Below are 144,179 nucleotides of genomic sequence, written 5' to 3'. Positions count from 1 at the left end.
CAAGCGCCGTGCTCTACCAGCTGAGCTACAGAGGACCATGATTGCCAACGACTAGTCTCGGAAATCCCAGACCTATGCTGGAACATTGTTTACACAGCGCGAGGCAACCTATTTGCCAAGGGAGATTAACCAACGACAGGTCGATTCACTGCACTGTTGAGGGCAGTTTGAAAATGCATGGTGCTTGTAATGCCAGGGTAGTGGGTTCGATTCCCAGGACCATCAATACATTAAAAGAAATGTATGCTCTCATGACTGTAAGTTGCTTTGGATAGAAGTGTCTGCTAAATGACATATATTATATTACGATCTTAGGGGACGACAGTGACAGAAAGGAAGCAAATGCTGTCTGTGGAACACATTTTTTATTTTTACTAACTAGGCTCTCCTTTACAGTAAAACGACAGACGGCTGGCTCGCCCAAGCTGCGCTAGACACAATACAGAAGAGGAATAGCCAGCTCTGCTCACATCTGTTTGATATTCTTCATGCTTTTTGTCACTCACTCCATTGTCCAGCCCTCTGAAGTGTCATATTCTACACTGTAGAATAGTTACCTGTAAGTTAATGAAAAAAAACATGATAAAAATACAGTATGTCACGGTAAATTCCATACAGGGTTGATTTTTTTTACAGTCTATGTGACAATGATTGGGAATTCCAATTTTGTCTTTGTACATTAAATCTACTTTTTGGATTACTTTCAGCCAAACTGCTCAGACAACATTTTCAGAATTACTTTTCAGAATGTCACAGTGCCTACCTATAATAAGCTCTATCAACTGTAAGTATTTCCCAGCTGGCTTGACTTACCCCTGCATCAATAAAGACTTGGAAGAATGCCAGAAAAATATAATATTAATTACACATTGGTTAGCAGAAAAGCATAGGAGGCTCATAAACTAAAAGGAGCTATATGGGAGGCAGTGCAGTAGACACAACACAACCTCCAACAGATAATAACAGGGAAGATACAGTATAAGATGGACAAAGCTGCTGAATGTTAATGTATTCTGGACAGATGCTGGGTGGGAGCTTTGACTCTGCAGTACCCGGTGGGTCTGATAGCTGCTTTACCAACTACCAATAGACTCCACATATCAGCATCTACCAGTGAATGGATATCTGACAGAAGATACTACTACCTGAGTAGAATGGTAAATTCTCTATTGCCCAGTGTACACTTAAATGCCTATACTTCATGCCGGAGAGTCACTAACTTAATCTTTGAGGAAAGCGTCTGTATATAAGTGCAAAACCCTTCATACCTTTTATGGTTTGTTTGTTTGTTTTTTTGAGATCAATAGCATTGCCGATAGAACTCTACTGAATCACTTCCCTTCCTCATTTTGGAACTAGTTGGGTTTCAATACCAGGGTACCCACTGAGTAGAAACAGAAGCATGGCCCTGCCCATTGAGTAGAAACTGTCACGACTTTCGCCGAGGCTGCCTCCCCTCCTTATTCGGGCAGGCTTCGGCGTTCGTCGTCACCAGCTTACTAACCACTGCCGCCCCAATTATTATCATCACATTTGTCTTGTCTTGTCAATCACACACACCTGGTTCTAATCCCCTCATTAGTCCGTGTATAAGTGTTCCCTCTGCCCCCTGGTCCTTGTGGGTAATTGTTTGAATGTGAGAGTAGTGTAGCTCGGTGGAGCTACTCGTACCATTTTGTTGCTAGGGTAGATATTTCCCCTGTGCCTATGTATTGTATGGAGATACCGTTACAGTGTATTGCCAGGGTAGATAGTTTACCCTGTGCCTGTTTCGTTTGTCGCTATTCCAGCGTATTTTGTGTAACGAAGGAATAAACTCTGTATTCGGTGATTACCCTCCGGCGCCTGACTCCTTCCATCACATTCATCACAGAAACAGAGATAGTCTAGAGAAGCATGGCCCTTCCCATTGAGTAGACACAGAGATAGTCTGGAGAAGCATGGCCCTGCCCATTGAGTAGAAACAGAGATAGTCTAGAGAAGCATGGCCCTGCCCACTGAGTAGAAACAGAGATAGTCTAGAGAAGCATGGCCCTGCCCACTGAGTAGAAACAGAGATAGTCTAGAGAAGCATGGCCCTGCCCATTGAGTAGAAACAGAGATAGTCTAGAGAAGCATGGCCCTGCCCACTGAGTAGAAACAGAGATAGTCTAGAGAAGCATGGCCCTGCCCACTGAGTAGAAACAGAGATAGTCTAGAGAAGCATGGCCCTGCCCACTGAGTAGAAACAGAGATAGTCTAGAGAAGCATGGCCCTGCCCATTGAGTAGAAACAGAGATAGTCTAGAGAAGCATGGCCCTGCCCATTGAGTAGAAACAGAGATAGTCTAGAGAATCATGGCCCTGCCCATTGAGTAGAAACAGAGATAGTCTGGAGAAGCATGGCCCTCCTGTCCCCGCTCTGATTGTCAACTCACTTCAGCTCTAAAATTGCAAATGGAAAATTACCCGTTGTGTCTGCAAATACTATAGCATCAGCAAATAGCCAGCCTGGAAACAAGAGAGAGTTGGGAACACCAGTAACCCATCACATCTGGCATGTACGATTATTGTAGATTATGTAATTAACAAACTGTTGGTTGTCCCTCGTTATGTCATTCAGACGGTGCGACAGGCAGCTTTTTGGCAAAGTACTACTCCGGGACATTTGAGTGATTCTTGTTAATCATGCTTTTTCAATCTGCCTAATGTAACTTTAATGTCTGTGCAATTACAGATCTGCTATCTTAATTAGATCACTCTGTTGTCACATATAATTTTCCTGCACTGCAGGTAGTGTTTAAAAAGGCTTCTAAGGTTTGTAATTTCCACTTTAAAATGTCAGACTTGATTTGCCCTGACGAAAAATGTATCAAAAATGTCCATGAATTGTATTGCACAGAATAACTCACATTTCCTGTTGCTGCAGGATTATTTTCATGCTGTGAGAAACAGGTCAAATTAAGACAGCAGACCTGTAAATGGGTGGGTGTATAACACGAACATCTAACAACCCAAAGGTTTTGAGTTTGAATCTCATCATGGACAACTTCAACATTTTAGCTAATTAGCAACTTTTCAACTACTAACTACTTTTTTGCTACTTTGCAACTACTTAGCATGTTAGCTAACCCTTCCCCTAACCCTAACCTTAACCCTTTTAGCTAACCCTAACCCTAACCTTAACCCTTTAACCTAACTCCTGATTTTAACTCTAACCTTAACCCTAACCCCTAACCCTAACCCCTAGCCTAGCTAACGTTAGCCAGCTACCTAGAATTCGTATCATATCATACGTTTTGCAAATTCGTAACATATAGTACATTTTGCGAATTCCTTACATATTGTACATTTTAAAATTCGTAACATACAGTGCATTCGGAAAGTATTCAGACCCCTTCCCCTTTTCCACATTTTGTTACGTTACAGCCTTATTTTTAAAAAAAAAGAATTTTTTTCCCCCTCATCAGTCTATACACAATACCCCATAATGACAAAGAAAAAACAGGGTTTTTACTTATTTACATAAGTATTCAGACCCTTTGCTATGAGAGTCGAAATTGAGCTCAGGTGCATCCTGTTTCCATTGATCATCCTTGAGATGTTTTTTTTATTTTTATTTTTTGGGGGGGGGGGGCTTAATATTGCAGATAGATTGTAACTTCCATCAATGTAATTGTCTGCATCACTTCCTATCCCCCATGTTTTTTATATATATATACTCCCCTTTATTACTTTTCAACCCCGCCATCCTTTCCCTACTTGGGGTAAATTAGTGAACAACAATGCCCAGGCCTCTACTTCCAGCCTATACTTACTATCTACACCTTATGGACACAGTCAATTTTACAATAATTATATTTTATTTGTTTTTGCTCCTGAACCTCTTCTACTCTCAACCTCTCCGATCATTTTCATGATGTCCATCCGGTTTGCTTCTATATGCCATATCTTTCTAACTGTGCTCTATCCCAAAAGCTCCCAACATACAACCTATATACTTATTATGGACACAGTATGCTTACATTATTAGTTATCTTGTTATTATTTGTTGTTATTTGTTATTAGTCCCATCCTTCAACTCCATTCAATACCTCCCATCTATCTCTTAACACCATCCATATAGGATTTCTATTTGCCATATATATTTCAACCGTACTGTGATGTTTTACAAAAGTTCTGAACCTTTCTATTCTCATTGCTTCTACAGATTGTGAATTAAAAATAAACATTTTTGCTAAAAGTATTATTATATTATTGATCGATTGACTATGACTTTTCAGATCACCCAGTAATGTTATCTGCAAGGTTAGCTCCAGGTAAATATTGCAATCCTTTAGCCATTCCTGGACCTGTGTCCAAAAACAAGCTACAAATGGACAGAACCAAAACAAATGATCTAATGATTCTGTCTCTTCACAGCAAAATCTTCAGAGCTGGGAAGATTGTATCCCCCATATAAATAACATTCTATTGGTAGCAAGAATTTTATATAATAATTTAAATTGAAAGATTCTAATTTTTGAATCCGGTGTCGTTTTGCGTGTCAGTTCATAAACACTATGCCATGGGATCGGTACGTCAAAAATCTCTTCCCAACTATTTTGCAATCTATATGGGACGGCTTTCAATCCGTTGGTCCTTAAGTGAAACTGATATACTTTTTTATTTATCACAGTTTTCCTTAACCAATTATGTTCTTTAATGCAAGGCCGACAGACAAGTTCCTTACTTTCTCCCTCTTCCACTTTCCTCTTCCACTTTTGCGGTAAGGCTGCAATTATTTGGTTGTAATTTTGGGTAGAGCAGACATTTCCATATGTTTTTGTTAGCTGCATGTGCGACATAACTCCACCAGTCCTACCGATGATATCATTTACGAAGATTATACCTTTTTTAAACATTCTGTCAAAAAATAAAGGTTTTTTGTCAATTAGTATATTTGAATTTAACCACAATATTTGTTGCATTATTTGTTCTGTCGTTTCTGGAGGATTAAATTGAAATTGCAACCAACTTTCTATGGCTTGTTTTAGAAATAGTGATATTTGGGAGATTATTTCCTTTTCAAATAACTGAAAATGAGTGGATGTAATCTGAATAAAGGGAAAAAGGCCATTCTTGAACATTGGGTGAGACAATCTTACTAATTTGCTTGAGAACCAGTTCGGATTTAAGTATAACTTTTTTATGACTGAAGCTTTTAGTGATAGGTCTAATGCTTTAATATTTAATAATTTCTGTCCTCCGAATTCATATTCATTATATAAATAGCCCCTTTTAATTTTGTCTGGCTTGCCGTTCCAAATAAAATGGAATATTTTTTTCTCATATAATTTAAAAAACTGTTCGCTAGGCGTAGGCAAGACCATAAGCAAATAGGTAAACTGTGATAATACTAAAGAGTTAATCAGGGTGATTTTTCCACAAATTGACAGGTATTTACCTTTCCATGGTAGCAAGATCTTTGAGATGTTTCTACAACTTGATTGGAGTCCACCTGTGGTAAATTCAATTGATTTGACATGATTTGGAAAGGCACACCTGTCTATATAAGGGCCCACAGTTGACAGTGCTTGTCAGAGCAAAAACCAAGCCATGAGGTCGAAGGAATTGTCCGTAGAGCTCCGAAAGTCCCCAAGAACACAGTGGCCTCCATCATTCTTAAATGGAAGAAGTTTGGAACCACCAAGACTCTTCCTAGAGCTGGCCACTCGGCCAAACTAAGCAATCGGGGGAGAAGGGCCTTGGTCAGGGAGGTGACCAAAAACCCGATGGTCACTCTGACAGAGCTCCAGAGTTCCTCTGTGGAGATGGGAGAACCTTCACAAAGGACAACGATCTCAGCAGCACTCCACCAATCAGGCCTTTATGGTAGAGTGGCCAGATGGAAGCCACTCCGCAGTAAAAGGCACATGACAGCCCGCTTGTTGTTTGCCAAAAGGGACCTAAAGGACTCTCAGACCATGAGAAACAAGATTCTCTGGTCTGATGAAACCAATAATGAACTATTTGGCCTGAATGCCAAGCGTCACGTCTGGAGGAAACCTGGCACAATCCCTAGAGTGTGTAATGTGATATTTCTAAAAACCTGTTTTCTTTTGGCATTATGGGGTATTGTGTGTAGATTGATGAGGAATTTTTAAAAGAAATCAATTTTAGAATAAGGCTGTAATGTAACAAAATGAGTAAAAAGTCAAAGGGTCTGAATACTTTCCGAATGCACTGTATAATACGAATTGTAATTCGTAACATTAAATGGGTGATGGACATCTACAAACTAATACAGACTATACGAAACAGAACATATCATACTGAATGGAGTGTTGCATTTTTCTGTACAGAATCACACGAAATGCTCTGACACCAGGTTGGTATAATATATAATGTATAAGACATGCATGATTAATGTATGACATGAATAAGACCAACATGCAAGGAATAAAATTATTATTATTATTATATTAACTCTACTGCTGCATGCATTAAATCAAATACAAGTTTATTGGTAGCTTACACAGTTTATCAGATGTTATAGCAGGTGCAGCCACATGCTTTTGCTACTAGCTCCTAACAATGCAGTAAAATGTCAAACAAGTTCACAAATATATACAGTACGAGACAAAAGTTTGGACACACCTACTCATTCAAGGGTTTTTCTTTATTTTGACTATTTTCTACATTGTAGAATAATATTGAAGCCATCAAAACTATGAAATAACACTTATGGAATCATGTAGTATCCCAAACCAGATTGGATGGCGTATCGCTGTAGAATGATGTGGTAGCCATGCTGTTTAAGTGTGCCTTGAATTCTAAATAAATCACAGACATTGTCGCCAGCAAAGCACCCCCACACCATAACACCTCCTCCTCCATGCTTTACGGTGGGAAATAAACATGCGGAGATCATCCGTTCACCCACACCGCGTCTCACAAAGACACGGCGGTTGGAACCAAAAATCTCCAATTTGGACTCCAGACCAAAGGACAGATTTCCACCGGTCTAATGTCCATTGCTCGTGTTTCTTGGCCCAAGCAAGTCTCTTCTTCTTATTGGTGTCCTTTAGTAGTGGTTTCTTTGCAGCAATTTGACCATGAAGGCCTGATTCACACAGTCCCCTCTGAACAGTTGATGTTGAGATGTGTCTGTTGAACTCTGTGAAGCATTTATTTGGGCTGCAATTTCTGAGGCTGGTAACTCTAATGAACGTACCCTCTGCAGCAGAGGTAACTCTGGGTCTTCCATTCCTGTGGTGGTCCTCATGAGAGCCAGTTTCATCACAGTGCTTGATGGTTTTTGCGACTGCTCTTGAAGAAACTTTCAAAGTTCTTGACATTTTCCGTATTGACTGACCTTCATGTCTTAAAGTAATGATGGACTGTAATTATGTAATGATGGACTGCTTATTTGAGCTGTCCTTGCCATAATATGTACCTGGTCTTTCTTCTGTATACCACCCCTACCTTGTCACAGCACAACTGATTGGCAAAAACGCATTAAGAAGGAAAGAAATTCCACAAATGAACTTTTAACAAGGCACACCTGTTAATTGAAATGCATTCCAGGTGACTACCTCATGAAGCTGGTTGAGAGTATGCCAAGAGTGTGAAAAGCTGTCATCAAGGCAAAGGGTGGCTATTTGAAGAATCTCAAATATAAAATATATTTTGATTTGTAAAAAAAATAATGGGTTACTACATGATTCCATATGTCTTATTTCATAGTTTTGATGTCTTCACTATTATTCTTCAATGTAGAAAATAGTCAAAATAAAGAAAAACCCAGGAACTGTATATATATATTTTTTTTCTTTAACATCAAATCTAGAAATGTCAGAACAAATCCAATTAACAGCCCAAATTGCACTGTAACAGTAATGCAAATGCAATCTACAGGCACGTACGTACTGTATATACACCGCATATAGCTTAGCATAGAAAGGCATCACAAGAGATTGCATCAGCAACGTAGGTCAATAAAACTGTAGTGGATTGGATGCCATTGTTAATACCAGAGCTATAGTGTATATTTCTGAGGGAATTAAATATCTCAAACTGCTAAGGATGAATCAAGATGTATAATCTGTAAAGCAGAACAAAATTACCTCATTTTTCATCTCCATAAACGTCTCCTCGTTTCAGCGCAGCAAATCAGTAAATCGCCATATGATCTGCCTGGGGGAAGTTTATCCCTTTTTAATGATTGCCCTTGGACAACTTGAGTAATTTAAATGGGTTTCATCAACAGCAGCATTAGAGAGAGAAATCACTTTTGGGTGTAAATGCTTTGGTAATCAAGCCACATAATCTGGGACGGTGTTCAGGTGGTTTGTTAAGCCACTTGGAGTTGATTAGTCTAGTATCAAATAACAATTGTACTTTAATCATCATAGTGGAATTAAAACAGATACCTTCTTATTTGATGATGGGTCATAGGTTGTAAAATAATGATAAAGTAGTGGGCTCCCGAGTGGCGCAGCGGTCTAAGGCACAGCATCTCAGTGCTGGAGGCGTCACTACAGTCTCTGGTTCGATTCCAGGCTGTATCACAATCCGGCTGTGATTGGGAGTCCCATAGGGCGGCGCACATCTGGCCCTGTGTTGTCTGGGTTTGGCCGTCATTGTAAGTAAGGATTTGTACTTAGATAAAGGTCTAAGAAAGTTGTATTTCATGTTATAGTACTTCAAGCATAACTGATAGGCAGGCATGCACACTACATCCTGCCAGGATCAATCATGCAGTGTTTATGGTTATTTCTACCTTTTGCTGCCATGCCCATCTAATGTAGCCTGTGGGTGTGTCTGTGTGTGTGCGCGCATGTGTGTGTGTTTGAAGATGGCATGTCTTTGAATTCAATGCATCTTCAATTATACATTTAAAATGTGTGATTTTTATGTGTGTTAATTGGACCCAACATGGTGTTTTATTATTCAAACCATTTCATATGTGTATACATTTACCATCAACTTTAATCCTCAACAGTCAGTAGAGTTTCTTGTCAATTTGAGTGTGTTCAGGTGTGTTGGCCACACCTAGTAATTGGCCACACCTGAGGGGTATCCTACGAAGCAGGTTTGAGGAGTTAGCGAGGTAACTTTGGTCAACTCGAGTTCAAGTTTCAAATCAAGTTTCAAGTTTTTAATGTCACATGCACAAGTACAGTGAAATGCCTTTCTTGCTATGCTCTAACCCCAACAATGCAGTAATCAATAACAATGTAATACTAAAAATAACAAGGTAGAACAAAAACACACGAGATATAAAGATAAGAAATAAGAAGAAAACTATAAAGTAAGTAAGCATATTTACAATGTGTAGGGCCCTGTGAGTGTGCATAGAGACAGTGCAAAAATAAGAATAAAATACAAGGGTCAACTCAGTCCGTGTAGCCATTTTGTTAGCTATTTAGCAGTCTTATGGCATGGGGATACAGTGGGGAAAAAAAGTATTTAGTCAGCCACCAATTGTGCAAGTTCTCCCACTTAAAAATATGAGAGAGGCCTGTAATTTTCATCATAGGTACACGTCAACTATGACAGACAAAATGAGAAAAAAAATCCAGAAAATCACATTGTAGGATTTTTAATGAATTTATTTGCAAATTATGGTGGAAAATAAGTATTTGGTCAATAACAAAAGTTTCTCAATACTTTGATATATACCCTTTGTTGGCAATGACACAGGTCAAACGTTTTCTGTAAGTCTTCACAAGGTTTTCACACACTGTTGCTGGTATTTTGGCCCATTCCTCCATGCAGATCTCCTCTAGAGCAGTGATGTTTTGGGGCTTTCAACTCCCTCCAAATATTTTCTATGGGGTTGAGATCTGGAGACTGGCTAGGCCACTCAAGGACCTTGAAATGCTTCTTATGAAGCCACTCCTTCGTTGCCCGGGCGGTGTGTTTGGGAGGTTTTCACTCAAAATCTCACGATACATGGCCCCATTCATTCTTTCCTTTACACGGATCAGTCGTCCTGGTCCCTTTGCAGAAAAACAGCCCCAAAGCATGATGTTTCCACCCCCATGCTTCACAGTAGGTATGGTGTTCTTTGGATGCAACTCAGCATTCTTTGTCCTCCAAACACGACGAGTTGAGTTTTTACCAAAAAGTTCTATTTTGGTTTTATCTGACCATATGACATTCTCCCAATCCTCTTCTGGATCATCCAAATGCACTCTAGCAAACTTCAGACGGGCCTGGACATGTACTGGCTTAAGCAGGGGGACACGTCTGGCACTGCAGGATTTGAGTCCCTGGCGGCGTAGTGTGTTACTGATGGTAGGCTTTGTTACTTTGGTCCCAGCTCTCTGCAGGTCATTCACTAGGTCCGCCCGTGTGGTTCTGGGATCTTGTGATCATTTTGACCCCACGGGGTGAGATCTTGCGTGGAGTCCCAGATCGAGGGAGATTATCAGTGGTCTTGTATGTCTTCCATTTCCTAATAATTGCTCCCACAGTTGATTTCTTCAAACCAAGCTGCTTACCTATTGCAGATTCAGTCTTCCCAGCCTGGTGCAGGTCTACAATTTTGTTTCTGGTGTCATTTGACAGCTCTTTGGTCTTGGCCATAGTGGAGTTTGGAGTGTGACTGTTTGAGGTTGTGGACAGGTGTCTTTTATACTGATAACAAGTTCAAACAGGTGCCATTAATACAGGTAACGAGTGGAGGAGCCTCTTAAAGAAGAAGTTACAGGTCTGTGAGAGCCAGAAATCTTGCTTGTTTGTAGGTGACCAAATACTTATTTTCCACCATAATTTGCAAATAAATTCATTAAAAATCCTACAATGTGATTTTCTGGATTTTTTTCTCTCAATTTGTATGTCATAGTTGACGTGTACATATGATGAAAATTACAGGCCTCTCTCATCTTTTTAAGTGGGAGAACTTGCACAATTGGTGGCTGACTAAATACTTTTTTCCCCACTGTAGAAGCTGTTCAGGAGCCTGTTGGTGTCAGACTTGATGGACCGGTACCGCTTGCCATGCTGTGCTATTGCCATACCAAGCAGTGACACAGCCAATCAAGATGGTCTCAATGGTACAGCTGTATAACTTTTTGAGGATTTTAAGTCCCATGCCAAACCTTTTCAACCTCCTGAGGGACCATTTTAAGTTCTTAGTGATTTGAACACTGAGGAACTTGAAGCGCAAGATTGGAGGGGACAATGGTGTTGAACACTGAGCTGTTGTCAACTAACAGCATTCTCACATAGGTATTCCTCTTATCTAGGTGGGTGAGGGCAGTGTGGAGTGCAATTGTGATTGCGTCGTCTATGGATCTGTTGGGGCGGTGTATGCAAATTGGAGTGGGTCTAGGGTGTCTGGGATGATGGAGTTGATGTGTGCCATAACCAGCCTCTCAAAGCACCATGATTACAGAAGTGAGTGCTACAGAGCGGTAGTCATTGTGACATGAAGCCTTAGAGTTCTTGGGAACAGGAATAATGATGGTCATCTTAAAACATGTGAGGATTGCAGACTGGGACAAGGAGAGGTTGAACATTATCGTGAATATGCCTGCCAGCACCCTGGAATACCATCGGCCTTGCAGGTGTTGACCTGATTAAAGACTTTACTCAGAGAGCGAGATCACACAATCTTCTGAGTCGGTGGCGGCCCTCACACCCGGCACGATGATGGCAGAAAATGCATTGAGTTAATCTGGTAGAGAGGCATCGTTAGGCATATCACGGCTGGGTCTTCCTTTGTAATCCGTATCAACTCGGGATAACCGGTCATACGATAGTGGCTCACCTTTTAGCTAGGTACGTTTCTATGGGAATGAATCCTTCAGAACTAACCTGCTCCGGGGCAGGCTAACTCACAGCTAATTTACCCTGAATGAAATGACTGAGCCACGAGTTGAGGACCAATGAAAACGTATTCCCTCCCTCTTGCAAAGATTGCAAATCATCCCCTTCATTTGAGGAAGACAACTGACTAAATATTTTATTAGTGAAATGTTTTTTTTCTGTGTCAAAACATTGTAATGTTAAAACATATCACATTAAACATTTAGTAATGACAGAATGCATTTCAAACTTCATGCACACTAACACTTTTGTATGACTCATAATGAAATTATTTTATAGATAGCTGCTTGTAGTTGTGCATTGAAAAGCACACAAAGGCACACCAAAATCGGCACTATGGTTAAGCCTGAGCTGGAATGTAAAGTTAACTGAAGCTGGTTAAATTGTAAACTTCATCTACAGTTGAAGTCGGAAGTTTACATACACCTTAGCCAAATACATTTAAACTCAGTTTTTCACAATTCCTGACATTTAATCCTAGTAAAGATTCCCTGTTTTAGGTCGGTTAGGATCACCACTTTATTTTAGGAATGTGAAATGTCAGAATAATAGTAGAGAGAATGATTTATTTCTGCTTTTATTTCTTTCATCACATTCCCAGTGGGTCAGAAGTTTACATACACTCAATTAGTATTTGGTAGCATTGCCTTTAAATTGTTTAACTTGGGTCAAACGTTTCGGATAGCCTTCCACAAGCTTCCCACAATAAGTTGGGTGAATTTTGGCCCATTCCTCCTGACAGGGCTGGTGTAACGGAGTCAGGTTTGTAGGCCTCCTTGCTCGCACACGCTTTTTCAGTTCTGCCCACACATTTTCTATACGGTTGAGGTCAGGGCTTTGTGATGGCCAATCCAATACCTTGACTTTGCTGTCCTTGAGCCATTTTGCCACAACTTTGGAAGTATGCTTGGGGTCATTGTCCATTTGGAAGACCCATTTGCAACCAAGCTTTAACTTCCTGACTGATGTCTTGAGATGTTGCTTCAATATATCCACATCATTTTCCTTCCTCATGATGCCATCTATTTTGTGAAGTGCACCAGTCCCTCCTGCAGCAAAGCACCCCCACAGCATGATGCTGCCACCCCCGTGCTTCACAGTTGGGATGGTGTTCTTCGGCTTATAAGCACCACCTTGGTCATTATGGCCAAACAGTTCTATTTTTTTTTTATCAGACCAGAGGACATTTCTCCAAAAAGTATGATCTTTGTCCCCATGTGCAGTTGCAAACCGTGGTCTGGCTTTTTTATGGCGGTTTTGGAGCAGTGGCTTCTTCCTTGCTGAGCGGCCTTTCAGGTTATGTCGATATAGGACTTGTTTTACTGTGGATATAGATACTTTTGTACCGGTTTCCTCCAGCATCTTCACAAGGTCTTTTGCTGTTGTTCTGGGATTGATTTGCACTTTTCGCACCAATGTACGTTCACCTCTAGGAGACAGAACGCGTCTCCTTCCTGAGTGGTATGACGGCTGCGCACTCCCATGGTGTTTATACTTGCGTACTATTGTTTGTACAGACGAATGTGGTACATTCAGGCATTTGGAAATTGCTCCCAAGGTTGAACCAGACTTGTGGAGGTCTACAACTTTTATTCTGAGGTTTGGCTGATTTCTTTTGATTTTCCCATGAGGTCAAGCAAAGAGGCACTGAGTTTGAAGGTAGGCCTTGAAATACATCTACAGGTACACCTCCAATTGACTCAAATGATGTCAATTAGCCTATCAGAAGCTTCTAAAGCCATGACATCATTTTCTGGAATTTTCCAAGCTGTTTAAAGGCACAGTCAACTTAGTGTATGTAAACTTCTGACCAACTAGAATTGTGATACAGTGAATTATAAGTGAAATAATCTGTCTGTAAACAATTGTTGGAAAAATTACTTGTGTCATGCACAAAGTAGATGTCCTAACTGACTTGCCAAAACTATAGTGTAGTGTATGAAGAATTATGACTTTGCTAATGTTTTCAAGTGGAACCTGAGAGGATGTTTATTCAGTTTTAGAGGGATCCGTTTTAGAGTGACACCCCATAGAACAGAGGAAGTCTGTTGGGTGGAGACAGGTGATTGGTCAGTATGGGAAACCACCCATATCCTGGTAAAGATTATATAAGTACTGGGTAGAGACAAAGAAGATCAGAACAGACATATTATTTTGGGACACTGTTCTCCAGATGCTGCAGACGTCTGTAAACTTATACATTTACATTTTAGTCATTTAGCAGACGCTCTTATCCAGAGCGACTTACAGGAGCAATTAGGGTTAAGTGCCTTGCTCAAGGGCACATTTACGTCATTTAGCAGACGCTCTTATCCAGAGCGACTCACAAATTGGTGCATTCACCCTATAGCCAGTGGGATAACCACTTTACAAACTTATGCTGAAATCTTGTGATATAAATAAAACTTATAATCAAAGTACAGTATAAGCGGACTCCTTGGTTTCACAGCATAATTAGCAACGTTAACTCGACACTACAAAATGGCGGCGAGGAACGTTTGGGACGTGTTGCGTCTCTCCAGTGTTTCATTCATGAGCAGCGAAGTGACTCCCGCTCAAGACGCCGGCTCATAAGGTGAGATTTCTCACGGTCTTGTGTGCGGTTTGGTTCGTTTGGTTATGGGTGTGTGCGCTGGGGGGATGTACCGTATAAAGGACTTGTGTGTGCTGGTGTTGCTGTTATTGCTGTGGAATAGGGGTCTGTTCTAACAATTCTAAATTTGTTTGTGCTGGTAAACAGCGCAAAAAGGGGGGAGTGTCTATAGGGATATTTTGCTTGAATAACATTTCAAGAAGAATAGATTGAGAGGAATAAGGCCTAGGAATATGTGTGTAACTTAGAACCGCTGCGAATCAACGGTAGCCCTCTTGATGAGGCGATCTCTAGGATGGGCCAAAAATCCTTATAACACGTTAGGTGAAGTAGGTAAGTCCAGGGGACTTGAGGCTGTGGTATATATTTGATTGTATGTTACCTCTCAGCATGTGGTTGACGAATCATTTGTTTGATGTAACCGCTCATTGGATTTCCTGCGGACCTCGTGGTAGCAAAAATTTAGAAACAAAGGAATTTTACGACGCGGCGGAGGTTAAAATGCTAAATGCTAGATGCTAAATGCTTCATGCTACATGCTAACTTATACGTGCTACATGCTAAATTGATGCGGGCTGTGTGCTGTATTTTTACCTTGGAGGTCCATTGGAATGGGTCGAGCCTCCAGAACTGTGTTTAGGATAGTGTGGGTTTTGTGCCCTATGGTTTGTGAGCTCTGTTAAGTGTTATTGTTTGTCTATGAGGGGTAAAAGAGTGGAGGTATAGCGGGACTATTAACTTTCTGTTGTCTGGCGTGGAGAGAGCTGGGAGAGAGCTCCTTCCACTGTGAAATCGTAGTGATGAATGTACTGCGCATGCGCGTGATTTTATGTCTCTAGAGTGACGTAGGGGTAAATATGCCACTCCTCTGCCTACACTCCTCTGCGGGGAGATACAGACAACGAAGAAATAGAGATTTAGAGGCTAATGGTGTATTCTGGTTGTTACATCGGCTGTTGTTTGAAGATGAAACTGTTTTCTTGAGACCTATTGAATTGATAAATGAGAGAGAGATGTTGACGGATTAAAAATAAAAATAATAAAATAAATAAATAAAATAAAAATTTTATTGAGCTATTTATATGATTCCTGAGTTAATTCTTAGCGCGAATGTGACTAGAGGAATATTGAATGGTTGAAATAACTCAGTGACTGCATAAACTGCTAAATTCTTGTCTGTTTCTTTGTTCTTTTGTGATATGAGAGACGATATGGAGTGGAAGAGGGTTATGAGTGATTGCTCACTTATCAGGGAGAATATATGTGTACTTATTTAGTGCAAGCATTAAAGTTTGTTCTGGCTAAGAATTATTGGTTAAAAGGCTATGTAACTCGTAAGGTGACGCTTATGATGGAAGATTTGAAGTCTGTTGAAGCTTCCACAGTCACCAATGGAGTTCAGGAGAAGTATATTACAGTAGCCACTCCAACAGTAAATACTACACAGAGGATATCAGTAAATTTCCCACTGGAAATAGTTAAGAGTGTTAATACATCAACTAAAGCAACTATTTTAATAGCAACTTTGAAAGAGATTAATGGTACGACGGCAATAACAAATGTAGGAAGTATGACACAGACACCAACAACAACTTTTCTGAAACTAAAGGATGTAGCAAGAGTGACTCAGGAGTTTATGATACGGATGGAGAGTGCTGTCAATGGTAGTAAGGATAGTGTTGAGATAGGAGCGCAGATGGTAGTAGAGAATGATGCAGATTCATCTGAAATAGTGTAGGATATTATCATGGAGGTACAGGATGAGTTCTTTGATTTTAATGACAGACAAGAAGATATATTTGATCAGTACCGCTCGTTAGGGGAAGAGAGAAACTAAATGGAAGGCATATGGATTTGATTCTTCTGTTTTGAAAATTAAAGATGGATGGGCAGGTAGGAATCTTTGGTTCCAGCAGTTAACTCATTCTGTAAGATCAGTGAGGAATCTTGAGGGTCCATGTCTGTTGAGAATTCCAGCACCAGGCACATGGGGTTCTATTTTAGAGACGGTCGCTAAACCTTTATCAAGTACGTGTCAATCTTATGCTTTATCATGGCTGTTGTATCAGCAACAATCATTAACGGATACAATAATGTCGTTGTCGAAACATTTGTTTGGGCCTAGGTTTAAGTGTTCTTGGTTAAATGAAATACCCTATGTGAATTTGTTAGATGGGAAGGAAAATCAGTTAACAGCGACTCCTGAAGCATTGGAGGTGAAACCAGTGAGGGCTAAAAGCTGTTTTTGTTCTAATAAAACATATGATGGAAAGGGTATGTTTATGTGAATATCAGATTGTGATAATTATATGACGACTTTGGGTAAGCATGACCTTAAGGTTAGTCATGAGAAATAGTTAAGAGTGTTAATACATCAACTAAAGCAACTATTTTAATAGCAACTTTGAAAGAGATTAATGGTACGACGGCAATAACAAATGTAGGAAGTATGACACAGACACCAACAACAACTTTTCTGAAACTAAAGGATGTAGCAAGAGTGACTCAGGAGTTTATGATACGGATGGAGAGTGCTGTCAATGGTAGTAAGGATAGTGTTGAGATAGGAGCGCAGATGGTAGTAGAGAATGATGCAGATTCATCTGAAATAGTGTAGGATATTATCATGGAGGTACAGGATGAGTTCTTTGATTTTAATGACAGACAAGAAGATATATTTGATCAGTACCGCTCGTTAGGGAAGAGAGAAACTAAATGGAAGGCATATGGATTTGATTCTTCTGTTTTGAAAATTAAAGATGGATGGGCAGGTAGGAATCTTTGGTTCCAGCAGTTAACTCATTCTGTAAGATCAGTGAGGAATCTTGAGGGTCCATGTCTGTTGAGAATTCCAGCACCAGGCACATGGGGTTCTATTTTAGAGACGGTCGCTAAACCTTTATCAAGTACGTGTCAATCTTATGCTTTATCATGGCTGTTGTATCAGCAACAATCATTAACGGATACAATAATGTCGTTGTCGAAACATTTGTTTAGGCCTAGGTTTAAGTGTTCTTGGTTAAATGAAATACCCTATGTGAATTTGTTAGATGGGAAGGAAAATCAGTTAACAGCGACTCCTGAAGCATTGGAGGTGAAACCAGTGAGGGCTAAAAGCTGTTTTTGTTCTAATAAAACATATGATGGAAAGGGTATGTTTATGTGAATATCAGATTGTGATAATTATATGACGACTTTGGGTAAGCATGACCTTAAGGTTAGTAATGAGAAATATAATGTAACTTTTTATGTTCCAGTTAGTAAGAAGAGCAGGACTTTGATGGTGAAAGATCAGCTTTTGCCTGGCAATGTGACTATTGGGAATTTTAGAGATATTTGGTGGGTTTGTGGTGATAAAGCGTATATGTTCTTACCCTATGGATGGATAGGATGTTGTTACATGTCGACGTTGAAGCTTCCATATGAGGTTTTTACCATTGAAAGAGGGGAAGCACCGGACACAGATAAATCTGAGTCTAGGTTTGGAAATAGAGTGAAAAGGGACATGGCGGAATTTCATAGTCTGGAAGCCTACCATTGGAGGATAAGTCTAGGAGAGAAGTGGGGACTGGGACTTTTTCCATGGTATGGTGTAACATTTTTGGCAGATCATATTGATAATATTACCTATACTTTGCAGGGTTTTGCAAATGAAACGATAAGAGGGTTTAACCTTCTGTCGAATACTCAAAGAAGTCACAGACTGACGCTGTTGAAACATGACATGGCTCTTGACTATATTCTAGCAAAACAGGGTGGCTTATGTTTGGCTATGAATTTGACTGGGGATGATTGTTATACTCTGATCCCAGATAGTTCCGATAATATCACTAGTGTTATAGATGCATTGAAGAATATAAGGGATGCATTTGGTAGATCTGAAGGAGCTGGATGGTCAGCGAAGACTTGGTTGCAAGATCAGTTAGGCCCAGTGGGAGCAGTGATGGTTCAGATTTTAGTAGCAGCTCTGATAGCACTGTGTGTGATGTTTTGCTTTTGTACTTTGTTACTGACCTTTGCGAAGGCTATGATATTGAGATGGGTTGGAGTTGTGATGCCTGGAGACAACACTCAGATGCCGTTGTTGACTGTTCCTGATCTGGATGAAGATGGACAAGTGGGACTGGATGGAGTATTGATGGATAAATATCCATTTTGATTATCTCATCATTTTTCAAATGTTTTTCAATATTAGTGTGATTTTAGTGTTTTGTTATGAATCAAAGGGGGGAAATAGAATGTGATTCATTTATATATCATTTTATATATCATTTTTTATATTCTTAGTTGATATTGATGTTTTAATTTGAATGTGTTGTTTTGCAAAAGATACTGTTTGGTATTTTATTTTCTTCCAGAAGCATTTGGGGGAATATGTAGAGATTCAAATGCTCAAACAAGGACAATATGAAAGGACAATATGAAGGGACTGGAGGAGATGGAACAAGGAAGGTGTGGAAATGTTCCGATCCATCATCAACGATGCATTGGAAGTCGACACTGCTGAAGAGATGAAGTGTAGTGGACTACATTCCAGTGTCTGCAATGAAATATAGACATATTTGCATGTGTAATACATAATTTGTGTCATATTCTTTCTGTATAAATTTTTGTAGAATGATATTTGCTGTTATTGGATACATGTGGGGATCTCAGATGTTTTTGTTTATCTCGTGAATGCTTAGGGACATGGGGTCTAGGCAGGTATAGAGAGAATCCACAGTAGGGTCCGATGGGTCGACCAGCCTGAGTGTGGACATTTTGGATAGTATTTTGTTTGCTGGGGCTTTCATGTGTATTTAATTGCATCATAGTTTCAAATGCATTGATAAAGATTTATGAATTGATCTGGAGTACTTAGGTGGTTGCCTGGGGCAGAGGGGCCGTGAGAGAATTTTACTGTCTTGATTGATGGATGGATATTTGGAAAGAAGGCTGCCAGACAGGTTTTTCGCTCTCACACTCCATAAAGATTTGTTCATATTTCATAGAAATGTATTCACACTCCAAAGAGATTTGTTCATATTTCATAGAAATATATTTACACTCAATAGAAAAATGTGTTTTTGGTTTATTGTTAAAGATACTTAATAAGATAAATTGTTACTTGTCATAATCCTATTATTTTTGTTTTCGAGACTTAATTTGTCTCGAAGGGGGCAATATGTAGTGTATGAAGAATTATGACTTTGCTAATGTTTTCAAGTGGAACCTGAGAGGATGTTTATTCAGTTTTAGAGGGATCCGTTTTAGAGTGACACCCCATAGAACAGAGGAAGTCTGTTGGGTGGAGACAGGTGATTGGTCAGTATGGGAAACCACCCATATCCTGGTAAAGATTATATAAGTACTGGGTAGAGACAAAGAAGATCAGAACAGACATATTCTTTTGGGACACTGTTCTCCAGAGGCTGCAGACGTCTGTAAACTTATGCTGAAAACTTGTGATATAAATAAAACGTATAATCAAAGTACAGTATAAGCGGACTCCTTGGTTTCACAGCATAATTAGCAACGTTAACTCGACACTACAATAGTTTGTTAACAATTTTGTGGAGTGGTTGAAAAACGAGTTTTAATGACTCCAACCTTAGTGTATATAAACTGTATATGCGGATGATACTATTATGTATGCTATTGCCCCGACTGTTTATCTGGCTGTGTCAAAACTACAGTCAGATTTTATAATCATGCAGGAATCCCTTGCTGATTTAAAACTTGTTCTAAATACATGTTGTTTTTAAACTCTCTAAATAATGTTTCAGATGAACTACATGTTCACTCTTTAGATGGTTCTCCAATTGAAAGTGTTCTCGTATATAAAGACTTAGGCATTTGGATTTATATAGATTCAACATTTTTTAAACAAATTATGCAACAGTAAAAGTCACAACTTGTTAATTAACTTGTGATAATGTGATTGGGATTCATTAATATCAGTATTTTAGCTCAACACCACTCTTCTCCACTAGATGTCACATGCTGATAGAAGCTTCTGTACTGTAATCTGTACTGGCTAGGGGTACAGAGTTAGTGTTATTCATGACAAGTAATGTTATTGAATACTTTCCCTTTTTCTTTGCCTTGACCCTAACATGAAATATCCCCCAAATCCAGGCATGCTGAGATACAGTGCCTTCAGAAAGTCTTCATACCTCTTGACTTATTTCCATTTGTGTTGTGTTACATCCTGATTTCAAAATGTATTAAATAGATTTTTGTCTCTCACCCATTTACACACAATACCCAATAATGAGAAAGTGAAAATGTGTTTTTAGATTTTTTTCCAGATTTATTGAATATGAAATACAGAAATAGCTCATTTACATATGTATTCACACCCCTTTGCTATGACACTCCAAACGGACCTCAGGTGCATCCAATTTCCTTTGATCATCCTTGAGGTGTCACTACAACTTGATTGGAGTCTACCTGTGGCAAATTCAGTGGTTTGGACATGATTTAGAAAGATACACATCTGTCTATATAAGGTCCCACAGTTGACAGTGCATGTCAGAGCAGAAACTATACCATGAAGTCCAAGGAGCTATCCATAGACCTCAGAGATAGAATTGTCATGAGGTATATATCTGGGAAAGGGTATAAAACAATTTCTAGTCTTAAACATTTACAAGAGCACAGTGGTCTCCATCATTAGGAAATTGAAAGAATATGGAACTACCCAGACTCTGCCTAGAGCTGGCCGTCCGACCAAACTGAGCAACCGGGTAAGAATTACCTTGGTCAGGGAGGTGGCCAAGAACCCAATGACCACTCTGACAGAACTACATAGTTCCTTGGCTGAGATGGGAAAACCTGCCAGAAGGACAACAGTCTCTACAGCACTTCAACAATCTGGGTTTTATGGGAGAGTGGCCAGACGGAAGCAACTCCTGAGAAAAAGGCACATGACAGCACAGTTGGAGTTTGCAGAAAGAAAGGCATCTCTGAGATCCTAATGCAAAAGATCCTGAGACAAAAAATGTGTATTCTTTAGCCTGAATGCAAAGCACTATATCTGGAGAAAACCAGGCACAGCTCATCACCCGTCTAACATCATCCCTACCGTGAAGCATGGTGGTGGCAGCATCATGCTATGGGGATGCTTTTCAGTGGCAGGGACTGGGAGACTGGTAAGGATAGAGGGAACATGAATGGAGCCAAATACAGGTAAATCCTTGATGAGAACCTGCTTCAGAATGCAAATGACCTTAGACTGGGGAAGAGATTTACAACAGGACAAGGATCCGAAGCATACAGCCAAAACAATGCTGGAATGGCTTCAGAACAAGAATGTGAAAGTTCTTGAGTGGCCCAGTCAAATCGCAGACTTGAATCCCATTGAAAATCTGTGGAAAGACTTGAAGATTGCTGTTCACCGCTGCTCCCCATCTAATTTAACAGAGTTAGAGAAAATCTGCAAGGAATAATGGGAGAAAATCCCCAAATCCAGATGTGCAAAGCTGATACAGACATACCCAAGATGACTCAAAGCTGTGATCGCCGCCAAAGGTGCTTCTACAAAGTATTGACTCGGTGTGAATACTTAAGTAAATTCTGTATTTTATTTTCAATAAATTAGCAACAATTTCTAAAAACATGTTTTCACTTTGTCATTATGGGGTATTCTGTGTAGATGGGTGTGAACAAAAATCAATTTAATCAATTTTGAATTCAGGCTATAACACAACACAATGTGGAATAAGTCAAGAGGTATGAATACTTTCTGAAGGGACTGTAGCTGTAAAATATAGATAGGATCTGTGCTGTCACAAGAAGTCCTGCAGAGGACAGTGTTTCTCCACAAAGGGTCCATGTGAAACACAAGGGATTCTACACAGTGAAATAGTGAAAGCTGTTTGAGAGAAAGCTGTGGGCCAGTGTTTCCAAACTCCAGTCCCCCAGTCAATCATCAAACCTTAAATTAGTTTAATCAGGTGAGTTTGTCTGGGGTTACAACAACAATGTGTGCTGTTGGTGGTACTCGAGGACTGGAGAGATGAAACACTGCATAGGCAATCAAACCATTCCTAATGTCACATATACAGTATCATAAAGAGGGATATATATTAACACTTTAAAAATTATCCTTCCTTCAATGGAGTCTATAGCAGGCTGACTGCAGTGGAGGCTGCTGAGGGGAGGACGGCTCATAATAATGGCTGCAACGGCGCAAATGGAATGGCATCAAACACATGATTCACTGATTCCGCTCCAGCCATTACCATCAGCCTGTCCTCCCCAATTACGGTGCCACCAACCTCCTGTGGCTGACTGATTTAGGAGAGAGGAAACACTGGATAGGCTATTAAACCATTCATTGTAACTTCTGGTGGATATTAGCAATAGAACCGACTGGATATAGACCTCCTAAATCAGTCAGCCACAGGAGGCTGGTGGCACCTTAATTGGGGAGGACTGGCTCTTGGTAATGGCTGGAGCAGAATCGGTGGAATGGTATCAAATACATCAAACACGTGGTTTCCATGTGTTTGATGCCATTCCATTTGCTCCGTTCCAGACATTATTATGAGCCGTCCCCCTCAGCAGCCTCCACTGCTGAGTCAGCCTGCTATAGATTCCATTGAAGGAAGGATACTTTTTTAAGTGTTAATATATACCTCTTATGATAGTGCAATGTGACATTTAAAAAAATGGGTAGCACTTTATTTGGATATTGCATCTGTAGACACTCTACAGACTATCAGTAACATTTCAACTATCTACTAATCCTAACCCTTATTCTGATCCTAACCTTAGCATGTTTGTTGATAGTATGACTATCTGTAGAGCATCTACATTTACGTCATTTAGCAGACTGTAAAGAGCGACTTACAGTTAGTTAATTTTTCATACTGGCTCCCCTTGGGAATCGAACCCACAACCCTGGCGTTGCAAACGCCATGCTCTACCCTGGACGACAATTGTGCGCCGCCCCATGGGTCTCCCGGTCGCGGCCGGCTACGACAGAGCCTGGATTCGAACCAGGATCTCTAGTGGCACAGCTAGCACTGCGATGCAGTGCCTTAGAGACTTAGACTACAGATGTACTATCCAGACTATCCAAATAAAGTGTGACAACTATGGTGTGACCGTATTGCTTTCCAATTTTACTAATACATTCACAATATAGATGATTGTCACTCTGTGTCAAGTGTGAATCAGGTCTACATCGAGATTCATGTAAAACATTTTTATTGCCATCAGCCCTGGTGTCTGTGTGCGTCTCCTTTAAGTGTTTTAATCACACAGTTGATGACGCTTTCTCGTGCTGTAAACACCGCTGACGGTCAGCTGCGTGGCGGAGACAGCACAAACCAAGGGCTCGATGTATTGTATTTACGTAGACTGAGCCATTAAAACGCTGTATTCACATCTCAAGCCTCATATGCCATCTCAAAAACAAAGACGGTGCAGAATCTCCTGTCTGAGGTGCAATGGCTAGAAAGACAGACATTCCTCCTTCATACTATGGTGAGTCGCCACATTCGTCTTTGTTTAACGTCGGTAACCTCAAGTTCTTTCTTCAAGACAACAAAGGGTAGCCTACAACGATTTGCTTCAAACGCTATTCTGACTTTCGTTATTGGGGGGTTCTCGCGCTAGCGCTGATGTACAAAATGTAACATTGAAGCAAGATACAATGTAACAATGTTTTGTCAATGTACCGTTCATAGAAAGCGCTACTTTGTTGCAAAACTGGATGCCGATAATTAATCATGAATGGAGCCTACCAAAATAGATATTGCTTAGCGACAATATTTTTATTTGAAAGTAGGCTACTGGATATAATAATGGCAAGCTATTGTTTCACTCACTCGAATAATGAAATGTAACACAACACAAGTGAAACCCTTCAATTATAGTTTGCTATGGAACTCCGCAGTTTTTTTTTTTATAGTGTACATAGCTAACCGTATTGGTACAAAATGATAATGTTACAATATTAACACATATTATAGCCTAATGCAAATGATGAAGACTGTTTCCATTTCCCCAACCCTTGACAACATATGCCAGACTTAAAGGTATTCTTTTGGTGAAGAAAAACATAGTGAATTGCATCTGAAAGACGAACAACAATACTCATAAACAATGTCCATTGTTATTTGGCAAATACAAGGCAAACAATGTAAAAGACAATAGATTTTTCCCTTTGTCCCAAAGTGAGAGTTTTCCCGAATAATAGGCATATAGATATTCAATCTCTGGGAAGATTAGCTGGTCCTCTTTGTTAGGTTGTCTATGAAAATCCGGGACTCGTGCCAGATGCCATAGAAACCACATTACTATAGTGTTTCAAGTGTGAAACTACAGCTTTCATAAGCAGTAACACCGTAATAACACAGTTTACCACAGATTGTCAGACAAAGGAGCACTGATACATAGCTATTGCTTATGTAATTACAGTATAATAGTCAATACACCAAGGGCTTTTTGACTCTTGTCTGTTGTTATTATAGACAGTACATGTCATGGCATCTTGTAAGTAATGGTTTTACATTCATGATCATAGGAGGACGACCCTCATTATAATCAATCATTTCTGTACATGATCAATCATTATAATTAGGGTCAAGCCATCCATATTATTTGTGAATTAGTCACAATACCAGTAATTCAGCCAGCCCAGTCCATGGGTGTCTTTATGTATTTTTAAAATTCTGTCTGTGACAACTGGCAGAGGTATATAGAATTGTCATTGTCAGTGAGTGACATAGTCAGTCTACTCAGTATGACTTCATGGGAAAGCTGCAGTGTCTCTCATCTCTCCCTACACACTGACCCTGTGTTTCACTCAGTTCCCATGACTCCAGGCCCCTGCCAATCATGTTTGTAGCCTGTCAGCTGGAGGTGAGGATTGGCTGCAGCGAAATAGACTCTCGCTGCCATCTCTTGAGACCTCCAACTGCCCACTCAGGATTCAGCCCACACTTTAACATTGTGGTGAAGCAGAGAAAGCTGTACAGTACAACATTATGTTCTGAACTTCATTACGTTTCAGCATGTATAACGAATAGTGCATGCTTATGGTACACGTGAGCTGATCATGCTGGTGCCAATGCAACATTTTGGTGTTATTGTCAAAAGATTTGGGATAATCTTACGCTCCTCCATCTGAAAATGAAACAAGGCCTTGCCTCTTTAAATGCAGCCTGGGCAGTTGGAGACTTAGCCAGTGAAGCATGGGATGGAGTTGTGCTGACTCCCCATGTTCAGGTCAGCTGCTCTGTCCATGTGGCCTCTCTGGTGCTGTTGCTCAGTCAGCCAGCCTGTCCAAATGGCCTTTCACGGGCAGCTCAGGGCAGGGCTGTCAGGCAGAGAGGGATGCTAGGGGCAAAAACTCCATCGTCCTCGCCAACCTGCCTCTCTAGCAAATGGATATGCGTGACAATGGTAACACACACACACACATGCACACTAGTCAATCAAGCACCAATACACATTGATTCAATACACACTTGCAGACATGCTCAATTTGTGCACGTTCCATCACACACCAACATTCACACTTCTAGTGCATTTTCACAGACAAATCAAAATGTTAAATCATACATTTGCACAGTCATAGACCATCCCTTTATTCATCCTCAACCTATTATAATGGGTCCACAGCCAATACTTTACTCACTAATGCATCTTGAATTTACCTTTTATGATGTTCAGTCATTCATAAAGGTAGAAAATACTTCATAATCACTCTCTAACAAGTTCGTAAGTGACTGTTTAGATCGAGTCGCGTTCAGCAACAAAAGTGTTGAGCTGGTCACCTTGGTAATTAACACATTTCTCACATTGTCAGATTGCCTGAGCGTGGCATTATCACACCCAGGCAATGCAGACTTTTCGCAGAGGCTGACAAAGAGCTAAGATAACTTTTTTTCAAAGACTCTCCTCTCCTCACATCTCCTTATAAACTACTGCTGTCGTAGTTCCGATGCCTCATCCCTTCACACAGGAATAGGTGCCATGAATGGCTTTTAGGTGCCTCTGCTACCACACGTAACATGAAGACTGATGATCACTGTGTGGTACTCCTACACACTTTCATTTACTTTTTATGATGCTCCTACTCATTCTTTTGAATGAGGTTATGTTCTTCCCCTGTGAAATGCTGCAGTGCTTTTCTCTGGCTACTACAGTAGGATATCACGGTTCTCTGATGTTTTTAGAGACTACAGAAAGGTATTCACAGTAATGGCAGGCTTGAGTCAGTAAATACTTCCACAAACTCGCTTTGTATCGCGACAGGCAAACATGCACTGCCATTTGTAGACCCTGTGCAAATTGAGCAGAGTTGGCTCTAAATGTCCAGCTATGTCTCCTTGTTACAGGTGACGCTATGCACAGAGGCCTTGGATATCCAATTTGCAGCATGAATACAGTCCCTTTCTGTGTTGGGCTGGTGGGCTAACTGACATTATACAACAAGTGTGTCTAATCTAATCCTGGATGCTGATTGGTTAAAACGGACAATGATTTATTAAACACAACCCAAAGACAAACTGTGTATAGTGAGTGAGACAGCTGCAGTTACAGCACACATAGAAAACAGCTTCAGGTCTTTGTCTTTCGCTGAGTCTCTGCTACTGTGAGGTTGGTGATGAGGACTTTCATTGAGAGTAACACACTGTATTGAATGATTCATGTCTATCAACAGATTCCACACAGATGGATCATTATCCTGAGATGAAAGTCAACTATTGCTGCTCCCTGTGTTATTTATTCTGTATGTGGGGATGTAGAGGTGAGGGCCTTGCATAACACCTCAGGGATGTGCTGCGTTGCACCGGTTTCTCAGCCAACTCCATGCTGATCTGAATTACAAAATGACTGAGATGAGAAAGAGAGAGTGGTAGAGGCATAAGCTTATGAGAATCCTTTCTCCTGAGGATAAGCACCCCAGTGTTCTTATTGACATTGACCACATTAAGAGGCTGATCCTCCCTCAAGGCCCCAAAACCAATTCTTACTGTCACTTAATCAGTGAAGTCAAGTAAGTCTGATTGCTTTGGGTCCTGTAACACCCCATGCAACCTCAGACAAATTGGCAACGGAGTCGCATTAGAGAATTGTCGTGCTCGACATTGAAGCGCCACTGTATTAGGGAGAGGGTGCAGTCTGAAATGCAATATTTAGTGTGTGAATGACAATAAATAAACATTGTGTGTGTGTGTGTAGCTAAGCATTTAAGCTGTGGTGCCTCTCCCCGAACCTACACATTACACAAGACGGAGATTAATAAACAGGCGTCATTCCCGCGACTCAACCTTCAAATCCATATAAACCCAAACCAAAGCCTGTTGAGCCTGTCACTGATCCAGCATGAGAGACTAATTTCACAGGAACACAGGGCTGCTACTGACATGCCTGGGGGCCTAGCTGCATTTCCCTCCCATCACACCCTGCTTCATCACACAAGTAGCCAAGGTCACAATCCCCCAAACACTGCCTCTCTCTCTCTCTCTCTCTCTCTCTCTCTCTCTCTCTCTCTCTCTCTCTCTCTCTCTCTCTCTCTCTCTCTCTCTCTCTCTCTCTCTCTCTCTCTCTCTCTCTCTCTCTCTCTCTCTCTCTCTCTCTCTCTCTCTCTCTCTCTCTACCTCTCTCTATTCTGCATCTCTCTATTCTGCCTCTCACTCTCTCTCTCTACACTCTGTCCCTCTCTCTACTCTGTCCCTCTCTCTCTCTCAATTCAATTTGCTTTATTGGCATGGGAAACATATGTTAACATTGCCAAAGCAAGTGAAGTAGATAGTAAACAAAAATGAAATTAACAATAAATATTAACAGTAAACATTACACTCAGAAGTTCCAAAAGAATAAAGACATTTCAAATGTCATATTATGTGTATATATACAGTGTTGTAACAATGTGCAAATAGTTAAAGTACAAATGGGAAAATAAATCAACATAAATATGGATTGTATTTACAATGGTGTTTGTTCTTCACTGGTTGCCCTTTTCTTGTGGCAACAGGTCACAAATCTTGCTGCTGTGATGGCACACTGTGGTATTTCACACAGTAGATACGGGAGTTTATCAAAATTTGGTTTGTTTTCAAATTCTTTGTGGATCTGTGTAATCTGAAGGAAATATGTGTCTCTAATATGGTCATACATTTGGCAGGAGGTTAGGAAGTGCAGCTCAGTTTCCACCTCATTTTGTGGGCAGTGTGCACATAGCCTGTCTTCTCTTGAGAGCCAGGTCTGCTTACAGCGGCCTTTCTCAATAGCAAGGCTATGCTCACTGAGTCTGTACATAGTCAAAGCTTTCCTTAAGTTTGGGTCAGTCACAGTGGTCAGGTGTTCTGCCACTGTGTACTCTCTGTTTAGGGCCAAATAGCATTCTAGTTTGCTCAGTTTTTTTGTTAATTCTTTCCAATGTGTCAAGTAATTCTCTTTTTGTTTTCTCATGATTTGGTTGGGTCTAATTGTGTTGTTGTCCTGGGGCTCTGTGGGGTCTGTTTGTGAACAGAGCCCCAGGACCAGCTTGCTTAGGGGACTCTTCTCCAAGTTCATCTCTCTGTAGGTGATGGCTTTGGAATCACTTCCTTTTAAGTGGTTATAGAATTTAACAGCTCTTTTCTGGATTTTGATAATTAGCGGGTATCGGCCTAATTCTGCTCTGCATGCATTATTTGGTGTTTTTCGTTGTACACTGAGGATATTTTTGCAGAATTCTGCATGCGGAGTCTCAATTTGGTGTTTGTCCCATTTTGTGAATTATTGGTTGGTGATCGGACCCCAGACCTCACAACCATAAAGGGCAATGGGTTCTATAACTGATTCAAGTATTTTTAGCCAGATCCTAATTGGTATGTCGAATTATATGTTCCTTTTGATGGCATAGAAGGCCCTTCTTGCCTTGTCTCTCAGATCGTTCACAGCTTTGTGGAAGTTACCTGTGGGGCTGATGTTTAGGCCGAGGTATGTATCGTTTTTTGTGTGCTCTAGACATTTTTACATTTACATTTTAGTCATTTAGCAGACGCTCTTATCCAGAGCGACTTACAGCTAGTGAATACATTTTTTTTTTTATACTAGCCCCCCGTGGGAAATGAACCCACAACCCTGGCGTTGCAAACGCCATGCTCTATCAACTGAGCTACATCCCTGCCGGCCATTCCCTCCCCTACCCTGGACGACGCTGGGCCAATTGTGCGCCGCCCATGAGTCTCCTGGTCGCGGCCGGCTGCGACAGAGCCTGGATTCGAACCAGGATCTCTAGTGGCACAGTTAGCACTGCGATGCAGTGCCTTAGACCACTACGCCACTCAGGAGATAGGGCAACAGTGTCTAGATGGAATTTGTGTTTGTGGTCCTGGCAACTGGACCTTTTTTGGAACACCATTATTTTTGTCTTACTGAGATTTACTGTCAGGGCCCTGGTCTGACAGAATCTGTGCAGAAGATCTAGGTGCTGCTGTAGGCCCTCCTTGGTTGGTGACAGAAGCACCAGATCATCAGCAAACATTAGACATTTGACTTCAGATTCTAGTAGGGTGAGGCCGGGTGCTGCAGACTGTTCTAGTGCCCTCGCCAATTCGTTGATATATATGTTGAAGAGGGTGGGGCTTAAACTGCATCCCTGTCTCACCCCACGGCCCTGTGGAAAGAAATGTGTGTGTTTTTTGCCAATTTTAACCGCACACTTGTTGTTTGTGTATATGGATTTATAATGTCGTATGTTTTTCCCCCAACCCCACTTTCCATCAATTTGTATGGCAGACCTTTATGCCAAATTGAGTCAAAAGCTTTTTTTGAAATCAACTAAGCATGAGAAGACTTTGCCTTTGTTTTGTTTGTTTGTCAATTAGGGTGTGCAGGGTGAATACGTGGTCTGTCGTACAGTAATTTGGCAAAAATACAATTTGACATTTGCTCAGTACATTGTTTTCACTGAGGAAATGAACTAGTCTGCTGTTAATGATAATGCAGAGGATTTTCCCAAGGTTGCTGTTGACGCATATCCCACGGTAGTTATTGGGGTCAAATCTGTCTCCACTTTTGTGGATTGGGGTGATCAGTCCTTGGTTCCAAATATTGGGGAAGATGCCAGAGCTGAGAGATGATGTTAAAGAGTTTAAGTATAGCCAATTGGAATTTGTGGTCTGTATATTTTATCATTTCATTGAGGATACCATCAACACCACAGGCCTTTTTGGGTTGGAGGGTTTGTATTTTGTCCTGTAGTTCATTCAATATAATTGGAGAATCCAGTGGGTTCTGGTAGTCTTTAATCGTTGATTCTAAGATTTGCATTTGATCATGTATATTTTTTTGCTGTTTGTTGTTTGTTATAGGGCCAAAAAGATTGGTGAAGTGGTTTACCCATACATCTCAATTTTGGATAGATAGCTCTTCGTGTTGTTGTTTGTTTAGTGTTTTCCAATTTTCCCATAAGTGGTTAGAGTATATGGATTCTTAAATTACATTGAGCTGATTTCTGACATGCTGTTCCTTCTTTTTCTGTAGTGTATTTCTGTATTGTTTTAGTGATTCACCGTAGTTAAGGCGTAGGCTCAGGTTTTCTGGGTCTCTATGTTTTTGGTTGGATAGGTTTCTCAATTTCTTTCTTAGGTTTTTGCATTCTTCATCAAACCATTTGTCAATGTTGTTACTTTTCTTCGGTTTTCTTTTAGCGATTTTTAGATTTGATCTGGAAGCTGAGAGGTCAAATATACTGTTTAGGTTTTCTACTGCCAAGTTTACACCTTCACTATTGCAGGGGAACGTTTTGTCCAGGAAGTTGTCTAAAAGGGATTGAATTTGTTGTTGCCTAATTTTTTTTTGGTAGATTTCGACACTACTTTCCTTCCATCTATAGCATTTCTTAATATTATTCAGTTCCTTTGGCTTTGATGCCTCATGATTGAGTATTGCTCTGTTTAAGTAGACTGTGATTTTGCTGTGGTCTGACAGTGGTGTCAGTGGGCTGACTGTGAACGCTCTGAGAGACTCTGGGTTGAGGTCAGTGATAAAGTAGTCTACAGTACTACTGCCAAGAGATGAGCTATAGGTGTACCTACCATGGGAGTCCCCTCGAAGCCTACCATTGACTGTGTACATACCCAGCATGCGACAGAGCTGCAGGAGTTGTGACCCGTTTTTGTTGGTTATGTTGTGGTAGTTGTGCCTAGGGGGGCATATGGGGGAGGGAATGCTGTCACCTCCAGGTAGGTGTTTGTCCCCCTGTGTGCTGAGGGTGTCAGGTTCTTGTCCAGTTCTGGCATTTAGTTTGCCACAGACTAGTACATGTCCCTGGGTCTGGAAATGATTAATTTCCCCCTCCAGGATGGAGAAGCTGTCATCGTTAAAGTATGGGGATTCTAGTGGGGGGATAGGTAGCACACAGGAGGACATTTTTCTCTGTTGAGTTCATTTCCTTTTGAATTTCTAGCCAAATGTAAAATGTTCCAGTTTTGATTAATTTAATTGAGTGAGTTAGGTCTGCTCTATAACAAATTAGCATACCCACTGAGTCCCTTCGCTGTTTCACACCTGGTTGTTTGGTGGATGGGACTACCAGCTCTCTGTAACCTAGAGGGCAACCAGTGGGTCCGTCTCCTCTATACCATGTTTCTTGTACATTTACATTACATTTTCGTCATTTAGCAGACGCTCTTATCCAGAGCGACTTACAATGTCTGTATTTCCGATTTCTTTGGTGAAGTCCAGGTTCCTGCTCTTTAGGCCAAAGGCAGATGACACCTCTTTCTCTCGCTCTCTCAATTCAATTCAATTTGCTTTATTGGCATGACGTAACAATGTACATATTGCCAAAGCTTACTTTGGATATTTACACTATTAACATAATTAAAATAATAATAATCAATATTGTCAATGGGACAACAGTAACAACAATAACCAAGTGTCAAAATAACCATTGAACAATAACAATATAGAGGACATGTGCAGGTTGGTTGGTCTGTCAGACACTGTCCCTCATCTTATGGCAGGCTGCAATGTAGTGCGCTGCCAACCCACAGCTCTCTGCGTCCTCCCCCAACAGGACTAACAGCCTATTCTCATCAGAGATGTCCTTCAAATTTGGGGAAATTACACACTAATTGTTTTATATTTTTGACATTTTGTCAGGAAATGCAGCTCTGTCTCAGGTTCTGCTGTGGTACAGTGGTTGCACAGCCTTTCCTCTACAGGGAGCCAGGTTTTCCTGTGTCTACCCTTCTCAATGGTAAGGCTGTGCTCACTGAGCCTGTATTTTGTCAAGGTTTTTCTAAGGTTTTGATCAGTAACCATGGTCAAATAGTTAGCCACTGTGTACTGTCGATTTAGGGCCAGATAGCACTGCATTCAATTCAATTTAAGGGTTTTCTTCTCTCTCTCTCTCTCCCTCTCTCTACTCTGCCCCCATCTCTCTACTCTGCCTCTCTCTCTACTCTGCCTCTCTCTCTACTCTGCCTCTCTCTCTACTCTGCCTCTCTACTCTGCCTCTGCCTCTCTCTCTCTACTCTGCCTCTCTCTCTACTCTGCCCCTCTCTCTCTACTCTGCCCCTCTCTCTCTACTCTGCCCCTCTCTCTCTACTCTGCCCCTCTCTCTACTCTGCCCCTCTCTCTACTCTGCCCCTCTCTCTACTCTGCCCCTCTCTCTCTACTCTGCCCCTCTCTCTACTCTGCCCCTCTCTCTACTCTGCCCCTCTCTCTACTCTGCCTCTCTCTACTCTGCCCCTCTCTCTCTACTCTGCCCCTCTCTCTACTCTGCCCCTCTCTCTCTACTCTGCCCCTCTCTCTACTCTGCCCCTCTCTCTACTCTGCCCCTCTCTCTCTACTCTGCCCCTCTCTCTCTACTCTGCCCCTCTCTCTACTCTGCCCCTCTCTCTCTACTCTGCCCCTCTCTCTACTCTGCCCCTCTCTCTCTACTCTGCCTCGCTCTCTACTCTGCCTCGCTCTCTACTCTGCCTCTCTGTTTGCTGTAGGCTAGCTGTCAGAGGCTGACACTGAAATGCTAACCCAAACCCCCTAGGGGAGCCCACCCTGTACCCTGCTGCCTCTTTCCCCTATGGAGTGGATGTCAGTGTGGTGTGTTTACAAGGCTGGTAACAGGGGGCTTTTAAATACTACTCATGTCTTAATGTACTAACTCAGTGAGAGTCTACTCCAGATATTCCAGCCAAGTGTTGTTCCGGGGGCTCAGTTGGTTGGAGCATGCTGGTTGTAACATAAAAGTTGTGGGTTTGATACCTGCACGGGCAGAGGATTTATTGGGGAACCTAGTTAAGCTCAGGGAGGACTCAGGAGTTTGTGATATAAGTCCAGACATTTGGAGTTCTTGTCTCTCAAAGGAGAAAAAGCCTAGACAAGGGTTCCTCAACTGGCGGCCCGCGGGTGATTTTTATGTTTTCTGAGCAAATGATAATAAAACATTTTGATATATATATATATATATATATATATATATATATACAGACACACACACACACACACACACAGTGCTGTGAAAAAGTATTTGCCCCCTTTCTAATTTTCTCTACCTTTGCATATATATACTGTATATAGACTGATCAACAACTACAGGAAGCATTGGGTTGCAGTCATTGCACAAGTTGCAGTCAAAATTTGTAAACTCCGGTTCCCTTTATCTAATATTAGGTTTTGGTTGAAGATCTGATAACATTCCGTATGAAAAGTATGCAAAAATAGAGAAAATCTGAAAGGGGGAAAATACTTTTTCACGGATATACACTACCAGTCAAAGGTTTGGACACGCCTACTCATTCAAGGGTTTTTCTTTATTTTTACTATTTTTTACATTGTAGAATAATAGTGAAGACATCAAAACTATGAAATAACACATATTGAATCATGTAGTAACCAAAAAAGTGTTATACAAATCAAAATATATTTTATATTTAAGATTCTTCAAATAGCCCCCCTTTGCCTTGATGACATCTTTGCACACTCTTGGCATTCTCTCAACCAGCTTCATGAGGTAGTCACATGGAATGCCTTTCAATTAACAGGTGTGCCTTCTTAAAAGTTAATTTGTGAAATGTCTTTCCTTCTTAATGCATTTGAGCCAATCAGTTGTGTTGTGACAAGGTAGGGGGGTTATACAGAAGATAGCCCTATTTGGTAAAAGACCAAGTCCATATTATGGCAAGAACAGCTCAAATAAGCAAAGAGAAACGACAGTTCATCATTACTTTAAGACATGAAGGTCAGTCAATACTGAACATTTCAAGAACATTGAAAGTTTCTTCAAGTGCATTCACAAAAACCATCAAGCGCTATAATGAAACTGGCTCTCATGAGGACCGCACAAGGAACGGAAGACCCAGAGTTACCTCTGCTGCAGAGGATAAGTTCATTAGATTTACCAGCCTCAGAAATTGCAGACCAAATAAATGCTTCACAGAGTTCAAGTCACAGACACATCTCAACATCAACTGCTCAGAGGGGACTGTGTGAATCAGGCCTTCATGGTCGATTTGCTGCAAAGAAACCACTACTAAAGGACACCAATAAGAAGAAGAGACTTGCTTGGGCCAAGAAACACGAGCAATGGACATTAGACCAGTGGAAATTTGTCCTTTGGTGTCTGGAGTCCAAATTGGAGATTTTTGGTTCCAACCGCCGTGTCTTTGTGAGATACGGTGTGGGTGAACGGATGATCTCTGCATGTGTGGTTCCCACCGTAAAGCATGGAGGAGGAGGTGTTATGGTGTGGGGGTGACACTGTCTGTGATTTATTTAGAATTCAAGGCACACTTAACCAGCATTGCTACCACAGCATTCTGCAGCGATACGCCATCGCATCTGGTTTGGGCTTAGTGGGACTATCATTTGTTTTTCAACAGGACAATGACCCAACACACCTCCAGGCTGTGTAAGGGCTATTTTACCAAGAAGGAGAGTGATGGAGTGTTGCATCAGATGACCTGGCCTCAACAATCCCCTGACCTCAACCAAATTGAGATGGTTTGGGACGAGTCGGACCGCAGAATGAAGGAAAAGCAGCCAACAAGTGCTCAGCATATGTGGGAACTCCTTCACGACTGTTGGAAAAGCATTCCAGGTGAAGCTGGTTGAGAGAATGCCAATGCCAGTTTTGATGTCTACACTATTATTCTACAATGTAGAAAATAGTAGAAATAAAGAAAAACCCTTGAATGAGTAGGTGTTCTACAACCTTTGACCGGTTGTGTGTGTGTACAGTGAGGGAAAAAAGTATTTGATCCCCTGCTGATTTTGTACGTTTGCCCACTGACAAAGAAATTATTAGTCTATAATTTTAATGGTAGGTTTATTTGAACAGTGAGAGACAGAATAACAACAAAAAAATCCAGAAAAACGCATGTCAAAAATGTTATAAATTGATTTGCATTTTAACGAGGGAAATAAGTATTTGACCCCTCTGCAAAACATGACTTAGTACTTGGTGGAAAAACCCTTGTTGGTAATTTTTACATTTACATTTTAGTAATTTAGCAGACGCTCTTATCCAGAGCGACTTACAGGAGCAATTAGGGTTAAGTGCCTTGCTCAAGGGCACATCGACAGTTTTCACCTAGTCGTCTCGGGGATTAGAACCAGCGACCTTTCGGTTACTGGCACAACGCTCTTAACCACTAAGCTACCTGCCGGTAATCACACAGGTCAGACGTTTCTTGTAGTTGGCCACCAGGTTTGCACACATCTCATGAGGGATTTTGTCCCACTCCTCTTTCCAGATCTTCTCCAAGTCATTAAGGTTTCGAGGCTGACGTTTGGCAACTCGAACCTTCAGCTCCCTCCACAGATTTTCTTTGGGATTAAGGTCTGGAGACTGGCTAGGCCACTCCAGGACCTTAATGTGCTTCTTCTTGAGCCACTCCTTTGTTGCCTTGGCCGTGTGTTTTGGGTCATTGTCATGCTGGAATACCCATCCACGACCCATTTTCAATGCCCTGGCTGAGGGAAGGAGGTTCTCACCCAAGATTTGATGGTACATTGCCCCGTCCATCGTCCCTTTGATGCGGTGAAGTTGTCCTGTCCCCTTAGCAAAAAAACACCCCAAAGCATAATGTTTCCACCTCCATGTTTGACGGTGGGGATGGTGTTCTTGTGGTCATAGGCAGCATTCCTCCTCCTCCAAACACGGCGAGTTGAGTTGATGCCAAAGAGCTCGATTTTGGTCTCATCTGACCACAACACTTTCACCCAGTTCTCCTCTGAATCATTCAGATGTTCATTGGCAAACTTAAGACGGCCCTGTATATGTGCTTTCTTAAGCAGGGGGACCTTGCGGGCGCTGCAGGATTTCAGTCCTTCACGGTGTAGTGTGTTACCAATTGTTTTCTTGGTGACTATGGTCCCAGCTGCCTTGAGATCATTGACAAGATCCTCCCGTGTAGTTCTGGGCTGATTCCTCACCATTCTCATGATCATTGCAACTCCACGAGGTGAGATCTTGCATGGAGCCCCAGGCTGAGGGAGATTGACAGTTATTTTGTGTTTCTTCTATTTGCGAATAATCGCACCAACTGCTGTCACCTTCTCACCAAGCTGCTTGGCGATGGTCTTGTAGCCCATTCCAGCCTTGTGTAGGTCTACAATCTTGTCCTTGACATCCTTGGAGAGCTCTTTGGTCTTGGCCATGGTGGAGAGTTTGGAATCTGATTGATTGATTGCTTCTGTGGACAGGTGTCTTTTATACAGGTAACAAGCTGAGATTAGGAGCACTCCCTTTAAGAGTGTGCTCCTAATCTCAGCTCGTTACCTGTATAAAAGACACCTGGGAGCCAGACATTTTTCTGATTGAGAGGGGGTCAAATATGTATTTCCCTCATTAAAATGCAAATCAATTCATAACATTTTTGACATGTGTTTTTCTGGATTTTTTTTGTTGTTATTCTGTCTCTCACTGTTCAAATAAACCTACCATTAAAATTATAGACTGATCATTTCTTTGTCAGTGGGCAAACGTACAAAATCAGCAGGGGATCAAATACTTTTTTCCCTCACTGTATATGTGTGTGTGTATGTGTGTGTTACGCACTCCTCTCGGAAGAGGGAACGCAACACCCTGCTACAACTCAACTCTCCGTGCTGTGAAAGAGGTATGGGACTGTAGGTGTGAGTAAGGATGACAAAAGGCAGAGAATACCGTTAACAGGGAATTGATTCCTTCGCACGGTAAGTTTGGGGAAAAGGGGCTGGATGGAACCAAAGCAAAGAAAGTAAATATCAAAGCCCCCTCTCCTACCTTACCTGCCTAACCACTACTTACTTAACTAGCACCACCTGGTGCACTAACCAAAATACAAGGGATGGTCCGCCCAGGTCTTTCCTAGTGTGCATAGACAGTTAACTTCTACGGGTAATGTATGCCCACGGGCCTCTTGCCTAAGCACTTTCTAGGTGCCTTCCCCTTCCCCCCTTGGGAACAAATGAAACAAAATAACACAAACTGGTTCACAACAAAACCTGAGAAAAAAAAACTAACTCAGGACATTAAGGAAACTCTCTGAACAACAAACTAACACAAAACATTACAATCAGCTCTCACAGCAACAACTACACAGTACATACCAAATGTCTTAGCAACAACCAACATGCTATAACTCTCAGCCATTCTGGTTCCCCCCCTTCTGAGCAACAGAACTGGGGCTTATATAGCTTCAGAAGGAGTTGGTAATTGGAGACAGCTGCGTCCTGACGAGGGCGCGGGGTCTGCTCTCCAATCATCAATGTTCATTGACCAATCAGCTGCTTGTTGGGGAATTTCAGGAACCCATTTCCTGAAATACTTACATGACGTAACATTGTGTGTTTGTGTGTGTATATACAGTGGGGGAAAAAAGTATTTAGTCAGCCACCAATTGTGCAAGTTCTCCCACTTAAAAAGATGAGAGAGGCCTGTAATTTTCATCATAGGTACACGTCAACTATGACAGAGAAATTGAGAAAAAAATTTTTTTTATGAATTTATTTGCTAATTATGGTGGAAAATAAGTATTTGGTCACCTACAAACAAGCAAGATTTCTGGCTCTCACAGACCTGTAACTTATTCTTTAAGAGGCTCCTCTGTCCTCCACTCGTTACCTGTATTAATGGCACCTGTTTGAACTTGTTATCAGTATAAAAGACACCTGTCCACAACCTCAAACAGTCACACTCCAAACTCCACTATGGCCAAGACCAAAGAGCTGTCAAAGGACACCAGAAACAAAACTGTAGACCTGCACCAGGCTGGGAAGACTGAATCTGCAATAGGTAAGCAGCTTGGTTTGAAGAAATCAACTGTGGGAGCAATTATTAGGAAATGGAAGACATACAAGACCACTGATAATCTCCCTCGATCTGGGGCTCCACGCATGATCTCACCCCGTGGGGTCAAAATGATCACAAGAACGGTGAGCAAAAATCCCTGAACCACACGGGGCGACCTAGTGAATGACCTGCAGAGAGCAGGGACCAAAGTAACAAAGCCTACCATCAGTAACACACTACGCCGCCAGGGACTCAAATCCTGCAGTGCCAGACGTGTCCCCCTGCTTAAGCCAGTACATGTCCAGGCCCGTCTGAAGTTTGCTAGAGTGCATTTGGATGATCCAGAAGAGGATTGGGAGAATGTCATATGGTCAGATGAAACCAAAATAGAACTTTTTGGTAAAAACTCAACTCGTCTTGTTTGGAGGACAAAGAATGCTGAGTTGCATCCAAAGAGCACCATACCTACTGTGAAGCATGGGGGTGGAAACATCATGCTTTGGGGCTGTTTTTCTGCAAAGGGACCAGGACGACTGATCCGTGTAAAGGAAAGAATGAATGGGGCCATGTATCGTGAGATTTTGAGTGAAAACCTCCTTCCATCAGCAAGGGCATTGAAGATGAAACGTGGCTGGGTCTTTCAGCATGACAATGATCCCAAACACACCGCCCGGGCAACGAAGGAGTGGCTTCGTAAGAAGCATTTCAAGGTCCTGGAGAAGCATTTCAAGGTCTCCAGATCTCAAGCCCATAGAAAATCTTTGGAGGGAGTTGAAAGTCTGTGTTGCCCAGCGACAGCCCCAAAACATCACTGCTCTAGAGGAGATCTGCATGGAGGAATGGGCCAAAATACCAGCAACAGTGTTTGAAAACCTTGTGAAGACTTACAGAAAACGTTTGACCTGTGTCATTGCCAACAAAGGGTATATAACAAAGTATTGAGAAACTTTTGTTATTGAAACGGGGAGAAAGAGAAAGCGCAGGGAGAAACTGTGATACTGTGCTTATGTTGTATATTAGGACAATAACATACAAAATCCCAATAGGCCTATATCTCAATAAAGAGGTATTTAATAAAGCAATATACTGCTGTTTTTGTGACCCTAAAAATGTTTTATAACAGACACAAATACATTCAGTCTGGCATCCCTTTGTAGCCTTTTATCAAGCCCTCTCATAGCCCTCTGCCAAGGACATCCAGTTCTACCAATGATAATGACAGAATTCAGTTCAGTACAATGTCACATTTGCAGTGCCCTGAAAGGATCCCTGCATAGAGATCGTCTAGTTGAAGCTGTCTTTATATCTTCAAGTACATCTATTGATTAATCACAGAATTATTGGAATTGGAATGTGGTTGGAGTAAACTATCAATCTGTTCTGGACAGTATGTCACAGTCAATGCTGTCAGGTCAGTTCTGTGGTGTACATTGACCCATAACGCTGTTGCTATGGCAGACTGAGGATGCAAATGGGATTGGAGTATGAGGATTAGTGACAAAGCCTCTGTCTGAACCTGATGTGTAATGCCATACCCAGTCCGCCCTCAACGCCCCAGAGAGTACATATAATCAACATAATTAATTTGCTGGGCTGAAGTAATCCTATTGTTTATCTCCTACAGAAATGGAAAACATTAAGACATGAGAGATTTGCTGAGCCTGGCCAAACCATGACCATGTTAACCCCTCACTAGCCACGATATCTAGACTACAGCATCTGGCCCCTTTCTACAACACACATGTGTACATGTAGCAAGTGGGGATGTCTGAAACGTACTCCTCAGCCTGAAGTGTCCCCCCGCTAGCTTTTCGTGTGGCGCCGACTGGTAAGATGCTTGAGGAGGGCGGTCACGTGAGCTAGCAAGGCAGATGTCCTTGGTTCGAGCCTCGGTGTGAGCCGAATCAGGAGGAAGCGGTACTCGCTTAGCAAGCAGCGTGACTACAAATGGAGACCCAGCCGCGAGCTGCCCACTGACACGAGCCTACCAGATGAGCTAAATGACTTCTATGCGCGCTTCGAGGCAAGCAACACTGAAGCATGCATGAAAGCCCAGCTGTTCTGGATGACTGTGTGATCACGCTCTCCATAGCCGATGTGAGTAAGACCTTTAGACAGGTCAACAGATTACCAGGATGTGTTCTCCGAGCATGCGCTGACCAACTGTCAAGTGTCTTCACTGACATTTTCAACCTGTCCCTGACCGAGTCTGTAATACCTATATGTTTCAAGCAGACCACCATAGTCCCTGTGCCCAAGGACACTAAGGTAATCTGCCTAAATGACTACCAACCCGTAGCACTCACGTCTGTAGCCATGAAGTGCTTTGAAAGGCTGGTCATGGCTCACATCAACACCATCGTCCCAGAAACCCTAGACCCACTCCAATTTGCATACCGCCCCAACAGATCCACAGATTATGCAATCTCTATTGCACTCCACACTGTCCTTTCCCACCTGGACAAAGGGAACACCTACGTGAGAATGCTGTTCATTGACTACAGCTCAGCATTCAACACCATAGTGCCTTCAAAGCTCATCACTAAGCTAAGGACCCTGGGACTAAACACCTCCCTCTGCAACTGGATCCTGGACTTCCTGACAGGCCAACCCCAGGTGGTAAGGGTAGGCAACAACACATCTGCCACACTGATCCTCAACACGGGGGACCCTCAGGGGTGCGTGCTTAGTCCCCTCCTGTACTCCCTGTTCACCCATGACTGCGTGGCCAAGCACAACTCCAACACCATCATTAAGTTTGCCGACGACACAACGGTGGTAGGCCTGATAACCGACAACGATGAGAGCCTATAAGGAGGAGGGCAGAGACTTGGCAGTGTGGTGCCAGGCCAACAAGCTCTCCCTCAATGTGATCAAGACAAAGGAGATGATCGTGGACTACAGGAAAAGGAGGGCCGAGCACACCCCCATTCTCACCCCCATTCTCAAGTTCCTTGGTGTGCACATCTCCAACAAAATGTCATGGTCCAAACACACCAAGACAGTCGTGAAGAGGGCATGACAACACCTATTCCCCCTCAGGAGACTGAAAAGATTTGGCATGGGTCCTCAGATCCTCAAAAAGTTATAAAGCTGCACCATCAAGAGCATCCTGATGGGTTGCATCAACTCCTGGTATGGCAACTGCTCGGCCTCCGACCGCAAGGTGCTACAGAGGGTAGTGCGTACAGCCCAGTACTTCACTGGGGCCAAGCTTCCTGCCATCCAGGACCTCCATACCAGGCGGTGTCAGAGGAAGGCCCTAAAAATTGCCCAAGACTCCAGCCAACCTAGTCATAGACTTTTCTCTCTGCTACCGCACGGCAAGCGGTACCGGTGCGCCAAGTCTAGGTCCAAAAGGCTTCTTAACAGCTTCTACCCCCAAGCAATAATACTGCTGAACAGCTAATCAAATGTCTACCCGGACATTTGCACTGAACCCCCCCCCCCCTTTTTATGCTGCTGCTACTCACTGTTTCTTATCTATTCATAGTCACTTTACCTCTACCTACATGTACAAATTACCTCCAATTATCTCGACTAACCTGTACCCCCGCACATTGACTCGGTACCGGTACACCCTGTATATAGCCTCGCTATTTTATTGTTGCTCTTTTTATTTTTTTATTTCAGTTTATTTAGTAAATATTTTCTTAACCAACAATGCAGTTTTAAGAAAAATAAGAGTTAAGGGCTTGTAAGTAAGCATTTCACGGTAAGGTCTACACCTGTTGTATTCGGCGCATATGACAAATAACATTTGATTTGATTTCATCCTTTGCATATACACACTGCTAACATCCTCATTCCTAAACTCTGTTTGTGGATACATATTACAGACATCAACATATTTGTATGTGCTCTATGTACACAACCTGCATCATCATCCAATTTCTTATGTAACAACGCCTCAACATGAGATGAGCTAACACACAGTAGAGTGCTAGGCACCAGGCAACAGAGCCAACTCACTGACGTTAGCTAACTGCCACAGTATGCCTCGGAGGTATTTTCCAAATGTTGTTGACTACAGCCCTTCACACATCCACTACTCTCACTACACTGGTTAAGTCTAAGAACAGCACAGTCATCAACCAGGGCCGAGTCTACTGGTGGTCCAGTGTTACTGATGAATTTCAGGCCCCCCGGTACTGTATAATGGGACTGAAATCAGTTTTGTGAATCAGAGGAAAGCTGAGGCCTTCTGGGAGGAGGAAAAGGGCAGGCTTCTGTGGTGAGCCAAGCAGTCAGGTATTAAAGCCATGCAGTCAGGTAATAAAGCCAAGCAGTCAGGTAATAAAGCCAAGCAGTCAGGTAATAAAGCCAAGCAGTCAGGTAATAAAGCCAAGCAGTCAGGTAATAAAGCCAAGCAGTCAGGTAATAAAACCAAGCAGTCAGGTAATAAAGCCAAGCAGTCAGGTAATAAAGCCAAGCAGTCAGGTAATAAAGCCAAGCAGTCAGGTAATAAAGCCAAGCAGTCAGGTAATACAGCCAAGCAGTCAGGTCTCACAGGTTGTGCCCAATAAGCAAATCCTGGTTTTGCGTGTTTGTATTGATGAGAATCTAGTGCATTTCAGCCACTCATGTTGTTGATTAATGTTCTTAGGTGTTCACTGAGTCCCCTGACAACTTGTGTTTTATGTCCAAGAGAGTATTCAGACAATAGTATGATGAGCCACTCGCTGCTCAGTGCATTAAACGCCATGCTGGTGTCCGCTCTTTACACCCTAACAGTTGGCTGAGGCCCACGGCCCCACATTGGTTCCCCTGTTGGACACAATGTGGTGTTTATCACTGACATGGAGAGTGATATTGCAGGCACTCCTGAAACAATATTCTCCTGCCCCTCGCTGTTGCGCAATCTGTCCTCTCAACATTGGCTTCCCTTCATCTCTGTATGAATTAGCTTCCGCAATCCTCCCCCCCATACAGACCAGTCTGTTTTCACCACGATGGATGACAAAGACCAGGGATCACTCAGTCACTTGAAATGTTCACACCGAGATCAATGAAAATGATTATTTTTCTATTTATATTCTACCTGGCTGCTTGAATCCCGGTCCAACAGATAGTCAGCTCACAACCTCCGGCAGCTTGGACCTCTAATAAGTTCTGATATTAATTAATGTAATGCAACCTGCTGGCCGCTGGTTTGTAGGAACATCCACCGGGATATAAAAACAACAACATGCGCCATGCAGACGTGCTGACACAGATCCAACCAATCTCTTAATGCACAGGACCTGTTTTTTTTATATCTACTCTGAATCCATATATTGTAGGAATTGTCAATGGTGAATTTGTTTGGCCATTTGTCATTGGCAGTTAATTGAACTGGCTTTGAAAGTTCTGTTGAAACCATCTATAGGACCATGCTGGTGCAGGTGTCCTGGGGTCCATCCCGACATGTTGCACTCATGTAAGGGAAATGGTAAACATCTGTGTCCGGGTCACACAGATCCTAAGGTGGTTAGATGGTAGTTAAGGACAATGCTGTTGTTTTGCTGCTTTTGCCTGAGGAAATAGATGGTGTTGCTGTCATGACCTTCATATCTTGGAACATGGCAGGCTAAATCACACAGCCATCATAGTACAGTAATTGGTATGTCACTGCATCACTGATGTCTCATATCTTTATAGCACAGATGTGCATTCCGTGTGTCAAACATATCGATGTGGTTTGCCTATTAAAATAACTATGTGCTGTATAAGGAAATAGCTAACACACTAGCCTGGTCCCAGATCTGTTTGTGATGTCTTGCCCTGTGGTCATTGTCATGCAAAACGTGACCAGGCTGTTAACACACCTCTACATCTACGCTCTCCCTTTATCTGAGTTCCAAGGTTGCTGTAGTTTCCTGCTGACTGCACCTGGTCCTGTGACTCTTTGTCCTTGGCTGAGAGATGCAGATTAATCCTAGAAAATCTCCAAGGTCCTGGCCGTCTTTATTTAGAACCAAAACACAACGTCATTGCAGTAGAGAACAATAGACTGGATACTCAGGGGCTTGGAGGAGCACAGTGTCTCTGGCACAGGGGGATATGGGTTCAAGTCCCTTGAATCTGGTACTTTACATTTTGCTTTGGATAAAAGCATCTGCTAAATAATTAATGACCTCCTCCGAATGTGATGCCTGAATATCGGGACAGTGCTGATGGAGACGATGTCTTAAACCGGAAATGATGAACACCACAGCCACGTGATTAATCGTCAACATGAGAGCGATGCCATGTCTCTGTCTCACTCTCCCTCAGCCAATGACATGAGTGCTCGGTGAGGAGGCCTAGTGCGTAGTACAGTGTCCCCAGTACTGGGTTCTGCCAAGTGGGCTGGATCTCTAAGAGCAGAAGGAGGCCTTCAGAGACAGATGGGAGATAGGCCCACTCATGTTTCTCTGAGAAATTACACTCTCTGTGTGATGATGAATGTGCTCACAGGAACAGTTCATACTGCAACTCCACGGGGGCACCGGCAAGCAGCACACATACAGTACATATACACGTTGGGATTTACAGGTGGACACACTCTCACTCACACACTCAAGCAAGCACGAACACATACACATACATGAGGACTATGCACACACGCGCACACACGCGCGCGCGCACACACACACACACACACACACAGTAGCTTGGCATCATGTTAGCATCTCAGTACTGCTACACAGGATGCGTCTCAAATGGCCCACCTAATCCCTACATAGTCCACTACTTTTTACTGGTAAAAAGTTGTGCACTATTACAGGAATAGGGTGCCATTTGGAATGAAGACACAGGGAGGAGCTTTGAACTGACCTAGTTGGTGCCCGCCCCCCATCCCAGGCAGTTGGATGTTATGTTTACTGCAGGACCAGACACAATGTGATGTCTACTGGTAGATTTGTTGTTTGTTCTCTCATTGATCACCATTCCCGTCAGTAAGGTCATGTGCAGTTACTGTATGCTGCTCGAGGACAATTTTCAACCCTTTATTTCTGCTCTATAGTCTACATACAATAACTTCTCTTTTGATCTCATGCAGTGCTGTGAAAAAGTATTTGCCCCCTTTCTAATTTTCTCTACTTTTGCATATTTTTGATATTGAATGTTATCAGATCTTCAACCAAAACCTAATATTAGATAAATGGAACCTGAGTGAACAAATACCTACTTATTTCATTTCATAAACAAAGTTATGCAACACCCAATGCCCCTGTGTGAAAAAGTAATTGCCCCTTACACTAATAACTGCTTGTGCCATCTTTAGCTGCAATGACTCCAACCAAACGCTTCCTGTAGTTGTTGATCAGTCTCTCACGTCTCTGTGGTGGAATTTTGTCTCACTCTTCCATGCAGAACTGCTTTAACTCTGCGACATTTGTGGGTTTTCAAGCATGAACTGCTCGTTTCAAGTTCTGCCACATCATCTCAATTGGGATTAGGTCTGGACTTTGACTTGGCCATTCCAAAACTTCAAATGTGTTGCTTTTTAGCCATTTCCATGTAGACTTGATTGTGTGTTTTGGATCATTGTCTTGCTGCATGACCCAGCTGCGCTTCAGCTTCAGCTCACAGACGGATGGCTTGACATTTACCTGTAGAATTCTCTGATACAGAGAAGAATTCATGGTTCCTTCTATTAAGGCAAGTCATCCAGGTCCTGAGGCAGCAAAGCATCCCCAAACCATCACACCACTACGACCATGCTTGACCTTTGGTATAAGGGTCTTACTATGGAATGTAGAGTTTGGTTTTTGCCAGGCATAATGGGACCCATGTTGTCCAAAAAGTTAAATTGACTCATCTGTGCATAGAACATTCTTCCAAGAGTCTTGATGATCATCCAGGTGCTTTTTGGCAAACTTGAGTCAACGTTTTGGACGAGATGGGTCCCATTTATGTCTGGCGAAAACCAAACACTGCATTCCACAGTAAGATGTGAGAGACTGATCAGCAACTACAGGAAGCATTTGGCTGCAGTCATTTCAGCTAAAGGTGGCATAACCAGTTATTGAGTGTAAGGGGGCAATAACTTTTTCACACAAGGGAATTGGGTGTTGCATAATTTTGTTTACAAAAACACTTGTTTATTTAATTATTTGTAAACTCAGGTTCCCTTTATCAATGTTAGGTTTTGGTTGAAGATCTGATAACATTCAGTATCAAAAATATGCAAAATAGAGAAAATCAGAAAGGGGGCAAATACTTTTTCACTTTCTTATCAATATTATGGGTGCATTCTGGTTATTGGGAATTAATTAAATATTTCCTGTTTCTAAGCTGAGTAGTTCACCAAGGCACAGTTGTGTTGCATGTTGGTTTATGAATTGTATGATCTGCTTCCCTTACAGGTGAGCCACGCAAGTTTGACCCAAGCTTCAGAGGACCTATCCATAACAGGTACTGTACCCACTGGTCAACCCCCACTTCCCTTGCTTGTTAATTTTGACTGTTTCAGCTGAAGAAGCTATAGAGACATTACATTTACATTTTAGTAATTTAGCAGATGCTCTTATCCAGAGCGACTTACACTAGTGAGTGCATACATTTTCATTCGCACTGGTCCCCCGTGAGATTCGAACCCACAACCCTGGTATTGCAAGTGCCATGCTCTACCAACTGAGCCACACGGAACCAGACAGTAATATGCTGCATGATGTACGTTCAACAGCCTTGATAGTAAGGCCTAGATTCTTCTTTACAAAAGTGTTGTTTTTCTTCCCCTTTTTTCTTTGGCCCAAAGATATGCCTATAGTCATCTTCTCAAACTGACCTAGAATGGAATTGTGCATGCCCCCCTTGAAAATACCTCACTGTTTCATAAGCTTCTTTGCGTGTCACACATTGATCGTTTGTCAGGCAGTGTTAATTGAGAGAGGGGCTGAGGGCTGGAAGCTCTCTTCGCTACATCACACAGATCAATGGCTATTAGTCACATGGTGGGGTGGAGTTAGCCCAATTACACACTCACTTATCACAGGGAGTTTAGTCTGTAAACTGCAATATAAGTTCCTCTTTTGACCCATTTTCATTTAACCTCTGACTGCTTCCTTGTTGAATGTTTGACCTTATCTGGTCCATTGACCAATGTCATGTTGCTATGTCTTGTTTGCATTTGTTTGAATTTCATTGGCTCTCACTTGAGTATGTCATCTCACAAGGCAACATAGTAAACAAGATTGGTAACTTAGTATGCAGCTGCGTATGTCTTATAACCTTTCAATGTTGTGCTTATTCTCTTTAGACCACTGAAGCGTATCTTTACTTCATACTGTAGAATAGATATATTCAAGACCAGTTTCACTGGTGGGAAAGCATGTTCAGGTCCTCCCGAGCGCCTCCATCCCACCCTCTCCATCTCCTCTCCATTCCACCTTCTCCATCTTCTCTCCATCTCCTTTCCATCTCCTCTCCCACCCTATCCAGCTCGTATCACTCCTACAAGTCACTTTCATGTTTCTCTTGCTTATAGGCGTTTTTAATGACAACTGGGAGAGAACTGACTCCCTCCGGTCATCGCTTTTTTCTTCTCAGAAGCTCACTGCCTAAATGAAGTCCATATCTGTGGTTAACAGTTCTCCAAAGATTAGAGAAAATGGGCACATATTCTAGCTTTCTGACTAATTCCGCCTACCATTATGATGCTGTACGAGTGCCATATCAATCTGTAAAGTATGTCTGAATAATGTATGAATTGAATAATGTCATTGACAGTGAACAGTGGACTGCACATCTTTTTAGTCAAGGCAGGAAAGTAAAAAACAAAAAAACATTCAAAACCCTCCTGCCTTCCATTGCTATCCCTGTTGGCTCTCCAGACCGTGAGAAACTTCCCTGTGTGTTCCAGCATGTGGGAATCCACTATTTCTCCCCCTTTCTCCCAAACTCTCTCCCTGTTAATTCTCATTATGTGCTGGAGACAGGCGGCCGGTGGTGACACACCAGAATGGCACCCATGCTATTCTGTAGCAGTCATCACCACCACAGCCATGGCAGCCATGTGGAGTCAGCTTTACGAATAATACACTCTGTCACACAGCTTCACATGGCACTGCAAGTATACCAGCCAGTATTCACTGCCTCACAGCATGTAGACTAGCAGCACACACACACACACACACACACACCAACCCAGCAGGGGGAAATAACTTGTTCTAGCTGATTGGTTTTTGGTTCCGATATGGAGGAAGATCTAAGACTCTGGAGGCAGGCCAGGTTTGGAAATCAGAATGAGTTTAGACTAGGACAGGAATTTGGCATTGGACCACGTTTGCATTCAGGCTGTGTTTGCTTCTTGGAGATAACAGAAAGAGACGTTGTTGTTTTTTCTCTCCTTTGGCATCTTCCTTTCAGTGTTCACCTTTGAATGACTCAAACGTGGTTATTTGTATTAGCTGTGTAGTGCTAGCTTTGACTTTGCCTTAATTAGGTAGTTTCTAGGCCCAGGGGGGTTGGGAAGAAGACTGTGAAGACTGACCTCACAGTAAGGCAGTGAAGAGGTGTCAGAAGGTCTGCTTCGGAGGCCCCCCCCCTGGATCTCATCGACTAATCACCCATGATTCCTAGCTGACCGCTTGTCCACTGCAGTACCTGACTCGACTCCTAACGAATGCCGAGAAATTCAGTCCACACCATGGCAGCCTCGACAGCTCTTGTTCCTTGCCTTTTGAATTAAATGAAAAAGTAATCCTTCATCTCTTTAATACCGTGTTTTAATATAAGAATGGGCAGTGCCTGAGGCGGCGTAGCTCCACTTCACACTGTATCACATTAGCCATCTCTACAGGAAGCGTCTCTACAGGAAGCGTCTCTACAGGAAGCGTCTCTACAGGAACGTAGTCAGTGTGAAGATGGAGTTCTGTCTCAACTCCCTTTGTCTGGGTTTGTTTTCTAAATGTGGCATAGCCTTTGAAGTCTCAATTCCATAACCATCACGCTATTTGAGTCTCTGCCATCAAATAAATATATTTATTTATTTAACCTTTATTTAACCAGGTAAGTCAATTAAGAACAAATTCTTATTTACAACAGCACAAATACAACAGCAAACAGTTTGTGTGCGTACGTGTAGTAAAACAACATGCTACCTTACAGAAGGCAACGCAAACTAGTGACATCGGATAACAACTAGAAACAAATACATTGTCTCAACAACCTGTTCATCTATTTGTCCTTTGAACCCCTCCAGGGACTCCACGTCCTGGAGTTAGGTTGGCTTGGAGGGGCTGAGTAATGAAAGGACCCTTTTCCATGCTCGGGACTGTTAGCGTAAAACAAGATTGAAATCTGAGGTTGTATGTGTTTTCATTTTGAGCTAGATGAAATGCAGTTTTCCTAAAATGGCCTTCTAAATAACAATGTTTCAGTGTTTGAGCCTGCGTGTTGCTAGTGATGCACGGCAGCACTGTAGAGATCACAACACCATAGTGCCCACAAAGCTCATCACTAAGCTAAGGACCCTGGGACTAAACACCTCCCTCTGCAACTAGATCCTGGACTTCCTGACGGGCCGCCCCCAGGTGGTAAGGGTAGGCAACAACACATCTGCCACACTGATCCTCAACATCGGGGCCCCTCAGGGGTGCGTGCTTAGTCCACTCCTGTTCACCCAAGACTGCGTGGCCAAGCACGACTCCAACACCATCATTAAGTTTGCTGATGACACAACAGTGGTAGGCCTGATCACCGACAATGATGAGACAGCCTATAGGGAGGGCAGAGACCTGGCAGTGTGGTGCCAGGACAACAACCTCTCCCTCAATGTGAGCAAGACAAAGGAGATGATCGTGGACTACAGGAAATGGAGGGCCGAGCATGCCCCATTAACATCGACAGGGCTGTAGTGGAGCGGGTTGAGAGTTTCATGTTCCTTGGTGTCCACATCACCAACAAACTGTCATGATCCGAACACACCAAGACAATCGTGAAGAGGGCACGACAACACCTTTTCCCCCTCAGGAGACTGAAAATATTTGACATGGGTCCCCAGATCTTCAAAAAGTTCTACAGCTGCACCATCGAGAGCATCCTGACGGGTTGCATCACCGCCTGGTATGGCAACTGCTCGGCATCCGACCGTAAGACGCTACAGAGGGTAGTGCGTACGGCCCAGTACATCACTGGGGCCAAGCTTCCTGCCATCCAGGACCTATATACTAGGTGGTGTCAGAGGAAGGCCCAAAAAACTGTCAAAGGTTAGAGTAAAGCTGTAAAAATTAAAGGGGTCTGAATACTTTCCGAAGGCACTGTATTTACATTGTTTTTACACTGCTGCTACTCACTTTATTATCTATGCATAATCACTTTACCCCTACCTACATGTACAAATTGCCTCGACTAACCTATACCCCCACACATTGACTCGGTACCGGTACCCCCTGTATATAGTCTCGTTATTGTTATCTAATCTTATTGTGTTACTTTTTATTAATTTTTTTACTTTAGTTTATTTAGCAAATATTTTCTTAACTCTATTTCTTGAACTGCATTGTTGGTTAAGGGCTTGTAAGTAAGCATTTCACGGTAAGGTCTACACCTGTTGTATTCGGCGCATGTGACAAATACAATTTGATTTGATACGCAGCTTGAGTTTCCTGACAAGGTTCTCTACATGGGTGGTGAAGCTCAACTTCTCATCCACCCAAACTCCCAGATATTTGTACGTTTTGACTTGCTCTATAGCATGTTCTTCCAAGGTAAAAATTACATGGTTTACAGAGTGTTTAGTATTGGAAAATACCATGCATTTTTGATTTAGTGGAATTCAGAACAAGCTTACAATCATACAGATTCTGTTAAATTATGTTAAAAGCGGTTTGAGCTTTTTCAAAAGCCAAAGTCAAACTGCTGCCACTTGAATAGAGAACAGTGTCATCCACACAATATGTCTCCCAATGTCATTGATATAGATAGTAAACCACAGGGGACCTAAAATTGATCCTTGAGGCACCTGAGCACAACTCTACGGTGTCCGACTTACAACTCTTGCCTTAGCACACTGGGTTTGAATTGACAGGTAGTTCACAAATCACTCCAGAGCATGACCAGTAATCCCAATACATTTCAGTCTCTGCACCAAGACAGTATGGTCCACAGTGTCAAACGCCTTTTGACAAGTCTATGAATACAGATATACAATGCAGCTTCTTATCCAGGGCACAGTGAATATCATTCAAAACCTTCAAAGTTGCTGTGACAGTGCTGTGGCTAGACCTGAAACCTGATTGCATACCACTCAAAATATTGTTTTCCTGGAGGTAGGCCTTAAGCTGCTTAATGATTAGGGTCCCCTGTAGCTCAGTTGGTAGAGCATGGCGCTTCCAACGCCAGGGTTGTGGGTTCGTTTCCCACGGGGGGCCAGTATGAAAATGTATGCACTCACTAACTGTAAGTCGCTCTGGATAAGAGCGTCTGCTAAATGACTAAAATGTAAATGTAAAAATTAGGGACTCCAATACCTTTGCCAGAAGAGACAATTTAAGTATGATTTACGGTCAGGGGTGTTTGTGGGTAATGGTGTCTTTGACAAGAAGATGCTGATCTGAACAGATGGTCTATGGGTCAGCCATTAGCTGGAGGGGATTTATGGGCAATGTAATTTGAGATGTTCACAATTAATGATGATGTCTCTACTTAATGTAATTCAGATGAGAGTGGTGATAGACTCATTTAATTCAGCAGTGAGAAAGATGTGTATTATAGGTACTGTACTTTTGGATCTCAACCATTTACAGTGCTTTCCGAAAGTATTCACACCCCTTGACTTTTTACGCATTTTGTTATGTTATAGCCTAAATTTACAATGGATTATTATTATTATTTTTTTTTTACTGGCCTACACACAATACCCCATAATGTCAAAGTGGAAATATGTTTTTTTACATTTTTACTAAATAATAAAAAATGAAAAGCTGAAATGTCTTGAATCAATAAGTATCCAACCCCTTTGTTATGGCAAGCCTATATTAGTTCAGGAGTTAAAATGTGTTTAACAAGTCACATGATAAGTTGCATGGACTCACTCCGTGTGCAATAATAGTGTTTAACTTGATTTTTGAATGACTACCTATAATAATAATAATAATAAGCCATTTAGCAGACGCTTTTATCCAAAGCGACTTACAGTCATGCGTACATACATTTTTGTGTATGGGTGGTCCCGGGGATCGAACCCACTACCTTGGCGTTACAAGCGCCGTGCTCTACCAGCTGAGCTACAGAGGACCACGACATACCTCATCTCTGTACCCCACACATACAATTATCGGTAAGGTCCCTCAGTCGATCAGTACATTTCAAACACAGATTCAGCCACAAAGACCAGGGAGGTTTTCCAATGCCTCGCAAAGAAGGGCACCTATTGGTAGATGGATAAAAATAAAAAAGCAGACATTGAATATCCCTTTGAGCATGGTGAAGTTATTAATTACACTTTGGATGGGTTATCAATACACCCCGTCACTACAAAGATACAGGCATCCTTCCTAACTCAGTTGCCAGAGAGGAAGGAAACCGCTCAGGGATTTCGCCATGAGGCCAATTGTGACTTTAAAACAGTTACAGAGTTTAATGGCTGTGATAGGAGAAAACTGAAGATGGATCAACAACATTGTAGTTACTTCAGAATACTAACCTTATTGACAGAGTGAAAAGAAGGAAGCCTGTACAGAATACAAATATTCCAAAACATGCATCCTGTTTGCAACAAGGCACTAAAGTAAAACTGCAAACAATGTGGCAAAGAAATGAACTTTATGCCCTGAATACAAAGCGTTATGTTTGGGGAAAATCCAACAAAACACATCACTGAGTACCACTCTTCATATTTTCAAGCATGGTGGTGGCTGCATCATGTAATGGGTATGCTTGTCATGGGCAAGGACTAGGGACCTTTTTATGATAAAAATAAACCGTTTAGAGCTAAGCACAGGCAGAATCCTGAAGGAAAACCTGGTTCAGTCTGCTTTCCAACAGACACTGGTGGACAAATTCACCTTTCAGCAGGACAATAACCTAAAACACAAGGCCAAATATACACTGTAGTTGCTTACCAAGACGCCATTGAATGTTCCTGAGTGGCCTAGTTACAGTTTTGAGTTAAATTGGCTTGAAAACAGAGTATTTTGTGTAGATCGCTGACAAAAAAATGACAAATCCATTTTAATCCTACTTTGTAACACAACAAAATGTAGAAAAAGTCAAGGGTTGTGAATACTTTCTGAAGGCAAGTTAATTGGGAAGGAATCTCAATCGTCTTTAATGTTGAACTCAACAAGCGCCACTTTCACATAACAACTCATTAGCATGGAGTGCTAATGCAGTGGCAATTACCTACAGTATTTATGTAGGACCATAAACATTCTGCTTAATTGCAACAGCACTTTGCAAAACATTCCAGGATAATTTGTGATGCAAAGCTTAAACTGTGCAACGGCATCTAAATCAGTTTAAGAGCCACATTTAGTTTCCTAAATGTTTTTGCATTTCTAGCACGCAATGACTACATCAAGCTTGTGACTACAATCTAGTTGGATGCATTTGCGGTTTGTTTTGTTTTTGTTTTGGATAGGGATGTCAAATGATTAAATATTTGAAAGTAAATCGCAGGATTTGCTGTGATTAATCGGAAATTCCGAATTTCAAGATTTTTATACGAAAAGCATTACAAAATATTGACTTCTTGATTTTGTCCGAAGTAACGGTAAGCAAAATCAGGTAAATTGATAAAGCACACTTTCTCAATGTCAACTTGTTTTGACATTGTATTGTTGTTTTTAGCTGTATAGGTTATGTATTTTGGATGTTTTCAGTGTATTTTGAATGATTTACGACAATGCGATTAATCACGATTAAAAAACAATTAGTGCAATGAAATTACTAAAAGTTAACCAGAGTTAACTGATTAACTCTGACAGCCCTAGTATGGATTACGTTTTGCCCAATAGGAACGGTGAATAATGCTTGTGTACTTCTTTGGAGTAAGAAGTAAGAATAGATGTTTCAGAACACTTCTACATTCATGTGGATGATAACATGATTATGGATAATCTTGAATGAGTCATGAATAATGAGCGAGAAGGTTACAGAGGCACAAAGATCATCCCCCCCCCCCCAAAATGCGAACCTTAATGGTGAGAGGTTAGCATGTTTTGTTGTAGCCTCTGAACGACATCTCACTCATCATTATTCATTCGTGATTTTTCTTGATCATCGCATTATTAGGATTCATTTAGAAGTGTTCAAAAACATCTTATCTAGGATCCCCATTAGCAGCTACTCTTCCTGGGTTCCACATGAAACATGACATAATACATAGTACAGAGCATTATTAGTCAAGGACTGAAATACATACATTTAAAACGTCACACATAGCCTACATATCAGTACATACACACAGTATCTAGGTCTAATACATAGTACAGTGCAAATTACAATACAAGATATATCAAATGGCTGTGTCTCTTCACAGTCCCCTTTTGTGCAGTAAGGTGTTATTTTATCTGGGTTATTTATCTGGTTTTATTGCTAGCTTGAGTTAACTGGGGTGGCAGAGTTCCATGTAGTTATGGCTCTATTTAATACTGTGCATTTCCCAGCCTCTGTTCTGGACCTGGGGACTGTGAAGAGACCTCTGGTTGCATGTCTTGTGTTGTGCCAATGAGTGTCCGAACTGTGTGCCACGTACATCTAAATGCGATACATGCTGCTTTGTTCTGGACCAACTACAATTTACCTATGTCCCTCTTTGCCTCTGATTTTTTTCCCAAATTTTGTTACGTTACAGCCTTATTCTAAAGGATTAAATACTTTTTTCCCTCAGCAATCTACAGACAATACCCCATAATGACAAAGTGAAAACAGGTTTTTAGATGTTTTTTGCAAATTGATTAAAAATAAAAACACAGAAATACCGTATTTACATAAGTATTCAGACCCTTTTCTATGAGACTTGAAATTGAGCTCAGGTGCATCCTGTTTCCATTGATCATCCTTGATGATTCTACAACTTGATTGGAGTCCACCTGTGGTAAATTCAATTGATGATTAGGAAAGGCACACACTTGTCTATATACAGTAAGGTCCCACAGTTGACAGTGCATGTCAGAGCAAAAACCAAGCCATGAGGTCGAAGGAATTGTCTGTAGAGCTCCGAGTCAAGATTGTGTCGAGGCACAGATCTGGGGAAGAGTACCAAAACATTTCTGCAGCATTGAAGGTTCCCAAGAACATAGTGGCCTCCATCATTCTTAAATGGAAGAAGTTTGAAACCACGAAGACTCTTCCTAGAGCTGGCAGCCTGGCCAAACTGAGAAATCGGGAGAGAAGGACCAAGAACCCGATTGTCACTCTGACAAAGCTCTAGAGTTCCTCTGTGGAGGAAGGATAACCATCTCTGCAGCATTCCACCAATCAGGCCTTTATGGTAGTGGCCAGACGGAAGCCACTCCTCAGTAAAAGGCACATGACAGCCCGCTTGGAATTTGCCAAAAGGCTAAAGACTCTCAGACCATGAGAAACAAGATTCTCTGGTCTGATGAAACCAAGATTAAACTCTTTGGCCTGAATGCCAAGTGTCACGTCTGGAGGAAACCTGGCACCATCCCTACGGTGAAGTATGGTGGTGGCAGCATCATGCTGTGGCAGTGTTTTTCAGCAGCAGGGACTGGGAGACTTGTCAGGATCGAGGCAAAGATGAACAGAGCAAAGTACAGAGAGATCCTTGATGAAAACCTGCTCCAGAGTGCTCAGGACCTCAGACTGGGGCGAATGTTCACCTTCCTACAGGACAACGACCCTAAGCACACAGCCAAGACAACGCAGGAGTGGCTTAGGGACCAGTCTCTGAATGTCATTGAGTGGCCCAGCCAGAGCCTGGACTTGAACCCGATCTAACATCTCTGGAGAGACCTGAATATTACTGTGCAGCAACTCTCCCCATCCAACCTGACAGAACTTGAGAGGATCTGCAGAGAGGAATGGGAGAAACTCCCCAAATACAGGTGTGCCAAGCTTGTAGCGTCATACCCAAGAAGACTCAAGGCTGTAATCGCTGCCAAAGGTGCATCAACAAAGTACTGAGTAAAGGGTCTGAATACTTATGTAAATGTGATATTTCTGTTTATTATATTTGCAAACATTTCTAAAAACCTGCTTTTGCTTTGTCATTATGTGGTATTGTGTGTAGATTGATTAGGGAAAAAAACAATTTAATCAATTTTAGAATAAGACTGTAATGTAATTTCCTTTTGAAAAAGTCAAGGGGTCTGAATTCTTTCCGAATGCACTGTACCCTCAAATAAAAGGTGACATTCTGTACTGTCACCTCATATGAAATATTTGACCTCAAATCCGCAATCTTTAAACGTGTGTATAGCAACGACCAGCAGTGTGTGTATAGCGCTGTCCGTGTTGCTGAAGCTGCAAAGTACAGTGGGGAAAAAAAGTATTTAGTCAGCCACCAATTGTGCAAGTTCTCCCACTTAAAAAGATGAGAGAGGCCTGTAATTTTCATCATAGGTACACGTCAACTATGACAGACAAAATGAGAGAAAAAAAATTCAGAAAATCACATTGTAGGATTTTTAATGAATTTATTTGCAAATTATGGTGGAAAATAAGTATTTGGTCAATAACAAAAGTTTCTCAATACTTTGTTATATACCCTTTGTTGGCAATGACACAGGTCAAACGTTTTCTGTAAGTCTTCACAAGGTTTTCACACACTGTTGCTGGTATTTTGGCCCATTCCTCCATGCAGATCTCCTCTAGAGCAGTGATGTTTTGGGGCTGTCGCTGGGCAACACAGACTTTCAACTCCCTCCAAAGATTTTCTATGTGCTTGAGATCTGGAGACTGGCTAGGCCACTCCAGGACCTTGAAATGCTTCCTACGAAGCCACTCCTTCGTTGCCCGGGCGGTGTGTTTGGGATCATTGTCATGCTGAAAGACCCAGCCACGTTTCATCTTCAATGCCCTTGCTGATGGAAGGAGGTTTTCACTCAAAATCTCACGATACATGGCCCCATTCATTCTTTCCTTTACACGGATCAGACGTCCTGGTCCCTTTGCAGAAAAACAGCCCCAAAACATGATGTTTCCACCCCCATGCTTCACAGTAGGTATGGTGTTCTTTGGATGCAACTCAGCATTCTTTGTCCTCCAAACACGACGAGTTGAGTTTTTACCAAAAAGTTATATTTTGGTTTCATCTGACCATATGACATTCTCCCAATCCTCTTCTGGATCATCCAAATGCACTCTAGCAAACTTCAGATGGGCCTGGACATGTACTGGCTTAAGCAGGGGGACACGTCTGACACTGCAGGATTTGAGTCCCTGGCGGCGTAGTGTGTTACTGATGGTAGGCTTTGTTACTTTGGTCCCAGCTCTCTGCAGGTCATTCACTAGGTCCCCCCGTGTGGTTCTGGCATTTTTGCTCACCGTTCTTGTGATCATTTTGACCCCACGGGGTGAGATCTTGCGTGGAGCCCCAGATCGAGGGGAGATTATCAGTGGTCTTGTATGTCTTCCATTTCCTAATAATTGCTCCCACAGTTGATTTCTTCAAACCAAGCTGCTTACCTATTGCAGATTCAGTCTTCCCAGCCTGGTGCAGGTCTACAATTTTGTTTCTGGTGTCCTTTGACAGCTCTTTGGTCTTGGCCATAGTGGAGTTTGGAGTGTGACTGTTTGAGGTTGTGGACAGGTGTCTTTTATACTGATAACAAGTTCAAACAGGTGCCATTAATACAGGTAACGAGTGGAGGACAGAGGAGCCTCTTAAAGAAGAAGTTACAGGTCTGTGAGAGCCAGAAATCTTGCTTGTTTGTAGGTGACCAAATACTTATTTTCCACCATAATTTGCAAATATATTCATTAAAAATCCTACAATGTGATTTTCTGGAATTTTTTTCCTAAATTTGTCTGTCATTGTTGACGTGTACCTATGATGAAAATTACAGGCCTCTCTCATCTTTTTAAGTGGGAGAACTTGCACAATTGGTGGCTGACTAAATACTTTTTTTCCCCACTGTAATTACAGCCATTTCTGACTGAAAAGTTCTGTTACCGAAATCCCTAATTTGTTTAGGAAAAACATTCCCTATTCCCTCAAACTTTGCTCTCTTTACGTGACACATGTATGCATTGCATGCACATGACCAATAGGGTCTGACCTATAGCATATCATAATCACATCAATAAATTGGTTTTAACAAACTCTGAACACCGTAACACATGTGACAGCAAAATGGATGCAGAGGACCTGACAAATAAACGTGTAACTGGGGAATGTTTACTGGTTGTGCAGGAGGTAAAGGGGAAGTCAGATGTGTGGAATAAATTTGACTAGTTGTGGAAAATATTGGATATCAAGAAAAATGCGTGCATATTATGCGTATGTGTGCCAAACAGGTGCTGTTAGATCACAGTGTAATTTTTCTGACCGTTTGGAACAATGTAAACAACACAAATAAATTATAAGCGTACCAGAGTCTGTTGTAAAGTTTTTTTGTAAAGCCTTTATTACAGCAAAGACTGAAATCAGTTGCGTTCATTCGTGAATGCAATTTCTGAAATGGAAGGGTTTAGGCCTATTTATTGTTTATGCTAATTATTCAATGGTCACTTTATTTTATTTTAAAACTAAAATGCTTGATTGCATTTCACATCATGAATTACTCGTATGCTGTTTGATGACATTAACAAATAAATTATTGATTGATACAGTAGCCTATATAAGTATTGAAATATAGGTAAGTAAGTTACAGTATTAAGACTAAACAGGATGTGCTCTTAGGCCTACAGCTCGATGGTGGTTCTACAAGGCTGCTATACTAAGCCTACTAATGATAAACATTTACATTTTACATTTTAGTCATTTAGCAGACGCTCTTATCCAGAGCGACGTACAGTTAGTGAATACATATTTTTTTATACCAGGGTTGTGGGAATCGAACCCACAACCCTGGCGTTGCAAACGCCATGCTCTATCAACTGAGCTACATCCCGGCCGGCCATTCCCTCCCCTACCCTGGACGACGCTGGGCCAATTGTGCGCCGCCCATGAGTCTCCCGGTCGCGGCCGGCTGCGACAGAGCCTGGATTCGAACCAGGATCTCTAGTGACACAGTTAGCACTGCGATGCAGTGCCTTAGACCACTGCGCCACTCAGACAGATAAAGACATCTCTTTGTCACTGATTCAGCCGAGGCTGCTCCTCCTCCTTGCTCGGGCAGGCTTCGGCGTTCGTTGTCCCCGGAGTACTAGCTGCTGCCGATCTATGTTTCGGTGTTTGTCTTGTTTGGTCTTTATTGTTTACACCTGTTTCCCATTATGTTGTATTGTGTTCCCTTTATCACCCGCTGTTTCTCATTGTGTATTGTGCGTAATTGTTTTTAGTCTTTTCGGCAGTTGCCCATGTGTGCGGGTTGTATTGTTCCTCTCTGTATGAGGTTGCCTTTTGTACTTTGGATTTGCACTGTATCCAGTAAAGTATCTGCCAGTAGCTCGGTGTCCTGCCCTTGACTTCGCCTACCGCATACACGTCACATTGACACTCTTATTATTATAATGATGATCATAATAGTAATAATAACAATAAGAAGGAACTCAAGTAAAAGGAGGGTTATTATTATTATTATATATATAATTATTCTGACAATTTGGAACAATGTAAACAACCCTAAATTAATTATAAATAATACCAGAGAGGCTGGTCTTACGAAAAAAAAAGTATAAAGCCTTTATTACAGTATAGCAAAGATTAAAAACAGCAGAATTTTTGAAATTGCTGCGTGAGACTTGATGCTCACGGAATAAGTAGGCTATTAAACAAACACTCAAACAGGAAACAGAAGCAGGATCTGTCTTATTTCTGTAAATAAATATGGATGAGTTGTAAAGCCAGGCACATTTAACAGTTAGGCTATTGATTATACACTATATATACACATTTATTTATTTCACCTTTATTTAACCAGGTAAGCCAGTTGAGAACAAGTTCTCATTTACAACTGCGACCTGGCCAAGATAAAGCAAAGCAGTGCGATAAAAACAACAACAACACAGAGTTACATTTGGGGTCAAAAAAAAAAGTCCAAAAAAAATACTACAGAAAATATATATACAGTGTGTGCAAATGTAGCAAGTTATGGAGGTAAGGCAATAAATGTATGTGGACACCCCTTCAAATTAGTGGATTCGGCTATTCCAGCCACACCCGTTGCTGACAGGTGTGTAAAATCAAGCACACAGCCATGCAATCTCCCATAGACAAACATTGGCAGTAGAATGGCGTTATTGAAGAGCTCAGTGACTTTACTGTTATTGTGAAGTGGAAAGGTTTAGGAGCAACAATGGCTCAGCTGCAAAGGGGTAGGCCACACAAGCTCACAGAACGGGACCGCTGAGTGCTGAAGTGCGTAGCGTGTAAAAATTGTCTGTCCTCGGTTGCAACACTCACTACCGAGTTCCAAACTGCCTCTGGAATCAACGTCAGCACAATAACTGTTCGTTGGGAGCTTCATGAAGTGGGTTTCCATGGATCACCATGGGCAATGCCAAGCGTTAGTTGGAGTGGTGTAAAAAATCTGGGTTTGGCGGATGCCAGGAGAACGCTGCCTGCCCCAATGCATAGTGCCAACTCTAAAGTTTGGTGGAGGAGGAATAATGGTGTGGGGCTGTTTTTCATGGTTCGGCTAGGCCCCTTAGTTCCAGTGAAGGGAAATCGTAACGCTACAGCATACAATTATATTCTATTCGATTCTGTGCTTCCAGCTTTGTGGCAACAGTTTGGGGAAGGCCCTTTCTGGTTTCAGCATGACAATGCCCCTGTGCACAAAAATGGTTTGTCCAGATCAGTGTGGAAGAACTTGACTAGCCTGCACATAGCCCTGACCTCAACCCCATCGAACACCTTTGGGATGAATTAGAACGCCGACTGCGAGCCAGGCCTAATCGCCCAACATCAGTGCCCGACCTCACTAATGCTCTTGTGGCTGAATGGAAGCAAGTCCCTGCAGCAATGTTCCAACATCTAGTGGAAAGCCTTCCCAGAAGAGTAGAGGCTGTATATGGGAGCAAAGTGTGGGACCAAATCCATATTAATGCCCATGATTTTGGAATAAGATGTTCGACAAGCAGGTGTCCAGATAATTTTGGTCATATAGTGTAGACCAATTAAGTTGGGGTTTCCTCTCCTCACTTTTCTTAGACAATTAAGGCAAGGGCTGTTTTCTCGTCTACTAACTCTGCTGCTGCCTCCGTCGCATTGTTCCCAACACCAATATGCTGGTTAACTTTGCTATTATGCACATAGCAACATGGTCTAGGAAAAGGCGCCAATTTAACAGCGTACTGATGTGTTTCAGAACCGCGGACAGCGACCACTATCCAACACGGGAGAAAGCGCATTTGTTATCAAATAATAATATTTTTATTAGTGTTGCACCATTGTTCTTACATAATATAACCATATACAATTTCAGTAGCACATTTCTTAGACTGATGGACTGTGCCATCCCCACGGCCTCAACAATGGATCAGTCCACTGAGACAGGTGAGAATCAGACAGGTGTCTTGTACACCATGATATTGCTCCTGCTCGACTAAAGAAATCGCAGTAGACCAACAGCCTATCATTTTACGTTTACATTTGACATTTTAGTCATTTCGCAGATGCTCTCATCCAGAGTGACTTACAGTAGTGAGTGCATACATTTTCATACTTTTGTCATACTGGTCCCCCGTGGGTTAGGCGCCATGCTCTACCAACTGAGCTACACGGGACTATCGACCAAACAATCGACGACTCAACTAAATTGGGTCAGCCCTAAGGCACCCGCATGCTTCCCAGCCGAAACGGTTCGGAAGAGTTTGTGCATATATTATGACGACATTTTGTGACGTTTTTGTTGGTGTTGGACTTCGGTAAGGTTTTTTTTTGGTTGTTCAGGCACACACAAAAATTTCTTGAGGCAACCTGAAGTCGGTAGCCGAAGTCTACGCCCCTTCGTCAGTGATTGGTCAACAGTAAGGATTCTTCAATAAAGTATTTGTTGTCATTCAAATCAAATAAAATTTTATTGGTCACATACACGTGTTTAACAGATGTTATTGCTAGTGTAGCGAAATTCTTGTGTTTCTAGCTCCGTCAGTGCAGTAATATCTAACAAGTAATATCTAATAATTTCACAACATATACCCAATACACACAAATCTAAGCAATGGAATTAAGAATATATAAATATATGGATGAACAATGTCAGAGCGGCATAGACTACAGTACAATAGTATAGAATGCAGTATATACAGTGGCTTCCGACAGTTTTCACCCCCCCCTTGGCATTTTTCCTATTTTGTTGCCTTACAACCTGGAATTAAAATTGATTTTTGGGGGGTTTGTATCATTTGATTTATACAACATGCCTACCACTTTGAAGATGCAAAATATGTTTTATATTTACCCCCCCCCCCCCAAGTCAATACTTTGTAGAGCCACCTTTTGCAGCAATTACAGCTGCAAGTCTCTTGGGTGTGTCTCTATAAGCTTGGCACATCTAGCCACTGGGATTTTTGCCCATTCTTCAAGGCAAAACTGCTCCAGCTCCTTCAAGTTGGATGGGTTCCGCTGGTGTACAGCAATTGGATTGAAGTCTGGGTTTTGACTAGGCCATTCCAAGACATTTAAATGTTTCCCCTTAAACCACTCAAGTGTTGCTTTAGCAGTATGCTTAGGGTCATTGTCCTGCTGGAAGGTGAACCTCCGTCCCAGTCTCAAATCTCTGGAAGACTGAAACAGGTTTCCCCTCAAGAATTTTCTGGTATTTAGCACCATCCATCATTCCTTCAATTCTGACCAGTTTCCCAGTCCCTGCCGATGAAAAACATTGGATGGTGTTCTCGGGGTGATGAGAGTTGTTGGGTTTGCGCCAGACATTTTCCTTGATGGCCAAAAAGCTCAATTTTAGTCTCATGTGTTTGGGGAGTCTCCCACATGCCTTTTGGCGAACACCAAACGTGTTTGCTTATTTTTTTCTTTAAACAATGGCTTTTTTCTGGCCACTCTTCCGTAAAGCCCAGCTCTGTGGAGTGTATGGCTTAAAGTGGTCTTATGGACAGATACTCCAATCTCCGCTGTGGAGCTTTGCAGCTCCTTCAGGGTTATCTTTGGTCTCTTTGTTGCCTCTTTGATTAATGCCCTCCTTGCCTGGTCCGTGAGTTTTGGTGGGCGGCCCTCTTTTGGCAGGTTTGTTGTGGTGCCATATTCTTTCAATTTTTTTATAATGGATTTAATGGTGCTCCGTGGGATGTTCGAAGTTTCAGATATTTTTTTATAACCCAACCCTGATCTGTACTTCTCCACAACTTTGTCCCTGACCTGTTTGGAGAGCTCCTTGGTCTTCATGGTGCCGCTTGCTTGGTGGTGCCCCTTGCTTAGTGGTGTTGCAGACTCTGGGGCCTTTCAGAACAGGTGTATATATACTGAGATCATGTGACAGATCATGTGACACTTAGATTGCACACATGTGGACTTTATTTAACTAATTATGTGACTTCTGAAGGTAATTGGTTGCACCAGATCTAATTTAGGGGCTTCATAGCAAAGGGGGTGAATACATATGCACGCACCACTTTTCCGTTATTATTTTTTAGAATTTTTTGAAACAAGTAATTTTTTTCATTTCACTTCACCAATTTGGACTATTTTAAGTATATCCATTACATGAAATCCAAATAAAAATCAATTTAAATTACAGGTTGTAATGCAACAAAATAGGAAAAACGCCAAGGGGGATGAATACTTTTGCAAGGCACATATGAGATGAGTAATGCAAGATATGTAAACATTATTAAAGTGACTAGTGTTCCATTTATTAAAGTGGCCAGTGATTTCTAATCTATTTATATAGGTAGCAGCCTCTAATATGCTATGGAAGGCTATTTAACAGTGTGATGGCATTGAGATAGAAGCTGTTTTTCAGTCTCTCGGTCCCAGCTTTGATGCACCTGTACTGACCTCGCCTTCTGGATGATAGCGGGGTGAACAGGCAGTGGCTCGGGTGGTTGTTGTCCTTGATTATCTTTTTGGCCTTCCTGTGACATCGGGTGCTGTAGGTGACCTGGAGGGCTGGTAGTTTGACCACACCACCCTCTGGAAAGCCCTGCGGTGGCGGGTGGTGCAGGTGCCGTACCAGGTGGTGATACAGCCCGACAGGATGCTCTCAATTTTGCATCTGTAAGGTTTTAGGGTTTTAGGTGCCAAGCCAAATTTCTTCAGTCTCCTGAGGTTGAAGAGGCGCTGTTGCACCTTCTTCACCACACTCTCTGTGTGGGTGGACCATTTCAGTTCGTCAGTGATGTGCTTTCCACCTTCTCCACTGCGGTCCCGTCTAAGTAGATGGAGGGGTGCTCCCTCTGCTGTTTCCTGAAGTCCACAAACATCTCCTTTGTTTTGTTGATGTTGAGTGAGAGGTTATTTTCCTGGCACCATACTCCCAGAGCCCTCACCTCCTGCCTGTAGGCTGTCTCTTCATTGTTGGTAATCAAGCCTACTACTGTTGCGTCGTCTGCTAACTTGATGATTGAGTTGAAGCGTGCTTGGCCACACAGTTATGGGTGAACAGGGAGTACAGGAGGAGGCTGAGCACACACCCTTGTGGGGCCCCAGTGTTGAGGATCAGCGAAGTGGAGGTGTTTTTTCCTACCTTCATCACCTGGGGCGGCCCGTCGGGAAGTCCAGGACCCAGTTGCACAGGGCGGGGTTCAGACCCAGGACCTCGAGCTTAGTGATGAGCTTGGAGGGTACTATGGTGTTGAATGCTGAGCTATAGTCAATGAACAGCATTCTTACATAGGTATTCCTCTTGTCCAGATGGGATAGGGCAGTGTGCAGTGTAATGGTGATTGCATCATCTGTGGATCTATTGGGGCGGTAAGCAAATTGAAGTGGGTCTAGGGTGGCAGGTAAGGTAGAGGTGAGATATGATCCTTGACTAGTCTCTCAAAGCACTTCATGATGACAGAAGTGAGAGCTACGGGGCGATAGTCATTTAGTTCAGTTACCTTTGCTTCCTTGGGTACAGGGACAATGGTGGCCATCTTGAAGCATGTGGGGACAGCAGACTGGGATAGGGAGAGATTGAATATGTCCGTAAACACACCAGCTAGCTGGTCTGCGCATGCTCTGAGGACATGGCTAGGGATGCCATCTGGGCCGGCAGCCTTGCGAGGGTTAACACGCTTAAATGTGTTACTCACGTCAGCCACGGAGAAGGAGAGCCCATAGTCCTTGGTAGCGGGCCGCGTCGGTGGCACTGTATTATCCTCAAAGCGGGTGAAGAAAGTGTTTAGCTTGTTCGGAAGCAAGACGTTGGTGTCCGTGACGTGGCTGGTTTTCCTTTTGAAGTCTGTGATTGTCTTTAGACCCTGCCACATACGTCTCGTGTCTGAGCCGTTGAACTGCGACTCCACTTTGCCCCTATACTGACGTTTTGCCGGTTTGATTGCCTTGCGGATGGAATAACTACACTGTTTGTATTCTGCCATATTCCCAGTCACCTTGCCATGATTAAATGCGGTGGTTGGCGCTTTCAGTTTTGCGCTAATGCTGCCATCTATCCACAGTTTCTGGTTAAGGTAGGTTTTAATAGTCACAGTGGGTACAACATCTCCTATACTTCCTGATAAACTCAGTCACTGTATCAGTATATGCGTCAATATTATTCTCTGAAGCTACCCGGAACATATCCCAGTCCGCGTGATCAAAGCAATCTTGAAGCGTGGATTCCGATTGGTCAGACCAGCGTTGGATAGTCCTTAGCACGGGTACTTCCTGTTTGAGTTTCTTCCTATAGGAATGGAGAAGCAAAATGGAGTCGTGGTCAGATTTGCCGAACGGAGGGTGGGGGGAGGGCCTTGTAGGCATCCCGGAAGTTGGAGTAGTGGTGGTCGAGTGTTTTAGCAGCGCGAGTACTACAGTCGATGTGTTGATAGAACTTCGGCAGCCTTTTCATCAAATTTGCTTTGTTACAATCCCCAGCTACAGTAAATGCAGCCTCAGGATATGTGGTTTCCAGTTTGCATAAAGTCAAGTGAAGTTCTTTGAGGGCCGTCGTGGTATCGGCTTGAGGGGGGATATACATGGCCGTGACTATAACCAAAGAAAATGATCTTGGGCGATAATATGGTCTGCATTTGATTGTGAGGTATTCTAGGTCGGGTGAACAAAAGGTCTTGAGCTCCTGTATGTTATCACAATTACACCGTGAGTCGTTAATCATAAAACATACACCTCCGGCTTTCTGCTTCCCAGAGAGATATTTATTCCTGTCTGTGCGATGAACTGAGAACCCAACTGGTTGGACGGACTCGGACAGGATATCCAGAGAGAGCCATGTTTCCGTGAAACAGAGTATGTTACAATCCCTGATGTGTCTCTGGAAAGAAACCCTCGCCCTGAGCTCGTCAACTTTATTATCCAGAGACTGAACATTAGCGAGTAATATACTCGGAAGCGGTGGGTGTTGTGCACGCCCCCTAAGTCGGACTAGAAGACCTCTACGAGTACCTCTCCTCCAAGTCAACAAGAGACAACTCGTTTTCATGCACATTTTTTCAATGAGAAATACTGCACCAAACATCTTAGTTAGATGTAAAATTGCGCGACTAAGATCTCCTCTACAAAAAAGTCAAAATTAATGACAGATTTCTTGAGTTATATTAGATTAATTCTGACTATTTTGAGAAAGTATACTGGCTAAAAATGGACAAACAGTTCTATTGCATATTTTTTTTGGTAAAAGGTCTTTTAAGGGAGTATGCGAGCATGCTCGGTTCGCTTAGCCGACTTCGGCTAGGTGCCAGCCGAACTGATGCATGTTGATGCCTTAAGGGGACACCATAAGGTTGAAGTTGTGGAGGGTTTTTGAAGACGGGCCATGGAGGGGCTCTGTGGAGAGCGTAAACTCTGTCGGAGGGGTCTCTGTGGAGATTGTAAAACCTCTGTCAGAGAGGTCTCTGTGGAAAGGGTAAACTCTGTCGGAGGCATCTCTGTGGAGAGGGTAAACCCTGTCGGAGGGGTCTCTGTGGAGATTGTATGACCTCTGGGGCTTTGTCTCATTAGAAATTCAGTGTAGCTCGGAATGTTTTTCTCTGAGCTCACGGTCTTAACATGCCACCTGGTCTGGTCTGCTGGCAAATGCTACTCCCAGCTTAGGAGCTCAAGTAAAAGCCTACTGTCAGGGAGGTATGCCATGGCAAGGGCAGAGCCCTGGGTACTGGTCTCATCTAATCAACTCTCTCTCTCTTTCTCTCTTTCTCTCTCTCTGATCTCTCGCTCTCTCTTTCTCTCTCTGATCTCTCCTCTCTCTTTCTCTCTATTTCTTTCTCTCGCTCTCGCTCTCTCTCTGATCTCTCCTCTCTCTTTCTCTCTTTCTTTCTGTCTCTTTCTCTCTCTCTCTCGCTCTCTGTCTCTCCTCTCTCTTCTCTCACTTTCTCTCTCTTTCTCTCTTTCTCTCTATCTATCTATCTATCTATCTATCTATCAATCTATCTATCTATCTATCTCTCTCTTTTTCTCTTTCTGTCTCTCGTTCTGTCTCTCACTGTCCCTCTCGCTGTCTCTCTCTCTCTCTCTATCTCTTCTCCCCAGGGGCTGCACGGATGTGTTGTGCTGTGTTATCTTCGTCATCGTCATCCTCGGCTACATCGCTCTGGGCACCGTGGGTGAGTTGTCATGTTGCTGCCTATTTCATCAGACAGGTTTCATAACAACACAGCCCGACCTATGGTGATGCTCCAGGTATGTGTGAGTCCCAGTGTCCCACACACATCCCCTTCCCTCTGTTCTACCTAAAATAAGGATGTGGTCTAAGACAGTGTTTCCCAACCCTGGTCCTCCAGTACCCCCAACAGTACACTATTTCATTGTAGCCCTGGACAAGCACACCTGATTCAACTTGTCAACTAATCATCAATCCCTCAATGAGTTGAATGAGGTGTGTTTGTCAAGGGCTACAATGAAAATGTGTACTGTTGGGGGTACTCGTGTACCAGGGTTGGCAAACACTGATCTAAGCAGATGGAGTGAGGAAAGTTGGTGTGTGTGAGTTCATCTGTGCTCATGTTAGTTAGTTAGTGAGTTTCTGCGTGCCTAGCTCTCATCTAGACAAAGTCTTTGTGTTCCATATATTCCATTGACTGTGTTGCCGTATCGATGCTAGTGTTGTATTTGATCCCATTTTGCATTGAACAACAGAGCCTCTGATTGTGTAGTGTGTGGGAGGTAGAAATATGAGCGCCTGCATTTCCCCAGAGACAGACCCATTCCTTAATGAGTGGGAGTTGGTAACATCAGAGTCTGTTTGGACGTGAGGCTCTTTCTGTTTTCTGAGGTTACTCTATGGCATCTCCCTAATCTGTGCTTCTAATCTCCTGATTGGAGGTTCGTGCATGTTCTCTAGAGATATGGGTGACGTCCTCTGGCCTCCATGCCTTTTTAAGGCATTTAGTTAGAGCAAGTAAACACAGAGTGTGTTCCTCTCAGTAGATTGGAATCAATCATGCGAATCTCCTCACACACACACCTCAGTCTGTACATACACACACACACACACACCTCTACACACACACACACACCTCTACACACACACACACACACACACACACCCTGAGTGAGTCAAATGAAATCAACGGTGATGTCTTCTCTCAAAGTGGAGTCCCTCTCAGACTCCCATTGGCAGTGGAGTCACGTCCGAGTCTGGGCAGAGGAAGGACTCTGTCTGTTGCCCAATTACTTTAAGAGGGCCAGAGCCATGAAAATGGAGGTGACTTCAAATAGACACTGGCATGTCAGCAATTATGTGAATAGCTTTTCATTCTTTCTCCTCCCCTGTGCTCTTCCTCATACATAACTTCTGTTTCTCATCATCCCGGCTGTGTAAGGCAGGCTAGAAAATAATGTTATTGTCCTCCAAGTTAATTATTTGCTGTTTATGTTTTGAACAGGTTAGAAAAACCTAATGAACACAGAGGATTGCATCGTGAATTGTGGCCTCAAAAGATGCAGACTGGTGGAGAAAGAGTGTTGGAATGATTGGATTACCTTGGCCTTGGTTTTGTTAGTGCTTTTCACTCGTATTATCTCTCTGTATTCTCTAAGCATCTCACACAGACTTTTTCGGTTGTCCTGTAATGGCTGAACAGCCAGCTCTCAGCTTGACACACTAATCTGTTCATATCTGGCTTCTCTGATTGTGATTCATAACAGCAGTCTACATTGGATCCCATTTGACCTGCTTCTATACTGATGTAGCTGTGGGCTGAAATTATTATGGTAGTGAATCAAAACAATCCCATAAAGCCCTTTTTACATCAGCAGTTGTCACAAAGTGCTTATACAGAAACCTAAAACCCCAAAGAGCAAGCAATGCAGATGTAGAAGCACGGTGGCTAGGAAAAACTCCCATGAAAGGCAGAAACCTAGAGAGGAACCAGGCTCTGAGGGATGGCCAGTCCTCTTCTGGCTGTGCCGGGTGGAGATTGTAAGAGTACATGGCCATTAAGGCCAGATCGTTCTTCAAGATGTTCAAAAGTTTATAGATGACCAGTAGGGTGAAATAATAATCACAGTGGTTATAGAGGGTGCAAAAGGTCAGCACCTCAGGAGTAAATGTCAGTTGGCCTTTCATAGCCGAGCATTCAGAGGTCGAGACAGCATGTGCGTGTACATTACAGACCGTCAGAATATTTCAATATATACACAGTCAGGCAGATCCTATCACTCATTCATGTCCAGAGTGATTGACATATGACAGGGCTGTGAATGAGGCTAATGATGTGGCCGTCTGTCTGGTTGCAGCTTGGATCCATGGCGACCCCAGGAAGGTGGTCTACCCCACCGACAGCCACGGACAGTTCTGTGGACAGCAGGGGACCCCCAACACGTAAGTAGAAAGAAAGACCACTATCTGTGTTTGGAGAAAAATGTATTGTATCTACTATGGATAGGTATAGTACTATATGGCTAGCATTCGCATTGCACTTTGGACAGGTGTGGCTTCACATTAATATCATCAAAAAATGTCTGCACTTGGAAGAGATTGTATGCAGCCTGGGAGGTGTGTCAGTTTAAACACTTTGGACACCTCCAATACAGCAGGAACAACGTGCAAAAAATCATACTGCTGAGAAACTGCTTTTCTCTACGATTAATATCCGGCTTCAGTATATGTCAGTTGTATTAGTCTGTAATATTTTTAAAATAGTTTATTTTAAGCTACCCTTCTAGGTACAGCAGGGCTCTCCAACCCTGTTCCTGGAGAGCTACCGTCCTGTAGGTTTTCACTCCAACCCTAATCTAGCACACATGATTCTAATAATTATCAGGTTGAGAAGGTGAATCAGGTTAGTTACAACTGGGGTTGGAGGGAAAACCTGCGGGAGGGTAGCTCTCCAGGAACAGGGTTGGAGAGCCCTGGTGTAAACCTACAGGAAGGTAGCTCTCCAGGAACAGGGTTGGAGCGAAAACCTGCAAGAGGGTGTGGCTCCCGTGTGGCTCAGTTGGTAGAGCATGGCGCTTGCAACACCAGGGTTGTGGGTTCGATTCCCATGGGGGACCAGTACGAAAAATAAGTACAAAAATGTATTCACTCACGGCTGTAAATCGCTCTGGATAAGAGTGTCTGCTAAATGACTAAAATGTGAAAAATGTAAAGGAGGGTAGCTCTCCAGGAACAGGGTTGGAGCAAAAACCTGTAGGAGGGTAGCTCTCTAGGAACAGGGTTGGAGAGCTCTGCTTTACAGTAATCCCCCTTTTGTTTATATAGGGCTTTGCTCGGCATGTATGAAAAGTGCTTTATAAAGTAGCATTAACCACCACCACAAGGCTTCCCTGTACCCTGTGTGTTTACACTGTGGGATAATAGCCTCTGTTTGACAGGCAGCTCAATCTGCCATTAGTTTCAAGACAACATTTGTTCTCAGCGTTTTCTAATAAAACTGTTATTGTCTATGTGTTGGGAAAACTAATGACTATTCTCTCCATGTCGCTGTGGTTACAGCAACAAAGCCATATTATTATACTTCAACATATTGCAATGTGCCAATCCTGCCGTTCTTATTAACCTCCAGTGCCCTACAACCCAGGTAAGAGCTGCCTCTTTACGCGTCACACATTATGCTCTTATGTCCCCGCTCATTTTGTCTCGCTTGATTATACAAGGTCAGTGTTTTCTGTTGTTAAGCGTTGATGAATGTTTGGCTCTACCTCTGTTTTCCCAGCTCTGTGTCTCCAAGTGCCCAGACAGATTCGCCACATACCTAGACATGCAGTACAACTACAGGTACAACAACAGCTACTGGGAGTATTACAGGCAGTTCTGCAAGCCGGGCTTCGACAATCCTAGAAAGGTACCGAGACCTGATGCCTCCAGTCCCTTATGGCTTCACTTATCAAGTCCTTGAGTGTTCTGAACTGATGTAATCTGTAGTGGTTATCCATCTATAAGTCAGTAGCGACCAAGACTCTTCCTCTTCCGGAATGGCAATGTTATTGGAATCAGTTAGTCATTTAGTTGCTGCAATTAGAATATATCTTGTTGTACAGTAATGATATGGAAAAACACATGCCATGATATTGCTTTATAAGTACTAGGCCGAGGGAGGGAGGGAGGGAGGGAGAGAGGGAGAGAGGGAGAGAGAGAGAGAGAGAGAGAGAGAGAGAGAGAGAGAGAGAGAGAGAGAACTAAAACGACAAATGACTCAGGAAGGGTTCCCTACCAGTCTGTAATGTATGACAGTCTTCTGTTATGTACCTATTCAACTCAGCCAAACGCCCACTCTCCTCATGGTCCTTTTGGATAATGGCAAACTCATAGGATGTCTTACCAGTCATCCTAACCTATGAGTTGGTATAAAAACTAAACTCTGAGGATTTGACGTCACTGAATGTACATTGTTTGACGTCTTCTTCCTCTCTTGTCTCCCTTTAGTCAGTTGCACACGTGTTGAGAGATGAAGACTGCCCATCTATGATAGTGCCAAGCAGACCTTGTAAGATAATCCAGGTTCTACACATAGCTCCTTCACTATGGTTATGATGACCTAAGATTCAGACTGTCTATTCTAAGACTTCTAAGACAAGATTCTGTGGGAGGGGAGCGTTATGTGTCAGGGGTTGGGAAAGGGAAAGCGATACATATCAACAGTGTATGACATTTAAACATTATTCTTAGCCATTAAATATTTATTTGTGTGTTTCAGTCCTTCAGAGGTGCTTCCCTGACTTCATCACCAGGAACGGGACGCTAACTGTCGCCAACAAGACGGACTTCAAAGACGGGTTAGGTAAAACGAGGAGCGTGATCGATCTCAGGGACGCTGCCAAGTAAGTCCTGCTCTGCTCAACGTCCCTTTGTTGTAGTCGAAATGTTGTCGAGGCTGTTTGGTGGAAAAACACACCACTGGATTATGTGGATTTTAGAATATTCACATGAACATCTGTCGCCAATTGGATGGAAACCTAGCTATTGCCATCTATTTATTGTGTCTATTTATGGACTGGTAGGCTACCATACAAATTAAATCAGGCTTACTGCCAATGTAATTCATAGCCAATTGAATTCAAGTAAACCAAGACTGCAACAAAATTAACATATTTAGCTACTTTCTGTTTATTAATTATATATCCAGTGCATTCGGAAAGTATTCAGACCCCTTGACTTTTTCCACATTTTGTTACGTTACAGCCTTATTCGAAAATGGATTAAACTGTTTTTTGTCCCTCATCAATCTACACACAATACCCCATAATGACAAAGCAAAAACAGGTTTTTAGAATTTTTTGCAAATGTCAAAAAATAAAATAAATGATATCACATTTACATAAATATTCAGACCCTTTACTCAGTACTTTGTTGAAGCACCTTTGGCAGCGATTACAGCCTTGAGTCTTCTTGGGTATGACACTACAAACTTGGCACACCTGTATTTAGGGAGTTTCTCCCATTCTTCTTTGTCCAATCAATTGAATTTACTACAGGTGGACTACAATCAAGTTGTAGAAACATCTCAAAGATGATCAATGGGAACAGGATGCACCTGAGCTCAATTTCGAGTCTCATAGCAAAGTGTCTGAATACTTATGTAAATAAGGTATTTCTGTTTTTTATTTTTAATACATTTGCTAAAATTTCTAAAAACCTGTTTTCACTTTGTCATTATGGGTTATTGTGTGTAGATTGATGAGGAAAATAAATAATTTAATCTGTTTTAGAATAAGGATGTAACGTAACAAAATGTGGAAATAGTCAAGGGGTCTGAATACTTTCCGAAGGCATATATAACAGGACAATTAGAAATGCCAGATGGGCTCATTTATTTTACTTGATCACTATTAAATCAGAATAATTAGAGACTGCTCTTCTCGACCATTGATGGCCTGTTAATCCTACCCCCGCAAAACTACAGTATGTGAACTTTCCTCCACATCTAAATGTGATGAGTTTGCGGAATATTTCAGAACATTAGGCTGGGTATCAGTCAAGCAAGACCTGATGAGAAGTTTGATATGTGCCTTAGCCTACTACGCAAAGGCACTATGGATTTATTTTCCCTGGTTGACACAGACATGCTCAGGAAAGTGATATCACAATTTAAGCCCTCTTGATCCTATCCCCACCACCTTCTACAAAACAGTTTTTAATTGCATATCTGAAGAAGTGCAGGCTATTGTTAATCACTCCCTGTTTACATGCACTTTCCCCACTGCACTAAAAACTGCTATTGTGAAACCCCTTCTGAAGAAAGGTAATCTAGATTCTTCAGCTTTTAGCAATTTTCGGCCAATCTCCAACATTCCTTTATTAAGCAAAATTCTGGAGAAATTGGTGTTCAAACAGCTAAAATATTTTTTTAGTGCCAACTGTATATTAGAAAAATTCCAATCTGGTTTTCGTGCCCACCACAGGACAGAGACAGCCTTAGTTAAAGTGGTAAATGATCTTAGAGCCAACACAGATGCCAAGCAGCTCTCTGTCCTTGTACTCTTAGATTTAACATTTACATTACATTACATTTACGTCATTTAGCAGACGCTCTTATCCAGAGCAACTTACAAATTGGTGCATTAACCTTATGATAGCCAGTGGGACAACCATTTTACAATTTTTTTAAATATATTTTTATACTTTTTTAAATTTTTACAGTATATTTTTTATTTTCATTTGTTTTATATATATATATATATATTTTTTTTTATTTAAGTTCTGCATTCAACACTGTTGACCATGATGTCCTTCTGGACAGACTGGAGAGGTGGGTTGGCCTCTCCGGTCCAGTTCTAAATTGGTTTAGGATCTATTTAACCGGTCAAGAGTTTTTTGTCATCATTGGTGAACATAACTCAGAGAAAATACAGTGAGGGGAAAAAAGTATTTGATCCCCTGCTGATTTTGTACGTTTGCCCACTGACAAAGAAATGATCAGTCTATCATTTTAATTGTAGGTTTATTTGAACAGTGAGAGACAGAATAACAACAAAAAAATTCAGAAAAACACATGTCAAAAATGTTATAAATTGATTTGCATATTAATGAGGGAAATAAGTATTGCACTGGCTGCCTGTGAGTTTAATAATTACTTTTAAGATTCTTATATTGGTTTTTAAATCAATCCACAATTGTGCACCCCAATACATGTCAGACATGCTTTTAAGTTATGTACCCAGTAGGTCCCTCAGGTCCTCTGGTACTGACCTTTTAACTATCCCAAAGCCTAGAACCAAGAGGCATGGAGAGGCAGCCTTTAGTTACTATGCCCCCAGCCTGTGGAATAGCCTGCCAGAGAACCTGAGGGGGGCCGAAACTGTGGATATATTTAAAATAGATCTTAAAACACCTAAAACAATATTTTTAGCTTTGCATTTCCTCAGGGTACTTTTTAGTTGTTCAGTTTGTATCATTATTTTGTCTTTTAACTTATGTTTGTTGTGTAGTAAATATTTCAGCTTTTATTTTCATAGTTTTTTCATAGTTTTTTTCTGTAAATCACATTGCGTTGCATTCCATGTCTGAAATGTGCTGTATATATAAAGCTTGATTTGATTTGATAGTTGGAATTTCTGTCCAAGTAAGTCCTGCTCTCCTCAACGTCCCTTTGTTGTCGTGGAAATCCTGTCGAGGCCGAGGGAGACTGTTGTGTAAGTGCAAGACCTATTACGGGTGGTGGTATCACATGGTTGAATATTTTTGACCAGCAGACCCGAAAGATTAACGCTGCACAAATCTGTTCACTGAGGCGTCATTGATGTTTTGGATCACATTCCAATGATAAAACTGGGGGGACAAGAATGTGTCCCACCAGTCCACAGTGAAAGTTGCGCCCCTGATTGAAACTATTATATTGTCATAGGGATTCCACCCTTGAACCCAGAGTCAACTGGACAGCTATTGTAGGGTAGGAAAACTGGGCGATGAGACTCATGCCCAGTAGCGTGTGGAGTGTGGATCATTCATGCACATTGAAAGCCATCTATGTATGTCTGCATGAAAATACAACGTATGCTGTAGCTTCAGAGTACTACAGTTAAGTGACTTTCTTCATGCTTATGCATGTCAGTCTATAAAACGTTCAATACGTTTGGATTAACTGGTGGGACTGATTTAGAGGAGCAATTAAGACAGATGCAGGGTCTTGATAGTTCTGTGTCAATGAGTTGCCATCATTAGTGCATCAAATTCCATGGTTGCAGTGATTTAATCCCGTTTGCCTTTGAAACAAGGAATTGATGACCAGTTTAATGCTTTTCCTTCATTGCCAAGTTATCGCCATGCAGCAAGGAGTGGAAAGGTCTCAAACTAATTACAGTATTTCAACCTTAACCGTGACCTTCTGTAGCCCCAAGTTCACTTTCTGCAAACTAACCTGGGCTCCCGAGTGGCGCAGCGGTCTAAGGCACTGCATCTCAGTGCTTGAGGCGTCACTACAGACCCCCTGGTTCGATTCCAGGCTGTATCACAACCGGCCGTGATTGGGAGTCCCATAGGGCAGCGCACAATTGGCCCAGTGTCACGTCACCCCCTGGCTTTCATCAATGTGTTCCTTCTTTCTTATCATAATGTTTGCAAATATTTCATTTAGTAAAACTAGATAAGAGCACCCTCAGCGTCAGATTAGTGCAGTAATTAGCGTTATTACCACAGTAATTACCACAAGTTATATATAGCTCTTAGGCCTACCTCTGACTTTCATAGACTATCTGAACACAAATGGAGTTTCATAGCTGAAAATGAAGGTGGCACTTATGTCCTTGTCATGAGGTGAAACTGTTTTGAAGACAGTTTCTGACAGTGTGTTCTTTGCTTCTGACAGAGCAGGGATGATGTCCTCTAGCCTATCCCTCCCTCAGAGTCTCTGAACCAGAAATATTTATCTCCGAGCCTGAAGGCACCAGACTCAGTGGCACTTACTTTGTCTGCTGTCCTTCTGCCTTGATATTATGACTGCTCTATTGATATCCTTATTGTTGACTAGTCGTCTAATGTCATCTGCATTGTTTTGACTGGTATGCTATTGTTTTGACTGGTATGCTATTATTTTGACAGGTGTAATGCTATTGTTTTGACAGGTGTAATGCTATTGTTTTGACAGGTTTAATGCTATTGTTTTGACAGGTTTAATGTTTTTGTTATGACAGGTGTAATGATATTGTTTTGGCTGGTATGCTGCTGTTATGACAGGTGTAATGCTGTCTTTCATCTCACCCAAACGTTAAACTTTGTATGACCTCAGCCACTGTTGTTAAGGGTGACAGCTCCTCCATTTCCCATTTTAAAAATTACAGCAATTTTAAAGGCCAGTTTTTGTAATCTCTCATCTTTTCGCCTGGTGGTGAACCACTCAGGCATGGCTGGGCTCATCTCACCCTCACATGTGATTTGTCCACCCCAGTGCCTTTCCCATATTTCCCCCTGAATGTCAAGCACTTCAACAAGCTGTCCAAGGACAGAGCATTTCAGGCCAATTACACTTCCTACCACCAAACACTTCAACATAGCATCTATTATTTTGCTTTCGACTGGAGGTTTGGCCAAACTCCATCTGTTAAAGCCAGGTCTGTGGAACGCATTAGACACATTAGCACGGCACTTATGGTTTAATTAGTACTAATGACTGAGATCAGTGACTCCTTTTTCGTAACAACAAAATTACTTAAGTAAATTGTATTATGTGCTATTAAAGAGATTTTTATAGAAATATGATGGTCTAGATTAAATGAACGCCTAGAGTGAGCAGATAGAGTGAGCAGACAGAGGTTGGTCCTCGACTCAGAAGGTAATCTGCACAGCTTCAGGGGAAGGTTGGTTCTAGTCTCATGCTACTGCTGTCCACCAGTCCTTTAGAGGCTGATAATCTAGTGAGCAGAAGGATCAGGGAATACAGTGTATTCGGAATGAATTCAGACCCCTTGACTTTTTCCACATTTTATGTTACAGCCTTATTCTAAAATGGATTAAATTGTTGTTGTTTTTTCCCTCATCAATCATCACACAATACCCCATAAAGACAATGCAAAAATTTTGCTAATTTAATAATAATAAAAATAACATATTCAGACCCTTTACTCAGTACTTTGTTGAAGCACCTTTGGCAGCAATTACAGCCTCGAGTCTTCTTAGGTATGACGCTACAAGCTTGGCACACCTGTATTTGGGGAGTTTCTTCCATTCTTCTCTGCAGACCCTCTCAAGCTCTGTCAGGTTGGATGGGGAGCGTCGCTGCACAGCTATTTTCAGGTCTCTCCAGAGATGTTTGATCGGGTTAAAGTCCGGGCTTTGGCTGGGCCACTCAATGACATTCAGAGACTGGTCAGAGACCTGCGTTGTCTTGGCTGTGTACTTAGGGTTGTTGTCCTGTTTGAAGGTGAACCTTCACCCTGACTGAGGTCCTGAGCGCTCTGGAGCAGATTTTCATCAAGGATCTCTCTGTACTTTGCTCCGTTCACCTTTCCCTCCATCCTGACTAGTTTCCCAGTCCCTGCTGCTGAAAAACATATCCACAGCATGATGCTGCCACCACCATGCTTCTCCATAGGGATGGTGCCAGGTTTCCTCCAGACGTGACGCTTGGCATTCAGGCCAAATAGTTCAGTCTTGGTTTCATCAGACCAGAGAATCTTGTTTCTCATGGTCTGAGAGTCCTTTAACTCCAAGTGGGCTGTCATGTGCCTTTTACTGAGGAGTGGCTTCCGTCTGGCCACTCTACAATAAAGGCCTGATTGGTGGAGTGCTGCAGAGATGGTTGTCCTTCTGGAAGGTTCTCCCATCTCCACAGAGGAACTCTGGAGCTCTGTCAGAGTGACCATCGTGTTCTTGGTCACCTCCCTGATCAGGATTCTTCTCCCCCAATTGCTCAGTTTGGCCGGGCGTCCAGCACAGTTTAGAGTATTTTTAATACATTTTCATACATTTCTTTCTAGAAACCTGTTTTCGCTTTGTCATTATGGGGTATTGTGTGTAGATTGATAAAAATAAAAAATAAACCACTTCCATTTTAGAATAAGGCTGTAACGTGATAACATTTGGAAAAAGTCAAGGGGTCTTAATACTTTCCAAATGCACTGTACCTTGGTTCAGATATCTACTACTTAATTTATGAACAATATAACTTGTGTTTAACGTTGTCAGTTTACCAATGCAATAATGAGGAATCACAAAGCCAGTTATTTGCATGATTTTACAGAACCTCTGTAGTTACAGTGGTCCTCTGTAGCTCAGCTGGTAGAGCACGGCGCTTGTAACGCCAAGGTAGTGGGTTCGATCCCCGGGACCACCCATACACAAAAAAATGTATGCACGCATGACTGTAAGTCGCTTTGGATAAAAGCGTCTGCTAAATGGCATATTATTATATCTGATCCAAGTATGTGATTTTTGCTATCACTTCTTTCTCCAGCTTGTACATTGAACCGTTACCATACCCTGCTTGTTCATGTCGTTTTGACAGAAAGAGATGCAAGGAATAATTAATAATCCAGACCCATTTGTATGTCTTTGTCCTGTTCTAATCAGAAGATGCATTGTTGTAGAGTAGTAACCTGCTGCTTCCTAGCACTTTGATAACGCTGATGTTGACTTGTGACATTTTATAAGGGAGGCCTGCCTACAACCTGTACTGTCTCCCAGGGTTGTACAGCCCCCTCATAAGCTGTGTGTACAAGCGAGTCACTGTAACACAACACAGGTCAGTATAGGCCAATGTTTCTCCCTCTCTCTCTTTCTCCCTTCATCTCCATCTCTCTCTCTCTTTCTATCTACCTTTTTTTTTTACCCACAATTCTCCTTACCCCACTATCTATCCCACTCCCATTCTTCCTCTGTCACAGTGGCATTACCAGTCTGCTAGATGCCAAGGAGGTTGGCATGAAGATCTTTGAGGATTACGCCAGCTCCTGGTACTGGATTTTAATGTAAGACACGCATTTCTGTGCGTCTGTTTGCCTGTGAGGGAGTGCGTGTGTGTGTGCCATATGTGTGTTTTACTGTGGTTTTCACTCTGACATAAAGGTGTGTTTGTGTGTTTCTAGAGGTCTGGTGATAACCATGGTGGTCAGCCTGGCTTTTATCCTGCTGCTACGGTTCACAGCCGGAGTTCTCCTGTGGCTCATCATCTTTGGAGTCATCGCTGTGGTGGGCTATGGTTAGTAATACAATACAATACAGTACACTCTCTGCTGCTACTCTCTGTTTATTATCTATGCATAGTCACTTTACCTCTACCTACATGTACATATTACCTCAATTACCTCGACTAACCTGTGCCCCCGCACATTGACTCTGTACCGGTACCCCCTGTATATAGCCTCACTACTGTTATTTTACTGCTGCTCTTTAATTATTATTATTTTTTATATATATTTTTTTTACTTATCTATTTTTTACTTAACACTCATTTTTCTTAAAACTGCATTGTTGGTTAAGGGCTCGTAAGTAAGCATTTCACTGTAAGGTCTACACCTGTTGTATTCGGCGCATGTGACAAATAACATTCAATTTGATTTGATTTAATCAACAGCAACTTTAGCTTCAGTAAAAGAGCCTAATGCCGTCTTTAGTCTGAGTACAGTACCCACACTCCACCAGCCCATACTGTACTTAAGGTAAACATACCGCTACTGTATATAGATTTGTGGGAGACAGTGTCCACATCTTTTAACATCCAACTGTCACCAACACCTCTGTTGTCATAGCAAACCAAATATAGCAGATATACAGGAACTGTATCATAACTTCTCACATCTCTCTCTTTTCTCTCTCCTCTCTCTTCTCTCTCTCTCTGCCTCTCTCTTTCTCTTCTCTCTCTTTCTCTCTCTCTATCGCTCTCTCTCTCAGGGATCTGGCACTGCTACTGGGAGTTCAGTACACTGAGAGGGAATCCACACAGTGATGGTGATGTAGCCATCTCTGACATGGGCTTTCAGACGGACTTCAGGGTTTACCTGCAGCTCAGTCAGACCTGGCTCATCTTGAGTGAGTGACCATATCCACTACCCCCTATTATCTCAGTCAGACCTGGCTCATCTTGAGTGAGTGACCATATCCACTACCCCCTATTAGCTCAGTCAGACCTGGCTCATCTTGAGTGAGTGACCATATCCGCTACCCCCTATTAGCTCAGTCAGACCTGGCTCATCTTGAGTGAGTGACCATATCTGCTACCCCCTATTAGCTCAGTCAGACCTGGCTCATCTTGAGTGAGTGACCATATCCACTACCCCCTATTAGCTCAGTCAGACCTGGCTCATCTTGAGTGAGTGACCATATCCACTACCCCCTATTATCTCAGTCAGACCTGGCTCATCTTGAGTGAGTGACCATATCCACTACCCCCTATTATCTCAGTCAGACCTGGCTCATCTTGAGTGAGTGACCATATCCACTACCCCCTATTAGCTCAGTCAGACCTGGCTCATCTTGAGTGAGTGACCATATCCACTACCCCCTATTAGCTCAGTCAGACCTGGCTCATCTTGAGTGAGTGACCATATCCACTACCCCCTATTATCTCAGTCAGACCTGGCTCATCTTGAGTGAGTGACCATATCCACTACCCCCTATTAGCTCAGTCAGACCTGGCTCATCTTGAGTGAGTGACCATATCCACTACCCCCTATTAGCTCAGTCAGACCTGGCTCACCTTGAGTGAGTGACCATATCCACTACCCCCTATTAGCTCAGTCAGACCTGGCTCACCTTGAGTGAGTGACCATATCCACTACCCCCTATTAGCTCAGTCAGACCTGGCTCACCTTCAGTGAGTGACCATATCCACTACCCCCTATTATCTCAGTCAGACCTGGCTCACCTTCAGTGAATGACAATTCACTGCCCCCCTATTTAAGCACAGGTGATACCAGCCTAGCGCAAGGCTGCCACAACTCAGTTGGTGCAGAGTCTCTAAGTTGCTAGGGGAAGCAGTTTGGTGCAAGACATGTCTGCTAGTTTTCTTCTTATTTGTCAATCAGCAAAATAATTAGAGCTGGGAAACCATTGGGTTTCCTGTTAACTGTATTTTATTTATTTATTTTATTTAACCTTTACTTTATCAGGGAGTCATACTGAGACCAATATCTATTTTACAGATGAGCCCTGAATTTACATAGAATACACACATCAAAATATAAATACAAAATGAAACCTGATATTGTTTAAATGAATTGGACAAACCCCAGGAGACGCTGTGGCCTGAGAGGATCGATTTTTGTCCACCTCTGCTGTAAAGGAATATAAATGTTTCTACTCAATAGTAATCATTTGTATTGCAGTGATCTCCCTATCAGTGATTGAGGCAGTCATCATAGTAATCCTGATATTCCTGAGGAGGAGAGTATGCATCGCCATCGCTCTGCTGAAGGAGGGGAGCAGGTGAGTGGCAGTCTTCTGTCAGGAGAGTAAGTCTGACCTCTTGTTGTGTCACTTCGAATGAACCCAGCGTCTGTGAGCTCGGTGTTGGAACACGAACCAAACTTTTAACTATTATTTTTTCACACTTTCTCTCCCCTCTCTTTCTCTCTCTTTTCTCCAGGGCCATTGGTTACATCATGTCCACTCTCTTCTACCCGATCATCACTTTTGTGCTGCTGTCCATCTGCATAGCATACTGGGCAGTCGTCGCTGTGTATCCTCTCTATGTTGGTTTTCTCAGCCTCGTCCTCACTGTGTGTGGACACTTTACCCATTGTAGCTACACATGTGAAGCATCCTGAACTGTCATCAATGGCATCATAGAGATAAAGACTGGAATTGAATTGAACCTGATGAAACTGCTGAACCCTTAGTGGAAATCCCAATGTAGATGGCTCATAGGCAGGTACACATTTTGTTACTTATCACTGCTTCCATTCTTCTGTGTTGCCCTTGACTGGTTTTGCCCTCAGCTTCTTAGCGTCATCTGGCGATGCTGTCTACAAGGTCATGTCGACGCAGGACAAATGCATGTATGCCAACCTCACCTGTGATCCAGAGGTTGGCTTTTCTCTCTACTGTCTTCCTCATTGTCACGTTGACGTTATTGCTGTATTGCAAACTCCTAGAATACTGTATGTTATTGGCCTTGAAACCCTGAGTTGGAGCAGCTTATTGAAATTCTGCTCAGTGTGCATGGCAGCAGTGCACATCATACAGCTTTGAATAGCTAGCCAGTGACAACATCTGTGAACTCTGGCTACATTTGGTCTTTCATGACTAATTAAATCTGAAATGGTACCCTATTCCCAATATGGAGAATAGGGTACCATAGTAAACTCTGGCCAGAGGTAATGCACTGTATAGGGAATAGGGTGCCATTTCCTTCTAACCCAATAACTTTCCACTCTCTCTCCCCAGACGTTCAGTCAGACCAACGTGACCACGGTGTGCCCGGGCTCCCAGTGCACCTTTGCCTTCTACGGCGGCGAGAGCCTCTACCACCACTACATCTTTGTGCTGCAGCTGTGCAACCTGCTGGTGTTCCTGTGGCTGGTCAACTTCACCATCGCCCTGGGACAGTGCACCCTGGCTGGGGCCTTCGCTTCCTACTACTGGGCCCTGAAGAAGCCCCAAGATATACCATCATGCCCCCTGTTCTCCTCCTTTAGCAGGGCTGTACGGTAGGCTGACTCAGTCATATGGGGTTTTAACGCATAGGGAAGATGACGATGGTGTTGAGTTGTACACTGAACAAAAATATAAACGTAACATGAAAAGTGTTGGTCCCATGTTTCATGAGCTGAAATAAAAGATCCCAGATATGTTCCATACGCACAAAAAGTGTATTTATCTCGAATTTTGTGCATACATTTGTTTACATCCCTGTTAGTGAGCATTTCTCGTTTGCTAAAATAATCCATCCACCTGACAGGTGTGGCATATCATTAAGCTGATTAAACAGCATGATAAAGCACGATAAAAGGCCACTCTAAAATGTGCAGTTTTGTCACACAACACAATGCCACAGATGTCTCAAGTTTTGAGGGAGCGTGCAATTGGCATGCTGACTGCAGGAATGTCCACCAGAGCTGTTGCCAGAGAATTGAATGTTCATTTCTCTACCTTAAGCTGCCTCCAACGTGAATTTGAATTTGGCAGTACGTCCAACTGGCCTCACAACCGCAGACCACGTGTATGGCGTTGTGTGGGTGAGCGGTTTGTTGATTTCAACGTTGTGAACAGAGTGCCCCATGGTGGCAGTGGTGTTATGGTATGGGCAGGCATAAGCTACAGACAGCGAACACAATTGCATTTTATCGGTGGCAATTTGAATGCACAGAGATACCGTGATGAGGTCCTGAGGCCCATTATCGTGCTATTCATCCACCGCCATCACCTCATGTTTCAGCATGGTAATGCACTGCCCCATGTCGCAAGGATCTGTACACAATTCCTGGAAGTTGAAAATGTCCCAGTTCTTCCATGCCCTGCATACTCACCAGACATGTCACCCATTGAGCATGTTTGGGATGCTCTGGATCGATGTGTACGACAGCGTGTTCCAGTTCCCGCCAATATCCAGCGACTTCACACAGCCATTGAAGTGGTGTAGGATAACATTCCACAGGCCACAATCAACAGCCTGATCAACTCTATGCGAAGGAGATGTGTCGCGCTGCATGAGGCAAATGGTGTTCACACCAGATACTGACTGGTTTTCTGATCCACGCCCCTGCCTTTTTTTAAGGTATCTGTGACCAACAGATGCATATCTGTATTCCCAGTCATGTGAAATCCATAGATTAGGGCCTAATTTATTTATTTCAATTGACTGATTTCCTCAGTAAAATCTTTGAAATTGTTGCATATTGCATTTGTATTTTTGTTCAATATAGTTTATAATGGCACATCTTGCTTAGAGAGTAATCCTAGTACTGCACTATAAAGCTATTTCAGATTCTCCATTAAGCATGCCTTTAAGTCCAGGACTAGACATAATCTGTGTCCAGGAAACTGGTCCTAAGTGTGTTGTGGTGTTTACACCAATGATGGGAAGGGGAAGTGTGTGTGTGTGTATAGTGGATGTATAAGCTATATTTTTAATTGGTAATACAGTGTATTATGTATCTCCCAGGTACCACACAGGCTCTCTGGCGTTTGGCTCTCTGATCCTGGCCTTAGTGCAGATGTTCCGCATCGTTCTAGAGTATCTGGATCACAAACTCAAAGGTGGGTTTTCTGCTCGTACTAAACCCACTGGCTTTTATATGTTTACGTACAGTACTGTATATTTATATGCCATCTTTTCATGAAGATGATCATCATGTATTTTCAGGTGCTCACAATGCTTTTGCCCGCTTCCTGATTTGCTGTCTCAAATGCTGCTTCTGGTGCCTGGAACATTTCATCAAGTTCATGAACAGGAATGCCTACATCATGGTGAGTCTGGGTAGTTTCAGTCAAAATATCTTTCAATACCATCCATCCAGTACCTTTGAGTCATTTCAGTAGTTAGCACACCGATTACTGTTGTGATCAGGCTATTTGATAACCATCTCACAGAAAGTGTTGGAATCGTGAATAACATGGTCTTACTTTTTGAATTTCTCACCCTAGATTGCGATATATGGAAAGAGCTTCTGCACTTCGGCCAAGGATGCTTTCTTCCTGCTGATGAGGAACGTAGTAAGGTAAGGCAAAGTCTTTGTATCGGATCGTTTGATTGTCTGTCCTTCAGACAGTTTTTGTGTCTGTCTGTCTGACTGTCTGTCATGGGTGGTGACTGTTTCTCTCTGGGCCTCTGGGCTTCTCCTCCAATGAGTTGTCTCCTCTGTAGGGTGGCAGTGCTGGATAAGGTGACAGACTTTCTGCTCCTCTTGGGAAAAGTGCTTATTTCAGGGAGTGTTGGTGAGTTCCCTTTCCCACACACTGGTGATAATCCTGTTGTATGTTTAACTACGAGGGCTGAAGTTAAAATTACTCAATGCATGAACAAGACTAAACAAACAACACAAACACGGGAAAATAGTCCTCCAGAACCCTCGACAGATGCGTTCTCTATAAAGACAATGTCCATAGATACTATGTTACACCAATTGTACATTTGTCAGTGTATGCTCAAGTTGTTATTTTGTTATTAAGGTGTCTGATTTTTTTCCCCCAGGTGTTCTAGCATTCTTCTTCTTCACCCGTAAGATTCCATTTATTCAAGAGGAGGTGCCATCACTAAATTACTACTGGGTCCCCCTACTGGTAAGAAATAGACTTACATCATATGAGTCAGCATTGCTTGTTAATAAATGCGCCCACCTACGTAGGTTCTGTTTGCTTCTAGCCGAGTTCGGCTAGGCGAAGCGACGTCTGTGCTCTCATACTCCATAAAGACCTTTGCTTGAAAAACTTGAAAAAAACTGCAATATTACTATTGTTTGTCCCTTGTTGAGCCACCGTAGCAACAACATAGCCAGATTTACTTCCTCAAAATAGTCTGAATTAATCTAAGATAAATCAAGAAATCTGTCATACATTTTTTAGTTTTTGCCGAGGAGGTCTTAGTCGCACAATTGTACATCTAGCTAAGATGTTTGGTGCAGTATTTCTGAAGTGAAAAAATGTGCAGGAAAACTAGTCATCTCTCGTTGAATGACAACAAACACTTCATGTTCCCATTCCTACTAGGAGTAGTACTATTGACTATTGACCAATCAACTTAACTTCGACTTGCCTCAAGAAAAAATGTGTGCACGAACAGCTGAAAAAAAAACTTACCGAAGACCAAAAAGATCAAAAACGTCATGAAATGTAGTGATAATATATGCGCAAACTGTTTCGACTGGGAAGCCTGTGGTAAGCTTTAGTGTGCTTACTGACTTGGACTCTTCTGTCATTGTCAGACGGTGATATTTGGATCCTACCTGATCGCCCATGGCTTCTTCAACGTCTATGCTATGTGTGTGGACACCTTATTCCTTTGTTTCTGTAAGTACACCATTCATCTCTTTAAATACAGCCCAGGCTGGGGTGTGAGGGTGTTTATATGATACACAGTGAGTACACTACAGGGTTTGTGTTGGAACTGACAGCAGCTTTGTGAGCGAATTAAATGGTTTTCCATTATTTCATCATGTGACTCTCTATTATATAATTAGCTATGTATGTTTTTTTGTGCATAAGACAGAAAAAGGTTATTGCGCTGGGTGATTTATTTATTTTTTACACTACTGTCATTGTTTTGCTAATTAAATCATTTAATTTCTATTGCATGTTCTTGCAGTGAAGACTATGAAAATATTAGAATTGTATAGGGCCTGTGCTTTATGCATTACATTTGTCAAACCTTACCTCCACTGCACACTAATCACTGAACCAGATGGCTATAATGCACTGACCATTTTGGCTGACTGAAACCAATATCAACTTTTTTTCCTAATTCCTTTCCCTGCTTGACTTTCTAAATCGTTTGACTCTAACTCCTCTCTTTCTCTCTCTGCTTTCCTACCTACACATTTTCTCCTCCTCCTCCTTGTCTCCTCCTCTCCTCCTCTTCTCATCCTCCTCCTCCCCCTCCTTGTCTCCTCCTCCTCCTCTCCTCCTCCTCCTCCTCCCCCTCCTCGTCTCCTCCTCCTCCTCTTCTCCTCCTCCTCTGTGGCAATGCTTCCTCTTCCGTTGGTCCTGGTTCAGGTGAAGACCTGGAGAGGAACGACGGCTCGCCCCTCAAGCCCTTCTACATGTCCCCTCAACTGCACAGGATCCTCCGCAGAGAGCAGGGCTCCAAGCTCTACGCTGCCTCCTGAGAAGCCACAACACTGAACCTCTTTCCCCTGATAGGCCACAACACTGAACCTCTTTCTCCTGATAGGCCAGAACACTGAACCTCTGTCTCCTGACAGGCCAGAACACTGAACCTCTGCCTCCTGATATGCCAGAACACTGAACCTCTGTCTCCTGATAGGCCAACACACTGAACCTCTGTCTCCTGATAGGCCAGCACACTGAACCTCTGTCTCCTGATAGCCAGAATGCTGACACACTGAAGCACTGACCCATTCACCGTCTGTGTGTGGGAGTGATTGTGGTCTGGAGGATACTAGATCAGGGCCTTATGGCTGGGCTGGACTCATGAATGGAGGTGACCTGACTGGTCCAGGACTGACCAGGAAAGCCTTGGCAGGACCCAAGAGGGTGGTGAATGTGGGCGGGGTTTAGAAAGAGGCGGAGCTCTATTCAACTTCCTCCCTCTCACCGCCGCTGATACTTCTGATATTTGCCTTTTTTTCTCTGCCGTGCTTCTGTCCGTTTCTCTGCCGTGCCGACACTCTGCTGACCTCTGCCTTACTTAGAGAGCGCTGCAGCAGCCATTAGCCCCATACACTGCAAGAGGCACACACACTGCAGAAGGAGATCTGTGTTTCGGATGCAATTGGTGAACTTTTGAAGATGGTAAAAAAAAAAAAAACATTCTGGAGTTGTGGGGTGATGCAGGGCAAGGTCGCCCCCTTGTGACACTACTGTGTTTGTGCAATGGTTCCATGTACTGTAATGTAAGGTCATGTGTACGGTGAGGTTGCCCTTCGTCACTGATCTTGGGTCAGCTTAGCATTTTCCTCAACCATGGTTAAGGTTAGGATTGGGGGAGGGGAAGCTGATCCTAGATCTGTACCTAGGGGAAACTTCACCCCAGAGCTATTTTTAGGCGCTCTCATATGTGGGAAAATAACCCTGAGGTGACTTTTCTGTCTAGCATGATTATTTTAATGGCTGTTTAGGCTTAACATTGTTTGAAGAGGCACCTTTAGTCCACCATATTTATTGACACTGTTACAGACACTGTTACAGAGTCCAGGGCACAAGCACACTGCTCCAAACTTAACGTGCAATGCTACAGATAGATAAACTGAACACACTCCTAAATTCAGACATTTGAAGGATGTTTTGGTTTTACACTGTAAGGTGTAACACTGGATATTGGTTTTACACTGGATATACTGTAAGTGACAGTTCTAATGTAGGCTGAGGGAGGTCAAGACTTCTGAACACATTTTATGCTTATGGTGAATGATTTGAATGGACCCTGACACCTTTCAGGGATTCCGACTGCAGTTGCTAGTAAATGTGCCTAGTTCTACATGGAGAAATATTCCTATTGATTGTTGTGTGGTTTTACGATTTTATGCTGAGAACCTTTGAAATACCGTTTATAAAAGGATGTTAAAGCCATTTTTGGTATTTTTATATGGAATAGTGCAGACGTGCAGTAGTGCTGTTTTTAATACTAGGTACTGTAACACACATCTGTTTGCAGGATATTTAATGTTTTTGTACAGGATAACTCTTTTTGTATCGATGACTCCATGAACATGTGAAATCTTTTTTTGAAATAAATGTGAATGGTTTCATTATAGCACATTTTCTAGGCAATTCATATCTAATTTGTATATTTTATTTGTATATCTTATTTAAGGGTTGATGACATTTAAGTTGACCGTTGGTTTGGGGTATTATAGTTTTTGGGGTAGGCCTGTTGTCAAACAGTGGGTTTGAGGAAATCAAAGGTGGCTTGGTTGTGATCAAGAGGGCTTTTATGAAACAGTGATTTGAGGGTAAGTATCTAACATTGGGTTTGGTATTTCAAATGGATTTGAAGGAATTTACAATAACAGTGAGTTTGGGGTATATGACTGTGTTTGAGAATGTTTTATATTGTTCTAATTCTATACTGTTATTTGAATATTCCCCATGTAATGTTAATGGGGCGCTGCCACTGATGCCATAGAATGTTGTAGTGTCATGTAAATGCAACATAATGCAGAAACCGCAATGGCCCAACTCTCTAAACACATGGGGGTACGCAACAGAGTTTCTGTGGTATGTGACTGGCTATGTGTTTCTGTCCCCAGTGGTGGATCTGGAGGTGAACAACGGCTCTGCAGCCAGTTCAATCTACATGAGCAGCATCCTGAGACACAACCTCAACAAGAAGACCAACAAGAGGAGGAGAGAAGAGAGGAGAAGAGAGGAACGGATACAGGGTGACTGGAGGAGTACGGATAGACAGAGGAGAAGAGAGGAACGGATACAGGGTGACTGGAGGAGTACGGATAGACAGAGGCAGGAAAGGTGAAGGTGATAGGGAAGACACCAGTGCATGATCAAGTAGAGATGGAGGACAATACTAATCCGGGTCCATATTGCTCCTGATGCCATTGTTATTATGCGTTTTGGACATAATAATATGGGAATTTTCATATCTTGCCATACAGTACTTGATGTACTAACAAACCATCACCTTAAAGAGATTCTCCGGTACTTTTGTATACTTTTTAGACAGTAGTTCTGAAAGTAGCGTTCACGAGCCAAAGGTGGTCCGCAAAAGAATTGGCATATAAATGGCATATATTATCATAAATGGCATATATTATTATATTATAAAAATTGTGAACTACGTCACGTGTGCAGATTTGTGCACCACGTCATTGCTATCTCTCTGCTCTGCTGTGGGTGCATGATGAGCCTCTTGCTAACAGTCACTCATATGGCGAGGGGCTGAAGCTCATTTGTTGAACTCCACTTGCTAGGGGGCTGGCCCACGTGGGGGAAAAGGGCGCAGCACAGCTTCCAGAAAAACTGTCAAACTAGGGATTTTGTGGATAACTGAGCATAAACAGTAATTAGGCTCATATATTATGCATGTATTCAGATTGACACATTCAGCCCAAAGCAGGAGGTTTAAAAAATACTTAGTAGTTGCCAAAGTTCCAGAGCATGTCTTTAAATGCACAATGTCATACCAATGACAACAGTATGGTTAGCATAACTGTGGCCAAATCATGCGTTTAAAGGCAACTGCAAGACATTGTTGATTTTGCCAATGTACTGTACAGCACTTACTTGAGTGAACAATGAAGTATATATTTTTATAACAATATGTTGCTCCACATATTACCCAGCAGGCACTTGTAACTATGTATGCAGTGACTCAAACCAGCCACAAGGTGGTACTAGAAATATTCAGAAAACTCCCAAGAGGTTACACCAAGTCAGCTGATTGAACGGCTGCTCTGGTTAATACTGGACATGAAATGTCCATAGTTCCCATGTATAATTATGCTCTTCAAGCTCCTTGGAGCACTAACTTTTATTTTCTCATATTGAGAAAGCTATTTGCCATACATTGTCCATTGTGCTAATTTCTCTGTCTCAACCCTCTAACGTTTCCAATTGTGAGTATGTAATAGCCCTACAATTGAAATGTTGAGTGCCCTTCTCTATAAGCATGCTGAAAGTCTGTTGTTAATTTGTTTACAAAAAAAAAATCAAACAGTTTGCTAAGAGCTGGAAGCAAGCTGATAGGTCTGCTGTTAGAACCAGTAAAGACCACTCTTGGGTAGCGGAATTACTTTGGTTTCCCTCCAGGCCTGAGGACAAAGACTTTCCTCTAGGCTCAGATTGAAGATATGTGGTCCTCTGTAGCTCAGCTGGTAGAGCACGGCGCTTGTAACGCCAAGGTAGTGGGTTCGATCCCCGGGACCACCCATACACAAAAATGTATGCACGCATGACTGTAAGTCGCTTTGGATAAAAGCGTCTGCTAAATGGCTTATTATTATTATAATGTTAAATTCTAATATCCCTACCATCATATCTAAGCCAATATGACATCAATGTCGATGAAAATTCGCAAATCGACTTGGAGGTACACAACACACTCCTCACCTCTTGTCATGAGCCGTCCGGTCGTTACCGAGAACCACTCTCACGGATTTTTGACAGGGTCGTTGGCATTTGGGTCATCAGACAATTATTCTAGACGTCGAACTAAAACGAGGCTACAGCTTCCATAAGGTGACCGTTAGACTTAGATCCATTTGGACTGAGTAAGTTTGTAGGTGCTACAGCTTGTATTAAATTCACAATTTAACGCTCTCACGTGCAGATATCTGCCCAATAAAAAAAACTGTGCTACCTTTTTGTAGCATTTCTGACAATGCTAGCATATTTTCAGACAAATCTCAAAGTTCTAAAACTGGGTCTAGCAACTCGGTTGCTGTGCAACAGTAGCAGCTAGCTAGTAGAAGGCTAGTAACTGTAGCTAGCTAGCTTACACCGGTTGGATGAGAAGCAAATGGAAGGTAGCTAGCTAGCTAGCTAGGTATATAGGTATATTTTGCTATGGAAGGTTTTTCATATGGCTGAAGTCATCTGTGTAAACTGCTGACCTGGACACTTGCGTGTAATCAGAACACAAACAAATAAGCTAGCGAACATCCTTGGCTGCTATTATAGCCAGTTAGATACCAAACTTTGGGAAGTTTGGGAAACATCCACGCTGCTAATTTATAATACATGCACACACCAGACAGACAAGTCACCGCTATAAGATCCAGAGCAAATTCTAGCCCTTACCTTATGCATTCATTCAGTACGCTTCCTCTGTCAATGCAATTTTCTTCTTGTCAATGTGTTCCCAAAAACTTGAAATCGCCATCCACAAGTAAAAGGTAGCAGGGGTGCGGGTTGCAACATCATAATGATCATTGCTTGCTTGCGCGACCTGTGCGCAATAAATAAAAAATGCCATGCTTGCTAACTTGGTTAGCTATCTGATAAACACGATTTGATTTTTTTTTACCAAACAAGAGGAATAAACGTTCAATCTGTATTGAGTAAATGAACAAAAACAGTTTGGAATGATGAACACGTGCTGTCATCACCAGACTGTCCTTTAAAATAGAGTGTCAAGTTAATGCATGTATAATAGGGTTCGTAGCGTAATGGTTAGTGTCACCACTCTGGGATTTGAAGGTCCAGGGTTCGCCTACCAGAGGGATAATTTGACCATTAACTTTAGTTTATATTTTTTGACACCCCTTTCCCTGCGCACACACGCACGCACGGCGTGTGCTTATTGGCCCCGTGTAGCTCAGTTGGTAGAGCATGGCGCTTGCAACGCCAGGGTTGTGGGTTCGTTTCCCACGGGGGGCCAGTATGAAATAATGTATGCACTCACTAACTGTAAGTCGCTCTGGATAAGAGCGTCTGCTAAATGACTAAAATGTCAAATGTTATTAGGGGTCTCTTAAAAGAGCCTTTGGTTTCGTTGGGCATTGTTGAGTGGCAAGGGACAGGGAGTGTGACGTGTACTTGTGCGCTCGTCTTGCTACCATGGAGGAGAGAACAGTGGAAAGTCCAGCCACAGACACTGTAGACCAGCCACAGATGTGTGCTCTGACCGGAGTTGGACAGCTGTGTACAGCATTACTAAGAACATTTGTAGCTAAAGGATTTTAAAGCCCCTATCCAATGTCAGATTTGTAAATGTGTATTCTTAAAAGTGTTTTGTACTTACATCATTTAGCAGACGCTCTGGAGCGACTTACAGGAGCAATTAGGGTTAAGTGCCTTGCTTAAGGGCACATAGACAGATTTTTCACCTAGTCAGTTTGGGGATTAGAACCAGCGACCTTTCGGTTACTGACACAACGCTCTTACCCACTAAGCTACCTGCCACCAGCTACCTACTTGTTTAATGACTTTGTATTTTACTGGGGGTTTTCAGCAGTTTGTCATTTTGTCAGTGTTTGTATAATGAGTTACCAAAATGAATGTACATTTGATTGTAAATTGTATATAATAACTCACTATTGTTTACAGATAATGTAGTACTAGGCCTTTCTTCACTAAACTTTAAAGTACATTTTCATGTAAATAGTTAGAGATTATTTTGTGTATTTTTCCACAGAGCTTTCTCGATTTGTTTAACACTTTTTTGGTTACGACAAGATTCCACGTGTGTTATTTCATAGTTTTGATGTCTTCACTATTATTCTACAATGTAGAAAATAGTAAAAATAAAGAACAACCCTTGAATGAGTAGGTGTGTCCAAACCTTTGACTGGTACTGTCATATATACACTGTCATATTTAAAAAAAAAAAGACATGTATTGTTAAAATAAAGGTTTAAGGAAATACAGGCAGGCACCACGTTACTGCAAGACAAAACAGATCACTCAATCAAGCCTGATGGTGTTGTAAGTATGGAGCAAAGTTTGCTTTAATATAATACAAAAAAGCTTGAGAAGGTAATGGAATGGGGTAATGTCTTAGTGTGGGTTGGGGAGAATGCAATACATTACCTTGTATGCGGTACATATAACATTATGTCGGGGCACCCCCTCTAAGAGTATGAATGAGGTTGTTTGAGAAGGTTAGAATCCTCAGCAACCGGCCTACACATTGTTGGAAGTACAATAGACCATCATAGCTTCTGTAGTAGGTCAAAGCTGTGTGCCGGAAAACCTTGGTAGAGCATGGGTGAAGTACGCATTGTAGGGGTCATGTACATTTCCTTTCTTTTTCGGCTTTCGACCAATGCCTATGTTTCACTTAAAACAGTCTTTGGTTTTTAATCAGATAACATTTTGAATGGATTATGACAGGCTCACACTGCAATGCTTTCTTGTCACCCTATGTTGCCATGAATTAACATCCCACTTCAATGCAATGATGCCAATAAGCTATTTATGGCTATCTTAACTGTATGACCCATTGTACCAGATGAGATGACAAAAGAATATACAGTGTGTAGAGTCATTTATCTTTCTGGTACTTACTGGCCAGCTTGTTTTCATGTAATAGGGTACGTTTTCAAACATCAGATAAGACTGAGGTAAAAAAAGAGGAATCCCTCCCTGTATGGGGAGTGAGTTATTTTGGTTTACCACAGTCAACAAGTAGAGCCAAGTAAAAGCTCATGGTGAGTTAGTGTGTGCCTTAGTTTCACCTCTACCGCTCAAGGACAACGCATGGACGGATCACTAACAGCACAGTGATAAGATGCTAAAAGGCTATTGGATAGAGAATAGAATACCGATTTCATTTCAAAGATCTATGACTGATGCATACAGTATGTATACTTTAGCGCCACTCCAATTGTAGAGTCCTATCTTGGTTTTGAAATGTATAAAAAAAGATCTATGCTTTCTTTTAAAAAACATTGAGATTGTAGGAATGTTTGTGCTGTATGTGTGCATATTATTAAATTACAAATATGGTCACCTGTTAGAATAGAGAACACATATTGAGGTACAATGCCCTTTAAGTCCCATCATGAGACAGCTTACTAGTCTGTTTCTTGTGTAACTTGCTCTTTATTAACTATTCATATGCTAATAATTAGGTTATTAAGGATTGGCCAGTTATACATTACTTAATGTTTGAATAAGAACACTTAAATGAAGGCCTAATATATGGCTAATTAGACCTAATAGAGGCATTATAAGCTGCTTATATACACACTTAGAAACGGCAAATTAGTGGCTAATACTTGTACCTTCAAATAAAGTGTTATTCAAACATTAGAAGTCATGTAAACTGGCCAACCCTTAATAACCTCACTATTGGCTATAATAAAGGCATATTAATACCCCCCAAAAAAAAAAGAAGTAATTTATTACATTGACTGAACACATTTTAACTTTTTGCTTTGCCGCATACATTTGTGGTAGTTTACTGTTGGTTGTTGATGTGAGTAGAAAACAGTCACTATTTTTTATCAAATCATTTTGTCAATATATATTTATTTTCTTCACCACATACAATAAATAAATTAAACAACAATAGTTAAAATACTGATGTACAAATAATTCGTAATTTAAGATAAACTTCACAATGGCTTGTCAAAGGCAGTCTAGTTTTCCACTTTAGATCAAAGACCAGCATCAAACTGTGACACCTTGCAATAAGAACACAAAGGCCCCGCACACACTCTGCTTGTTCAACTGCTGTACAACGTACTTGACACAATAGTTGTGATACAACTCATATTTTCTGTGATACAACAGAGAGTCTGCCTGCACAAAAATGTTTAGGCAAACCATTCTGTGGTGTCTCCACAATGCTTGTGTAATTATTTCTTTTTTAACCTTTTTGAAAATCTCTTTGTTGCATCACAACCGTTGTGCCAAGTGCATTGTTTTACAACTTAAGTGTGTATGGGGCCAGAGAAACACACAAATCCACCAGATAACATCTCAGTCTCCTTTCAGACACAAAAAAAGTTTTTCACAGATATGTTGAAGTATTCTAACATGGAACTTAGTGTAACTTAGCAATGTTACAGTGAATTAAACCTGCTAGACTGAGGTGTGTGTGTGTGTGTGTGTGGGGGGGCTCAGGCCTGGGTCACAGGCTGGGAGGTCATGGTGTGGAGGGACAGCAGGGGCTGGAACAGCTTACACTGAGGAGAGTGCACTAGAGAGAGAGAGAGAGAGAGAGAGGGAGAGAGAGAGTTGATTAGATGAGACCAGTACCCAGGGCTCTGCCCTTGCCATGGCATACCTCCCTGACAGTAACGAGAGAGAGCGAGGACTAGCATGAGATGCTCAAATAATATCATAATAATGTTACAATAACGCTTTAATAATGTTATAGGGCACATACAGCTCTGGTGTAATAGGACACTACATAGGGCTCTGGTCTAATAGGACACTACATACATCTCTGGTCTAATAGGACACTACATAGGGCTCTGGTCTAATAGGACACTACATAGGGCTCTGGTCTATAGGGCACTACATACAGCTCTGGTCTAATAGGACACTACATAGGGCTCTGGTCTAATAGGACACTACATAGGGCTCTGGTCTATAGGGCACTACATACAGCTCTGGTCTAATAGGACACTACATAGGGCTCTGGTCTAATAGGACACTACATAGGGCTCTGGTCTAATAGGACACTAGATAGGGCTCTGGTCTAATAGGACACTACATAGGGCTCTGGTCTAATAGGGCACTACATAGGGCTCTGCGGCTCTGGTCTAATAGGACACTACATAGGGCTCTGGTCTAATAGGACACTACATAGGGCTCTGGTCTAATAGGACACTACATAGGGCTCTGATTGTCTAATAGGACACTACATAGGGCTCTGGTCTAATAGGACACTACATAGGGCTCTGGTCTATAGGACACTACATAGGGCTCTGGTCTAATAGGACACTACATACAGCTCTGGTCTATGACACTACATAGCTCTGGTCTAATAGGACACTACATACAGCTCTGGTCTAATAGGACACTACATAGGGCTCTGGTCTAATAGGACACTACATACAGCTCTGGTCTAATAGGACACTACATAGGGCTCTGGTCTAATAGGACACTACATAGGGCTCTGGTCTAATAGGACACTACATAGGGCTCTGGTCTAATAGGACACTACATAGGGCTCTGGTCTAATAGGGCACTACATAGGGCTCTGGTCTAATAGGACACTACATAGGGCTCTGGTCTAATAGGACACTACATAGGGCTCTGGTCTAATAGGGCACTACATAGGGCTCTGGTCTAATAGGACACTACATAGGGCTCTGGTCTAATAGGGACACTACATAGGGCTCTGGTCTAATAGGACACTACATAGGGCTCTGGTCTATAGGGCACTACATAGGGCTCTGGTCCAATAGGACACTACATACGGCTCTGGTCTAATAGGACACTACATAGGGCTCTGGTCTAATAGGACACTACATAGGGCTCTGGTCTAATAGGGCACTACATAGGGCTCTGGTCTAATAGGACACTACATAGGGCTCTGGTCTAATAGGGCACTACATAGGGCTCTGGTCTAATAGGACACTACATAGAGCTCTGGTCATAGGACACTACATAGGGCTCTGGTCTAATAGGACACTACATAGGGCTCTGGTCTAATAGGACACTACATAGGGCTCTGGTCTAATAGGACACTACATAGGGCTCTGGTCTAATAGGACACTACATAGGGCTCTGGTCTAATAGGACACTACATAGGGCTCTGGTCTAATAGGACACTACATAGGGCTCTGGTCTAATAGGACACTACATACGGCTCTGGTCTAATAGGACACTACATAGGGCTCTGGTCTAATAGGACACTACATGGGGCTCTGGTCTATAGGCGGGCTCTGGTCTAATAGGACACTACATACGGCTCTGGTCTAATAGGGCACTACATAGGGCTCTGGTCTAATAGGACACTACATAGGGCTCTGGTCTAATAGGACACTACATAGGGCTCTGGTCTAATAGGACACTACATAGGGCTCTGGTCTAATAGGACACTACATAGGGCTCTGGTCTAATAGGGCACTACATAGGGCTCTGGTCTAATAGGACACTACATAGGGCTCTGGTCTAATAGGACACTACATAGGGCTCTGGTCTAATAGGGCACTACATAGGGCTCTGGTCTAATAGGACACTACATAGGGCTCTGGTCTAATAGGGCACTACATAGGGCTCTGGTCTAATAGGACACTACATAGGGCTCCTGGTCTAATAGGGACACTACATAGGGCTCTGGTCTAATAGGACACTACATAGGGCTCTGGTCTAATAGGACACTACATAGGGCTCTGGTCTAATAGGGCACTACATAGGGCTCTGGTCTAATAGGACACTACATAGGGCTCTGGTCTAATAGGACACTACATAGGGCTCTGGTCTAATAGGGCACTACATAGGGCTCTCGGTCTAATAGGACACTACATACGGCTCTGGTCTAATAGGGCACTACATAGGGCTCTGGTCTAATAGGACACTACATACGGCTCTGGTCTAATAGGACACTACATACGGCTCTGGTCTAATAGGGCACTACATAGGGCTCTGGTCTAATAGGGCACTACATAGGGCTCTGGTCTAATAGGACACTACATAGGGCTCTGGTCTAATAGGGCACTACATAGGGCTCTGGTCTAATAGGACACTACATAGGGCTCTGGTCTAATAGGACACTACATACGGCTCTGGTCTAATAGGACACTACATAGGGCTCTGGTCTAATAGGACACTACATAGCTCCTATAGGACACTACATAGGGCTCTGGTCTAATAGGACACTACATAGGGCTCTGGTCTAATAGGACACTACATAGGGCTCTGGTCTAATAGGACACTACATAGGGCTCTGGTCTAATAGGACACTACATAGGGCTCTGGTCTATAGGGCACTACATAGGGCTCTGGTCTAATAGGACACTACATAGGGCTCTGGTCTATAGGGCACTACATAGGGCTCTGGTCTAATAGGACACTACATAGGGCTCTGGTCTAATAGGACACTACATAGGGCTCTGGTCTATAGGACACTACATAGGGCTCTGGTCTAATAGGACACTACATAGGGCTCTGGTCTAATAGGACACTACATAGGGCTCTGGTCTATAGGACACTACATAGGGCTCTGGTCTAATAGGACACTACATAGAGCTCTGGTCTAATAGGACACTACATAGGGCTCTGGTCTAATAGGACACTACATAGGGCTCTGGTCTAATAGGACACTACATAGGGCTCTGGTCTAATAGGACACTACATAGGGCTCTGGTCTAATAGGACACTACATAGGGCTCTGGTCTAATAGGACACTACATAGGGCTCTGGTCTAATAGGACACTACATAGGGCTCTGGTCTAATAGGACACTACATAGGGCTCTGGTCTAATAGGACACTACATAGGGCTCTGGTCTAATAGGACACTACATAGGGCTCTGGTCTAATAGGACACTACATAGGGCTCTGGTCTAATAGGACACTACATAGGGCTCTGGTCTAATAGGACACTACATACAGCTCTGGTCTAATAGGACACTACATAGGGCTCTGGTCTAATAGGACACTACATACAGCTCTGGTCTAATAGGACACTACATAGGGCTCTGGTCTAATAGGACACTACATAGGGCTCTGGTCTAATAGGACACTACATAGAGCTCTGGTCTAATAGGACACTACATAGGGCTCTGGTCTAATAGGACACTACATACGGCTCTGGTCTAATAGGACACTACATAGGGCTCTGGTCTAATAGGACACTACATAGGGCTCTGGTCTATAGGACACTACATAGGGCTCTGGTCTAATAGGACACTACATAGGGCTCTGGTCTAATAGGACACTACATACGGCTCTGGTCTATAGGGCACTACATAGGGCTCTGGTCTAATAGGACACTACATACAGCTCTGGTCTATAGGACACTACATAGGGCTCTGGTCTATAGGGCACTACATAGGGCTCTGGTCTAATAGGACACTACATAGGGCTCTGGTCTAATAGGACACTACATACAGCTCTGGTCTAATAGGACACTACATACAGCTCTGGTCTAATAGGACACTACATACAGCTCTGGTGTAGGACACTACAGGACACTACATAGGGCTCTGGTCTAATATGACACTACATAGGGCTCTGGTCTAATAGGACACTACATAGGGCTCTGGTCTAATAGGACACTACATAGGGCTCTGGTCTAATAGGACACTACATAGGGCTCTGGTCTAATAGGACACTACATAGGGCTCTGGTCTATAGGGCACTACATAGGGCTCTGGTCTAATAGGACACTACATAGGGCTCTGGTCTAATAGGGCACTACATAGGGCTGTGGTCTATAGGGCACTACATAGGGCTCTGGTCTAATAGGACACTACATAGGGCTCTGGTCTAATAGGACACTACATAGGGCTCTGGTCTATAGGGCACTACATAGGGCTCTGGTCTAATAGGACACTACATTGAGCTCTGGTCTAATAGGACACTACATAGGGCTCTGGTCTAATAGGACACTACATAGGGCTCTGGTCTAATAGGACACTACATAGGGCTCTGGTCTAATAGGACACTACATAGGGCTCTGGTCTAATAGGACACTACATAGGGCTCTGGTCTAATAGGACACTACATTGAGCTCTGGTCTAATAGGACACTACATAGGGCTCTGGTCTAATAGGACACTACATAGGGCTCTGGTCTAATAGGACACTACATAGGGCTCTGGTCTATAAGGCCACTACATAGGGCTCTGGTCTATAGGGCACTACATAGGGCTCTGGTCTAATAGGACACTACATAGGGCTCTGGTCTAATAGGACACTACATAGGGCTCTGGTCTATAGGGCACTACATAGGGCTCTGGTCTAATAGGACACTACATAGGGCTCTGGTCTAATAGGACACTACATAGGGCTCTGGTCTAATAGGACACTACATACAGCTCTGGTCTAATAGGACACTACATAGGGCTCTGGTCTAATAGGACACTACATACAGCTCTGGTCTAATAGGACACTACATAGGGCTCTGGTCTAATAGGACACTACATAGGGCTCTGGTCTATAGGGCACTACATACAGCTCTGGTCTAAAAGGACACTACATAGGGCTCTGGTCTAATAGGACACTACATAGGGCTCTGGTCTAATAGGACACTACATAGGGCTCTGGTCTAATAGGACACTACATAGGGCTCTGGTCTAATAGGACACTACATAGGGCTCTGGTCTAATAGGACACTACATAGGGCTCTGGTCTAATAGGGCACTACATAGGGCTCTGGTCTATAGGGCACTACATAGGGCTCTGGTCTAATAGGACACTACATACAGCTCTGGTCTAATAGGACACTACATAGGGCTCTGGTCTAATAGGACACAACATAGGGCTCTGGTCTAATAGGACACTACATAGGGCTCTGGTCTAATAGGACACTACATACAGCTCTGGTCTAATAGGACACTACATACAGCTCTGGTCTAATAGGACACTACATACAGCTCTGGTGTAGGACACTACAGGACACTACATAGGGCTCTGGTCTAATAGGACACTACATAGGGCTCTGGTCTAATATGACACTACATAGGGCTCTGGTCTAATAGGACACTACATAGGGCTCTGGTCTAATAGGACACTACATAGGACTCTGGTCTATAGGGCACTACATAGGGCTCTGGTCTAATAGGACACTACATAGGGCTCTGGTCTATAGGGCACTACATAGGGCTCTGGTCTAATAGGACACTACATAGGGCTCTGGTCTATAGGGCACTACATAGGGCTGTGGTCTATAGGGCACTACATAGGGCTCTGGTCTAATAGGACACTACATAGGGCTCTGGTCTAATAGGACACTACATAAGGCTCTGGTCTATAGGGCACTACATAGGGCTCTGGTCTAATAGGAAACTACATTGAGCTCTGGTCTAATAGGACACTACATAGGGCTCTGGTCTAATAGGACACTACATAGGGCTCTGGTCTAATAGGACACTACATAGGGCTCTGGTCTAATAGGACACTACATAGGGCTCTGGTCTAATAGGACACTACATAGGGCTCTGGTCTAATAGGACACTACATAGAGCTCTGGTCTAATAGGACACTACATAGGGCTCTGGTCTAATAGGACACTACATAGGGCTCTGGTCTAATAGGACACTACATAGGGCTCTGATCTATATGGCACTACATAGGGCTCTGGTCTAATAGGACACTACATAGGGCTCTGGTCTAATAGGACACTACATAGGGCTCTGGTCTAATAGGACACTACATAGGGCTCTGGTCTATAGGGCACTACATAGGGCTCTGGTCTAATAGGACACTACATAGGGCTCTGGTCTAATAGGACACTACATAGGGCTCTGGTCTAATAGGACACTACATACAGCTCTGGTCTAATAGGACACTACATAGGGCTCTGGTCTAATAGGACACTACATACAGCTCTGGTCTAATAGGACACTACATAGGGCTCTGGTCTAATAGGACACTACATAGGGCTCTGGTCTATAGGGCACTACATAGGGCTCTGGTCTAATAGGACACTACATAGGGCTCTGGTCTAATAGGACACTACATAGGGCTCTGGTCTAATAGGACACTACATAGGGCTCTGGTCTAATAGGACACTACATAGGGCTCTGGTCTAATAGGACACTACATAGGGCTCTGGTCTAATAGGGCACTACATAGGGCTCTGGTCTATAGGGCACTACATAGGGCTCTGGTCTAATAGGACACTACATACAGCTCTGGTCTAATAGGACACTACATAGGGCTCTGGTCTAATAGGGACACAACATAGGGCTCTGGTCTAATAGGACACTACATAGGGCTCTGGTCTAATAGGACACTACATAGGGCTCTGGTCTATAGGGCACTACATAGGGCTGTGGTCTATAGGGCACTACATAGGGCTCTGGTCTAATAGGACACTACATAGGGCTCTGGTCTATAGGGCACTACATAGGGCTCTGGTCTAATAGGACACTACATAGGGCTCTGGTCTAATAGGACACTACATAGGGCTCTGGTCTATAGGACACTACATAGGGCTCTGGTCTAATAGGACACTACATAGGGCTCTGGTCTAATAGGACACTACATAGGGCTCTGGTCTAATAGGACACTACATAGGGCTCTGGTCTAATAGGACACTACATAGGGCTCTGGTCTAATAGGACACTACATAGGGCTCTGGTCTAATAGGACACTACATAGGGCTGTGGTCTAATAGGACACTACATAGGGCTGTGGTCTATAGGGCACTACATAGGGCTCTGGTCTAATAGGACACTACATAGGGCTCTGGTCTAATATGACACTACATAGGGCTCTGGTCTAATAGGACACTACATAGGGCTCTGGTCTAATAGGGCACTACATAGGGCTCTGGTCTAATAGGACACTACATAGGGCTCTGGTCTATAGGGCACTACATAGGGCTCTGGTCTAATAGGACACTACATAGGGCTCTGGTCTAATAGGACACTACATAGGGCTCTGGTCTAATAGGACACTACATAGGGCTCTGGTCTAATAGGACACTACATACAGCTCTGGTCTATAGGGCACTACATAGGGCTCTGGTCTAATAGGACACTACATAGGGCTCTGGTCTATAGGGCACTACATAGGGCTCTGGTCTAATAGGACACTACATACAGCTCTGGTCTAATAGGACACTACATAGGGCTCTGGTCTAATAGGACACTACATAGGGCTCTGGTCTAATAGGACACTACATAGGGCTCTGGTCTAATAGGACACTACATAGGGCTCTGGTCTAATAGGACACTACATACAGCTCTGGTCTATAGGACACTACATAGGGCTCTGGTCTAATAGGACACTACATACAGCTCTGGTCTAATAGGACACTACATAGGGCTCTTGTCTAATAGGACACTACATAGGGCTCTGGTCTAATAGGACACTACATAGGGCTCTGGTCTAATAGGACACTACATAGGGCTCTGGTCTAATAGGACACTACATAGGGCTCTGGTCTAATAGGACACTACATAGGGCTCTGGTCTAATAGGACACTACATACAGCTCTGGTCTAATAGGGCACTACATAGGGCTCTGGTCTAATAGGACACTACATAGGGCTCTGGTCTAATAGGACACTACATAGGGCTCTGGTCTAATAGGACACTACATAGGGCTCTGGTCTAATAGGGCACTACATAGGGCTCTGGTCTAATAGGACACTACATAGGGCTCTGGTCTAATAGGACACTACATAGGGCTCTGGTCTAATAGGACACTACATAGGGCTCTGGTCTATAGGGCCACTACATAGGGCTCTGGTCTAATAGGACACTACATAGGGCTCTGGTCTAATAGGACACTACATAGGGCTCTGGTCTAATAGGACACTACATAGGGCTCTGGTCTAATAGGACACTACATAGGGCTCTGGTCTAATAGGACACTACATAGGGCTCTGGTCTAATAGGGCACTACATAGGGCTCTGGTCTAATAGGGACACTACATAGGGCTCTGGTCTAATAGGACACTACATACAGCTCTGGTCTAATAGGACACTACATAGGGCTCTGGTCTATAGGGCACTACATAGGGCTCTGGTCTAATAGGACACTACATAGGGCTCTGGTCTAATAGGACACTACATAGGGCTCTGGTCTAATAGGACACTACATAGGGCTCTGGTCTAATAGGACACTACATAGGGCTCTGGTCTAATAGGACACTACATACAGCTCTGGTCTAATAGGGCACTACATAGGGCTCTGGTCTAATAGGACACTACATAGGGCTCTGGTCTATAGGGCACTACATAGGGCTCTGGTCTAATAGGACACTACATAGGGCTCTGGTCTAATAGGACACTACATAGGGCTCTGGTCTAATAGGACACTACATAGGGCTCTGGTCTAATAGGACACTACATAGGGCTCTGGTCTAATAGGACACTACATACAGCTCTGGTCTATAGGGCACTACATAGGGCTCTTGTCTAATAGGACACTACATAGGGCTCTGGTCTATAGGGCACTACATAGGGCTCTGGTCTAATAGGACACTACATAGGGCTCTGGTCTAATAGGACACTACATAGGGCTCTGGTCTATAGGGCACTACATAGGGCTCTGGTCTAATAGGACACTACATACAGCTCTGGTCTAATAGGACACTACATAGGGCTCTGGTCTAATAGGACACTACATAGGGCTCTGGTCTAATAGGACACTACATAGGGCTCTGGTCTAATAGGACACTACATACAGCTCTGGTCTATAGGGCACTACATAGGGCTCATGTCTAATAGGACACTACATAGGGCTCTGGTCTAATAGGACACTACATACAGCTCTGGTCTATAGGGCACTACATAGGGCTCTGGTCTAATAGGACACTACATAGGGCTCTGGTCTAATAGGGACACTACATAGGGCTCTGGTCTAATAGGACACTACATAGGGCTCTGGTCTAATAGGACACTACATAGGGCTCTGGTCTATAGGGCACTACATAGGGCTCTGGTCTAATAGGACACTACATACGCTCTGGTCTAATAGGACACTACATAGGGCTCTGGTCTAATAGGACACTACATTGGGCTCTGGTCTAATAGGACACTACATACGGCTCTGGTCTAATAGGACACTACATACAGCTCTGGTCTATAGGGCACTACATAGGGCTCTGGTCTAATAGGGCACTACATAGGGCTCTGGTCTAATAGGGACACTACATAGGGCTCTGGTCTAATAGGACACTACATAGGGCTCTGGTCTAATAGGACACTACATAGGGCTCTGGTCTATAGGGCACTACATAGGGCTCTGGTATAATAGGACACTACATAGGGCTCTGGTCTAATAGGACACTAGATAGGGCTCTGGTCTAATAGGACACTACATAGGGCTCTGGTCTAATAGGACACTACATAGGGCTCTGGTCTAATAGGACACTACATAGGGCTCTGGTTTAATAGGACACTACATACAGCTCTGGTCTAATAGGACACTACATAGGGCTCTGGTCTAATAGGACACTACATACAGCTCTGGTCTAATAGGACACTACATACAGCTCTGGTCTAATAGGACACTACATAGGGCTCTGGTCTAATAGGACACTACATACAGCTCTGGTCTAATAGGACACTACATACAGCTCTTGTCTAATAGGACACTACATAGGGCTCTGGTCTATAGGGCACTACATAGTGCTCTGGTCTAATAGGACACTACATAGGGCTCTGGTCTAATAGGACACTACATAGGGCTCTGGTCTAATAGGACACTACATAGGGCTCTGGTCTAATAGGACACTACATACAGCTCTGGTCTATAGGGCACTACATAGGGCTCATGTCTAATAGGACACTACATAGGGCTCTGGTCTATAGGGCACTACATAGGGCTCTGGTCTAATAGGACACTACATAGGGCTCTGGTCTAATAGGACACTACATAGGGCTCTGGTCTAATAGGACACTACATAGGCCTCTGGTCTATAGGGCACTACATAGGGCTCTGGTCTATAGGGCACTACATAGGGCTCTTGTCTTATAGGGCATTACCTAGGGCTCTGGTCCCCCCCCCCCCTCCCCAACCCCCCTTAGCACCACCTTCACCAAATCCTGATGAGTCCAAATAACCAGTGACGGAAAACCAAAGCACCGGAACGACTGTTGCTCATTAGTCATTGCATCCCACAGTCTTTTGACATACATTGCAATACAATTTTTGTTAAGTAGTCTGTCAACGAGAGATGGCTGTTCCTATAACTCTAAACCAGGGGTAGGCAACTAGATTCAGCCGTGGGTAGATTTTTGTCGGAGCGGAATGTCGGGGGGCCGGAACATAATTACAATAATTTGTACACTGCAAATTGACCATTTGGGCCGTCTTACTGGTATGCACTGTATCTCTACAGCCTAATGTGCGTCCCAAATGGCTCCCTGTTTACTTTACAGTGCACTACTTTTCACCTGGGTCCATAGCTGCCAAAAGGTAGTGCACTATAAAGGGAATTGGGTGCCATTTGGGATTCAGTCCATCTCTCCACTTACCATCTATGTAGGAGTGCAGCACAGTGAGCATGGATCCTTCTGGGGTGCCGTAGCCTGTGTACTGCAGCTCCTCTGGGGCTGGGGTGGGCTGGGAGTGGCAGCCGGGCTGCAGGGAGGACAGGGGGGTGTCTGAGGAGTGCTTCTTATGGCGTGCTCTGCAGTTCTGGAACCAAACCTGGATAGGATATAGAAAGTGCCATGTTTTTAGTAACAGCATTCAATAGTGACACACTTAATTGATGTGTGTTAATTAAAGGGGCAATCTGGGTTTCAAACAGCAACAAAGTGGTCACCTCATAACTTGTTTTGGTGAACAGATGTACCAATCCCAGATTGCTGTTTTTGAGAAAATGTCGGAAAATCTATTTTTTTTTTAACACAACAAATCCTCATAAAGATTACAAATGTACTTTAGAAATGCAGTTATATCCTATCCTGATTGTGAGGCATGCGTTGATTCAAACTGTGTATGAATATCTAACCCAGGGATGGGCAATTTTGATGGGGGTGGGGCCACAGTGGCTCGCGGGTCTGCTTACCCATGCGAGCAAAAATGTTTTGCTCCTCTTGACAGCGGAAAGAGAAAATTGTTGTTTGAGAGTTAATTTCCTGCAATTCTACACAAAAATTGAATTTATCTGCGCCGTGGGCCGCCAGTTACCCATCCCTGATCTAACCTGTATGACTCTCCTACTCAGGCCTGTCTGCTCTGCCAGCTTCTGCAGGGTCTGGGCATTTGGGTTGTTGTCCTGGGCAAACTGGGCCTGCATCACCTGGAGTGGTCATAAGGTAACTGAGGTCAATCACAGGTCAATCACATGAGGTCATCCATATGTTAATCACTTTCCCTGAACCCCTTGGCTGGGAACAGTCAGACAAGGCTTGGTGACATCTGCAGGGGCAGGATTTAAGCTCCCAGGAAGGATTTGAAAATGAACAAACCTTGGGCATTAATTCATATTGAACAATATGATGAACCTTGGTATTCAGCTTTATCGCAATGCTATTGATCTGGGGATGGTCTGCCAGGTAAGTTTGAGGGATATGTGATGCTCACCTGTAATTGGTCAGCGGTGAAGCTGGTGCGCGCTCTCTTCGACGGCTTGGGCTGATTCACTTCCTGTTCTGTTGGCATTGCCCCCTCTAGGTTCACACCACTTCCTGAAATGAGATGATTGCTCTTCTTAATTAATGAGCTCATAATCAGGCTACTCGACATGCAAGCCGTAGACATCACACTGGGCACAGATATCAATTCACGTTGGTTCAACGTCATTTCATTGAAATTACGTGGAAACAACGTTGATTCAAGCATTGTGTTCCCAGTGGGATTAATATGAAATCTCGACATCTATGCACTTAATGGCTTCTTATCTGTGAAATGGGAAGTTACTTTTGTTCCATATCAGAGACAATGGGCTGTATTTTTTGTATCAATTGACATAATTTAATTATTATCAAATGTCAAGGGGCTTTGTCTTAAGGTTTATGCATTTTACAGTATAGTAAAAGTATACATAGTGCCACAAAAAGTATTCACACCCCTTGACTTTTAACACATTTTGTTGTGTTACAGCCTGAATTTAAAATGGATTAAAGTGAGATGTTTTGTCACTGGCTTACACACAGTAGCTGGTAATGTCAAACTGGAATTATGTTTTTCAAATTTTTTACAAATTTTATGCAAAATGAAAAGCTAAAATGTCTTGAGTCAATAAGTATTAAAAAACCTTTGTTATGGCAAGCCTAAATAAATTCAGGAGTAAAAATGTGCTTAAGTCACACAATAAGTTGCATGGACTCTGTGTGCAATAATAGTGTTTAACATGGTTTTTGAATGACTACCTCAGAGGTACCCCACACATACAATTATCTGCAAGGTCCCCCAGTCGAGCAGTGAATTTCAAACAGAGATTCAACCACAAAGACCAGGGAGGTTTTCCAATGCTTTGCAAAGAAGGGCAACTATTGGTAGATGAGTAAAATAAAAAAAGGCAGACATTTAATATCCCTTTGAGCTGTTAATTACAATTTGGATGGTGTATCAATACACCCAGTCACTACAAAGATACAGGCATCCTTCCTAACTAATTTACCGGAGAGGAAGGAAACCGCTCATGGATTTCACCATGAAGCCAATAGTGACTTTAAAACAGTTACAGAGTTTAATGGCTGTGATAGGAGAAAATGGAGGATGGATCAACAACATTGTAGTTATTCCACAATACTAAACTAATTGACAGAGGGAAAAGAAGGAAGCCAGTACAGAATAAAAATATTCCAAAACATGCATCCTGTTTGCAACAAGGCACTAAAGTAATACTGCAATGGATGGTGTTAAGAGATAGATGGTAGGTGTTGAATGGAGTTGAAGGATGGGACTAATAACAAATAACAACAAATAATAACAAGATAACTAATAATGTAAGCATACTGTGTCCATAATAAGTATATAGGTTGTATGTTGGGAGCTTTTGGGAAAGAGCACAGTTAGAAAGATATGGCATATAGAAGCAAACCGGATGGACATCATGAAAATTATCGGAGAGGTTGAGAGTAGAAGAAGTTCAGGAGCAAAAACAAATAAAATAGAATTATTGTAAAATTGACTGTGTCCATAAAATGTAGATAGTAAGTATAAGCTGGAAGTAGAGGCCTAAGCATTGTTGTTCACTAATTTACCCCAAGTAGGGAAAGGATGGCGGGGTTGAAAAGTAATAAAGGGGAGTATATATATAAAAGAACATGGGGGATTGGAAGTGATGCAGACAATTACATTGATGGAAGTTACAATCTATCTGCAATATTAAGCTGATCTACCCCCCCCAAAAAATAAATAAAGTAGTACTGCAATACCAAACCTTTTTTGATGTGCTCAGAGGACCGTTATTAGCATGTCTTAACCACTCCTATAATAATAATAATAATAATATAATATAATAATAATAATAATAATAATAATAATAATAATAATAATAATAATAATATGCCATTTAGCTGACGCTTTTATCCAAAGCGACTTACAGTCATGCGTGCATACATTTTTTTTTGTGTATGGGTGGCCCCGGGGATCGAACCCACTACCATGGCGTTACAAGCGCCGTGCTCTACCAGCTGAGCTACAGAGGACCACATATCTACTATAAAAATGTAGATTATCAGATACTCAACAAGGTCTGATTTCATTATTACTGAAACAGGACTCAAGTGGTAAATATTAACATCCAGTCCATTAAAATAATTGGAGGCCCTTACACTTCAGTGCTGTGATGCAAAAATTATATTAAAATGCATAGCGCATAGAATTAAAAAGCTATTGTCGGATATTATTCATCCTAATCAGACAGGTTTTTTTACATGGACGATACAATGGAAATAATTGTCACGCCCTGACTCAGGGGACTCGTATATGTTGAGTCAGGGTGTGTATATTCTTTGTTACGTATATTCTATGTGGTGTTATTCTAGTATGTGTATATCTATGTTGGCCTGTGTGGTTCCCAATCAGAGGCAGCTGTCGCTCGTTGTCTCTGATTGGGGATCATACTTAGGCAGCCTATTGGCACTGTCTAGTTGTGGGATCTTGTTCCTGGTAAGGTTAGTTGTGTGTCTACCTTAGGACTTCACCTTTCGTTTCCTTTGTTGTTTTGTCGTGTGTTTATACAGTAGTTTAATAAACATGTACGCATATCACGCTGCGCCTTGGTCTGACCCGTCATTCAACGAACGTGACAATAATAGAATAGGACTGGAGACAATAGAATACTATGAACAATCTGAGAAACCAGGCCTGGTATTCATAGCTGACTTTGAAAAGGCTTTTGATAAAGTATGACTGGAATTTATATATAAATGCCTGGAATATTTCCATTTTGGAGAATCCCTTATACAGTGGGTTAAAGTTATGTATATTAACCCTAGGTGTAAAATAGTCAATAATGGCTACTTCTCAGAAAGTATTACACCGTCAAGTGGAGTAAAACAAGGTTGTCCACTATCGGCATATCTATTTATTATGGTCATTGAAATGTTAGCTATTAAAATATGTTCCAACAATAATATCAAGAGGCTACAAATCCAGGGCTTAAAAACAAAGGTGTCATTGTATGCTGATGATTCATGTTTTCTTTTAAATCCACAATTTTGATCCCTCCACAGCCTCATAGAGGATCTAGATAATTTTTCTAACCTCTCTTGATTACAACCACATTATGATAATTGTACTATATTACATATTGGATTACAAAAAAATTCAAATTGTCACGAGCAAAGCACCCACATAACACCTCCTCCTCCATACTTTACGGTGGGAAATACACATGCGGAGATCATCCGTTCACCCACACTGCATCTCACAAAGACACGGCGGTTGGAACCAAAAATCTCAAATTTCGACTCCAGAGCAAAGGACAAATTTCCACCGGTCTACTGTCTATTGCTTGTGTTTTTGGGACCAAGCAAGTCTCTTCTTCTTATTGGTGTCCTTTAGCAGTGGTTTCTTTGCAGCAATTTGACCATGAAGGCCTCTGAAGAGTTGATGTTGAGATGTGTCTGTTACTTGAACTCCTTGAAGCATTTATTTGGGCTGCAATTTCTGAGGCTGGTAACTCTAATGAACTTATCCTCTGCAGCAGAAGTAACTCTGGGTCTTCCTTTCCTGTGGCGGTCCTCATGAGAGCCAGTTTCATCATAGCGCTTGATGGTTATATCCGACTGCACTTGAAGAAATGTTCCGTTTTGACTGACCTTCATGTCTTAAAGTAATGATGGACTGTCGTTTCTCTTTGCTTATTTGAGCTGTTCTTGCCATAATATGGACTTGGTCTTTTACCAAATAGGGTTATCTTCTGTATAGCCCCCCTACCTGGTCACAACACAACTGATTGGCTCAAACACATTAAGAAGGAAAGATATTCCACAAAGTCTTTTAAGAAGGCACATCTGTTAATTGAAATGCATTCCAGGTGACTACCTCATGAAGCTGGTTGAGAGAATGCCAAGAGTGTGCAAAGCTGTCATCAAGGCAAAGGGTGGCTACTTTGAAGAATCTCAAATATAAAATATATTTGATTTATTATGTGTTATTTCATAGTTTTGATGTCTTCACTATTATTCTACAGTGAAGAAAATAGTAAAAATAAAGAAAAACCCTTGAATGAGTAGGTGTTCCAAAACTTTTGACCGGTAGTGTATTCACCCCCCTTGGCATTTTCCTATTTTGGATCCGCCAAACCCAGATTCATCCGTCGGACTGCTAGAAGCGTGATTCATCATTCCAGAGAACGCGTTTCCACTGGTCCAGAGTCCAATGGCGGCGAGCTTTACACCACTCCAGCCGACGCTTGGCATTGCGCATGGTGACCTTAGGCTGTGCGGCTGTGCGGCCATGGAAACCCATTTCATGAAGCTCCTGACGGACAGTTATTGTACAGATGTTGCTTCCAGAGGCAGTTTGGAACTCGGTAGTGAGCGTTGCAACTAAGGACAGACCTTGTGTGGCCTACCACTTTACGGCTGAGCCGTTGTTGCTCCTAGACGTTTCCACTTCACAATAACAGCACTTACAGTTGACCGGGTCCAGCTCTAGCAGGACAGAAACGTGACAAACTGACTTGTTGGGAAGGTGGCATCCTATGACGGTGCCACGTTGAAAGTCACTGAGCTCTTCAGTAAAGCCATTCTACTGTCAATGTTTGTCTATGGAGATTACATGGCTGTGCTTGATTTTATACACCTGTCAGCACCTGTCAATGCTGCAGAAATGTTTTAGTACCCTTCCTCAGATCTGTGCCTCGACACAATCCTGTGCCTCAACATAATCCTGTCTCGGAGCTCTACGGACACTTCCTTCGACCTCATGGCTTGGTTTTTGCTCTGACATGCACTGTCAACTGTGGGACCTTATATAGACAGGTGTGTGCCTTTCCAAATAATGTCCAATCAATTGAATTTACCACAGGTGGACTCCAATTAAGTTGTAGAAACATCTCAAGGATGATCAATGGAAACAGGATGCACTTGAGCTCAATTTCGAGTCTCATAGCAAACGATCTGAATACTTATGTAAATAAGGTATTTATGTTTTTTATTTTTAATACATTTGCTAACATTTCTAAAAATCTGTTTTCGCTTTGTCATTATGATGTATTGTGTTTAGATGGGTGAGGAAAAAAATATATTCAATCCATTTTGAATTCAGGCTGTAACACAACAAAATGTGGAATAAGTCAAGGGGTATGAATACTTTCTGAAGGCACTGTATATCGTATGATCACTTTGACCAGAAAATATTAATCAAAGACAATCAAAGACATTGACAAATTCATTAATTGTATTGTTGTTTTTTTCTCTGTGGTTTCCAGAACATATTAACAAACATAAGCGAATAAGCAGTGTTAAAAGATTGGGAGCTTCTGGTGCAGTAGTCCTCCTGACATCACAAGAAGCATTCACTCATTCAGGAACAGGTGCAAATATCCGAAATTTAACAAACACTTAAAACAATATCTATTGTGTTACTTATTTAGGCTCCACTTGACCTATGTCGATAATAAATAATAATTTGTTTAGGTTTTAATTGATAAATATTGCTGCAGATTATGATGAGTTTATAGATTTATTTTCGCTCATCATTCAGGTCCCTATATCAGAAGAAGTTGTGGATTTGTGTTACTCCAGTGCAGAACGCTCACCTTTCTCCAGGGCACATTTCAGGTTGTCCAGCATACAGTCGTAATGGACACGACACAGCACCTTCTCCTCCACCAGGGCAAACTCTTCCCCCGTAGACAACTGCCTCTTACAGGAGAAACAGGCGAAACACGCCAGGTGGTACACGTTTCCCTTCGCCCGGCGGACCCAGTCCGTAGAGTGTATATTTCGGCCGCAGCACGCGCACCATGTTCCATATCTTCTGCAATAAATACAGGTTTCAAAAGTCAGGTAAATAACTGCCCTGTTGGTTAGATGGCGGATGAATAGTGGAATTAAATGCAACATGTAATAGGACAACAAAAATAGCATATTGATAATGAAGCTGCAACATGATATCCAATCTTGTAAATTACGTGTTACAAATAAATTATGATGATAATATGCTAATAATAATAATAATAATAATAATAGTAAGAAGAAGAAGAATGATAATTATAATAATATGTTCATTTATTGGTTTATTATACAGGATAAATATTGAATGGTGTACACATGTAGGCTATATAAATGCCAAAAATTATATTTAAAAAACACTTTTGATTTTATTTGATATGCATGAAGGATTCAAAAACAATTTGAAATACCTAAAGTAGTCAAATTTGCAGAAGACCTCTTTGTCTTTGATGTAACAACTTGTATGACTGCCAAGCGGTGTTTGGCAAACGCTACAGGAGAGACAACGCACATGCCAGCACAAGTCGTTAACCTATGAAAAAACATAACATAAGAATATTCAGACATGGTTTAGTAGTAATGCGAGTGCAAAAATATATTGTTGTACAGTAAGTCGACTAAAATCGAATACAAAAAGCACAAGCTGTGCACAAAAATGAGCACCCCAACAAAATGTGAAATGTTGCCACAAGATGAAACCACATATTTTACCTTCAGCAGGTATTTATCCACAATTTCCTCACTGCAACTTGCACAAACAGTTCTACCCAACAGAGGTGCAGATGCCATCGCCCGCAGCGACGGGGAGGATGAGCCGAGGGAGCATAAATCTTCATCCAAAACTTCAACTGTTGTGCCCTGAATAGAACAATGTACCGCGGTTAGGATGCATGCTGTGCCGAATCCTATAGCCTTTATAACCTACACGTGCATAGCGAAAACTTTGGCGCACATTACGCATTCGTGCCAATGTAGTTGCGCGGGAATTAGACACTCCGGTTATCGGGTTCATTCCAATAAAAACATTTTAGCGAAAGGCCTATTTTAGAGTTGTTGACAGGCGCATGCGGTTAAAACAAAACAAACAAACATCTCTCCACATGTAAAAAAGACTTTCATGTGAGTAGCCTTAATGGTGAATTTCTAAGAAAACAAATATTTGTTTAGTTTTAGTTTTCAAATTATTCATTAGATCAAATTATGAAATGTTACCATTAATTTCTCTCCTACCATCACTGCACCTGCTGATAACCTCTGCGTCGCCTTTGCAATCTTCACATATGACGACAAGCTATACATGGCATGGGAGGAACAAGGGTTTTGGTCTGTCAAACAGGGTTTTTTGGTCTACATCCCATAACTATCATCCTCATCACCATTTCACCATGACAACCCCAGCGATTATCAAAATGACATTTAAAAAGGGAAGGATAGTCATTAGTTACAAAAACAGGCGACACGAGGTAATTGTTATCCAATATGCATTATTCTCTTGAGATTTGCATTTGGGGTTTCTGAACTGCTAAGCACAATGGTTGACTCCCTAACATATCAATTTCGCATGTCAATCAAAACCAGCCCGAGGTCGACAGGGAAAGGGAATTGATTTATTTAATAACACCAATTAAAAGCCTAAGTTTAACACAAACGTTTGCCCAGGGCAACCTAAAGGTGAAGAGGTCTTATTAACTATTTGAGTCTTAATTGCTGAATATTTAGGAAGTGAAAACACTGAACTTGCTGCTATATAAGACTGCAAATATAATATTGAGAGGTATAATTGGTAAAGTAATTTCAAGCAGTTTCATTTCAACCCCTTTTGTTATAATTTTGCGCCCCTTTTCCATAATAAACCTATAGCTATATCTGTTTCATAATACACCTATAGCTATATATATTTCATAATAAACCTATAGCTATATCTGTTTCATAATAAACCTATATCTGTTTCATAATAAACCTATAGCTATATCTGTTTCACAATAAACCTATATATGTTTCATAATAAACCTATAGCTATATCTGTTTCATAATAAACCTATAGCTATATCTGTTTCATAATAAACCTATATATGTTTCATAATAAACCTATTGCTATATCTGTTTCATAATAAACCTATAGCTATATCTGTTTCATAATAACCTTATTGCTATATATGTTTCATAATAAACCTAAATATGTTTTATAATAAACCTATAGCTAGATATGTTTCATAATAAACCTATAGTTATGTCTTTTTCATAATAAACCTATAGCTATGTCACGAGTTACAAAGCCAGAACCCAGAAGCAGACCAGGACAAGGTAAGTTGAAACGAAGGTGAGTGTTTATTTACAAATTCAAGAGTGATGCTGAATAATCCAGGGAACAGAGCGGGCGGCGTTGATTAGTTGTTGGGGGTGCAGTGGTTGATCCAATCATGGCTCGGCAGCCGCCGACCACCAGGCAGAGGTTGGATGAAGGTTCCGGACGAGTGATGTTCATGGCTAACGATCCGGCAGGGAATGGATGTTAGGCCAGAGCCTAAGAAGGGTGATGATCAGGACCAGGTGTGCAGATTGCTGATGGGATGCAGGTGCGGAAATCAAGAGAGCTCCCCGGAGCGTTCCAGAACCCTCGGGAAACTGGAGATCCCGAGCAGAAAAAACTAGTCCACAGACAGGACCCGACTCAGACTGCCGGGATCGTTACAGTACCCCCCCCTCCGGCCGAACGCCACCGGGCGGACTCCCGGAGCGCCAGGATGGAGGCGGTAGAAGTCACGGATGAGGTCAGCATCTAGGATCTGTCGCCGCGGAATCCAACTCCTCTCTTCAGGACCATACCCCTCCCAGTCCACGAGATACTGGAAACCCCGGCCCCGCCGTCTGGAATCCATGATGCGTCGCACCGTGTAGGCAGGACCACCTCCGATCATCCGAGGAGGCGGAGGAGGAGGCGGAGGAGGCAACAGAGGACTGAGGAAAACAGGCTTGAGGCAGGAGACATGAAAGGTGGGATGGACTCTGAGCGTCCTCGGGAGTTTGAGTCGAACTGCCACCGGGTTGATCACCTTCTCCACCACAAACGGACCAATGAACTTCGGTAACAACTTCCTAGACTCAGTCCGTAAAGGAAGATCCCGTGTGGCCAACCAGACCCTATCTCCGATGGTGTAGGTGGGAGCGGGGATCCGGCGACGATTCGCCTGGAGCTGATACCGGTCCGAAACTCTAAGGAGTGCCTTTCTGGCCCGATGCCAGGTCCGGTGGCAACGACGAATATGGGCCTGAACAGAAGGCACTGAGAGCTCCTTCTCCTGAGAAGGGAACAAGGGAGGTTGGTAGCCATACAGGCACTGGAAGGGAGACATCCCAGTGGCAGATGTAGGGAGAGTATTGTGGGCATACTCAACCCAAGGCAACTGAGAGACCCAGGAGGTGGGGTTGGAAGAGGCCAGGCAGCGTAGCGTGGATTCCATCTTCTGGTTGGCTCTCTCCGCCTGACCATTAGATTGGGGGTGAAAACCAGATGTGAGACTGACTGTAGCTCCAATGGCCAAACAGAAGGACTTCCAGACAGCAGAGGTAAACTGAGGGCCACGGTCGGAAACGAGATCACTGGGCAACCCGTGGACCCTGAAAACCTCCCCTAACCAGGATCTCGGACGTCTCCGAGGCAGAGGGAAGCTTGGCAATTGGCACAAAGTGGGCGAACTTGCTGAATCTGTCCACGATAGTCAGAACGACCGTGTTCCCCTCAGAAGCGGGCAACCCAGTGACAAAGTCCAGGGCCAGATGCGACCATGGTCGCCGGGGAATAGGAAGGGGGTGAAGTAGTCCAGAGCTGGGCCGATTGGTACCCTTATTCTGCGCACACACTGGACAGGCAGCAACATAACCCCGAGTATCCTCGGCCATGGCAGGCCACCAAAAACGTCTGCGAAGAAACGCCATCGTCCGAGCCACGCCAGGGTGACAAGCCATCTTGCTGGCGTGGGACCATTTGAGGACCGCAGGACGAACCGACTCAGGCACAAACAACCGACCGGGTGGACCGTTACCGGGACCGGGCTGCGTCCGAAGAGCCGCCATCACCTCCTCCTCAATCTTCCACCTAACAGCTCCCACGACGCAGTTCCGGGGGAGAATTGTCTCGGTCTTGGACCCACCCTCCTCCGTCTTGGAGAACATCCGAGACAAGGCGTCCGCCTTGCCGTTCTTAGATCCAGGTCGGAACGTCAGGGAAAAAATTGAATCGTCCGAAAAACAACGACCACCTGGCCTGACGGGAGTTGAGACGTCTAGCCGATTGCACGTAAGCAAGATTCTTGTGGTCAGTCCAGACAATAAACGGTTGCTCCGCCTCCAACCAGTGGCGCCACTCCTCCAAGGCAAGTTTCACCGCGAGAAGCTCCCGGTTACCCACATCGTAATTCCTCTCCGCAGGCGAAAGGCGACGAGAGTAGTAGGCGCAGGGATGGAGTTTACTGTCCGTGGAGCATCGCTGCGACAGGATGGCGCCAACTCCCACATCAGACGCGTCCCACTTCAACGACGAACTGACGGGCCGTGTCCGGTTGAGAGAGAATCGGTGCGTTGGTGAATCGCCTCTTCAAATCCAGAAACGCTCGATCCGCCTCCGGATTCCACTTGAAGTTCCTGATACTGGAAGTCAAGGCAGTTAACGGAGCGGCCACACGGCTGTAATCCCGGATGAATCTGCGGTAGAAATTCGCAAACCCCAAAAAATCTCTGGAGCTGCAATCTCGTACCGGGCTGGGCCCATTCCAGAACCGCTCTAACCTTCTCCTGGTCCATCCTAATCTCTCCCCTGGAGATGATGTACCCGAGAAAGGATGTCGTGTGGGCGTGAAACTCGCACTTCTCGGCCTTCACGAACAGGCGATTCTCCAACAATCGCTGCAGAACCTGCCGGACATGCTGGACGTGGTCGGAAGGTTCCTTCGAGAAGATCAGAATGTCATCCAGGTAAACAAACACAAAGAGACCGATCATATCTCTCAGGACGTCGTTCACCATACTCTGGAATACCGCTGGAGCATTGGTCAGTCCAAACGGCATCACCTGATACCAAGTGACCCATCGGTGTATTGAAACCCGTCAACCACTCGTCTCCCTCTCTGATCCGGACCATGTGATACGCATTGCGTAGGTCTAGCTTGGTGAACACCGTAGCACCCTGTAAGGAGTCGAAGGCAGAACTCATCAAGGGCAGGGGATACTTGTTCTTGACCGTGATGTCATTCAACCCCCGATAATCAATACACGGTCGAAGAGAGCCATCCTTCTTACCCACAAAGAAGAATCCTGCCCCCAGGGGTGATGACGAGGGACGAACGAGACCAGCAGCTAGGGACTCCTTGATGTAGGTCTCCAAAGCCTCACGTTCAGGGCGGGAGATACTGTATAACCTTCCCTTGGGGTAGACAGCTCCAGGGAACAGGTTGATGGCACAATCATATGGTCGGTGGGGGAGGGAGTGACAGAGCCTTCTGCTTACTGAACACTTCCCCCAAATCGTGATATGTCTCGGGAACCAGGGACAAATCTGGGGGTTTAGCCTCAATCACCTGACTGGGAACCGAATGGGGACAGGCAGTCTTGAGACAGTTAGCATGACAATCAAGGCTCCAACTCGTTACCTTGCCCGTCACCCAATCGAACGTGGGATTGTGTTCCTTCAGCCAGGGGTATCCAAGGACCAGAGGAACATGGGAAGACGGCAGAATGAAGAATGAAATCATCTCCGAATGATTCCCCGACAACAGCATCTTAACCGGTTCAGTCCTCATCGTGATACGTGCCAGACTACTGCCGTTCAGAGTGGTCGCTTCAATGGCTTCCGGCAATTGCTCCTTGGAAAGCCCCAGCTGTTCCACCAACTCGGCATCAAGAAAGCTTCCATCGGCACCTGAATCGATAAAAGCGTTAATCGCTAAGCTCTGATTCCTGTTCACAAGGGTAGCCGGGAAACGGGGTCTGACAGAGGTACTGAGAGGTTGAAACTGGCTCGCTAAAAGTCCTCCCAACTTTAGCGAGCCGGGCAGTTTGACGACCGCCGGGAACAAGTGGAGATGTAATGTCCCGAGCTACCACAGTAGAGGCAGCAGTTGGTCTTACGTCTATGTTGACGCTCCTCCTTGGTTAACCCGTGCCGCCCCACTTGCATGGGTTCAGAATCGGGAGAGGACCTCTCCACTAATCCTTTGTGGTGGAGAATGATCGACGTGTTCTGGTCCACCACCCGACCCGACTGGGAACTGAGAAGCTGATCGACTGGACGGACCCCATTGCTTCTCCCTCCTTCGCTCTCGGACTCGATTATCCACCCGAATAGACAAGGCTACCAAGCTGTCCAGGTCACTAGGCTCCGGATAGGAGATCAGCTCATCCTTGAGCTGCTCCGACAGACCCTGGTAAAAGGCCGCTTGCAGAGACTCCTCATTCCACCCACTCTCCACAGCCAACGTCTTGAACTCGATCACGAAGTCGGCCACGCTGCGAGTTCCTTGGTGGAGCGAAAACAGGCGCCTAGCTGCGTCCCTCCCTCGGACGGAATGGTCGAAGAGCTTCCTCATCTCGGCCGTGAACCCCTGGTATGAAGCCATGCAGGGGTCTTGTCGTTCCCAAACGGCTGAAGCCCACTCCAGCGCTCGACCACGCAGCAACTCAATCACAAAGGCTATCCTAGCCTTGTCTGTGGCATAAGAGTAGGGCTGTAGATCGAACACTAACCCACACTGCATAAGGAAAGAACGGCATCTTCCCAGCTCCCCCTCATATTTATCCGGCGTCGGAACCTTGGGCTCACGGAAGGACACCGCTTCAGACGCGGCAGGCGAGATGGGTGAAACCGGTAGTGGATCCTCCACCGGAAACTTGCGCTGGTTCTGGACCTCCGTCAGACCGGTAGAAAGGTTCCGAACTGCCAACGCGATCTCCTGTAGCTCCGTGCTATGATGGCCCAACATCTTCTCCTGATGGGTAATGGCATGGCGAACAGAGTCCAGGTCCGCTGGGTTCATTACTGGCCGGATCGTTCTGTCACGAGTTACAAAGCCAGAACCCAGAAGCAGACCAGGACAAGGTAAGTTGAAACGAAGGTGAGTGTTTATTTACAAATTCAAGAGTGATGCTGAATAATCCAGGGAACAGAGCGGGCGGCGTTGATTAGTTGTTGGGGGTGCAGTGGTTGATCCAATCATGGCTCGGCAGCCGCCGACCACCAGGCAGAGGTTGGATGAAGGTTCCGGACGAGTGATGTTCATGGCTAACGATCCGGCAGGGAATGGATGTTAGGCCAGAGCCTAAGAAGGGTGATGATCAGGACCAGGTGTGCAGATTGCTGATGGGATGCAGGTGCGGAAATCAAGAGAGCTCCCCGGAGCGTTCCAGAACCCTCGGGAAACTGGAGATCCCGAGCAGAAAAAACTAGTCCACAGACAGGACCCGACTCAGACTGCCGGGATCGTTACAAGCTATATCTTTGCAAGCTGCCCTGAAATGATTGCACAATTCTTGTTCCGAGGAAAGCAGAATAATCTTTGACACACATCATCTCTCTTTGAAGTAGGCATATAAAAAAGATAGAACTTACCCCATCTTTAGACGTCAACATGGAACCGTTTTCATTCTCATCAACAACGTTGCAACATTCCTGTTTCTTTTCACTTTTCCAGTGCATTTCAGTTATGACTATGAGCAAATGCGCAAAACAACCCAAAAATAGTAACTTTTTGACAGTTGCAAATGCTCAATAGCCTATCCCTTTTAAGTTAAATGAGATGATAAGTTAATTCCTTTTGTCTCCAACTCCGAGTTACTTCTGGCAGTAGGCTATACCAAGCCAGGAGATTTCGTTTTCTTGAGGGCGGAACATAAATCATATTTTCCTGTGTGCTTTGGCCGCGCCTCCCTGACAAACATTCACTATCGTTATAGGCCTGTGGGAGGATGCCAAACAATGGCATAAAATGAACCATAGTGGGGTCTTGAAATTGGAGTAATTGTTCTTCAGTATTTTATATCTGTTAAACCATTTAAGTGTATGCCGAAGGGTTTCTTTAAATGAAATCACTTTCGATAAAAAAATTAAAAGGGAAATGGGACAGAACATTTCGACCATAACTATAGGCCAGGCAATAGGCGAATTTGATTTCAAAGCACCGGCATTTGACAATACAACAGTTATTCAAATTAAGATGGCTATATTTTTCCATTGGTAATGATAGGCTGGTTGTATAGTGTCTGAATATTCTTTACTAAAAAGACGCACCAAAATGTCACCTTTTGATCAAGCCTGTATCTCATGTTTTTTTAAACAAATGAAATCTCACAAGATATTGGAATAGTAATTATGCACAAGGCTTGCTAGGATGTTGAGGGGTTTTTCGTATAGTCGATTGTCATTTTACAATCAAATTCTGCATATAGTTTAGGCTACCATCACATTGTGAAGAAATGCAATCTACATTTTCCCCTTAACATCTGTTCCGCTCAAACTGACCTCTAAAGTATTCTGCAGATTTTTTTTTTTTTCCTGAAGTAGGAAGGTTCATCTTTCCGTTTGAAGTCATTGGCATATATAACCTTCAGTGAAACAAATGTTTAATGTTCAACTATGATCTATCCAGCTGTATGTCAGAATACACTACATGACCAAAAGTATGTGGACACCTGCTCGTCGAACAGCGCATTCCAAAGTCATGGGCATTAATATGGAATTGGTCTCTCCTTTCCTGCTATAATAGCCTCCACTCTTCTGGGAAGGCTTTCCATTAGATTTTGGAACATTCAGCCACAAGACCATTAGTGAGGTCATGCACGGATGTTGGGCAATTAGGCCTGGCTCACAGTTGGCGTTCCAATTCATCCCAAAGGTGATTAATGGGGTTGAGGTCAGGGCTCTGTGCAGGCCAGTCAAGTTCTTCCACACCAATCTCGACAAACCATTTCTGTATGGCCCTCGCTTTGTGCACGGGGTCATTGTCATGCTGAAACAGGAAAGGACCTTTCCCAAACTGTTGCCACAAAGATGGTAGCACAGAATCGTCTAGAATGTCATTGTATGCTGTAGCGTTAAGATTTCCCTTCGCTGGAACTAAGTGGCCTAGCCCGAACCATGAAAAACAGCCCCAGACCATTATTCCTTCTCCACCAAACTTTACAGTTGGCATTATGCATTGGGGCAGGTAGTGTTCTCGTGGCATCTGCCAAACCCAGATTCGTACATCAGACTGCCAGATGGTGAAGCGTGATTCATCACTCCAGAGAATGCATTTCCACTGCTCCAGAGTTCAATGGCGCGAGCTTTACACCACTCCAGCCAACGCTTGGCATTGCGCATGGTGATCTTAGGCTTGTGTGCGGCTGTTCGGCCATGGAAACCCATTTCATGAAGCTCCCGACGATCAGTTCTTGTGCTGACAGTTCTTCCAGAGGCAGTTTGGAACTCGGTAGTGAGTGTTGCAACCGAGGACAGACAATCTTTACGCGCTTCAGCACTCGGTGGTCCCGTTCTGTGAGCTTGTGTGGTCTACCACTTTATGGCTGAGCCGTTGTTGCTCCTAGACGTTTCCACTTCACAATAACAGCACTTACAGTTGACCGGGGCAGCTCTATCAGGGCAGAAATTTGACAAACTGACTTGTTGGAAAGGTGGCATCCTATGACGGTGCCACATTAAAAGTCACTGAGCTCTTCAGTAAGGCCATTCTACTGCCAATGTTTGTCTATGGAGATTGCATGGCTGTGTGCTTGATTTTACACACCTGTCAGCAACGGGTGTGGCTGAAATAGCCAAATCCTCTAATTTGAAGGGGTGTCTACATACTTTTGTATATACAGTGCATTCAGGAAAGTGCATTCACTTTTTCAAAAAAAATTTAACCTTACAGACTTATTCTAAAATGGATTAAATCAAAAAATGTTCCTCAACAATCTACACACAATACCCCATAATGACAAAGCGAAAATCGTTTTTTTGATGTGGGGATGTTTGTCAGCAGCAGGAACTGGGAGACTAGTCAGGATCGAGGGAAAGATGAATGGCGTAAAGTACAGAGAGATCCTTGATGAAAACCTGCTCCAGAGCTCTCAGGACCTCAGACTGGGAGCGAAGGTTAATCTTCCAACAGGACAACGACCCTAAGCACACAGCCAAGAAAACGCAGGAGTGACTTCGGGACAAGCCTCTGAATGTCCTTGAGTGGCCCAGCCAGAGCCCGGACTTGAAACCGATCGAACATCTCTGGAGAGACCTGAACATTTCTAAAAACCTGTTTTTGCTTTGTCATTATGGGGTATTGTCTGTAGATTGATGAGGGGGGAAAAATATTTAATCCATTTTAGAATAAGGCTGTAACATAACAAAATGTGGAAAAAGTGAAGGGGTCTGAATACTTTCTGAATGCACTGTAGTTGCAGAGGACATCGAGATGAGCACAGTAAAAAGGAAGACCCAAAGGAATTGACAACCATTCGAAAAATGGAAATCACTTGCAAACCTCTTGAGCAATGAGGCAGTGACATGCTGTAAAAGACGCACAGGCTAAAAATCAAACCAAATCAAATTATATTTGTCACATACTGTCACGCCCTGACATAGAGATCTCTAGTTGGTTTGGTCAGGGTGTGAATATCTATGTGTAGATCTATGTTATCTCTTTCTATGTTGGCCTGGTGTGGTTCCCAATCAGAGGCAGCTGTCGATCGTTGTCTCTGATTGGGGATCTTACTTAGGTAGCCATTTTGCCTACCTATGTTGTGGGATTTTGTTTCTGGTTTGGCTTGTTTATGTGTAGCCCATTAGAACTTCACGTTACGTTGCTTTTGTTGTTTTGTCGGTGTTTCTATAATAAACGACTATGTATGCATACCACGCTGCACCTTGGTCCAATCCTTTACTCAACGAACATGACAGAAGATCCCACTAACAACGGACCAAGCAGCGTGAACAGGAAGAGCAGACAACATGGACATGGGAGGATATTTTGGACGGTAAGGGATCCTGGACTTGGGAAGAGATCCAGGCAGGTATGGATCGCCTTCCTTGGGAGCAGACGGAGACAGCGAGGGAGGAGAAACGGCGACTCAAAAGGTCCCGATCACTAAGGAAGCCCGAGAGGCAGCCCCAAGAACATTTGGGGGGGGGGCACACGGGGTGGTTGGCAAAGCAGCAGGAGGCCCTGAAAGACCTGCAGCTCAGCACTCTGAGAGAGGAGACCACCACCTTACGGGGGCTGATAGAGAAGAGGGAGCAGGAGCTCTCCATTCAGAAGGAGGCGCTGCAGGAGGCCCACAGGGAGAAGGAGTCAGTGGATGCACGGAGAGAGGAGCTGGCTAGGCAACAGGAGGAGCTGAGAGAGGAATTAACCCTAAAGAAAATGAGAACGCAGTCCTTAGAGCAGAGGCTGGCGGAGCAAGGTTTCAGAGTAGAACCAACTCCCCGCACTCGTGTTAAGGAGCGTGGGACCATACAGGCACCCTGTTATGCTGTGATACGCACTGTATCTCCTGTGCGCATTCACAGCCCGGTGCACTTGGTGCCCGCACCCGCTCTTGCCGGGCTAAAATGAACGTTCAGCCAGGACAGGTTGTTCCTGCCCCTCGCACCAAACCAGTGGTGCGTGTCCCCAGCCTGGTATGATACGGTCCATGCCTGCTCCTCGCACCAAACCAGTGATGCGTGTCTCCAGTCTGGTACGGCCCGTGCCTGCTCCTCGCACCAAACCAGTGGTGCGTGTCTCCAGCCCGGTACGCCCCGTACCTGCTCCCTGCACCAAACCAGTGATGCGTGTCTCCAGTCCTGTAAGGCCCGTACCTGCTCCTCGCACCAAACCAGTGGTGCGTGTTGCCAGCCCGGTACGCCCCGTACCTGCTCCCCGCACCAAACCAGTGGTTGGTTCGCATAGGGTGCGTTCGTAAATTCACTCTGGCCATCTACTCCGATTTCAGAGCACTCTTGTCTGAGTGTGCCAGAGTGCAGAATAACTGATGAATTTACGAACGCTCAACACCCGTTGAATATGGCCGGTGTCGGTAAACGTGGCAAAAAGGCTAAATTAAATTGTTTCCAACAGCGCAGTTAGTCACCAATGCTCTGGATAACATGAAAACAGCCTAACCAGCTCTGCAAGGACGAATAAAATGGTCAGAGTGAGGTGTTCTCTCATTTGTGTTTTGAAGTAGCTAGCAAGCTAGCCAATATTAGCCAGTTAGCTTGGGTGCTTGTCTGCCGTTGTGAGGTCAGAATGCTTGGATCAACCCTGCTCCTCGACCAGATCGTCCAGTGTGCGCTCTGAACGCTCCGAGAGCGAAACACAGAATTTACGACCGGACAATCTGACAATGCTCTGAATTTACTCTGGCACTCCAGATTGAATTTACGAACACATACATAGTTATCGTTATAGTTATTAGCTTGGTGGATGGCCTAGGCCTTAACTCTGACACAACACAACTAACGTAATTATCACAACAGAACTAGCCTACTAGTAAGTCTAGCTAACGTTAGCGAACATGAATGAAATATGTGTAAAATTAGACTTATACACTTATATTTGTTTCCTTGACTTGTATACTCTATAAATTGTCAATTAATTTATGGGCTTCAGTAGGGAAGTAAAGCTGAAGTCGAATCCATCACTTCTGTTGTTTGGCTGTGCCCATAGCAACATTCGAAAATGAGGTGGATACCATGGCACTGTTGAATACTTGTTTCTGATTGGCTTGAAGGGCATTCTAGAGCGTGCATTATTTAAGTGATAATGCCAGAGAAGCCGGTGTTTGGAAGATATATTGGCGCAGGTGTTTGTTTCAGTATGATATGTTAGATTAAAGAATAAAGACAGACACAAATGTCAAGTTCAATAGCCGTGTTCAAGTATTGTACAAGTCCCTACATATGGAGTCCGGAAAACAGCGCAGCTAGTCGATTACCTATCAACTAGACTCCCTAACATCATCCTTTTCAATAAAAAGTGTAAACGTAACAGCACAACCTTAAGTTCTTAACAGTCAAGTCATAACAAATGAAAATACATTAAATGTTATTTTCACTTCAGTTGTCGGCTTCCTTTTTTAAATATATATATTTTTTATAACAGAGGACAGTTTAACACAGTCCCTTGCTTACAGAGTAAGCGTGCCCGGTGCCTTACACAGCCGACCCACCCGTGAGTAAGTGTGGGCTCTGACAGGGGTAGGACTAGGGCCAGGAGCTGGAGAGCTTGGTGGGGGAGAAGCCTCAGTCGCAGTTGGCTCATGTCTCAGTTCTGCGCCCTTAGGCCTGGACTGTGATCTTGCTCATCTAGGTGAGTGTATGGCGTGTTCTGGTTTGTTGTCTGCTCTGCCACAGATCCACCAGATTGTGACGATAGAGGGAGCCACCGTCATCCACCAGGTAAGAACGTGGTGCAACTCTCTGTAGACACGTGCTCAGTCTCCAAAGTCCTGTGTGGTCTCCCGGCAGCGGTTTCATCCTTATCGTTTCCTCCAGCTCTGGTAGGTCTCGAGCAGTCCGGTCGTAGAAGCACTTAGCAAGCTGTTTTCTGTGGCGCAGTTTGTCTGTGACGCCAACCATGACGCAGGGCTCAAGTAACTTGTTGGTTACGGGGATGGTAGTCTTCAGACGTCTGACAGAAGGCGTTGCGCTGGGCTGCTGTCCATGTTTTCGGTGGGTGCGTTCCTCCACTGTAAGATGGCTTTCCAGGGGTCGTTGCTGTCACGCAAGGTCTTACGTAACAGTTTTTTTGCAATCTTGACAGATGATTCTGCCTTGCCATTTGCCTTTGGGTGCTTTGGAGAGGAAGTCATGTGGTCAAACTCCCATTCTGAGGCGAAACGCTTGAACTGTGTCGTGAATTGTGGGCCGTGGTCCGTGATGACTTTGTCAGGTTGGCCATGCCTTGCAAACTGTGCCTTGCAGCGCTTTATGACTGTCTCTGCAGAAAAGTCAGGGAGCAGTTATATTTCCCAAAAGTCAGAGTAGTGATAAACGATGAGAAGATAGTCCTTTTGTCTGTGGCTGAATAAGTCTGTGCTGATGATTTGCCAGGTGCTTGTGGGCAGTTCATGCGACATCATGGTTTCCTTTTGCTGTTCATTAGTGTACTCGTTGCATGTGGTACAGCTGCTGACAAAGTCTTTAATTTCTGCCTGCATGTATGGCCAGTATAATGTTTCGCATGCCTGGCGGTAACATGAGTCACCTCCAACGTGACTGGAGTGTATGTGGGGATAATGACCTTCTGACCTCTGAACAAATTGTCATTTTGCACGCTGATCTCATCTCGAAAGGTCCAGAATTATCTCACTGTGAAAGGTGTCTCCTCTTTCAACCTGTGAGAACCATGAACTTCAGTGACTGTAGGTGTTCGTCCTTGTCAGTGTGTTACCTGATATGGGCTAGGCAGTGATCTGTGATGTTCAAGTAGTCTTGCTGATTGATCTGTTGAACATCTTGTTGTTCCTGCTGTAGAGAACAGATGGCATGCCGCTGATAGGCAGTGCCTCTGCCTGTACATTGTGCTGTTGCCCTGCTCAGTGTGTCGCTGATGTACATCTCTGGTCCCGGCTTGTAGACGACCTTCAGGCTGTAGTTTTGCAGAGTCAGGAGCATGCTTTGAAGCCTCTTGGGTGCATTGAGGAGAGGTTTACTGATTATGGCATATGGTGACCAGCTCTCGACCAGATACAGTTGAAGTCGGAAGTTTACATACACCTTAGCCAAATACATTTAAACTCAGTTTTTCATAATTCCTGACATTTAATCCTAGTAAAAATTCCCTGTCTTAGGTCAGTTAGGATCACCACTTCATTTTAAGAATGTGAAATGTCAGAATAATAGTAGAGAGAATGATTTATTTCAGCTTTTGTTTCTTTCATCACATTCCAAGTGGGTCAGAAGTTTACCTACACTCAATTAGTGTTTGGTAGCATTGCCTTTAAATTGTTTAACCTGGGTCAAACATTTCCGGTAGCCTTCCACAAGCTTCCCACAATAAGTTGGGTGAATTTTGGCCCATTCCTCCTGACAGAGCTGGGGTACCTGAGTCAGGTTTGTAGGCCTCCTTGCTCGCACATGCTTTTTCAGTTCTGCCCACAAATTTTCTATAGGCTTGAGGTCAGGGCTTTGTGATGGCCACTCCAATACCTTGACTTTGTTGTCCTTAAGCCATTTTGCCACTACTTTGGAAGTATGCTTGGGGTCATTGTTCATTTGGAAGACCCATTTGCGACCAAGCTTTAACTTCCTGACTGATGTCTTGAGATGTTGCTTCAATATATCCACATAATTTTCCTTCCTCATGATGCCATCTATTTTGAGAAGTGCACCAGTACCTCCTGCAGCAAGGCACACCCACAGCATGATGCTGCCATCCCCGTGCTTCACGGTTGGGATGGTGTTCTACGGCTTGCAAGCAACCCCCTTTTTCCTCCAAACATAACTATGGTCATTATGGCCAAACAGTTCTATTTTTGTTTCATCAGACCAGAGGACATTTCTCCAAAAAGTATGATCTTTGTCCCCATGTGCAGTTGCAAACCGTAGTCTGGCTATTTTTGTCGGTTTTGGAGCAGTGGCTTCTTCCTTGCTGAGCGGCCTTTCAGGCTATGTCGATATAGGACTTGTTTTACTGTGGATATAGATACTTCTGTACCTGTTTCCTCCAGCATCTTCACAAGGTCCTTTGCTGTTGTTCTGGGATTGATTTGCACTTTTCGCCCCAAAGTACGTTAATCTCTAGGAGACAGAACGCGTCTCCTTCCTGAGCGGTATGACGGCTGCGTGGTCCCGTGGTGTTTATACTTGTGTACTATTGTTTGTACAGATGAACGTGGTACCTTCAGGCGTTTGGAAATTGCTCCCAAGGATGAACCAGACTTGTGGAGGTCTACAATTATGTTTCTGAGGTCTTGGCTGATTTCTTTTGATTTTCCCATGATGTCAAGCAAAGAGGCACTGAGTTTGAAGGTAGGCCTTGAAATACATCCACAGGTACACCTCCAATTGACAAAAATGATGTCAATTAGCCTATTAGAAGCTTCTAAAGCCAAGTCAACTTAGTGTATGTAAACTTCTGACCCACTGGAATTGTGATACGGTGAATTATAAGTGAAATAATCTGTCTGTAAACAATTTTTGGAAAAATGACTTGTGTCATGCACAAAGTAGATGTCCTAACCAACTTGCCAAAACTATAGTTTGTTAAAAAGAAATTTGTGGAGTGGTTTAAAAACGGGTTTTAATGACTCCAACCTAAGTGTATGTAAACTTCCGACTTCAACTGTAAGTAGTGATGGAAGTGCTGGGAGAAGACGATACTGAGGCACTCTTTCTCAATTTGCGCATAGTTTTGTTCGATGGGGGTGAGCGCTCTCAAGGCAAACGCGACGGGCTGGCCTTCCTGTACAAGGCAGCATCCAAGTCCACTTTGGCTGGAGTCACTTTGGATTGAGACAGGCTTCATAACGTCATAGTAGCGCAACCCTGGCATGGATTTCATCTCTTGCACCGAGGCTTCGTGTTTGGGTAGCCAATGCCATGGTGTGTCTTTGTCCAGCAGCCGGCGCAGAGGCTCACAGAGTGCTGATAGGTGTGGAATGAACTTTGCAAGACAGTTTGCAAAGCCGATGAGTCGTTGCACTCCTTTTGCATCAGACGGGTTTGGCATTTCGAGGATCACTCTTACTTTGTCTGGGTCCGGCCTCAGACCTATGGCTGAGAGAATGTGGCCAAGGAAGTGGATGTGTTTCACCTTGAACTGCAGCTTCTTCAGGTCAAGGCACAGCTTACTGATTGGCAGCGCTCCTTCAGTGCCAGGAGCTTCACATCGTGGTCGCGTTCTGCTTCTTCGTCTGTGTCACCACAGCCTACGATCAGGACATCATCAGCGATGGGTTCAATGCCCTTGAGCCCAGCCAGTAACTCGTGCTGCTTGCGTTCGTATAACTCAGGTGCAATGGACACACCAAACTGGAGCTTGAGCCAATGTTTCCGACCCCAGGGGTCCAGAAAGTAGTCATGAAGCTGCTTTCTTTGTCTTTGATGTAGTGGGAGCGTTTCAATGCTTGGATCGGATGCTTTGGGTCGATGCAGAATCTCAGCTTCACTGGCTTTTTCACTATGACCATATTGCTGATCTAGTCAGTTGGATCAGTCACAGATGTCATGTGGACATCGGTCTCATACAGTACTTGTCCAGCTGGGCCTTCACAGCCTCTTTTATTGCAATGAGCACATTGTGAGGAGCACACTGGACTGGAGTGACGCTCTCATCCAATTCAAAGTGTACCTCCCCAGGTACTGATTCAACGGTCCTGTTGAATACATCGTCATATCTGCTGAGTAGATGTTCTTTGGACAGGGGTCCATGCTAGACATGCTCCGCGATGTGCAGGTCATTTGGTACGGTGAACTGCATCAGTCCCAGGCGTTCGCATGTAGAGCCTGAGAGGAGAGGATGTTGACTGGTTTTCACGTTCTCAAACTCCAGCTTGTGTTTGTGTCCCCGAATAACACATTCGGTCTCAAAGATGCCCATAGAGCTCATTAGCTCTCCTGCGTACAGCTTTAATCTAGTATCGCTGGGCAAGAGATGTGTGTCAGGTGCCAGATCAATTTTGTCTTTGTGGCTCATTATGTTGCACGTAGCACCGGAATCCACATTGTTGCAGCTTGTTGTGTAATCGTAGTGTCATAAACCATTTCTTCCCTCGTGAGTGTACAGCCCCAATGGATTCATGCATGTAAATGTCACTTTCACTGTTCTGCTCTGAACACTGAGTAACATCATCAACACAGTGAATCTTGCCCTCACTTGTCCTTCTTTTTCTTTTGCAGCTTCCAAAAACGAACCGCTCGTAAATGACGTTCCAGGCAGGTTTGAAGTAATTCTCCAATTCATCCAGAAGAGCCTTTGCATCACACTGTTGTCTTGCTGTGAGGGTGAGATTGTGCCGGTAGATATACCTGCATTCGCTGCCCATTAAGCTCCTCAGAGTTGCCGCTTGGACCTCGTTGGGTTTTTCATGTAGACCGGTCGCCAGCGCATAGTCCTCGAATTCATCCCTGAAGTTGTCCCAATTATTATTCCAGTCCCCTGTGAGAACCATGGGTTTTGGTGGCGGAATGTTCACTGCCATAGCAATGAAATCTGAGCTCTCTTTGCCTTCAGTCATCGAGGCAGGTAGTTATGCTAGGTAGCCAGCTAACAACGAGTTGATCAGTGGTGTGACTAAGGTTAGCAGTAGACAACGGCGTGTGTTTGCATATGGAACATAACTGCGCCCATACTGTACTTAGCTACAAAAATAAATAAAAACATGTGGTTTTCGAGCCACTTCTGATTCCATGTTTCAGTATAATTGTCACGCCCTGACTCAGGGGACTCTTATATGTTGAGTCAGGGTGTGTATATTCTTTGTTGTGTATGTTCTATGTTGTATATTCTAGTATGTTTAGTTCTATGTTGGCCGGTGTGGTTCCCAATCAGAGGCAGCTGTCGCTCGTTGTCTCTGATTGGGGACCATACTTAGGCAGCCTATTGGCACTAGTGGGTTGTGGGATCTTGTTCCTTGTAAGGTATGTTGTGTGTGCTACCTTGGACTTCACGTTTCATTTGTTGTTTTGTCGTGGTGTTTATAAGTTAATAAACATGTACGTATATCACGCTGTGCCTTGGTCTGACCCGTCATTAAACGAACGTGACAATAATATGTTAGATTAAAAAATAAAGACAGACACAAATGTCAAGTTCAATAGCCATGTTTAAGTATTGTTCAAGCCCCTACATATGGTGTCCGGGGAACAGCCCAGCTAGTCAATTACCTATTAACTAGACTCCATAACAGTGTTGTTCATCGATGGGCCGGCAAACCGTACCAATATATCCTCGAAATACCGGCTTCGAGGGCATTATCACTTTTATACAACGGGTTACCAACATAATCAAATGATGATTGACATATTTTCATTAAAAACATTATTTTGATGAATTTATTCATACTATTTTATCCTTCCACAAGCTGGAATGACAGCAAACTAGCTGCATTTCGTGTTTTTCTATTGACATTTCATTGTATATATCCATACAAATGATGTTGATTCATGATTTTGACTGGCTGAGAAAAGCTGCCAGCCTGTCTGTCTCCTCCTGACTCGTTCATTACCATAGGACAGCTGGAGATCGAATTTCAATATTGAAACATTGTTGCAAATGTTCCACGAGTTCCACCTGTCACCACAGGGCGGCAGAGAACGCCCTAGAGACTACTATGACACTCTCAGGTGTTTTCTATTACTAATTATAATTCCCTTTTAATGAGAGGTGTGTTTTCTGTTATCTTTTGCAGAAGCTTGATTTGTTTGCTGTGTGCGTTGTCTCCTGAGTGAGTTCGAGTCTTAGTGTTTGTTGTTTTCCCAGTTTTACTTTGTACCTTCTGTTGATCTTTTTCCAGTAAAGTATTGACATTTTTTCTAAACCACTGGTTCCTCGTCTGGTTCTCTTCTCTGCTCCTGGGTTCTACCTCACCACATCACAGAAGTAGCTAGCAAGTTTACTAGAGAACAACAGTAGTTGCCACGGTAACCAAATAAACAGACTAGTTTAGCTAACTAAACTATCAGTCCTAGCTTGCCATTATGAAAATCAAATTCAACAATGCCAATAATGTTTTCAATTCCACGTTTGCTTTCAAAAGCAGCTCAAATATAGAACATGTAAGAATGAACTATAGCCATTGAATTCCACCGTGCAAATATACTGTAGCGACCCGCACAGACAGCTGTGTGTTATGTGTTAGGCTAGTAGATGGTTGTGTTGTACCTACCAGTACCCAGTGTTCGCGGGGTCCGACATGTCAATCAACCTGCTATCTGCCAATCACGGGAAGGCCTGGAATGTTCTGATGCCGGGCATCCTGGCGGTTGGCGGAGTGGCGTGGAGGGGGGTTGGGCAGGGGGATGGAGCATGGGAAGTTAAGACCAGGTTTAGCCTTTGTTCTCTCTCTTTACGTCTGGGCTTCACAAGAGAAGGTCACGATTGGCTTGTGGGTTATCTTTCATTTATTTGGCGTGGGCTACGGCCAAACAGTAGCCTGTGTAAAGTTGGTTTAATAAACCGTCCATTCGTAAACTCAATCCTCTGTCTGGACAGTTGTTCTTTTATGATCTAGTCAGGTCATTACATTGGTGTCAGAAGTAAAAACGTTGATAAAAGTTAGCCAGCTAGCTAGCTGACTTCTGTGGCTAGCTACCGTAGGTGAGAACGGGGGTTGAAGATGCTTCGAGGGAATCCGAAAGTGAAGGTGGAGGTAGGGGACGATTATGGCCAAGGAGGTGCGTGTGCATGGACGTCGGGGGTTCTGGCTGAGGAGATCGCCAGGGCATCGGAGCCCAGAGGCCGCTTGAGGGAGGACGTTAGAGTGATGGCGGCTGAAGCGGGCATGAGTGCTTCGTCGACTGTTTCGCGCGGATTCTGGTGGGCGGACCGAAGGGGTGACGTCGACGCGGCGGGACGAGGAATCTGGGGCTCAGGATGTAAACAAACATGGCGGCGCCCAGTTCCCGGCTGCGTCCGTATCCGTTAAGACCCCGAAGTATTCCGGTAAGGCGGATTGGGAAGCTTTTCATGCTCAGTTTGAACTGTTAGCTCATTTTAGGGGGTGGTCGGATGAAGATAGGGCACTGCAGTTGGCTTTATGCCTCACGGATGAAGCTCTGGCCTGTTTGATATTGATTAGCCCCGAGGACAGACGTGATTATGGTGCTTTAGTGGGAGCACTGAGGAGGCGCTATGGACAGTGTGTACAGCCCGGGCTACTGCGCTCCGAACTGAGTAATAGACGCAGGCAGCCTGGAGAGCCTCTACGGGTGCTAGCTAATGACATTGAGAGCCTCTCTCGGCGGGCATATGCTCACATGCCCCCCTCCGTGCAGAGCGAGCTAGCACGGGACCAGTTCATACAGGCGCTCTCTCCTACGGAGCTGCGCATACAGACCCAGCTGGCTCATCCTGAGTCATTGCAGGTAGCCTTGGAGATGGCTTTGGAGAGGGAGCTGGTGTGGGCTGGGGCTTCAGCTGGGGCTTTGGTGGGGGTGCAGGGAGACAGACCCTCTGTGCGAGCTGGGGGGCAGAGCAGCCCGGAGCCGGAAAAGCCTGCATGGGTGGCTGAAATGACAGAACTCATTCGTGCTGTGTCGCTACAGGCGGCACGAAACACACGCCCTGGTCCCAGGGTCTGCTGGGGTTGTGGCCAGCCAGGCCATCTGCGCCGAGATTGCCCCATGTCCCCCAGAGCTCAGGGAAAGCGGCTCGGGGTCCGCATAGACCGGGTAGTGCGGACCCCTGGCTTTCTATCCCAACCACCATCTTCTTCAGGAGGAGCCCACCGGCACAGACGGGGAAGCAAGGCTCCACTTCCCCCAGAAGCAGACGAGGGCAAGCGGATGGAGCCTGTTGTTGTGGTGGGCCGGACCTGTGTTGGGGACTTTTGTCATGTCCCTGTCACTGTGGAGGGGGGTGCCCTGCTCCGCCCTGGTGGACACTGGGTCCACAGTAACCCTGGTGAGGCCAGATATTGTGCCAGGTTGGACTCAGTGTGAGCCTACAACTGTGCAGCTCCGCACAGTCACAGGTGAGCTGGCACCCATGAAAGGGAAGGGAATAATGACTCTGACAGTAGGGGGGCAGGACTGTGCGTCATCCTGTGTGGGTGGCGGCTGTGCAGGACCCTTGTATCCTGGGGTTGGACTTTCTTAGGAGCACAGGCTGCCAGTTAGACCTAAATAGGGGCACACTGAGCTTCCAGGGAGGGCCGGAGGTCACCATGGCCCCTAATGTCACATTCACTCAACCCAACAAACCCTTTACTCCAACAGTTAAAGCAGCAGAGACTCATGGCTGCCCCCCCTCCCCCACCTCTGGGTGTGACTTTTCCCCAGCTCCCCTGTCACCTACGGCGTTGTGTTACATTCCCCCAGCTACCTCCACGACACAGCCCTCTGTGAGCCCGGGCCGCGCCCCCCCAGCCCAGCTACCCCAGATGGGAGGGGAGAGGACACTGTCTGCAGTGAGGGAGATATGGGGGAGGAACTGTGTTGGCCTTGACCCCGAGCAGCAGGAACGGTTGAGGCAGTTGCTGTTTGAATTCAGAGACAGCTTTGCGCTGAGTGAGGAAGAGGTGGGTCAGACTCATCTGGTGCAGCATGAGATCGACACAGGTGATGCTCGACCTATCAAGATGCGTCCCCGCCGTATCCCGCTGGCACGCCAGGAGGCGGCAGACAAGGCTGTGTTGGAGATGCAGCGGGTAGACTTCATTGAGCCCTCAGACAGCCCCTGGGCGGCGCCAGTCGTCATGGTTCCGAAGAAGGGGGGCAAGCTGAGGTTCTGTGCGGACTACAGGCGGCTGAATGAGGTAACCAGGAAGGACTCATACCCCATACCACGTATCGATGAGTCGCTGGACCTGGTTAGGGGGTCCTCCTGGTTCTCCTCACTAGACCTCCGCAGTGGCTACTGGCAGGTGCCCCTCTCCCCAGAGGCCAGAGCCAAAACTGCGTTCTCCACTAACAGAGGACACTGGCAGTTCAAGGTCCTGTGCTTTGGCCTGTGCAACGCTCCAGCTACTTTTGAGCGTTTGATGGACAGGGTGCTGGATGGCATCCCCCGACAGCAGTGTCTGGTATACCTCGATGACATCCTGGCCCATGGCAGCTCCTTCCAGTCAGCCCTGGGGGTGCTACGGTGTGTGCTGGAGAGGGTGGCTGCCGCAGGTCTGAAGCTCCACCCCGAGAAGTGCCACTTCATGAGGAGAGAGGTGTCCTTCTTGGGCCACCGAGTGGGGAAGGAGGGGATCAGCACCATGGAGGACAAGGTAGCGGCTGTCAGAGACTGGCCCACCCCCACCGACCAGCGTCAGCTGAAGAGCTTCCTGGGCCTGGCCTCGTATTACAGGAGGTTTGTACGGGGCTTCTCAAGCGTTGCTGCTCCACTGAACCGCCTGCTGCCGAAGGACAAGGCTTTCACTTGGACAGTGGAGTGTGAGGAGGCGTTCAACACCCTCAAACGTGCACTGATCGAGGCCCCCGTGCTCGCCCCCCCTGACCTCACATTGCCCTTTATCCTGGACACAGACGCGAGCAATGTGGGCATGGGTGGGGTGCTGTCCCAGGTGGGGCCAGAGGGGGAGAGAGCGGTGGCGTACTTCAGCAAAACATTTGACAAACATGAGCGCCGCTACTGTGTCACCCGGCGGGAGCTCTTGGCTGTTGTGGCTTCCGTCAAACACTTCAAGTACTACCTGGGTGGTCTGCCCTTTACTGTAAGGACTGACCACTCTGCTCTCCAGTGGCTCATGTCTTTCAGAGAGCCAGAGGGGCAGGTGGCACGCTGGTTGGAGGAGCTTCAGCCGTATGACTTCACGGTGGTGCACAGGGCAGGGGCACGCCACTCCAACGCCGACGCCATGTCCCGTCGGCCCTGTACTGCAGACGGCTGCCGCCACTGTGAACGGAGAGAGGGACGGGAGAGAGAGCTGTGTGCAGAGGAGGGGGTCTGTGCCACAGTGTGTCGGGCGAGCGGGCCTGTCTGCTGTGAGCTGCAGACTGTCGATGTGGCTGAATGGGGGCAGCAGCAGGGACGGGACACAGACCTACAGCCAGTGCTACAGTGGGTAGAGGCGCAGGTGAGGCCACCATGGGAAGAGGTGACAGCGCTCTCACTCGCGACCAAAGGGTTGTGGTCAAAGTTTGAGCGACTGCGGCTGGCTGATGGCGTGTTACAGCGGGCATGGAAGGAGTCAGCTACGGGGGAGGAGAGGTGGCAGGTGGTGGTCCCAAAAGCATTGCGGGAGGCTGTGCTCCAGAGTACTCATGGGGGGTGGGGACTGGACACTTTGGGGTCACAAAAACACTGCGCCGCCTCCGTCAGGGCTTTTACTGGGGGCAGCACAAGAGGGATGTGGAAGACTTTTGCCGCCGCTGTGACAACTGCACAGCGAGAAAGGGCCCCCAGGTCGCTCTCATGCTCAGCTCCAACAGTTCCCAGTGGGGGCTCCCATGGAGAGGGTGGGAGTGGATGTAGTGGGGCCGTTCCCCACCACAGACAGTGGAAACCGCTGGGTGCTCACGGCCATGGACTATTTCACAAAATGGCCCGAGGCCTATGCTCTGCCTGACCAGGAGGCAGAGACCATCGTCGACGCCCTGACAGCGGGGATGTTCAGCAGGTTTGGAGCTGCAGAGTCCATCCACAGCGACCAAGGCAGAAACTTTGAGTCCCGTGTGTTCGCCACCATGTGTGAGAGGCTGGGTATGCACAAGACCCGCACTACTCCTCTCCATCCTCAAAGTGATGGCCTTGTGGAGCGCTTCAACAAAACGCTTGGACAGCAGCTGGCCATCGTCTCTTCCAAACACCAGCGTGACTGGGACAAGCACCTGCCTATGGTCCTCATGGCATGCCGCTCCGCTGTCCAAGACTCCACCTCCTGCACGCCTGCGCTCCTCATGCTGGGGAGAGAGATCCGTACCCCTGCGGAGATGGCGTTTGGTCGGCCCCTGGATAGCCCTCATGTTTCCCCGGGGCCGGAGTATGCCCGGTGACTCCAGGACCGCCTGGAGACAGCCCACACCTTCGCCAGAGAGCAGCTGCTGAATGCAGGTGTGAGGCAGAAGAGGAACTATGACGTGCACACCCGGGGAAGGCACTTTGTGGCTGGGGAGCTGGTCTGGGTCTACAGCCCGCTAAGGAAAAAAGGCAGATGCCCCAAGTTGGACAGTCACTGGGTGGGACCCTGCAGTGTCCTGGAGAGGGTAGGGGAGGTTGTTTACCGGGTGCAGCTTCCTCCCAGGGGGAGAAAGGTGACACTGCACCGGGACAGGTTAGCCCCATATAGAGGGGCCTCTTCTCCCCAAACCCCAGGAACCCCCACAATTCCCCTCTCTGGCAATGACATTCTCCAGGCACCCACCCCCAGGTGCCGCAGACAAGGCTCCAGACAGCCCACTCCCCCTGTGTCACCGCGTGGTTCCCCAGAGCCACGGACTGTATTACCCGTTCCCGCTTCCTTGTCCCCCATGTCCTTGCCTTCATCCCCTGGTTCCCAGAGGGGCACTCTGCGGCCATCACAGCCACGCAGGCAAAGGAGACCTCCGGGTCGCTTCAGAGACTTTGTTTGTTCCCTCGGGGACGAGGGACTTTGTGGTGGGGGGCTGTGTAGCGACCCGCACAGACAGCTGTGTGTTATGTGTTAGGCTAGTAGATGGTTGTGTTGTACCTACCAGTACCCAGTGTTCGCGGGGTCCGACATGTCAATCAACCTGCTATCTGCCAATCACGGGAAGGCCTGGAATGTTCTGATGCCGGGCATCCTGGCGGTTGGCGGAGTGGCGTGGAGGGGGGTTGGGCAGGGGGATGGAGCATTGGAAGTTAAGACCAGGTTTAGCCTTTGTTCTCTCTCTTTACGTCTGGGCTTCACAAGAGAAGGTCACGATTGGCTTGTGGGTTATCTTTCATTTATTTGGCGTGGGCTACGGCCAAACAGTAGCCTGTGTAAAGTTGGTTTAATAAACCGTCCATTCGTAAACTCAATCCTCTGTCTGGACAGTTGTTCTTTTATGATCTAGTCAGGTCATTACAATACTGTGCATTATAGGGAATTATACAACGGGTCGGTCTAATCCTGGATTGGTTAAAACAGCATTCCAGCCGGTGTCTATTCCACAAGTTACCACCAGCTAAATTTATGACGTTGAAATGCCTATTTACTCTGTTCCATCTGACTGCGCAATCCACTGGCTCATCAGCTCAGCCAGGCAATGTATATACTAGATCCACACTGTAAAAAGCATCTAGACATTATCTCCAATTTCTTTTAGACTAGCATTTGGTTTTCAACAGCGGAGATTTATAATAACCTTGCTGTCTGTCTCTCCGACATTTGCAACAATGTTTCAATATTGAAATTCGATCTCCAGCTGTCCTATGGTAATGAACATCACGGGAGTCGGGACGAGACAAACAGGCTGGCAGCTTTTCTCAGCCAGTCGAAATCATGAACCAGTATCATTTTTATGGATATATATAGACAAAGAAATGTCAATAGAAAAACACGAAATGCAGCTTGTTTTCTGTCATTCCAGCATCAGTTCGAAATGATTGGGCTAGCTGTGTAGTTGGCTATCTCTTCTGAACAGTGGAGAGAGAGCAAATGTTCTATGCCAGGCGAAATCAGACATCATTAGCTCATTGTTATGGATGTATCCCAAAACAATTGATATAAAACAGCTTAAACAAACACAAATGCAGCTACTTTTCTGTTATTCTGTTTGTTTCACGTGACTGTGTTGGCTAACTAGCAAGCAACGGATAAGAATGTTGCCAGCAATCATGACAACGGAAGATTTAGAATGAACGACTGGGTCGCATCCATAGATTTTGAACAAAAAGATTTAACGACTGGTTCGTGTCTCTGGCAACCGAACCGATAGAACGAACGACCAGCCGGCTTGGGTAGCAACCCTAGATTTGTGTTGGGACTATAGCTCATGGAAGGATGAATACATCCATGTAAATAAGTTTTCTATGAAAATACGGTGCATTCGGAAAGTATTCAGACCCCTTGACTTTTTCCAAATTATGTTACGTTACAGCCTTATTTTAAAATGTATTACAACAAAAATTCCCCTCACCAATATACACACAATACCCCATAATGACAAAGCAAAAACAGTTTTTTCTTTTTTTGTATGCTTATTTGTAAAAAATTAAAAATAGATGACTTCGGTCATAAGTTAAACGGTGTTTCCTCCGACACATTGGTGCAGCTGGCTTGGCGGGTCATGTTTCGGAGGACGCATGACTCGCCCTTCACCTCTCCCGAGCCCGTTGGGGAGTTGCAGCGATGAGACAAGATCGAATCACGAAATTGGGGAGAAAAATTGCGTAAATAAAAAATTATAAAAAATACTAAATAAAAAAGGGGGAAATAACACATTTACAAAAGCATTCAAACCCTTTACTCAGTACTTTGTTGAAGCACCGTTGGCAGCGATTACAGCCTCGAGTCTTCTTGGGTATGACGCTACAAGCTTGGCACACCTGAATTTGGGGAGTTTCTCCCATTCTTCTCTGCAGATCCTCTCAAGCTCTGTCAGGTTGGATGGGGAGCATCGCTGCACAGCTATATTCAGGTCACTCAAGTGATGTTCGATCGAGTTCAAGTCCGGACTCTAGCTGGGCCACTCAAGGACATACAGAGACTTGTCCCGAAGCCACTCCTGCATTGTCTTGGCTGTGTGCTTAGGGTCGTTGTCCTGTTGGAAGGTGAACCTTCACCCCAGTCTGAGGACATGAGTGCTCTGGAGCAGGTTTTCATCAAAGATCTCTCTGTATTTTGCTCCATCTTTCCCTCGATCCTGACTAGTCTCCCAGTCCCTGCCGCTGAAAAACATCCCCACAGCATGATGCTGCCACCACCATGCTTCACCGTAGAGATGGTGCCAAGTTTTTTACATATTACTTATCTATCTTCCAAGCAGCTGTATCATTGCCAAGAAAGGCATAAAAGAAAAGCACAATGGCTAGATTTACGTAAGGTGCCTATCTCCAGTTTTATCTCGGTATTTAAATTAATTTCTGCTGTGATCAAGTTAGCCCTAACAACTTGCTGACAGATGCCGGTAACACTTTCTTAACTTTGTGAATTTGAATTAGTCTCCTACTATATTTGACCTGCAGAGACCATCGGTAACTTCATATCCTAATATGGGCAAACAGTTGTGCATCCAAACATACTGGAGATTTAGTTTTTGTCTTGGCAGCGTTCCTCTCTGTCCGTCCCTGAATCTATACCTCCAGTAGCTGTGTCATGTCATTGGAGGAACAAGGGGGTCACAAGGTGTTTCCCCTCTCCCTACTCAGTTTCCAGACGTGATGCTTCGCATTCAGGCCAAAGAGTTAAATCTTGGTTTCATCAGACCAGAGAATCTTGTTTCTCATGGTCTTCGTCCTTTAAGTGCCTTTTGGCAAACTCCAAGCGGGCTGTCATGTGCCTTTTACTGATGAGTGGCTTCCAACTGGCCACTCTACCATAAAGGCCTGATTGGTGTAGTGCTTCAGAGATGGTTGTCCTTCTGAAAGGTTCTCCCATCTCCAAAGAGGAACTCTGAAGCTCTGTCAGAGTGACCATCAGGTTCTTGGTCACCTCCCTGACCAAGATCCTTCTCCCCCAATTGCTCAGTTTGGCCGGGCAGCCATCTCTAGGAAGAGTCTTGGTGGTTCCACATTTCTTCGTTTTAAGAATGTTCTTGGGGACCTTCAATGCTGCAGAGATTTTTGGTACCCTTCACCAGATCTGTGCCTCGACACAATCCTCTTTCGGAACTAAACAGACAATTCCTTCGACCTCATGGCTTGGTTTTTGCTCTGACATGCACTGTCAACTGTGGGACCTTATATAGATAGGTGTGTGCCTTTCCAAATCATGTCCAATCAATTGAATTTACCACAGGTGGATTCCAATCAAGTTGTAGAAACATCTCAAGGATGATCAATGGAAACAGGATGCACCTGAGCTCAATTTCGAGTCTCATAGCAAAGGGTCTGAATACTTACATTTGCTAATATTTCTAAAAACCAGTTTTCACTTTGTCATTATGGGGTATTGTGTGTAGATTGATGAGGAAAATGTTTTATTTAATCAATTTTAGAATAAGGCTGTAACGTAACAAAATGTGGGAAAAGTCAAGGGGTCTGAATACTTTCCGAATGCACTGTAGCTGTCAATGGGCCACACATTAGTCAATACTCGTGCATCTCCATAACATATAAATTAACAAAGAACCTAGTAATGGACCATGGTAACACTTTATTATAAGGTACACATATTAGCTACTCATTTGTAGTTTATAAGTGTGTATACAAGTAGTTAATAGGGCTTAATTATGCCATGTTAGACATTTGTTAGGCATTCATTAAAGGTTTTCTTGTTCAATTATTATAAGTCATGTGTTACTGGCCAATCCTCAATAACATCATTGTTAACAATAAACTAATATAATATTTAATAAAGAGCAAGTTACACAAGAAACATACTTTTCCTCCTCTAAGAGGGAGTTTTATTCAAGGTAGAAACGGCAACAACAACAAGAACAAAATATCAAACAAGAACAATTTATTTGTAAATGTTGAATGAAAAAATGACCTATAGGAAAGGAAAACCTGTTGCAATAAAATGAACATAGAACAGAACACCATGGAAAAAAGAAACATTTTCTCTTCTGCATTTTTAATACATTTGCAAACATTTTTCGCTTTGTCAGTATGGGGTATTGTGTGTAGATGATGAGGGAAAAAAATTATTTGATCCATTTTAGAATAAGGCTGTAATGTAACAAAATGTGAAAGAAAAGTAAAGGGGTCTGAATACATTCTGAATGGACTGTATGTCAATCATTATTTGAATATGTTTGTAACCCGTTTTATAAAAGTGATAATGCCCTCGAAGCCGGTGTGTGGAGGATATATTGGCACGTTTTGCCGGCCCTCGACTTTGGCTCGGGCCTAACAACACCCATGCCAATATATCCTCCAAACACCGGCTTCGAGGGCATTATCACTTAAATAATGCACGCTCTAGAATGCCCTTCAAGCCAATCAGAAACAAATATTCAACAATGTCATCGTATAAGTAAAGGATAATCAATGAGGGGCTATGCGTTCTATGGAAAATAATGAATGATGTGGAAGGTGTGTTCCACGACGTGCTAGCAGAGTGGAACTAACCTTCCATGGAGTTGCATTATTTTCCAGAGAACGCATAGAGGCCGGAGTTGATTATCGCTTTCATACCATGGCTATAATTTAACACATTTGCCAGTAGAAAAGCTACAGTATTTGCCATGGTAACCAAACAAACAGACTTGCTAGTTTAGCTAACCAAACCATCAGACCTAGCTTGCAACAATACTGTTTTCAATTCGACTTTTGCTTTCAAAAGCAGCTCAAACAAAACATGTAAAAATGAACTATAGCCACTGAATTCTACCATGAAAATATACTGTGTGTTATAGGG

At 43.6% G+C, this 144,179-nt stretch overlaps 2 protein-coding genes and 1 non-coding gene across 6 annotated transcripts; 2 read left to right on the top strand and 1 right to left on the bottom strand.

Moving 5' to 3' along the window:
* The first annotated feature begins 23,670 nt into the window (after positions 1–23,670).
* LOC121576564 (choline transporter-like protein 5-B) lies at positions 23,671–89,449 on the top strand. 2 transcript variants are annotated; one of them, XM_041889800.2, is made up of 22 exons: positions 23,671–23,865; positions 46,939–46,987; positions 68,238–68,311; positions 70,446–70,530; positions 71,647–71,731; positions 71,867–71,995; positions 72,577–72,637; positions 72,848–72,971; positions 79,968–80,051; positions 80,169–80,281; positions 80,974–81,111; positions 82,407–82,506; positions 82,667–82,759; positions 83,019–83,106; positions 83,467–83,729; positions 85,184–85,278; positions 85,385–85,488; positions 85,666–85,739; positions 85,886–85,956; positions 86,213–86,301; positions 86,943–87,027; positions 87,730–89,449. In XM_041889800.2, the coding sequence occupies exons 1-22, from the start codon at positions 23,829–23,831 to the stop codon at positions 87,840–87,842; spliced, it is 2,154 nt and encodes a 717-aa protein (XP_041745734.1). In that variant the 5' UTR covers positions 23,671–23,828; the 3' UTR covers positions 87,843–89,449. The 2 variants fall into 2 exon arrangements, with proteins under 2 accessions (XP_041745734.1, XP_041745732.1); XM_041889798.2 differs by having other exon boundaries at positions 71,647–71,995.
* trnag-ucc lies at positions 51,871–51,946 on the top strand. The gene has a single exon. It is a non-coding gene; the product is annotated as a tRNA-Gly (tRNA).
* A 6,191-nt stretch (positions 89,450–95,640) lies between the features above and the next one.
* On the bottom strand, positions 95,641–121,911 carry LOC121577254 (LIM/homeobox protein Lhx8-like). Of its 3 annotated transcripts, none has more exons than XM_041891020.2 (8): positions 121,696–121,911; positions 114,807–114,953; positions 114,506–114,627; positions 113,900–114,120; positions 108,265–108,368; positions 107,885–107,980; positions 107,208–107,382; positions 95,641–96,298 (listed from the first exon to the last, which is right to left on the bottom strand). In XM_041891020.2, exons 1-8 carry the CDS (start codon positions 121,780–121,782, stop codon positions 96,219–96,221), a joined length of 1,032 nt encoding a protein of 343 aa, XP_041746954.1. In that variant the 5' UTR covers positions 121,783–121,911; the 3' UTR covers positions 95,641–96,218. The 3 variants fall into 3 exon arrangements, with proteins under 3 accessions (XP_041746954.1, XP_041746955.1, XP_041746956.1); XM_041891021.2 differs by lacking the exon at positions 121,696–121,911 and adding an exon at positions 115,308–115,389; XM_041891022.2 differs by lacking the exon at positions 107,885–107,980.
* Positions 121,912–144,179: the final 22,268 nt, after the last annotated feature.

This window comes from Coregonus clupeaformis, chromosome 11, assembly GCF_020615455.1.
Source record: "Coregonus clupeaformis isolate EN_2021a chromosome 11, ASM2061545v1, whole genome shotgun sequence".
NCBI classification, from domain to species: Eukaryota; Metazoa; Chordata; class Actinopteri; order Salmoniformes; family Salmonidae; genus Coregonus; species Coregonus clupeaformis.
This window is presented reverse-complemented; position numbering and strand designations above follow the sequence as displayed.

What these genes read in the sequence shown, in the direction of transcription:
- LOC121576564 (XM_041889798.2), top strand. Translation starts at nt 23,829, where the DNA reads ATGGCTAGAAAGACAGACATTCCTCCTTCATACTATG. An exon ending in CATTCCTCCTTCATACTATG is followed by an intron (nt 23,866 to 46,938) that starts GTGAGTCGCCAC and finishes CTTCCCTTACAG; the next exon opens with GTGAGCCACGCAAGTTTGAC. An exon ending in GCTTATTTCAGGGAGTGTTG is followed by an intron (nt 85,957 to 86,212) that starts GTGAGTTCCCTT and finishes TTTTTCCCCCAG; the next exon opens with GTGTTCTAGCATTCTTCTTC.
- LOC121577254 (XM_041891020.2), bottom strand. Translation starts at nt 121,782, where the DNA reads ATGCACTGGAAAAGTGAAAAGAAACAGGAATGTTGCAACGTTGTTGAT. An exon ending in TGCAAATTTGACTACTTTAG is followed by an intron (nt 114,121 to 114,505) that starts GTATTTCAAATT and finishes TATTTATTGCAG; the next exon opens with AAGATATGGAACATGGTGCG. An exon ending in GAAATGTGCCCTGGAGAAAG is followed by an intron (nt 108,369 to 113,899) that starts GTGAGCGTTCTG and finishes ATCTCATTTCAG; the next exon opens with GAAGTGGTGTGAACCTAGAG.